We start from the raw sequence: 144,179 nt of genomic DNA on the forward strand, positions 1-144,179 counted from the left end.
AAATTTTATGAAAAAAATTGGAAATAATCTAAATTTCCCAGAGAAAAAGAATAATTGTGGTATAGTCAGAATGGAATAATATGCAGTCTTTATCAGTGATGTTGTTTTTTATTATTGTTCTAGATAAAGTTCATGTTATATAATAGTGAAAAAAAAAAGCAAAAAATAAAACCAGTTACCTGGCAGTTCACAGAAAAAGAAATGCAAACGCCCAATAAATGTATAAAAAGTTACTTATTCTCATTCAGAATGCAAAGAAATGCAATATTTTTCACCTGTGAGATCAGCCAAGAGCTGGGGGGGTTAGGGTACACAGGCACTCTAATGCACAACTGTTGGTAATATAAATTGGTACAAACTTTTGGCAGAAATTTGGGAATATTATTAAAATTTTAAAAATACATATTTCCCTTTATGATCTAGCAATATTACTTCTGGCAATTTTATTTTGTCCTATAGAAATACACATATAAGCAAAGATGTTCATTACAGCACTAACTGCAGTAGCAAAAAATTTGGAAACAAGTTTTCATCAATAGCCAAATGATGAAACAAACGGTGGAAATTTGTAGAGTGAAACATAAGCAGCTCTTAAAATAAGTGATGTCAACCTCTGTGCTCATTTGCAAAGATATTTACATCAGTCAGCGTCCAGCCAGGAACACAAAATTCATGTTAGATAACTCAGTAGAGAAAATTTAATATAGTAATTGATTACAAACATTAAGAGGCCAGCTATTTTTTTTTTAAAGATTTTATTTATTTACTTGATAGATAGAGATCACAAGTAGGCAGAGAGGCAGGCAGAGAGGAGGAGGAAGCAGGCTCCCCGCTGAGCAGAGAGCCCGATGTGGGGCTCGATCCCAGGACCCTAGGACCATGACCTGAGCCGAAAGCAGAGGCTTTAACGCACTGAGCCACCCAGGCGCCCCAAGAGGCCAGCTATTTTTTATCAGAGGGTGGTGATTCAAGGACACAGGCAGCCCTGCAGGCAAGACACAGGCCGCTGGGAAGTTGGGGGAGCAGAGTCAAGATTACTCCAACCATTTCTTCAACTCTCCCTTCCCCTCTTTGTGTATCAACTTCAATCCCTCGGTACAGACCAATTTTCTATTCTCCATGCACACAGCTGCACCAGCTCTAGATTCAAGTACCCATAATGGCTGAGAATAATCCCAGGAGATAATCTAATTGATCCAGATTGGGTTAAGTATCCCCCCAAATCCAGTCATCTTTGAGGGGCAGGAGGAAGGCCACATGATTGATCTCTGTGAATAGAGACTGTAGCTCTCACGAGAGGGGTCTCAGTTGACGAAATCCTATATATTGTTGACAATATGGCAGACTGGACTGGTAGTGATGCCATCTACCAAGGTAGGGGGTTGGTGATGGGGAAAAGATCGGAATAGAAGACAATAACTTAGGTTTTGGACGTGTTCAATTGAGATGCCCACAGAACATCTAAATATATTGTCTAGGAGGTAAATGAATGTACAGAGTTCAGCATGGGAATTTGGACTGGAAACCTAGGCTTAGGACAAGAAGCATAAAAACAGTATTTCAGCCATTTGTAAGTAAGAAAAAAAGTGCTGGTTTAAGATAGAACCCTAGAAAATAAAAAAATATTTACAGGATAAACAGAGGGAAAGAGGGAATACTAAAAGAGACAGAAAAATTGGCCAAAAGACCGGAGAGAAAACAAACAGAAAAAGATCATGGAGAAAGGAAGGCAGAGAAGAAAGAGAGGTTTCAAGGAAAAGAAAGTGATCAATTCAGTTAGATAAGATAAACCCTGAACATGCCCAATTGGATATGACCCCAAGGTCTCAGATGATGTGGGCATCAGCGTGAAGGAAGAAACCGAATTGCCGTAAGTTTAGGAGGTTAGGAATTGAACTCCTCATGATTTAATGCTTTTGCAGCCACTCATGAAACCGGGACATGACAAGCCTTCATGTGATTAAATAGAAGCAATAAATCAGTGTGTCCTTGTGCCTCATGGTTCTCCTGCAAAGCTCTTTTGTACGGAGTAACTTGGACTAACCTAGTCAGCTCAGGGACCTTTACAAAGGCCCAAACTGAGGTTGCTACGCTGAATTCACAGAGTAAATCCTAGAGCTCCCTCTTGGGGTTGGCGATTCTTATATATTCCTACCTAGTTTTGGAAACGGAAGTCCAGCTGACTAGGGCTCTGGGGCTGCCTCAGGCCCTCCCCCGTTTTCTCATGGCCTGTGAACTAAGGATGTTTCCTGACATTCTTAATGCTTAAAAAAAAAAAAAAAAAAAATCAAATGAAGGAAACTATTGTGTGATGTGGAAATTATAGGACATTCAAATCTCAGTTTCCATTAGTACACAGCTGCTTTCCGGCTGCAGTAGCAGAAGTGAGGAGCAGCGACAGAGAACATACAACCTCACAAAGCCTAAAATATTCCCTGGCCCTTCTGGAAGATGACAGACAGACCCCTACCCTAAAAGACTGGATAAGTTATTACGCTCCAGGATACAAAAATAGCTTAGTTCGGATCACCAAATTTAAAAAAAAATACCAAAAATTTGTCAAATTCCCTTAAGTCTTTTTTCCCCTCTCATTTATTATTATTATTATTTAAAGATTTATTTATTTGAGAGAGAGCCCGCCTGAGCTGGGGATGGGACACAGGGAAAGAATCTCAAGCAGGCCTTCCACTGAGTGTGGAGACTAACATGGGTCTCAGTCTCACGACCCTGAGATGACCTGAGCTGAAATCAAGAGCCAGATGCTCAACCGACTCAGCCACCCAGGCACTGCTTTTATATTATTATTTTAAGTTTATTTTTTTATTTAAAGATTTTATTTATTTATTTGACAAAGAGAGAGAGAGCGACAGCAAGAGCAGGAACACAAGCAGGACGAGTGGGAGAGGGAGAAGCAGGCTTCTTGCCTAGGAGGGAGCCCGATGTGGGGCTCAAACCCAGGGTCCTGAGATGATGACCTGAGCCGAAGGCAGACACTTAACCAACTGTGTCACCCAGGTGTCCCTTATTTATTTATTTTTTGTAGTAATCTCTACACCCAAATTTGGGCTCAGACACTCAACCCCGAGATCAAGAGTCACATGCTCCACGGACCGAGCCAGCCAGGCGCCCCTAAATTTCCTAAAGTCTTTTTTTTTTTTTTTTTTTTTTTATTTGACAGAGAGAGATCACAAGTAGGCAGAGAGGCAGGCAGAGAGAGAGGAGGAAGCAGGCTCCCTGCGGAGCAGAGAGCCCGATGCGGGGCTCGATCCCAGGACCCTGAGATCATGACCTGAGCCGAAGGCAGCGGCTTAATCCACTGAGCCACCCAGGCGCCCCCTAAAGTCTTAAGTATGAACAGTGTTGTCATAATTAGACCATATGAATTTTGCACATTTCAGGCCAAACTCAGTTTTCACTTTCGACTTATTCGTGCTTATGATATCTTAGGACACAGCTGGGCAAGACCGTGTGCCCAGTCCTGGGACAGGCTAGACTCGATGAAGGAAAAGCCAAGATCTGCAACTAGAATTGTGCCTCACCATGGGCTAGATCTACTGCAGATAATAAAGGTCAAGGGGCAGAGAACACTAAAGTGCCAGTGACTGTTTACTGGCCACTTCCTATGTGGTAGGCATGCCAAACGCTTTACATACTACCATCAAGGTAAACGAAACTAACTTTCCCTCTTTTGCCAAGAGTGAAGAAAATCTGAAGGATGGCAATAGAAGCGTATCATAGTTTTCTCACAGCAGGACGAACTACAACCTGGAAGAAAAGAAGCAAGGTACTATGGAAGCTTCGAGGAAATGAGCTTACTTGGGAATGGGGAAAGGGAAATTGGGGCCTGGAAGAAAAGCAATTAACAAAGGAAGAGGACAGAAGGTATATGAGCAGGAGAAGGCAGGGTATATTTAAGGAGTAGCATGAAGAGTCTGCTGGCTGAAACGGAGGGTGTGTGTAAACTAATTTTGTTATTAATTAATTTATTTGAGAGAGAGCAAGAGTGAGAGAGCTCAAGTTGGGGGGAGGATGCAGCGCAGAAGGAGAGGGAGAAGCAGGCTCTGTGCTGAATAGGGAGTCCGATGTGGGACTCGATCCCAGAACCCTGAGATCCTGACCTGAGCCAAAGGCAGACAACGGACTGAGCCACTCAGGTGTCCCTGTAAACTAACTTTTTAACTTACAACTTTATTTTCATTTTGCTATGAAAACCTTTTGACTCTGCCTAACAGGGAAGATCTTCGGTTCAATGACACCTTGACTCACAACTCTGTGAGAGACCACACTTGGACCCTCCAAAGGCACAGGAACCACAGACCGCCATCAGGGCGTGGGCCAGCCCTCCCAGGAGTCCATGCAGCAGTCCACTGAGCATGCAGCTTAGGTCCAAGGAAGCAAAGTGCCCATCTGACAAGCACAGAAGCTGCCTTAGCTTACAGGCTTTGCTCCTCATAGGTATAGCTCCTAGGCTCTCTGTGAGAGATACAAAAATTACCAGTCACAGCACTCAGGAAGTCCAAAGATGGGACTTCCTGCCACAGACTGATAGCTCTCTCACTCCAGAAGTCACTTACCAAACAGAGATCATTTTTCCCATGTGCAGCGTTGACTAAAAGCAGGGTGGACACTCTATCTTTATCAAGTTGGTTGAGAAACCAAGGGTCAAATTCTCATGCATGAAGGAAAAAGGTTTTATTAACCCTTTGCTCATCCTCCCCAATACCACTCCAATTTCAGTGCTTTCTTCCAAAAGTAATTCTTATTCATTAAATAATTTACATAAAATTGTATACATATTGGTAGACATTTAATTTAGATCCAATTTTTCACTTGCAAATAAGCAATGAACATCCTCGTGTACAAATAAGAGTGTTTCCTAGTTTATTTGGTTAAATGATAAATATTATTTGGTTAAATGATAAATATAAAATTCTGATAGATAATATTAAATCACTGTCAATGTTAATGCACACCAGCAGGGTAGGAGTACCAATTCCCCTTCACACTCAGTGACGCTGTTTATTAAAAGTCTTTAAATTTTGTCCCTACAGGGGCGCCTGGGTGGCTCAGTGGGTTAAGGCCTCTGCCTTCTGCTCAGGTCATGATCCCAGGGTCCTGGGATCGAGCCCCGCATCGGGCTCTCTGCTCAGCAGGGAGCCTGCTTCCCTTCCTCTCTCTCTGCCTGTCTCTCTGCCTACTTGTGATCTCTGTCTGTCAAATGAATAAATAAAATTAAAAAAAAAAAAAAAAAAATTTTGTCCCTACAATGAAGGAGACATGGTCTTGTATTAACTTGCATTTCCCCAATAACTAGTGAGTTTACAGATCTTTTCAAATTTTATTGACCACTATTTCTATTTTTTCTTTTGTGAATTAGTCATATTCTTTGCCCATGTTTCTATTGAGTTGGTTTTTATTGATTTGTGGGTAATATATATAGCTATAATACACCCATATCTTTTTTTTTTTTTTTATTTAAAGAGGGTAGGGAGGGGCAAAAGGAGAAGGAGAGAGAACATCAAGCAGGTTCCAAGGCCAGCGAGGAGCTGAACACGGGGCTCAATCTCACAACTCTAAGATCATGATCTGAGCTGAAATCAAGAGTCAGATGGCACCTCTTAGATCTCTATTACTATATATTACCTGTATTATATACTATATTTATGTATTCTGTCAGGCATATATGCATACTACATATATGTTACTATAAAATATGGCATATATAACTGTTGTTTACATACACACAAATATTTGGGTATTATCAGATATGTAATGGGAATATTAATGATTTTAGACCAGGATAGCTTGGCCCTGGGAGTGATTAAGCACTGGGGCTTTGGAGTTAGACTTGAGTCTGCTCAGCTCAAGTGCTTTCTAGTATGTGTCCTTGGGCAAAGTACTTAATCTCCTTGAACCTCATTTTTCTTATTCGTTAAATGGGGATAATAATATTAATCCCATTCACTGGGTTGTCTTTAGCCAAGTTTGGGGCCATTTAGTATTCAGTAAATGACTTTTTTTTTTAAATTAAAGTGTAATTCACATACCATAAAGTGTACAAGTCAGTGACTTTTTAGTATATTCACAAGGTTGTGCAACCATCACTGCAATCCAGTGCCAGAACATTTTCATCACTCCAAAAAAAAAATCCTGTACCATTTACTCCCCACCCATCCCCAACTCCTGGGAAGCCCTAATCACTTTTTTAAAAATTTAATTAAAAAAAAATTTTTTTAAGTAGGCTCTATGCTGAATGTGGGGCTTGAACTCAAGATCTCGAAATGAAGTCACATGCCCTACTGACTGAGCCAGCCAGGTGCCCCAAACCCTAATCACTTTCTATCTCTGTGGATTTGCCTATTCTGTACATTTCATATATGTTGAATGATATAACATATGACCTTTTGTGTCTGGTATCTTTCATTTAGCCTGCTTATAAGGTTTACTCATATTGTAACATATTGTAGCGCTTCATTCACTTTTATTGCCAAATAATCCATTGTACTGATATACCACATCTGATTTATCCATTCATTAGCTGATGGACATTTGGAATGTTTCTACTTTTGGCTATTCTGAATAATGCTGCTACAGATATTCATGTACAAGTTTTTGTTTGGATGTGTGTTTTCAATTCTCTTAGGTATGTACCTAGAAATAGAACTACTAGGTCACATGGTAACTCTATGTTTAACTTTTTCTTTTTAATTTATTTAAGCAATCACTACACCCACTGTGGGGCTCGAACTCATGACTCTGAAATCAAAAGCTGCATGTTCCACCAACTGAGGTAGCCAGGCACCCCTATGTTTACCTTTTTTTTTAAAATTTATTTTATTTTTTTAATTGTTTTTTTAAGATTTTATTTATTTATTTGTCAGAGAGAGAGCACGAGCAGGCAGAGTGGCAGGCAGGGGCAGAGAGAGAAGCAGGCTCCCTGCTGGACAAAGGAGCCCGATGCGGGACTTGATCCCATGACCCTGGGATCATGACCTGAGCTGAAGGCAGCGGCTTAACCCACTGAGCCACCCAGACATCCCTATGCTTAACTTTCTAAGGAATTCCCAAGCTATTTTCATCAGCAGCTATGTTGATTTACATTCCCACCAACAATGTACGAGAGTTTCAATTTCTCCACATCCTTGTAAACCCTTGTTATTGTCTCTTTCTTTTATTATAGTCATCCCAGTGAATGGTACCTCATGATGGTTCTGATTTGCATTTTCCTAATAACAAATGATGTTGAGCATCTTTGCATGTGCTTGTTGTCCACTTAAAATTCTTCTTTGGAGAAATGGAGAAATTAAAATCTTTGCCCAATTTTTAATTAGTTCTTTTTATTATTGAGTTCTAAGAGTTCCTCGTATGTTCTGGATACTAACCTCTTTTCGGACGTATGATTTGCAAATATTTTCTCCTGTTCTGTGAATCATCCTTTCGCTTTCTTGATAATGATTTTTTTTAAAGATTTTATTTATTTGACAGAGAGATCACAAGTAGGCAGAGAGAGGAGGAAGCAGGCTTTCCACTGAGTGGAGAGCCCTATGCAGGGCTCGATCCTGGGACCCTGGATCATGACCTGAGTTGAAGGCAGAGGCTTAACCCACTGAGCCACCCAGGTGCCCCTTGATAATGATTTTTGAAGCATAAGTTTTCAATGATGAAGTCCAATTTATCTATTTTTCTTGGGTTGCTTGAACTTTAGGTGTCATATTCCTAAATATTCTTTTTGATGCTGTCATAAATAAAATTGTTTTAACTTTATTTTCAGTTCATGGCTAGTGTATAGAAATATAACTGACTTTTGTGTATTGATCCTGCATCCTGCAACCGTACTAGACCCATTTATTAGCTCCAGTGGTTTGTATGTGTGTATGTTTCTTAGGATTTTCCTAGGTACAAGATCATGTTCTCTGCAAATAGAGATAGTTTTACTTCCTCCTTTCCAATCTGGATGCCTTTTATTTCTTTTCTTGCTAGTTGCCCTGGCTAGAAACCCAGCAAGATGTTGAATAGATGTGGCCAAACATCCTTGACTTGTTCCTAATGTTACGGGAAAAGCATCCATTATGTATTAATGTTCACTATGAGTTTTACATAAGTGCCTTTATCAGGTAAAGGAAGTTTCTTTATATTCCTAATTTCTGAGTGTTTCTATTATAAGAGGGTGTAGGATTTTGTCAAATGCTTTTTTTCTGCATCTGTTGAGATGTTCATGCAGATTTTGTCCTTTATTCTTTTAATATGGTGTATTTATTAGTTTCCTAGGGCTGCTATAACAAAGCGCCACAGGCTGGGTGTCTTACCATAAATTTTTCTCACAATTTTAGAAGCTGGAAGTCTGACTGCAAAGTGTCAGCAGGATTGGTTTCTTCTGAGGTCTTTCTCCATGACTCCTAGATGGCTATCTTCTACCTGTATCTTTGTATGGTCTTCCTAATATTTTTATAAGGACCCAGTCATATTGACTGATTTTAACTTCATTACCCCATTAAAGGCCCTATTTCCAAATATAGTCATATTCTGAGGTACTGGGGGTTAGGATTCTAACGTATGGATTTTGAGGAGACACCATTCAACCCAACAACAGCCTGTTAACGCAGACTGGTTTTCACATGTTGAGCCAACCTTGTATTCCTGGTGTAAAGCCCACTTGATCATGAGATCACTTAATCCTTTCTGTATGTTGCTGGGTTCAGTTTGTATTTTGTTGAAAACATTTACAAACAGTTAGCTAGAAGTATTATTCTTTATTCTTACCATTCAAAGTGCTTTTACATATGTTATTTCATTTTCCCTTAAACAGAATTCTCTGAGGGTAGTATATTCATATTCACTAAAACGGAGGCTCAGGAGAGTGAAGCAATTTTTCCCCAATTATAAATTTGCAGTAGTAGGTAGTATAGATTGGAATCAAAACTACAGATGGAAACAACATTAGGGAGATGAAAGAAAGCAGGATTTGGTAAGAACAAAGAGGAAATTTGGCTGGGTGGAAGTGAGCAGGGTCAATCTGAATGGCATCAGTGATCTCAATGATGTAAGAACTGAGGTCATCTGCTGATGTGCACAGTAAGAGTAAATAGAATTGTGGTTTCAATTCATGCATGTAATTAAACCAAGTAGGGATGACAATTCTCATTAATTTTGAGACCATGATTTGACCAGATTAGCTGAAAGGAGAATAAACCAAAGTTTTGATGATAGGGATTTGACTGAATCGGGAGCAGTACATCACTCCTTCATTCTTGGCAAGTTAATTTCAGGGTGACTGCCAATTCATACAATCTTGTGTAAGCCTTGATGGAGCTGTACTCTGGTGCTCTAGTACTATGGCTGCTCAGTCAGGAAATGCTGAATTCAAATTCTATCACTGGCCCCAAAAGATTGTGTGACTTTGAAAGCCATTTAATTCCTGCGAGACTGTATTCCCTCATCAAATGAAGGAATTGAGTCAGATATTCTCTAAGCTCCTTTCTAATTTTATGACTCTTATTTAGTGAAATAAGGGGAGTGGTGATTCAGTTAACTGGAAATTTTCAAACAGCAATGATGAATTCACTAAGGGTAGACTAAAGAATTACTGAAGAGCAATGAAGCCTCGTAGAGGATAGAGAGCAGTTAAGCCAGGCTGCACAGCCAGTGAAAGTGGGAAAGTAAACAAGACTGGGGAGTCTACCCGGAGTTAGGAATATCATGGGGCATATTATACAAAGCTATAGAAATCTAGGTGGCCAATTAATGAAAAAAACAGTACAAATAATTAAAAAGCCAGACCAGAGAGTTCAGGATGTTATTTATCCCAGTTCACTGGATGATGCTTACAGGAGCCCCTCCAGTAGTTTCTGAAGTCCTGGTTCATCAGCTTCTCTAATAATTCACAAGTCATGTTTCATTCCTCTGAGCTGTCACATGACACTTCATAATGATCTGGCTCACAGGAGGCAATATTCTGATAATCAAGACATCTATTCTTATCATTTAAACTATTATTTTTTTCACTCAAATGAAATGCACTCTTACTGCAAAAATTCAAACATACACATACATAATGTAGATAGCAACAGTGCCTATAATTCTTCCTCCCATCCATCCTTCCAGAAATTTTTTTTTTCTTTCTGGGTGGGGGAAAGGGAGAAGCAGAGAAAGAATCTCAAGCAGGCTTCACCCCCAGTGCGGAGCCCCTCTTGGGCCCCCATCTCATGACCAAAATCAAAATCAAAGGTCAGACACTTAACTGGCGGAGCCACCCAGGCACCCTCACCCTTCCAGACTTTTATCATATCCAATCAATAGTGAAGAATCTGCTAGAATTATTAAGAGATACAGAAGTAAAAATGTAAACTATGCAACTGGAAGCTACGTCATCTTCTGAGTGTGTGTTATGATTAAAATGATTTACTCTTTATCAGTTCTTGACTTCAGGAAGAAGAAAAGTAGAATTTTAATAGTTTCTTCTATCTGATGTTAAAAAATTTTATTATGGAAAGTTTCAAGCATATACAAAAGTAGGAAGAATAATTCCTGCTGCTCAGCTTCAAAAACTATCAGTGTATGGTCAATCATGTTTCATCTGTATGCCCTATTCCCCCTACCTTCTCCCATAGATTATTCCCTAGATTATTCCCATCTTTTTTTCCCAGATTATTTTAAAGCAAATCCCAAGAGATTCCCAAACTCATTCCATTTGAGATCTAGAATTTTTTGATTTCTGAGTTTCCCTCTGTGCTTTAACAATTCCAATTGTTCTTTCCAATTCCAAAAAATATTACTCATGTTCTCCCTAGCTAATAATACCTGCATGATCTCATTCTTTGGTTTCAATCTCAAGAATTTAAAGTCTTATTACTATTTAGGATTAAAAAACACCCTGCAGGGGCGCCTGGGTGGCTCAGTGGGTTAAAGCCTCTGCCTTCAGCTCAGGTCATGATCCCAGGGTCCTGGGATCAAGCCCCACGTCGGGCTCTCTGCTTGGCAGGGAGCCTGCTTCCTCCTCTCTCTCTCTCTCTGCCTGCCTCTCTGCCTACTTGTGATTTCTGTCTGTTATATAAATAAAATATTAAAAAAAAAACAAAACAAAACAAAAAAAAACACCCTGCAGATATTAGGGATAATGCTTAGGAACAGGTACCTGAAATGTCTTCTACATGAGATTCCAATTATCTATTCTTTAATATTCCAGCCAATAGAACTTAACCCCTGAGTTTTCAAAAATGTTGCTAATAGCTAGCCAGATTCTTTTTTTTTTCCATTTTATTTATTTTTTCAGCATAACAGTATTCATTCTTTTTGCACAACACCCAGTGCTCCATGCAAAACGTGCCCTCCCCATTACCCACCACCTGTTCCCCCAACCTCCCACCCTTGACCCTTCAAAACCCTCAGGTTGCCCCAACCTCCCACCCCTGACCCTTCAAAACCCTCAGGTTGTTTTTCAGAGTCCATAGAGCTAGCCAGATTCTTATCTCAACACTTTGCATTCTTGCCACCTGATGTTCCCATTTGTCTTAATCCATTTAGTCAAAGAAAGGAGATTTGAGAAGTATTTAGGGATGGACAATAATTAAAAATGCTAATGCTTTGAACATAAAAATTAAGTCTTTCTTTCTTGAGGCAGAAAGACCCATTACTAATTTGAGTCACACTGTTGGTTGACCCAACATCTAGCTATAGTCCCTTAGTTTCCTATGTGTAAAATTTGGATAGCAACACTATTTACCACTATGCAGAAAAATGAAACTTGGGTTTTGATCTTCTTGTAAAAAGTGAGCTGCTTCATTAGCTGTGTTTCTTTTGTTTTTAGTCTTTAGCTCAATGAATTAATCCTTGGTAAATAAATATTCTCTTCTACATGTAGATGAAGGGAGATATAGAAATCAAGAACTTGTAAAATGTTTTTAAAGTCTGTATAACTCTAGACAAAATTTGCCACTTAAATGTTTAAAATTTGAGATCAAATTTACGGTGTTCATTTAAGCCATTTTGAGAATGTACAATTCAGTGTTTTTATGTGTTCACAAGATTGTGCAATCATCACCACTAATTTCAGAACATTTTATCACCCCCAAATAGAAATCCCCTTCTCCCCATTTGCTGGCAACAACTGATAAACTTTGTTTTTAAAGATTTGGGTATTCTGGCAATTTCATACAAATGGAATCATACAATATGTGGCTTTGGTGTCTGACTTCTTTCACTTAGCATGTTTTTAAGGTTCATTCACGATGCCGCAGAATCAATACTTCCTTCCTTCTGGCTGAATAATATTCCATTGTGTAGATATAGCATTTTATTTATTCATTCATCAGTTGATGGATATTTGGGTATTTGGGTTGTTTCCTTTTTTGGCCATTATACACAATTGTGCCATGAACATTCAAGTACATGTTTCTATATGAACAAGTTTTCATTTCTCTTGGGTACACACCTAACAGAATTACTGGATCATTAGCATAACCAAGCTTAACTTTTTGAGGAATTGCCAAATTGTTTTCGTAAGTGGCTACACTTTTTTATATTCCCATTAGCAATATATGAGAGTTCCAGTTTCTCCATATCCTCACCAACTTTTCTGTCTTGTTCACAGTTATAGATGCCTGGTTGGTATAAAAGTGGTATCTCATTGTGATTCTGATTTGCATTTTTAAAATTTAATTTTTATTATTATTTATTTGACAGAGAGAGATACAGTGAGAGGGAACACAAGTAGGGGGAGTGGGAGAGAGAAAACACGCAAATCCCGCCCATTGAGCAAAGAGGCCGACGTGGGGATCGATCCCAGGACCCCGGTGAAATGACCTGAGCCAAAGGCAGACATTTATGACTGAACCACCCAGGAGCCTGTGATTTGCATTTTTCTCATAACTAATGATGTTGAGTATCTCTTCATTTGCTTGGTGGCTATTTGTATTTCCTTGGAGAAATGTCTATTCAATCCTTTGACCATTTTAAAACTGGGTGATCCTGAGTTATAAGAGCTCTATGCTTACTCTGGAGAGATCCTACTTAGATTAAAGCCAAAACAAAAGAAAGAGCTGTTGGAGGGCAAGATGAGCCATAATGACCTATTTTGGACTCTTGTACTCATTCACGCCTAAAGTCAGAACTGCCTCCATGAACCAACACATTCTTGGGGGCTAATCTGACTAGAATGATGGAGGGATAATCTCCCCTGTCAGGGTCCCTCAAGTAGAATGGGACTTTTCCCTATTGTAGTTTTTCTGGTCAATCCCCAGGCCCCACCCTATAGTGTAGGCATTGGATTGGAGGTAGAGGAAAGATGAATGATGTCTGTCACAAGAAGTGCCACTTCCAATCCCATAGGGCCTGGCAGAAATTTTAAGACCACAGAGACCTTTGCACAACCTCATAATGCCTATTAAGTGCCACAACTTAAAAAATAAAGCAACAAAGTAAATACTCAAAGTAACTAACCTATGGGCAGATAAAAAGCATCAAGTGCTAGAGGAGATAAATACAGAGAATATAGAATCCTTATATTAGGTATAGGCATGGTTGCCATTAACTAATATTGTTACGTTTCCCAAATTACTTTTCTACCTATTGTTGTCCTAGAAAGGATTGGCTAGAAAGATCAGCCTATGTGGCCTCAAGCACTACTACAGGTTCCAATCAGATAAGCCCAAAAGTAAAGGGCTCACTATGTGGATTTGAACAGGAGGCTAAGGAGAAAGTAGAGAAATTAGGGGTCATATATGAAGCTGATACATAGCAGCTTTGTATGTATCTTTGGAAAATATATGAGGGATTAAATATTTTTCTACATGAAAACAAATGACACTGTGGTAGTGAGGCAGAACAACACTCAAAATATGATCTTTGCCATGTCTATGCTACAGTGAGTGCCAGTAAGAGATGTGCGGTCACAGTATTATGGGAGATACATTAACTGTAATGAGAGCTACATACAGGTGGCTCATCAAAGAGTAAGAAACACAACCAGAGGCAGACACAAAATCTGTAAACTACATTTATTGAGTACTTATTGGGCAGTGAATACAACCGATACAAAAGAGTTAGGATGGGGACAGGTAAGAACTTAAAAAATTAAATACACATGTTAATTTACCATCTATTTCTACCAGGAAAGTACAAAATTTGTACAACTTATACTTTATTATGAAATTGTGATGCCTGTCAAAAGGATAAACTATATATACAATGCAAAAATTTTTTTAAAGTTGTGCTTAACATCATTAGAGTTACCCCAAAATGGGTTGATAAATGCCTATACAGCATTCTTTCTTACTACCCACATCTATTTCACCTTGAAGATTGCTTGAAAAGTACAAATCCTCTGATCCCATTGCCGGGAAATCTGTGGTCAACACCTATATGTGTCGTTTCTCTAAGAAACACCATGGCATTTGCAGTCCATCTCTTCCTTAAAGTCCATCTTATTTTCAGCTTAGCTTACTAGCAAGTTCTCTTAGAACTATTTATATGTCTTTTGTTTGATCATCTTCTTCAAGTTTCCTGATTTCATTTTTTAAACAATTTATAGTTTCACGACTTGCCTTTAATCTCTCCTTAAGCTCTGCAATTTCAAAGCTTGTTTTTTTTTTTGCAGCTTCTAATTTTTCTCTGGTTTTCACTTCAAGTTCTGCAACTGAGGAAAACATATTTTTATTGAACATTTTCATTTTTCTCACATGTCTAAGGTATGTCAGAGAGTAATAAATATGGCATTTCCTTAGGTCAGTTTCCATGACAAAATATAAACAACTTAAGATACATTAGATGTAGGGAGGGGAGTAGAAAGTCTTAAGCTCTCACAAGAGAATCTAAGACACTTTCTACAACTGAGAATAAAATTCTGGTCACTCACATTTTATCACAATTAAGACGTTAAGACATAATGTCCTTGTTTTTCTCTCCACATACATATTAATTTGGAAATAAGGTGGCATATAATCCAAGAGACATCCAGCCAATAAGAAGAGATAACTAAATACAGTGTTCTTAAATGTATGGGGGTAAAGCTTACATAAACAAAATCATGCTGGTAAAACAAACCCCTATTGGGGCGCCTGGGTGGCTCAGTGGGTTAAAGCCTCTGCCTTCAGCTCAGGTCATGATCTCAGGGTCCTGGGATCGAGCCCCGCATCGGGCTCTCTGCTCAGCAGGGAGCCTGCTTCCCCCTTTCTCTCTCTGCCTGCCTCTCTGCCTACTTGTGATCTCTGTCTGTCAAATAAATAAATAAAATCTTTAAAAAAAAAAAACCCTATTAAAAAAAAAAAGGTTTTATTTACTTATTTGAAAGAGAGAGAATGAGAGAGAGAATGAAAGGGGGGAGGGTCAGAGGTAGAAGCAGGCCACCCGCTGAGCAGGGAAACCAAAACGGGACTCGATCCTGGGACTCCAAGATCATGAGCTGAGCTGAAGGCAGTCACCCAACCAACTGAGCCACCCAGGCACCCAACCCCTATATATATATGTATTTTTTTTAACAGCAATAACCACCTAGGTCTAAATTCCAGCTGTACCATTTACTAGCTGTGCTACTCTAAGTTTATTATTTCTATGCTCATTTCACATTATATTATGATGAGATATAATGGGACTATAACAAATACCTCATATTATTTGAAAAAGATTTTTAATATTTTTTTAACTTCTAGTTTTAACTGTCTCATTTAGTATATTTTATGACCAATTTCTTTCCCCCAAACTAGTCTTAATGGTTTTACAGAAGTTCTGGAAATAATGCACTCTTAGTTGAGGTTTTCTATTTTCTTGGTGCTCGTGGAATGATTCCTACTGGTATTAAAGAGGACTTAGCATCTTAGTAAGCAGACCTATAAACTTTCATTTTTAGTTCATATGTAAACTTTATTCAAAAACTTTAAATGAATTAATGTACATAAAGTATCTAGAATACTGTCAGGTACATTTTATGTAAATGCCTTCTGAACTACAATTATGACAGAGAAACACTAAATGATATTTAAAACATTCTAGCTGGTCACATAACAAATTACTAAAGAAAATATCATTACTGCAAAACAGAACACAACTATTTAAATATCCCACTTGGATAGTGTAGTATTATGTTTTACAAAGAAAAATGCCAACTTTTGTCCAGCATTTCCATCTTGTGGACATTTCAGTTAATTGCTGCTGATGACTATGAAAGCACAGTTGTACTTTTTTTTTTTAAGATTTTATTTATTTATTTGACAGAGATCACAAGTGGTCAGAGAGGCAGGCAGAGAGAGAGGGGGAAGCAGGCTCCCCGCTGAGCAGAGAGCCAGATGCAGGGCTCGATCTTAATCGAAAAACCCTGAGATCATGACCTGAGCTGAAGGGAGAGGCTTTAAAACCCACTGAGCCACCCAGACGCCCCCACAGCTGTACTTCTGATAAGATGATCACTAATTGGAAGCAGCATGGTTTGGTGTGTGTGGGGGGGTTAACCCTTTGAAATCACAAAGACTGGGTGCCCGGGTGGCTCAGTGGGTTAAAGCCTCTGCCTTCGGCTCGGGTCATGATCCCAGGGTCCCAGGATCGAGCCCTGCATCGGGCTCTCTGCTCTGTGGAGGGCCTGCTTCCTCCTCTCTCTCTGCCTGCCTCTCTGCCTAGTTGTGATTTCTGTCAAATAAATAAAATATTAAAAAAAAAAAAATGAAATCACAAAGGCTTCAGTTCAAATATAACCTTGGCCCCTTATCAGCTAAGTGCTGATACTTCCTAATCTCCCTAAATCTAGTTTCTATTTGATACAGTTAAAACTGTATTTCTCAGAGAATATCTGAGGATTAAGTGATAAATGTAAAGCATCTAGCACATTAAAAACATGCAATAATATTTATTTTATGGCCAGTGACTTTCTTCTAATGATCTATTTTATAATACAGGTAAAATTTTATATTGCCAAAACAATCCTTTTCTTTGTAATTTCTTTCACTGCTTTTAACTTTGAAAATTATTTTTGAAAATAGGAGTACCTATATATGATACAAAATTAAAAGGCTGTAAATGTAGACAATGAAAAAATGTCTCTTTCCACCTCTGTCCTCCCACCCCCGCCAGAAACACCAATCAGTGTTTCTTCCCAGAGATAATCAGTTTGGGGATTCTTTGATATCTTTCCAGAAATATTTTGTTCATAGACAAGCACACATCTAAGTGTGATTTCTTCCTACCCCAAAACAAGTGGTATCATACTATCTACACACTGCTCTGTATCTTGCTGTTTCACTTAATATTTTATCTGAAAGCCCATTCTGTAACCTACAGCTGTCTCATTCTTTTCATGGCTGCAGGTGACTTCACCTAATGGACATACATAACTCATTAATCTGTCTCCTTTGATATACACTGAGTATTTCCATTTTTTCCTACATAAACAATGCTACGGTATATGCTGTAATTATTTCAGTATATTTGTGGGATAACGAGTACACTTGTAGGACAAATACCTTTAAATACAATTGTTGGGATATAGGTACTTGTAACTTTGAAGAAATGCCAAGTAACTCTTAAAGGTTCTATTACTTTCCAATCCCACTAGCGTTATGTCTGTTTCCCTACTGTATCAATCTCTTGGTCTCAGTTACCCTGAAAGGTTAAAAAGGGTATTTCAGGGGATATTTAATTTGCCTTTCTCTTTTTCCTACTGAAGTGGGCCAATCTTTTTATGTTTAGGAGAGATATTTCTCCTTCCCTTTGTATGGATTGTCCTTCTTTCCTTTGCTGTTTTTTTTTTTCTTTTCTTTTCTTTTTTTTATTTATTTATTTGAGAGGGAGAGCATATGAGCAGGAGTAGAGGGAGAAGGAGAAGCAGACCAACCACTGAGCAGGGAGCCTGATGGGCTTGATCCCAGGACCCTGAGATCACAACAGGCCAAAGGCAGATGCTTAATCGACTAAGTCACTCAGGCGTCCACCTTTGCTAATTTTTCTACCACATTATTTGGCCTTCTTAAAAAACTAAGGTGTAAGTGACATATTAGTTTCAGGTGTACAACGTAATGATTCTACATTTTTATGTACTGCAAAATGAACATCACAGTAAGTCTAACAACTGTCATCATAGTTACAAATTTTTTTCCTGTGATGAGAACTTTTAAGATCTCTTAGCAACTTTCAAATATGCAATCAGTATTGATAACTACAGTCTCCATGCTGTACATTACATCCCCATTACTGAAAGTTTGTGCCTTTTGACCCCTTTCAGCCATTTCACCAACCTCCCACTCCCACCTCTGACAACCAGCAATCCGTTCTCTATGAGCTTTTTAAAATTTTTTTTAAGATTTATTTTAGAGAGAGCATGTGCGTGTGTGAGGAGGAGGGGCAGAGGGAGAGGTAGAGAAGCAAACTCCCTGCTGGGTGCAAAGCTCAAGACTCTGAGATCATGACCTGAGCCAAAATCCAGTCCATGCTTAATCGACTGAGCCACCCAGGTGCCCCAGTTGTTTTTGTTTTTGTTTTAAGATTCCCCATGTAAGTAAGATCATTTAGCATTTGTCTTTCTCTGACTTATTAGCACAGTACCCTCAAGGTCCATCCATGTTGTCACACATAGCAAGATTTCCTTCTTTTTAATGGCTGAATAATAATATTCCATCGCATATATGTATCACACTTTCTTTGTTCATTCATCAATAGATACTTAGGTTGTTTTCGTATCTTGGCTATTATAAATAACACTGTAATGAACATAGAAGGATATATCTCTCTTTAATTTCCAAGTTAGCGTTTCTATTTTCTTCAGATAAATATCCAGAAGTGGAACTGCTGGATAATATGGTAGTTCTATTCTTAATTTTTTGAGGAACCTCTATGCTGTGTTCTGTGGCAGCTGCACCAATTTACATGTCCACCAACAGTGCATCAGGGTTCCCTTTTCTCCACATGCCAACATTTGTTAGTTCTTGTCCTTTAGCAAACAGCCATTCTAAGAGGTGTGAGGTCATATCTCATTGTAATTTTAAGTTGCATTTTCTTTTTTTTTTTTATATATATTTTTTTAAGGGGCGCCTGGGTGGCTCAGTGTGTTAAGCCGCTGCCTTCGGCTCAGGTCATGATCTCGGGGTCCTGGGATCGAGTCCCACATCGGGCTCTCTGCTCAGCAGGGAGCCTGCTTCCCTCTCTCTCTCTCTCTGCCTGCCTCTCTATCTACTTGTGATCTCTCTCTGTCAAATAAATAAAAAAAAATAAATAAAAAAATATATATATTTTTAAGATTTTTATTTATTTATTTGACAGCGAGAGAGAGAGAGAGAGAGAGAGATCACAAGTAGGCAGAGAGGCAGGCAGAGAGAGAGAGGGAAGCAGGCTCCCTGCAGAGCAGAGAGCCCGATGTGGGACTCGATCCCAGGACCCCCGAGATCATGACCTGAGCCGAAGGCAGCAGCTTAACCCACTGAGCCACCCAGGCGCCCCTTAAGTTGCATTTTCTGAAGATTAGTGACATTGAGCAATTTTTCATATACCTGTTGGCCACCTGTATGTCTTCTTTGGAAAAATATCAATTCAAATCCTGCTTATTTTGGGGGCTCCTGGGTGGCTCAGCGGGTTAAAGCCTCTGCCTTCGGCTCGGATCATGATCTCAGAGTCCTGGAATCGAGCCCTGCATCGGGTTCTCTGCTTGGCGGGAGCCTGTTTTCCCCTCTCTCTCTGCCTGCCTCTCTGCCTGGTTGTGATCTCTGTGTCAAATAAATAAATAAAACATCTTTAAAAATTAAAAATCCTGCTCATTTTTAAACTGGATTGTTTCCCTTTTTTGCTATTGAGTTGTAGGAGTTCTTTATACATTTTGAATATTATCCCTTTACCAGATATATACTTTGTAAATATCTTCTTCATTTAGTATGTTGCCTTTTCATTTTGTTGGTGGTTTCTTCTGCTGGGCACAAGCTTTTTAATTATTGGCCTTTCTGATGTGCAGGAGCTCTTTATATATTAAAGAAACTAGTAATTTGTGATAGGAGCACATTACTTTTTCATGGCTTATCTGCCTTTAGACTTTGGTTAGAGTGCTTTTTTACTAAGCAACAACTTTTATTCCCTTGCTCCCACTCCACGTCAAACAAAAAACATATACTGAGTGAAAGGCATTTCGTTAGATGCTGGTGTGAGGTAGACAATAGATAAGAAAGGAAAAGCTGTATAGTGTCATAGGGAGCTATGAGAGCAGACTGGATTCATACCACTGTGAAAGGGTGTGTGTATCAAGGAAGGCTTCTTGGCAGCAGTAAAATCGAGCTGAGTTTTAAAGAATGAGAAAGGAATTAGATGGATGAAGTAGATATCTCAGGCCCTGGAAACAGCATATACAAATTTGGGAAACAACAAGCAGTCATTACAACAGTTAACAGGTAGTTTTAAATCTAGCCAGGAAGACCTGATCCAACTTATTTGTCAAAAGGACAGCATACATTATAGATAGAGATTCTTGTTGTTTGGTTTAGTCATTACACTTTATTTTCTGACCAATCATAAGACTGCAAAAGGCACGATGTATTTGGAGGAATTCTTAATTCGCAATGAGGATCGTAAGGAAAAACATTTAAAAACTTCTTTTAGCTTATTTCAGTTTTCTTTTTTTTTTTTTTTAAAGATTTCATTTATTCATCTGACAGAGAGAGAGCGATCACAAGTAGGCAGAAAGGCAGGCAGAGAGACAGGAGGAAGTAGGCTCCCTGCTGAGCAGAGAGCCCCATGCGGGGCTCGATCCCAGGACCCTGAGATCATGACCCGAGCCGAAGGCAGGGGCTTAACACACTGAGCCACCCAGGAGCCCTTTATTTCAGTTCTCTATTTCCTATATATTAAATGCTTATAAAAAGAAGAATAATTTGTTTTAAACTTCTAAATTAAGCCTCAATTTAGAGTAAACCAATCCAAAAGGACTATACAAAGCCAATATAACTTACTGGTTAGAAGCACAGACTGTAAGGCTTTTACATAGAGATAAAATAACTTATTGATAGAACAAAAGAACAGCATGGATTCAGGTTAAATCCTGGCTCTGTTAGGTGATTGGAAACAAGTCATTAAGTTTCACTATGCACTAAGGTCTTTATCCCACAGAATAGAGCTAATAGCAGCATCTTCTTCCTAGGGTTGTTATATCCATAATTCAAGAAGTTCAGAAATGTAAAACACTTATGTACTATACAGTAAGCTCTCATTAAGTGTGTACTATTGTTCTAACTATTCCTTCTAGAAGCAATTATTATTATGAATAGCTAGATCACTGTGCTTGAGCAAATCTCCATGAATTTATTAGCAGTAATGTTTTATAAACTTTCAACACGCTTCATAAATGTATTCTCTGACCTGTTCTATAAACTCCACCAAAGGTGTTCCCTACCCTCCTGTTTTTCTATCACCTAATTACTAACTTACACTTTACTGTTTTGTTAATTTAGTGTTTGCTTTTCTCTCAGTAGTGTGTAAGCTTTAGGAAGGAGGGATTTTTCTCTGGTCTGGACAGAGCTCTATCTTCAGAACCTAGAATAATGCCTGGTATGTAACTGGTGCTCAATATAAACTGTAAGCAAATTAATGAAAAAGCAAAGAACTGAATGAATGGTGACACAAATGTTAACACAAGGATGGCAAATAGGTATCATCTTGAGTACCAACTGCAAATGATTGGCAGTAGCTGCATGGAGAGATGTGTAAGGGATTCTGACACCATGTCAGCTTAGAGGGAAAATATAACATGACTGATTATCAACGTGTCATTCTAGTATTCACCACCCCAGCATTAATCTGAAACTATGTGAAATGGCATAGGGTAAACAAAGAGAGATAAAGTAGTTCACAGTACAGTAGTCACCCCTTATCCATGAGGAACATATTCCAAGACCCCCAGTAGATGCCCGAAACCATGGGATAATACTGATTTCTACATCCATTAGGATTTTTCCTTTGTATACAGACCGATGATAAAGTTTAATCTATCAATTAAGCACAGTAAGAAATTAACAATGACTAATAAAATAGAGTAATTTTAACAGTATACTGTCATAAAAGTTACATAAATGTGGTCTAAGTATCTGATTGTACTGTACTCCCCCTTCTTATAATGACATGAGATGATAAAATACCTAAGTGGTAAGATGCAGTGAGGTGAATGACACAAGCCCTGTGACACAGCATTAAGCTACCACTGACCGTTTGACAATGTGTCAGGAAGAGGATCACCTGCTTCTGCACCAATGTTGACCATAAGTAATTGGAAGTAAAATCATGAATAGGGGACACTACTATATACAAAAGTATACAGCTGACCCTTAAACAACATGGGTTTGAATTGCATGGGTCCACTTATACATGGATTTTTTTTGCGGGGGGAGGTCAGTAAATACAGTATGGTACTATAAATGTATTTCCCTTATGACTAACATTTTTTCTCTACCTTATTTTAAGACTAAAAATATATAATATATAAAATATGTGTTAACTGACTATTTATCAATAAGGCTTCCAGTCAGCAGTAGGCTATTAGTAGTTAAGTGTTTGGGAAGTGAACAGTTAGAGATTTATGACCATCTCTGAGTTGGGTAGAGGAGGGGGGTCAGCAGCTCTAAGCCCGGCATTGTTCAAGGGTCAACTATAATTATGTTCTGCAAGGTTCTTCACAGATTTTATTACAAGCACTAGTAAACAGAAAATGACTGACGGGTTAAGCAAGACTAATGGAAAGCTCTGCTAAAATGTGATTAGGGAATAAAAGACAGTATTTCAGAGAATGTGAGACGCTACTTTGTGAACAATTTAAAACATCCTTCTTAGAGGTTCTATAGTAACTCCTAAAAAATTTATCTTTATATATCCTTAGAAAAAATTTAATAGTCACTAACCATAATCCTTTCACCATTATAGAATACATTATATTTCAGGATTAATTATGAATTCATGGCACTTACATTCTGTTTCATGCTTATAGGCTCCTAATGTTAGCTGGCGAGATGTTGTTAATAATTGTTGCATCATTGCTGTTGGGTCTTGAAATATCTAATGGGATAGAACGAAAAAAAGCCCAATTAACTTCAAAGTTCTACAACTTAAAATGCTTTTAAAATTCTCATTATAAAATCCTCTTACCATTTCATCATAGAACTCTGAAACCACTGTCTTTTTTCCCAGCATTGCATTGGTGTCTGACTGAAACAGCTTTAATAAATGATAGAGGGTTACCTGTGAAATAAAAATAGATGTCACATCTGTGCAATGGTTTTCATCATCGTGAGACATCATGATTTCTGTAACTGAATTAGAAAGTAGAATTAGTTAACATGTCAAATTCAAGATCTTATCTCAACTACAAGTTACTGTGTGGCATATCACTCAAATTCTGTACTTTTATTTTCTTATTAGGTATTATCCATCCACATCTACTAAACATGAATGTTTTAAAGAGGGTAGGTATGGATGTCAGAAAACATCTCTACAGAATAACTATGTAGAAAAATAACATGAAATACAGCTATAGAAATTAAACTGGAAATTCACTAAGATATTAACTTTTTTACTTACACAAGTCAAATGAGATTAATTTTACAGCTATTCTGCCCAAGATTAAAGTTTACAAATTTACAGGGGGAGGAAAGATTTGACACTTTCAAAAATAAATAACCAATACTAAAATGCTCAGTGAGGGGGTGCCTGGGTGGCTCAGTGGGTTAAAGCCTCTGCCTTAGGTTCAGGTCATGATCCCAGGGTCCTGGGATCGAGCCCCACATCGGGTTCACTGCACAGCGGGGAGCCTGCTTCCTCTTCTCTCTCTCTCTCTGCCTGTCTCTCTGCCTACTTGTGATCTCTGTCAGATAAATAAATAAAAAAGTCTTTAAAAAAAATAATAAATAAAATAAAATGCTCAGTGAGGGCAAGATATTTTCTCTGGTGATCTATAATATTATTACACAAATAACATAATAAACAAGTTTGTCAATGATAATTCACTTTGGTAGAACCAACATGTCTTCAAAATACAAAAAAAAACAGGTATAAGACATCAAAGGAAAAGCTTTGCAGTACAATGTGTGATTACTTGAGCAAAATAAAACCTAGCTAATAAAACAGCAGAGTTGATATTAAAGTTGTAGAAACCAATCCAGAGGCCTCAAAGAATTTTCCAAAAGGTTAGCTTAAATAATTCTAAGGAGCATGCATTATTGCTATATTTAAAGCAGACAATTTGACGAGCTTCTCAAGTAGACAGAAAGGAGATGAGACTATACAAGTGGACAAACCATAATAGAGAAATTCACAACATGAAAACTCAAGGCAGAAAGCAGCATTACAGGTTGGAACCAGTGGAGACGGGGGGCTCCAAGCCCAAAGTCGACAAGTACAGAAATCAAGAATGCTGTGTGGGCAGATCAAGAATGTTAATGGGCAGGGCCCATTAACCTTCCTTCTCCCATCACTCAGACATGAGACAGCACATCCTCCTGTGAAATTTAGATGTTTTAACGCAATGAATCAAGTATGAGGTCAAAATAAAGATATTTTCAGTAGCAATGGCTCTAAGGTTTCCCAGGCATTATTTCTGAAGAAATTCCTCTAGAGAAATGAAAAAAGTCTGAAACAATGAAAAAAAAGGATCATTTGTCATTACATAACAAGGTGACAGGTACTACTGAAAACTGAAAAATCCAAACGTGGCGATTCAAATATATGAGATGCATGGGAGTAATTTCTAGAGAAACAGAAAATAATCATTGTGGTTTTCCTAGGGAAGGGGCCAGAGGTGGGAGAAAGATGTTATGGGTTGAACTGTGTCCGCTAAAAAGATATGCCGAAGTCCTAAGCCTCAGTACTAGTAAATGTGTCCTTATTTGGAAATAGGTCTTTGCAGATATAATAAAGTTGAGATAAGAGTTTTAGCTAAGACCCTAACCCAATATGACTCGTGTCCTCATAAGTGACACAGAGACAAGAAAGGAGAGGAGCCAGGTGACAATGGAGGCAAAGATTTTAGTTATGCCACCAGAGCCAAGAAACCCTCTGGGCTACCAGGAACTAGAAGATGCCAGAAAGGATCGTTTCCTAGAGGTTTTGGAGAGAACATGGCCAATACCTTGCCTCCAGAACTGTGAGAATAAATACCTGTTGTTTTTAGCTACTCAGTTTAGGGTCCTTTGTTATGCAGCCCTAAGAAACTCATGTAGGAGACTTGTATTATTTATTTATTTAATTAAATTAATTAATTTATTTAAAGATTTTATTTATTTGACAGACAGAGACCACAAGTAGGCAGAAAGGCAGGAAAAGAGAGAGGAGGAAGCAGGCTTCCAGCTGAGCAGAGAGCCTGATGGGGGGCTTGATCCCAAGACCCTTGGGTTCATGACCCGAGCCGAAGGCAGAGGCTTTAACCCACTGAGCCACCTAAGTGCCCTGTATTTTTTATTTTTAAAATCTTCTTTTAAACCATGTACATACTATACTTTTATAATTTATGAATGATTTAAAACTGCATCATAAAACTATCCTTCCTTGAATTTATTATTCAGACACTTAGAGGCATTCATGTAGATGTAGTCAACGAAAAATGTCAAGACAGATGTCTCTAATTTTAAGGGGTGTTTGAAGATTCTTAGATCAATGAAAATGCCTAAACTAGACACGAAGATATTTCTAGGAATAAAAACCCAAGTTCAGCATTTTGGTTTTGTTTTTTTTTTAGCATTTTGGTTTTTAGGAACAATCATTCCTTTTATAATGATTTGGTCTATAATCTATAATGGTCTGATCTAAAGATTTTTAATCTATAACCAGGTAACAGGAATGAATCACGTTACCTGTGTCTTTCTTTACTGTTTTAAATAAAACATCATGACTTATTTTAAAAGAGCCAACAAAGGGATGCCTGGGTGGCTCAGTCATTAGGCATTTGCCTTTGGCTCAGGTCACAGTCCCAGGGTCCTGGGATCAAGCCCCAAGTCAGGCTCCCCGCCAAGCTTCTCCCTCTCCTGCTCCCCTGTGCTTGTGCTCTCTCAGTTATAAATGAATAAAATCTTTAAAAAAATAAAGCCAACAATTAAAAAAGTGTAGTGGTTTCATTATACTAAAAGAACATGAGACACAGTTTTTGGGTGATAAAATTCAGGCCTGTGTAGATCTATATGGAAACCTATTCAATAAATTAATCACTGCAGAAGTACAATAACCAACCACTCTTTCCAAGAGTGGATTTTGAGAGTTGTCTCATAACAATGTTATATGATATAATGATTTCTTTCAGAGATGTATTTTCCAATTGGGAGTGATGGACAGGACAGATGAAGAACAGACAAGTAAGGCAACACATTCTCAAAGTAAAAATGAATTCAAGTAATCTTACAAAGTTAAAAAGAGTTTCTGCACTAGTAGCATTACTAATTTCTTTTCCTTCTCTCTCAACATCTGCTGTATTTCTGGGTTCTATCCTTCCTAATAGACTATTTTCATTAAGGACAGGAGCAGCATCTCATCTTTGTATGCTACCCCTTGAACAGTATCTTGGCAAGTAATGGATATTTAATAATTTCTTGCCAGATAGAATATAATGTCTGTTGCGAGTATTCTAGAAAAACAAAAGAATGATAGGACATCTGAAAACTTTATCACATGGAAAACATTTAAATGAGGTATAGATGTTATTCAGGAGAAAAGAAAATGAATATATGTATAGTTAGTTATCGGTAAAAAGTCCAAGGTGGAGCTTTTTTTCTTTTTTTTAAAGATTTTATTTATTTGACAGAGAGAGAGAGATCACAAGTAGGCAGAGAGGCAAGCAGAGAGGGGGAAGGAGGCTCCCTGCTGAGCAGAGAGACCGATGCGGGGCTCGATCCCAGGACCCTGAGATCATGACCTGAGCTGAAGGCAGAGGCTTAACCTACTGAGCCACCCAGGTGCCCCTAAACTAGAGCTTTCTTACCACCAGAACTACCCCAGATCTGAAGAGGATCTTTCACTTAATGACAAAAGTCAATAGTCTCTCTATTGGAGACAGCAAGCCCAAGCAAGACTCATTTGAAAGACTGCCTAAAGGAATTTCTATGTAGGAGAAGTATGGCCTATACCTATGGGTCCTAAGTCTTACTGTGCACCAAAATCACACGGGTTATTTTGAGGGGTACTGGCCCCTCTCCAAATCTACTAAATCAGATTCTCCAGGGGATAGGGCCTAGGAGTTTGAATTTTTAAAAAGCTCCGATATCTCTGGTGCAGTCCACTATAATCCTCTGAACTACAAGCCCAGGTCATAGCTCTGTTAGAAGCCCATACACTTTTAAAAATGTAATCTGATTATAAAAGTGTAAACATCTGGTGCTAAAGGAATGCACTGAATCTATCAAGATGAAAATTAATGGTGATGATCTGAAACTAGAGTTAAACACCAACCACACATGTGGAATGAGGAAGCTATAACTGAGTTGTAACCCTATGGGTTTACAAACAAAACAAGCTGAGTAGTTTTAGTCCAAAGGAAGGATAACACAAAGAATGTGAGGTATGAATGCAAATAAACTGGGTTCAAAAACTAGCTGTCACAGTTAACTGTTTCTAAGCATATGACTTGATCCCTGAACCTTAGTATCCTTATCTCTAAAATGATATCCTCAACCTCACAAAACTGCTGAGGGATCAAAGTGAACATTTTGGGGGACTTTTTACATTATCAAGCAACAATCTGGTAAGAAGAGAACAAAAGAAAAAACGCAGTGGTTGTAAATAAAAATTCATGCATAAAATAAAGCTGCTAGTAGTGATAGCAACTTAAAAAAGCAAAAACACTGTTGCTAGGGTTTTTAACTATAAAGAACCAGATGCTCTCATTCTAGACAGCAGATGGACTCATCTTGTTTATTACTAATAACCAAATAATATTAAAGAATTTTAAACTTTTTTTTTTGAAGATTTTACTTATTTGACAGACACAGCCAGAGAGGGAACACAAGCAGAGGGGGTGGGAAAGGCAGAGAAAAGAAGGCTTCCCGCTGAGCAGGGAGCCCAGTGTGGGCTCAATCCAGGACCCCGGGATCATGACCTGAGCCAAAGGCATACGCTTAACAACTGAGCTACCCAGGTGCCCTGAATTTTAAATTTCTGCTGTGGTAATCACATGATTCCACGGTTTCTTTCTGAGAAATGTTCACATTATATCCCTTCTTTCTATAATTGAAAAGTAAGTTTTGAAAGGTACTTCCCATAAAAATGAAAAACCTTAACTCATGGCAAAATACACCATGCTATAAGTTTACATAAAGTCTATCTGAATAAAAATGTCAACATATAACAAACTATTCATTAAGTATGTTACATTTTCACAATTACAAAAACCTATTTTATGTTTACAAAGATTATCAATACTCACAGGTCTCTCATTAGGATCAATAAAAAATATTTTGATGATTATTTCAAATTCACCCCATCCTGTTTCAGTAATTTCATAGGGAGGCTTAGTAACAACTGAAGAGAAAAAAATAAAACAATTATAAATTATAAATTACTGGTACAGTCTCCTACATCTTTTTTAAATTTGTTAAATAAATTTTATATTATGAATCAAAAAACTGTACTGTACCTCTTAAAGGATTGCCATAGCTTTCATGTAATTTAAATTGGATTTTCTTCACATATGCTGACATATCCTAAAATAGAGGAATTAGTTCTGTCATCTACATATAAAAACTACAAGGAAAATACACTGAGCATTGTGCCTAATTTCATAAAATATACTTTCTAGTTTTCTTTTCTTTTAATTCCAGTATAGTTAACATACAGTATTTTATTAGTTTCAGGTGTATAATATAGTGATTGAACAATTCCATACATCAACACGACAAGTGTATCCCTTAATCCCTACTGGAATCTATAATTTTCTAAAAAATGTGAATTATACCAAGGTTTGGTTTTTATTTTAAACAAAGGAGGCCTGAGTTTAATTCTTTTATAACGTAATATACAGGAATGTACATATCCCTAATTTACTTGTTTTGCAAATCCCATTTTTATGTATCTCTACAGACAATGCTCTAAATCAATTTTAAATATATAAATATTTATATTTATTTTATAAATTATATATAAAATATATTATGCACATAATTATAATATAAAATTATATTACATAAATATATATAAATATAAATTATAAAATAAATTTGCAATTGTTTATATTTATATTAAATATAAATATTAATATATATTTAAATATTACATAATTTATATTTAAACTTAAAATAATTTACATATGATTTATATATGATATATATTATACATAAAGTTCATATAAATATTAAAAATTTCATATAAAATTTATATAAATATAATAATTTATATTTAAATATAAAATAATAGTACATTTCCAATATATTTTATAGAAATAAGAATATAAACTAAAGCACATCTAAGAACTAAGCAACTTTAAAGAATAAAATTATATTACATAAAGCTAAGGTCAACTAAACTAAGTAACCTAAACATCAGATATAAAACTCCTCCTTTTCCTAATCTTATTTTGAAGCACAGAAGCATATTCAGTAGTTCTGACACATAAAGGGATACTCCTAGGCAAAGCGGCTTTTTCAAAAAAAATTTTCATTGCAGAAAAATAGGAAAATGCAAAACTGAATCAGTCACACTCAACACTAGTGTTCATTAATCTTTTTACGTGCTTTTGGGAATTTTTTTCATATGATTATCTACGTTTTTAAAAACTGAGGTCATAATGATATACTAACATCTGCTTTGACCACGTAACATTATATTGTCATCATTTTTTGAGGCAGCTTTTCATAAGCATATTTGAAGACTCTTTGGGCAATATTTTCTTCGGTTTTTTTCCTACAAATACTGGGTACCAGATACTGCAATGGTAAATAATAGACTCTTGCCCTCATGGGGAGGGAGTAGACAAGAAAATCAGCCATTTCAATTTCAATGTAATCTGTGTTAGGAGGGCAATAGGTATAACTTCGTAGGAATGGCATCTAATTTAATCTTTGGAGATTGAGAGTAGTTCAGAAGAAAATACACTTAAACTTGGACCCAAGGGAAAAATAAGAACGGAGTAGGTGGGAAGGAGTGAATGAAGACATTTTAATTAAGAGTGTCCCTTTGGGAAACTGAGAGTAACCTAGTATTGATGGAATGTAGGGTCTATGATGAAGCAAACACAGCAAGGGATAAGGTTGCAGGGACAGAACTGGGAAAGACCATGGAAGGCCTTTTAAAACCATTTTATTTATTTATTTTTAAGATTTTATTTTTACGTAATCTCTATTCCCAACATGGGGCTCGAACTCACAACCCCAGATCAAGAGTCACAAACTCTACTGACTGAGCCACGTAGGTGCCCCTAAAACACAATAGTTTTAACTTTATCCTGAGGCCAATAGTCATTGAAGGTTTTCTGTTTTGTCTTTCTAAATAACAGCTTTATCAAGATATTCATATACCACATAATTTACCCATTTATAGCAACTATTCAGTGGTTTTCAGTACATTCAGTATTGAACAACCATCCCCACAATCAATTTTAGAATGTACTTATACACAAAGAAACCTTATATCCATTAGTACTCATTCCTAAGTCCCTCTTCCACCCATGCACTGGCAACCACTTATCTATTTTCTGCATCTATGGATTTGCCTATTCTGGACATTTTATTTTTTTATTTTTTAAAAGATTTTATTTATTTGAAAGAGAGACAGTGAGAGAGAGCATAAGAGGGGAGAAGGTCAGAGAGAAAAGCAGACTCCCCATGGAGCTGGGAGCCCGACATGGGGCTCGATCCCCTGACTCCAGGATCAAGACCTGAGCCGAAGGCAGTTGCTTAACCAACTGAGCCACCCAGGCGCTCTATTCTGGACATTTTATAAAAATGAAATCATCCAATATGTGGCTTTTGGTTTGGCTTCTTTCACTTACCATAATGTTTCTAAATTTATTCCATGTGGTACCAGCACGTTTCAGTACTTTATTTCTTTCTCCTGCCTCATAATATTCTATTGTATGGATATACCACATTTTACTTATCCATTCATCAGCTAAAAGATACTTGGATTGTTTCCATTTTTTTGGCTATTATGAATGCTCCTGCTACAAACATTCATATACAAATTTTTGTGTGAACTTCAAACGGTTTTAAATCGACAAATATTCATTCAATGAATATTTGCCGAATACCTACTATGTACTGACTGTATTCCAGGCATTAGAGATTCAGCAGCCAAACAAAATTACCAGCAGCCAGATTATAGTTTTATGTCTTTTACCTTCCTGATGGTCTTATTACCAAATTGTTCCTAAAAAGTATGAACTAACCTTCCTGAAACACCTGATTAAATACGAAGCTAACTTAAGACATAATGATCGGAAGATGTGCTGTATTTATAGCATGGTTCTTGTTATCATAACTTTACTTAGAAAATATTATTGGAAAATTGACTTCTACTAACAGTTACGTGAAGACAACTCTCACTTTATTCTTTCAACATTCGGGGGATGACATTTCTACAATGTGCCAATTTTATAACCAGAAAGTTATCTATAATATTACAATTTATCTTCAATCAAAAACAAACTGTAGCTTCAAAAAAGTTATAGGAGAAACAAGTGCCTACCTCATTTCTATACGGTTTTACATACACTGTCCACTGATGCGTGTGCCCATCCTCTTCTCTTTTCTTTCCAAAATACCGAGCAACATTACCATAAACTATTGGTTTAACGATAGTAACTCCCTAAAAGAAAAATAATTTCAACACCAATTAATGCTGCATCATTACCCAATATACAGAATAAGAGCTCTGAAAACTTGTTTTAAGGAATGGCAAGCAATCTAAATAACTAGTTTGCTTATAACATGGATTTCTCTCAACAAATCAACATCAGACAATTACCTTCATATTAACACAAGTAACTAAACACCAGAAAAATTACAATGTCCCCATTTTTTAAATTTAAATTTAAATCATGTAAAATACTTTGATTTTTTGTTTGTTTCGAAGAAAGGCTCTTTATTTACAAACTTTAAATCAAGCCTTAGGAATTAAGACTGCCAATTGACTGCCATCACCTGATGGTAATAATGTCCTAATTTATCAGCTTACGGCAGTGTTTTCCAAATATTAAAGGCAGTCTGGGAGAGGATTTTAGGTAGAATTGGAGCAAACATTTTTCGATTTATTACTCATGTATTAAGTTCTGATATGTAAGTTCATGTTTCACATTACATCTGGTAAGTGTAGATGTGGTGACTTGCCCAATTATCACGAAAAGGAGACAAAAAATTTCAAGTGAGGAGAAAATGCTGAATATTGCACATGAAATTTGAGACTAATTGTTCAACAGTAAGAATGTGTCTGAATATCAGAGAGCAAAATATACATACCACATATTAAAAGTGCTGTGCCAATGTACTCAACAACTTATAAGAAGAGAGGATAAGCAGTGAACAAATGGAAAAACTTTCCATTTTGGTTGGAAAATTAACAAATCCAATCCCTATTAGCCTCAAGTTACTTCAGAAGAAAGCAAGCAGTTTGTATGGGAATTTAAATAGTCATAGTAAGTGCTACTTGACACTTGTGGCAACAACAGACAGGCCATCAGGTTCAAGGCATAAGGATAATGAGGAAAGAAGGAATAAATGAGCATAAGGAGGACCGGCGTGGGGAATGGATAACAGATCTTGCAGCTATGACTGTGTTGCTAAGTGGATTTCCTCAGGTGATGCAAACGGGGCTCATCTGTCAATAGACTTTCTCGCTGAAGGAAATTAATCGAAATTGGAAAAAGATGCCTACAAAACTACATAATAATCATCAAGAATGAGAAATCGCTAACTTTAAAGCTTTACATGACTAACTCACACACATTTTTGGTGGACAAGCATTTGAAGATTACAACTCTAATTTCCTCAATTCACTTTGGACTTAACTTTTTGAACCTTACACAATTACAAGTAGAGAAAGTTCCGCAAGTTCTCCAAAAGCTAATGTCTCAACCCCTTTCCTATCAGTCCAAAATCCTGCCCAAAGCTTGGGCAAGAGATTTTATATATATATATATATATATATATATATATACATACACACATACATACATACATATATATATATAAAGTTTCTGGTACTATAAATTTTACCTGACACCTTTCCCATTCTATTAAATTTTGGTAGTTTCTGAAATTTTCCAAAACTTCTACTTTGCATGTGATATTAAATCACTGTGCATAATAGCTGTATACCCATAGAGTCAAAATTATGTAAAAAGTGTTACACTGATAAGAGTAACTAGGTTGGTGCAAACGTGGGTGATTTTTTTTTTTAAGTTTCCTTTCTGCAGTAAATACAAAATCAGAAGGCGTAAAAATAGGTGTTATCTCAAGAACTCGAAAGCCCTGCCTTAAAAACTCATGTGCCAGGGGATGTAGGAAAGTGGGAGGGAAATGTGTCCGTGTCAAACAAAGATGTCCACGATAACAACTTTCAAAACAAAAAACTCACATTTACTGAATGTTCTCTATGTGCGGGCCAGTGTTATGTTCTCTGCGTGCCTTGCTTAATATCCTGGCCGAAGCTTTGGGGCTCTGTGGACATCATGAACTCGGGAAAGTTTTCTGAACTTTTCTACACCCCCCTCCCCCCCGCAGTTCCTTCAGTTCTCGGCACTTGCACGTGTTATGTGGGCAAGCCTTCCTAAAGCTGCTGCAGGGAGAGTCACAGAATCGGGTAAGGCGCTTGACTACTGTGCTTGGCACGGTTAAGCGCAGAATCCAGAGTCTGCTGTTATTACCCTCACAATCAGGTGGATGGCACCCTCAGTTTACCGGTGACCTGGGCTGGCAGAAGGGCACCAAGCCCTCAAGGTAGCTCTTTTCCTCAGTAAAAACGTCCAGTTCTCCCCCAAGCCACCACTGGCTTTTGGGGCGGGGAGGGAAAGGAGTAGAGAGGCGGTCAAATCTCGGCCAAAAGTCACACTGATTTTCCCGCAGCGGCTTTGACTGGCTCTCAGTCTAGAAACCACCGTTTGAACCCGAGCTGAGAAGGCGCGAGAGGGAAGCCACCGTGCCCTCCCCACGCAGCGCAGGGCGGAGCCAGAACCTGAGAGCCACTCCCGGAGGGGAGGCGGGTGCCGGGCACTGACCTTCACTCTCCCGCCGGAGTCAGGCCCAAATTCGGCCATTCTCTTGAACATATTGTCCTACGGAAGAAGCCGCCGCCGCCAGGGAAAGAGACCGGGGCCGGCGGGGTCGCCGCTCCCCTCAGAGGCCCCGCTCCTCCTGTGCGGGCCCAGGCGGATGGCCTCTGGCGGAGTGAAGGCGAGTCTCCGGGGCTCGCGGCGCTGAGAAACGGCCAACTCCTTGCAGCTGGCTGCGTCCCGGAAACGCGTTTAGGCCCGCGCGGTGAAGCGCCCAACGGAAGGAGCGTTGGCGGCGCCTGCGCAGGCGCGAAGAGCTGGCGCGCGGAGAGCGCAGGCGCCGGGCCGGGGCTCTGTGGAGGGCGGGCCTCGGTGGCGGGAAACCGCTGGAGCCCGGGTGGTGCGGTAACCGTGAGGATTCGCCAGATAACTGGGATACTGAACAACCGAGAAGTCGGCTTTTGGAGCTAATACCTTATTATCCCTAAAGAGTGAGGATTTTAGGGAGCGCCTGGGTGGCTCAGATGGTTTAGCGTCTGCCTTTTGGTTGGGTCATGATCTTCAGGTCCTGGGATCCAGCGCCAAGTTGAGCTCCCAGCTCAGCGGGAGTCTGCTTCTCCCTCCCCGTGCCTCTCCCCCTGCTGGTGCGCTCTCTCTCTTTCTCTGAATAAATTTAAAAAAAAAAAAAAAAGTATTTTGAAGTAAAGTTCAACTTCATTCGCTTGCATACAGCTTTTCATTGTATTCATCCAGACCTCCGGGCTTGAATGGCTTATTTCTTACTTAATCCCTTTATCTTTGCTTGCTTTCACACTCAGAATTTATAGTCCAAGGTCCATAACTTGACGCAAACCTTCCCCCTATTGCCTGTTCAGTGGCCCCCATAACTGCACAGATTACCTGCGCTAAATTAATGAAGTCAAATCAATTGAAGTCTTAGATGCTTGCCAGAAGTTCTCGCTCCTTTTTATCCCCTAGTTACTTTAAAATTCTACCCAGTCTCAAACCTCCAACTCTGACATCAACCCGCTCACTCTTATCAGGTGACTGTGCATGTAATCTCATAGAGAAAACAAACCTCCACGGCCCGCAGACCTAAGTACAAGCTTTGGTTTGCTCAGTATCTTCCATCCTTTTTCTTCTGTTTAAGAGAGAATCTTCTTTCAGTTTAAAAACAGTTCTTCAGTCTTTTTTGCTTCTTCAAGGATTTTGCCCCTCAGTCATACCCACTCCACCTGTATCTTCAGCTTTTCCTCTACTTTGGTTTTTTCCCATAAAAGTTAGGTTTAAATCTTTCTCATTGAATACAGTGTGGGGGGAGGGAGGGCTGGCTGGCTCAGTGGGTTAAGCACCTGACTCTAGGTTTTGGCTCAGGTCTGATCTTAGTGTTGTGGGATCCAGCCCCAGTGTTGGGCTCCACGCTCAGCAGGGAGTCTGCTTCAGGGTTCTCATTCTCTTTCCCTGTGCTCTTCCTTCCGCTTGTGCACACACACTCACTCTCATTCCCTCTCAGTCAAAGAAAGACAAATACCATATGATCTCACTCATAGGTGGAATTTAAGAAACAAAACAGATGAGCATGAGGGGAAGAGGCAAACCAGGAAACAGAGTCTTAACTAGAGAAAAAACTGAAGGTTACTGGAGGGGAGGTGGGCAGAGGATGGGTTAAATAGATGATTGGTATTAAAGAGGGCACTTGTGATGAGCACTGGGTATTGTGTGTATGTATGATGAATCACTAAATTCTAAATATTACACTGCATGTTAACTAATGGAATTTAAATAAAAACTTGAAAAAAAAACTTTTCTTATTAAAAACCAACCGTTTTTAATCCTGCCTATCTCTATTTTTGTATTTTCCTTAAAAGTCAACCTTGAAAAGGCTCTCGATATTTCCTATTTGTTTCCCTATGCTCCTCAGTCCATCACCTTCTGAATTTCATCCTCACTGAAACCTCTCCGACCATAGTTACTGACCTCTCTATTAGTAAATCAAGCACTTTCCCTTAATTCCTTTGACTTCTGGCAGGATTTGACACTGCTATCCACTGCTTCCCTTTGTGATGACCATTTTGTGGTTTTTCTTTTGTTTCTCTGCCAGCTGATTTCCAGATGGTTAGTCACTCTATGTTCCCATAGTGGCTAAGGGATTGTAACACTTACCATGTACTATATTAATAATTTTTGAGGACTATAACTGTATCGTATTCACCTTAGTATTCGTACGCCCTAGTGAACATTTCTTGTCCCTAATAATCAGTTTGTTGAATAGTGAATAACTGAAAAATGGAGAAGTCAGGAAGACTTGAGGCTACTTTCCAAAGGTAGTTGAAACCAGTGAGATTTGTTAAAGCACACTGTCCTACAAAATCCTTCACATCACAATACAGGATTTTTTGTCCCCTGTACCCTCACATGAATTTCATCTTTTTCAAACTATGGCTATCAGAATATGATCTCTGGAACCCATATTTGCCCTTTAAATTTATTACTTTAGATTCCTTCTTTCCGCTTTTCTCTTGTTTCTCGGAGAATTTTTTATTCTTTGCTTAAAATCTTACTCTAAGGATGTTTGAAGTAAGATAACATTTAACAAAATAAAATTAAGCAAATACATGAAACATTGGGAAATTTGGTGAAAAGATAATGAATTGAATGCACATCTTTTGCCTCCTCCCAAAACTCCTTTAAAGCAAGTGAAATTTTCAAAAAGGCATAAACCTATAAGGATAAGAAGATTGGGGGGGAGGGAAAGAAAAAAAAAAAGAATGAGAGAGAAGGCAAAACAAAATCTTGAAATCTGGACTACAAATGGTGGTATAGGGCAGTCCTGAGAGCTGAGCAGTCAAAGCTAATTACCGTCCCTCCTCCCCGCCAAGTCTCAAGAATTTGTAGTTGTGGGGAATCTCTGGACATAAGGGGAAGGAGATGGAAGACAGAAGCTAACAAAGACGGGTTAAGAGTCTGTTTCCTGGGTGGCACAGTTGGTTAAGCCTCAGGCTCTAGGCGTCGGCTCAGGTGGAGATCTCAGGGTCTTGAGGTCAAGGCCTCCCTTTGGGCTCCATGCTCAGCATGGAGTCTGCTTTAGATGAGATTCTCCCTCCCTCTCCCTCTGCCCCTCCCATGCATGCTCTCTCTCTAAAATAGATAAATAAATCTTTTAAAAAGAAATATTAATATAATTAAGCAGTTACATGTTATTTACTTACCACCAAGGAATAAAACAGGAAAAACATGGTCTCTGTTTTGGAGAACACTAGGCAGAGTTGAGGGAGGAATACCGTATGGAAAATAGGTAGACTAATGAAACATATGCTTGCCAGGCCAGGACCTCTGTCCTTCACTTAACTTTTAAAATGCTAGCAACCAGGCCTTTGTTTTCTAGCAGGCAATAGGAAGAGGTTTTTCTGGGGAATCTGCCCAGCCTAAGAGAAGAGATCTAAGGATCCCAATGAAACTAACTCAACACAGCTTCATCATCCTTCAGCAAAGTATGCACAGTCAAATCCATATAGGCCTTAGAACTCAAAATTGGTGGCTTAAACAATGGAACTTTATGTTCTAACAGTTGTGGAAGCTAGACATCTAAAATCAAGTCATTGTCAAATGGAGTTTCTCCTGAGGCCGTTCTCCTTGGCTTGCAGACAGTGACCTTCTCGCTATGTCCTCATATGGCCTTTTATCTGTGCATACACATAATTGGTGTCTCCTCCTCTTCTTATAAAGGCCTACTGGATTGGGACCCCAGCCTTATGACCTCACTTAATTACCTTAATTACCTCTTCAAAGGCCTAATCTTTACATACAGTCACAGGGAGTTTAGGCTTCAACATACGAATTTTAGAGGGATACAATTCATTCTGTATAACTACATCAGATGACCGGGCTCGGAATTCCAAAGAATGAAGAAACTGGAAGGAAAGAAATAATATATGATTCAAGAAAGTTTTCTTGTACATTTCCTGTTATGAGATTCTAAGCTGAAAGATCCTACCAAACACCCAGAACAAAAAATGAAAACAGATCCACATCAAGGCACATCATCTCGAACTTCACAACACTGGAGAGAAAGAGATCATAGATACTTCCAGGTTATAGATTCAGAATGGCTTCAGATGGCTCAGTAGAAGCCCTGTAATCTAAGGGAGCAATGGATTTCCCTAGACTCAGTTCCGCAAGTAGTCCCATTTCAATAGACCACCTTCAAAATTCTGAAGAGAATTAATTCCAGCTTAACATTGCATGTCCAGCCAACTATCAACCAAGTGTGTAAATAGAACAAAGACAATTTCAGACATGCTAAGTCTCAAAAAAAGTACCTTTCATGAACACTTTCTTAAGAAGACTCTGGAGATATGACCCACCAGAAGGAGGAAATAAACTAAGAAGGAGGTAATTATGAAATACAGGAAACACAATAAATATCAAATATGGAGATAAAAGAATCCCAAGATGATGCTGAAAGAGCAAGGCCAGGATGATAGCACAGACAGAAACCAGTCCCAGTTAGATTTGGTGGGAAATCTTTGGGAATTACTGCTTCAAAAAGATGAAATTGGGGTTTCTGGCTGGCTCAGTCAGAAGAGGATGTGACTCTCGACCTCGGGGTCATGAATTCAAGCCCACACTGGGTGTAGAGATAACTTCAATAAATAAATAAACAAGAAGAAAAGGATGAAAGTGACAAAATTCTAGTTGCATTGAAGCCTTCAGAGAATATTTAAATACTTAATACTTGGGTGGCTCAGTTGATTAAGCCACTGCCTTCAGCTTAGGTCATGATCCCGGAGTCCTGGGATTGAGGCCCCCATCAGGCTCAGCTCCACGGGGAGTCTGCTTCTCCCTCTGACCTTCTCCTCTCTCATGCTCTCTCTCTTAAATAAATAAATAAAATCTTTTAAAAAAATAAATACTTAATACTTAATGTTTAAATATTAGACCTAGAGTTTGGGAAGTAAACCAATGAGACACACAGAATACTAAGCAAATTTAAGAGCCATGCATTTATTAGCTCTAGGGAAAATACAATCTTTCACTAGATAAGAAAATAATTGTATTTGTGACTATGTAAATACTGAGTATTTGCCTAACAAAAATGTATAATCACATTGGAAGGATGGGCATTGGGGAAGGGTGCCATGTGTGATGGAGATTGAGGAGGAGGAAGAAATAGAGCCTAATCCTTAACTTCCATAGTGAAAAGTCAGCATCCTAATAGTCCAGGATAATAGACAAATCAAGAAAAAGCAATATAAGCCTAATACTTAAAAGCATGGAGGTACATATTAAAAAAAAAAAAAATTAAAAGAGTAGAAAGCAGTTGCATGTAAGAAATGAAGAATTTATGAAGATGTATACGTCTTTCATAAATTTTGTGGAACTATCTGACTCTGTAAACATTGAGAATTTATAACCTTATTAAAATTAAAAATGAGGGGCACCTGGGTGGCTCAGTGGGTTAAAGCTTCTGCCTTTGGCCCAGGTCATGATCCCAGGGTCCTGGGATCAAGCCCCTCATCTCTGCCCAGCAGGGAGCCTGGTTCCCTTCCTCTCTCTCTGCCTGCCTCTCTACCTAATTGTGATCTCTGTCTGTCAAATAAATAAATAAAATCTTAAAAAAAAAAGCTAAAAAAATTAAAAATGATTTTAAAAATATAATTGCATAATAGACATGCATTTAATTGGAAAACTATGAACGACACTCTTAAATATAATTTTTATTAATTTCCTTTCACAGCTACCTTTTTAAAAAAGATTTTATTTATTTATTTATTTATTTATTTATTTGAGAGAGAGAGAAAGTGAGAGAGAGCATGAGAGGGGAGAAGGTCAAAGTGAGAAGCAGATGCCCCACGGAGCTGGGAGCTTGATGTGGGACTCGATCTGGGGACTCTCGTGCTTCCTGGATATAACCCATCTCTGCATCTGAGCTGTCACTCTCAAGTCTCTCTCCCCTACCTTGTCCCATTCTTTATACACCTTTGGGTGACCTGATCTGAACAAACCCGTATTTTTTCTGAGTTTCATCATATTAGAATGGCTCCAGAATCTGAAAACCTGAGGCTGCGCCTGGTTGGGGACCTCTGCTGCCCTCCTATGGCTGGTCTACGCATTACACCCACATAGTCTTGAGACTTGACCCTTGGAATCCCAAAAGCTGTTTCACTGGAATCGTGTGGGCCTGAAGAGTAAGAAAAATCCTGAGATGGTCATCATGGAAGCTCAAAAAGAGGATCATGGGATCAACTGTTTATGGAGCACGTATTATGTTCCAGGCATTTGGAATATGGGTGTAAACAAGAGTAAAAAACTCTGCCCTCCTTCCTATCAGGACAGTGACCCAGTATGTTGTGTCAGAGAAGCAACACGATTAAGAGAGGGTACAGATGTGGAGGAAGGGGTAGCCAAGAAGGATATCAGAGCCTGAGTGGAGAGGGTCTATTCCATGGTGTGGCAGTGTTGGGCGATTGATTACATACAGACAAACTGATCAAATACACACATGTACTAAGGATACATTTGAAAGCCATTAAGAACAATGGAAGCCAGGTTTTTCACTATCAGAGAAGGGAGTTAACAGTGTGAAGAAAGAGAAAACTAGAATGAACCTTGTGGTGTGGGACTGGAATTGGAGATATTGATATGAATTCAATATAAATAGATAAAGTGATCAATTGTGTAAATACATATATCCTCTAGTTCCATCCACTGGTGTGGCCTGGAAATAGAGACACTCTAGTGCCTAGATCTTGTTTTTCAAATACCATTGTCCAGGGGTGCCTGGGTGGCTCAGTCAGTCGAGCACTGGACTCTTGATTCAGCTCAGGTCATGATCTCGGTCATGAGATCAAATCTTGCATCTGACTCCACGCTCAGCGGGGAGACTGTTGGAGATTTCTCTCCCTCTCCCTCTGCCCCTCCACACATTCTCTCTCAAATTTTAAAAAATAAATAAATAAACAAATAAATACCATTGTCCACTGTGAGGAATCAGTGCTCTGTGGAGAAATGGCTGATTCCAGGCCTGTAGCAGGTAAAGAACAGGAAGAGTCTTAGAACATCCTGTGCTGGAAAATAAGAATGCTCAAGAATGATGCAGACGTGGCGAAATGACGCAGAAGCTAGCTTGCAGAGAGGCTCTACTAGCCAAATTATGAACAATATGAACATCAAAATAAATGATAATAATAGACGATAGTTCACTATAATTTGAATAAAATAAGAAGCCATGGGTCCATATTGATACAATAAATAAATGCATGAATTCAAAACTTGATAAGGAACAATCTCAAAGTACCTTACCCCTTCCCACATACTTCACACAGGAGGTCACATAATCGAATGACCAAAGTAAACACCATCAGTAATAGAACATTTTGAAAGTGTGTGCTACCTGAGAGGATACGATGAGAACAGCACAGATCACCTCTGTGTATTTTTGCCAAAGATGCACAACCTAACCTAATCAAGAGAACATCAAAACAATTTTAAGACATTTTGCAACATAACTGTTCTGTGGTCTTCAAAATTGTTAGTCATCAAAGTCAAGGAAAAAAACTGAAGAAATGATCTAGATTGAAGAAAACTTAAAAAAAAAAAGGCAACCAATGCATAATTTTTTTAACAGATTTTATTTATTTGACACAGAGTTGGGAGAGAGCAAGGGGAGTGGCAGGCAGAGGGAGAAGCAGGGTCCCTGCTGAGCAAGGAGCCCGATGCAGGACTCGATCCCAGGACCTTAGGATCACGACCCCAGCAGAAGGCAGCCGCTTAACCAACTGAGCTACCCACATGCCCTTACAACACATAATTCTAAATTAGATCTTTCTATTGTGAAGAACTTAGGGGACAATGGATGAAATTGAATGGGATCTAAAGATCAGGTGGTAATAATATATCGATCGATGTTCACTGCCGGATTTGGGTGTTGTTTTGACGTTATGTAGGAATCACACACTGAAGGACTCAGGGTCACATGGGCACCAATTTACCCTCAAACTCTTAGAAAAATTAAGGCCTTTGTACTGTACTTGTAAATCCTGGGGAAAATTGAGTTATTTAAATGTCCTTAAAAAGTGAGAAACATCTGTTATTTCAGAAATGATAATGTAGCAAGAAGACAAATAAATAGGGGTGCCCGGGTGGCTCAGTGGGTTAAAGCCTCTGCCTTTAAGGCAGGTCATGATCTCAGGGTTCTGGGATCAAGCCCCGAATCGGGCTTTCTACTAGGCAGGGAGCCTGCTTCCCTTCCTTTCTCTCTGCCTGCCTGCCTCTCTGCCTACTTGTGATCTCTGTCTGTCAAATAAATAAATAAAATCTTAAAAAAAAAAGAAGACAAATAAATAAATGAGTAAGACACGTAGTCTATCAAATGGCTATAGTCTTGAGTGCTAAGTCACTACCTCAGTTAGAAACTAAATAGCAGATGAAAGGCCAGCCAAGGATTGAGAAGGCAGAATCCGTGAGACGAGATATGAACCAGGAGGAGGAGGAGAAAGTGAGGGAGAAAAAGCTTTCTAGTAGTATGAAGTGGTTCACTTGGCCACGTGCTGCTGTAAGATCATGTGAGATGAACAGAGATCACTAGAATTGGCCCCAAGGAGTCACAGGAGCGCTGAAGGAGAGGTTTCAGTGGACTGAGGACAGCAACCAGGTTAAGAAGGTTTGAAAAGAGAATGAGAGATGAGGACATGCAGTGTGGCATGGATCTCTCATCCCAGAAGTCAGAGTGATGTAGTTAGACGCTTGTGTGGGGGTAATGGAGGTTTTTTAAGATACAAGTTTTCCAGCACGTTTAGTACAATGGCAGGGGATATCCAGCAAGGAGAGAGGAACTCAGGATGCAGGAAACACTCCACTAAAGGAGCTGTGAGAGGGATGCAATCCAAGATTTCATGTGGAGACTCTGCCATTGGCCAGAGCAAAGGAAGAGAGGATGGGCCCAGGAGAAGTGTGACCGCTGTCACAGTGGGAAGGAGGGGAGAATTTCGTATGAGTTTGCTTCTATTTTCTCAGTGTAGTATGAGGCCAGGTCATCTACTGCGAACAGAGAGGGTGAAAGGTAAGCAGTTGGATGTGTGTGCCAGGGCTTTGAAGAGAGAAGAGGAGAAGTAAAACTCTCCACTTTGGAGAGTGGGGACACGAACACAGGAGTGCAGAGAAGTGACTCAGATGACCTTGCAGACAGAGGGCCCATGTTAAGATTTGTGGTTATCAAAGTGAGATCCAGGGCACCTGGGTGCCTCAGTCGGTCAAGCATCTGCCTTTGGCTCAGGTCATGATCCCAGAGTCCTGGGGTCAAGCCCAGTATTGAGCCCCACGTGGGGCTCCCGATACAGCAGGGAGTCTGCTTCTCCCTCTCCCTTGGCCACACCTCCACCTCTGCTCATCCTTGCTCTCTCTCTCAAATAAATAAAATCTTAAAAAAAAATAAAGTGAGATCCATCAGAATGCATGTGGAATTTCCCCCCAGCAATATCCAGTTCTTTGGGTATAGGTAAAGATATAAGGTATATTAAGAGTACCAAATAATTCTTTTTTGAATACACATATTTTTTTCTTCAGAGACACTAGAAGACAAGTTATGAGTTGCAAAACTTTTAATGATAATGTTTGTATTATTTTTATAACATGCATAATTTCACACCTGTGGTTAATCAGCAATTATTTCAATACTTGCAAAGTCATTTGCCTCAGCATTTAGTCATAATGCACGAATCTAAGTTAATAAAATCAAAGAACAGCAACAGCTCATCTAATCCTTCTTTATATTCCTTCATGATCAGAAAGATGCATAGAAGAGTTCTTTAAAGGGCCAAAATAGATTGACATATATAAACTGTCAACTTATTTTTAAAGCAGTATGAAAGCAACACTTCTGAGAAAATATTTAAACCAAGGTCACACTTTAGAAAAACAAAATTCTTAATTCAGGCTGTCTTCGCTTTTAGCCATTTGGCATTCTGCTCCTTTTTAAACTTTGTATTGCCCAACAGAGAGTGTTTTTGCATTTGTTTTGTAGTTTTTCAGTTTGCTTTGTTGTGGTTTTTTTTTGTTTTGTTTTGTTTCATTTTGTCTTTTACTGTTTTTGGAGATGACTGAACAGTTGCGTATTCAGCTAGAGTTTTGCCTAAGATCAGTTTGTTTTTAAGATAATCTTTTGTTACATTTTTATGAACTATTGGGGAGTACTAACGATTAAGTTGGGGTTATTTCTTTAAGAACTGAATATACTGGAGATGTATTTGATAGGCAAGACTTTAGATAAGTTTTCACCAGCATTATTTCTATTAGCAAACTGAAAAATGTTACAGGCTATCAAATAATAATAAACACATTTCTTAAACACGAAGATTTTTAGAAGAAAGACCGTATTTTGTTACTGCTTCTGTAGAAGTGTTATTGTTTGACAGGATGGTAATGTGACCTTTCACTCAACTACTACTACTCCCTTAATATGAAAAAGAGACAGAATGAGCTGCAGAAGGAAAACTCCACAGTTACACTCCACAATTCCGAACATACTGAGAGACATCTCGGTTTTCGCAGTGTGCTTTCCATGCCACCCTGTGGAGACAAGTGAAATAAATGCTGGTAAGGTTAAAACATATCTTCCTTGTAATAGATACACTTCAAATCCTCTGGGAGAACAGAGTGTTTTACTGGTAAAGGGACAACAGGCTATAGATAGATTCAAGTATTGTTATTTATTAAAGGGAGGTATACACACCAAGTATGTCGCTTCCCCTCAAAGCCCTCACTAGAGAACAGGATGCTGAACGTGAAGGTTGATCTATGCATTCTACAATAGCGACTGCAAAGTGCTTTCCACATTTACTTAACTCCGAAAGTAATTTCAAGATAAGACAACGAACTGGTAGAATGTTGAGAATCTTAAAAACTCCAGAAATCCTCTAAAATAAATCGAAGAGAAGAGTTAAGATTCTAAATCAGATGAAACAGTTTGTTTCTACCTAATTCATTGTTTAGGGTCAAGTCTAAAGCTGCAACGTTCAGTTCTCAATACCATACTTCAGTCTTTGAAAATCTTCTCTCACTTCTCTCTTATCACTAGGGCAAAATAGCTGTCCTTATTTATTTATTTAATCTTTTGAAAGACAGAGTGGAGTGAGGGAAGAGGAAGGGCAGAGAGAGAGAGAGAGAATCTTAAGCAGGATCATGCCCAGTGCAGAGCCCAACACGGAGCTCCAGCCCAGGACCCTGAGATCATGACCTGAGCGAAATCAAGATTCGGAAGCTCAACCAGCTGAGCCACCCCCAGTCACCCTCCCTCTCTACACCACCCCCTTCTCCACCCCCGGACCTTAATGCTTAAACATACCATGCACGAATACCATTTGGATCCCTGACAACTCTCTTTGCACATGTTACAGCTTGAGTGATGTCGTCTTTCAGCAAAGCTGAAAAAGAGGTGGTAAGAAATGAAAACAACTGCCATAGAAATTTCATTGTAAGTTAAGCTTTAGTCAGCTTTATTCTCTTAGGAGGAGGAAAGAACATTAAAATTATTTTCCAAGAGTCCATTTATCTGTAGATGTTGGGGGAAATTTTTTCTTCATTCCATCCCGTTTGGCACGGAACAAAACATTTTGTTTCTATTTACCAAAGTCATGGGAAGCTCTGGAATTGTTAACTAATGTGACAGAAGGTTCTCTGTTCACTAGTGCCTAGTGAACAGAGAACAAGAGTTTTTTTGTTAAAAACAAAAACAACAAACAAACAAACAAACAAAAAAACACAGACTAGCAAGTTTTAAATCAGAGTCCTACTACCAGAAATCTAGCCTAAAGAAATGATTAAAAAATGTACCCAAAGATGTATGCACAAGACATTTCATAGCAATGGGGCACCTGGGTGGCTCTCTCACTGTGTCTCTGTCAAATAAATAAAATCTTTAAAAAAAAAATCATTCGACAAAAACAAAAAACAACATCACCACCACCATACATATAAAAAAGGTAAAAATGACATATATTACCAACTGTTAAAGTATGTGATGAGCATATGGCTGTTTTTTATACTAAAGTCCCGAAATTTTTATATATTTAGGACATCTCAAAATAAAAAATAAAAACAATCTTTAGAAAAGAGCCACACAACCAAATTATCCCTAAACCTCCCCAAAGAAAGTAGGAGAAATGGCATTGTTTTCAACAAAGCATCAATGTATTCATTTACGATAAATTAATAAATCATTTTAGAAGCTGGTGTACATTAGAAAACATGAACTTTTATGATATCATCAGCTATTTAATTTCTTAAGGAATTAGGAAAGGAATTTTAAAGAGTTTCTAGGCACTAAAATAAAGTTTTTCTTGGACCCTGATGAATCTTTGAAGACTTGTTCATTTGCACTGAACCTCTGTTCTCGTAAGTGTGAATAGATGATTCCTGTGTCGTCACTCAGACATCGTGTCTCTTACCGCTGCACGGTATGCCACAGGCGTTCACGGCTCCAGGCGTTTTGCCATCATTACACCAGTAGCGGCTATTGATCTGAAATATCCCATAATCGGTGCTTCTGCTTCCGGGATTGTAGTTTGTAGCCCTTGTGTTATAATCACTTTCCCATTTGGCCAAACACATCCCTGAAAAAAACGTATTTTTAGTAAGAAACATCAACACCTCATTATGTATTTCACAGACCATAATCCGTTCCATTTTGCTATTCTATTTCATTAATGACTTATTTTATAAGTAGAAAGATGTGTTTTCCTTGTAAAAAAAATATCTAAAATTTAAGGTTTTATTTTTTTAAGTAATCTCTACACCCAACATGGGGTTTGAACTTAACAACCCTGAGATCAAGAGTTGCGTGGTCCACTAACTGAGCCAGCCAGGTGCCCCCAAATATATTTTAACACTTTAGGGAGAATCCTTTTGTTAGCAGATCATTTTGTAATACTGATGAACTAGATAACATACTTTTAAAATATTAAAATAGGGGCACCTGGATGACTCAGTCAGGTAAGGGTCTGCCTTCGGCTCAGGTCATGATCCTGGGGTCCTGGGTTTGAGCCCCACATCAGGCTCCCTGCTCAGCAGGGAGTCTGCTTCTCCCTCTGCCCTTTACTGTATTCCTGCTCTCCCTCTCTCTCTTTCTCAAATAAATAAGTAAAATCTTAAAAAAAAAAAATTAAAATAGGGACGCCTGGGTGGCTCAGTGGGTTAAAGCCTCTGCCTTCGGCTCAGGTCATGATCCCGGGGTCCTGGGATCGAGCCCCGCATCAGGCTCTCTGCTCCGCGGGGAGCCTGCTTCCTCCTCTCTCTCTGCCTGCCTCTCTGCCTAGTTGTGATTTCTCTCTGTCAAATAAATAAAATATTAAAAAAATAAAAAATAAAAAAATTAAAATAGCTGTTTCTTCCATTGCCATTACCCTTCCCCTGCTCCCATCCCTCAGGCAAGATTTAGCGTAGAATGGAAAAATCAACAGAGCTGTTGAGTGGATTTTATAATTAATAGCAGATACATACATACGCTGATGGAAACATGCTTTTTATTAGGAAAAATAAGAATTTTCTGGGAGAAATAAATTTTCTTAAGATATCTAAAGGTGAATTTGGTTATCAAATCAAGAACCTGAAAAACAAGACATATAAATAGGAAAGACTATTTCATCCATCCATCCACTCGTTCATTCAAAAGTAGTTATTGAGAGGAAATTTTTGAATTCAACCTGGAAAATACAGTGATCACACTGACAAATATGAACTAAAATATAAAGTAACTTTTGCTCAGATATATCTTGAATTATGTGGAAGAGAGTGAAAAATAGTTAATAAACTATACTGAGTAAGAATAATAGGGACGCCTGAGTGGCTCAGTTGGTTAATCATCTATCTGCCTTTGGCTCAAGTCGTGATCCCAGGGTCCTGGGATGGAGTCCACATCGGCTCCTTGCTCAGCAGGGAGCCTGCTTCTCCCTCTGCCTGCTGCTCCCCCTGCTTGTGCTCTCTGCCAAATAAATAAATAAAACATTAAAAAAAAATACTAAAAGACCATTACAAGCTGCATTTCAGGGATCCTTATATAAATAGTAATCGAGGGGAAATAGTTTCTGACTGCCCTTGCACTGAGAGTTCAACATAGGGTTGCTGCTAAAAATCCAACGTCATGGCAGAGAAAAATATTTGTTGCTCTAGATTCATTACCCTCGGAACCAAGTTCCAAACAGGAAATGCCTGTCGTCAAGTACCAAGGACTTGATAGATATTCCAGGAGCTCAGACTGACCTTCCAGTCAGCCTACACGGGCCACGGAGTCTGAGGCAACTGACAAATTTTGCGGCACCCGAAGAGCACAAGGGGTCCTGCTGTCCTTAGAATGGCAGAGGCTTTTGCCCTCCCTTGCCTTCATCCCTTCATCTGGCATATCTGATTCTAAAGAAACAAGTTGATATTTTTCACCACTGTAAGTATACAGACCCTCAGAAGAAATAAAAGAAGCCCATTTACTCAAAGCCTCTTTACTACTCTTCATCCTCTATCTGTCCCACACCTGGTTAACCATTTGCAAGTAGGAAAAAGTTAACTTACAGTTGGCCAGGCTGACACCTCTATAGCCATCCAGCCCAAGTCTTTTCAGAGTCCTGGCCAGCTCACACCTTTCAAAGATCTTGCCCTGGACGGCGACGGAAAGGAAGAGAACCCCGAGAAGAAGGAGAGCCTTCATGTTGATGCGGAAGCCAGACCTCCGGGCTCACCAGGGAGAGCAGTCCTGGGTATTTAACATCTTTTAACTTCCTTCTTCTCCTAGTGGTTTGGGGTTCCACCCTTTGAGAGATGTGAAAAACAGGAACTCTTTATTGGTTCACTGACATTAAAAGCTCCTTTTTTTTTTTACATTTGAAAAGAGCTATTCTGATGTTCTAAGAATTAACCTACAGGAAACTGATGAAATGGCATTGTTTAAAGACCTGGCTAAGGAAGAAATGGGAAGTAGAACGGTTTCCAAACCAGGAACTGTCTCCTATTTTATTATGAATTTGAACAAATACAAAGAAAAAAAAAATCCTGAATGAACATTTCACACAACAGAAAAAGAGCTCCAATTTTTGATTTTGCATTCACTATGTTGTCTTTATCTTTTTCACTTAACATTGTTTTCTATACTCTTTCCCCAAAAGGACATAACATGTTACCTATGATTTTAATGGGTATAGATATAGCATACCATATTGCTCAGCCATATTTCCACTCTAAGTTTTTTGTTGCTATTATCCGTTTTGCTTATAAATCAGTGTTTTACTGTTACAGATAAGCCTCATGGCTTTTTGACAACTTTTTGACAGGGCCTAATCTTACATTGTGATCTTAGAATATAAGGGGTCATTATAAAGCAAGGGAATTTTATAATCAAACTCAAGGAGAGTAGCAGAATATGCCACCTGAAAATCTTCCCTTTTGGCATAAGGATTATTTTGAACTGAAAGCAAATGAGAAGAAGCAGATCCAGGAAAGCTCTCTGCCCTTCCCCTATATACCTGAAAACAGAACTTAGCTTTGTACAGTCATTAATCACTGACAACCCTACAGGCTTATCAGCCCCAATATAGCACCGCAGGACACCATATAACAAATTTTACTCACTAGCTGTTATCTTGCAGTGGCCACTCAATATTTATCTTCCCACGGTTTGTGGCCCTTGGAAGCCTAAAACTCTTTTCCTCTGTCTTGTCATTCTTCTAAAAATATATTGTTTTTTGGTTAAGATGGTATGTAAGCCCAAATTTTAGCCACCTTTTTGAGTCACTCATTCTTGCATTTCTCTCAAATATATATGAGATACCCATGTTAATAAACTGATTTTACTCTTGCTAATCTGTCTCTTGTTACAGAGCCCCAGCTGAAACCCTAAAAGAGTAGAAGGACAAAGAATTCCTCCTCCTGTCATTTCTAGTGATGAGGATGGGAGAGTAGAAGTCTGGAAAACTCTTCTCTCCATAGAGACTGCAGTTGACTTGCAGGGTAACTGACAACAGACCAGCAGAAGGTACGAGTTCTTACCACGGGAGCCTCCCAGATCCTGACTATTGTTTCCAGCCAAGAGAAGAGTGTAAAACTTTCTCCTTGTCCTTTCCTTTCCAAATTCATCATGGGAGGAGAATAACATTTCTAAAAAACAGGTCTCGAATCATGACACTTGTAAATTTAGCTTTGGGTACCTACAGGTTACTGATTCTTCGCCTCCCCCCAATAGTCATATTTTCCTTTGTCTGACTTCGGTTTGTCATAAGGATGATCCTTATTTGTCATAAGGATGAAAATCGTAAGATGAGACTCTTCATTTGTCTTGTTTCAGGTACTGAGAACCTGGCTTTGTAACTAATGAGAATATTCTCTGGTCTCTGCCACTTGCGCAGTGGGAGCGGGGGATGAGGGGAGTGCACTGTGTCAGGCTTACAAGGGGCCGTGGGCCCGCAGGCTAGGGGGCTGTTGCTGTCTCTGTTTTCCTTTCCTCTTTCCTGCTGGGAAAATTCCTATTCCAGTGTCACTTTTTGGTAACAAAAATTAGTGGATCTGTGAATTAAAGTGTCTCTATTGTAGGAGACAGAACTTTCTTTTCCACCTGTGACAGTGAAGATCTTTGCTTTCTTAAGCCCTCTTTGGCGTGGCTCTGCATCTCAAGAGGGCACTCTCATTTGCACTCTCTCTGTGTCCACGGTTAAGCCCTAAACGTCTTCCTGGTTTGGAGTCACAGTTGAAGTAGGTATACCTTTGAAGATTTAGACTTCTATTTCTAAAAGGATTTTTAAGAGAAGTCTCATCCTAAACACATAAACTATTAGTACCTATAGGAAGATCAGGAAAGAAAGAAAGAAGAAAGAAAGAAAGATAAAGAAAGAAAGAAATAGATACAGAAGAAAACCTTGGCTGGTATTGTAAGGGCCTATTCAGCCAGAGCAGCCCCACCCCAGTTGAACTGTCATTTTGTTGTAAAACTTGGATTGACCTTGCCCCCCCCCCCCCCCAGGGGAACTTGCTTAGAGGCAAGTCCCGGAAACCAGTCCCAAGTAACAAAGTCCAAGTACAAGGGTGGGTCAGGCCAGGTGGAGACATTCAATCAGTGGAGGCGCATACTGTCTCCTAGCTACCAAGGTAATGGGCTAGTTTCCATGGCTACTTTGGGGTGAATTGTAATTCAATTAGCCACCTCTGTATGGCCAGGCCCAACCACATGGTCTTTGCTCTATAAAAGTTAGTCTGGAAAGCAGGGAGAGGTCGTCCTCTGTAAGGGGCGACCCCGAACGGTCTGTTTGACAGTCGGTCTGATTCCTGATGTTTGGCGCGAAATAAAGCTTTGCTTGACCTTCCCTTTGTATCAATCTCGCTCCTTTAATCACGGACCCATTATTGGGGGACCCAATTTTGGGGGGACCCAACAGTATGATGGGAGAAAAACCCACACACCTCCTTTAGATTCAGAGGTAGAGATCAGACTCAGAGCAAGTGTTAAAAACCACAAATGACACTTAAGCAGGTATGAAACATGAAAATACTGATAGTCAAGAATTAGATTTGACAAAAGCACATAAGCCTTCTGCCCAAGAAGGTTTGATTTATTGTCCCTCACTCTGTAAGCAGATCCCACGAGGTCTAGGCCTTCCCATATTTCTGGCCTCCACTGCAAGAAAAAAAAAGAAATTCATCAGACTGTCCTACCCTTAATAAAAAAAGAAAAACTTCATAGTAATGACCCTCAGTTTTTGATAGTAGGCAAATATACCCCTGATTTCCTTCTTAGATAAACCCCATATCCTTTCTCAGTCCCTTGGAAATATTCATGTTACTATGTCTTTGAAATGTAAGTATCCACAGAGAAAATTGGTTAAAGCAACTCCTGAGACTGGAAAAACAGGTTTTTTTGGTTTTTTTTTTTAAATATTTTATTTATTTGACAGAGAGAGAGGTCACAAGTAGGCAGAGAGACAGGCAGAGAGAGAGGGAGAAACAGGCTCCCTGCTTGAGCAGAGAGCCCGACGTGGGGCTCGATCCCAGGACCGTGAGATCATGACCTGAGCCGAAGACAGAGGCTTAAACCTCTGAGCCACCCGGGCGCCCCAAAAACAGGTTTTTAAAAAACAATCTGGTGCTTGATATTTCTATAGGCTACTGGCCCAAAATTTAGTTCACAGCCTCCATAGAATTATCCACTAGAGACAAACAAAAATCTTAAAAGTTTTCTCCACAAAAATTGGTAAAATCTTTAGCTATCTAAGCAGTTAAACTTAACTTATTCCATCTGCCAGAAACACTGTTTAAATCGAACTATTTTTTTTTATGAGTTAAGTGTTTCATATTATTGTACTTGATATGCGGCTAAAATTTTTAAATGAAAGCTACAAGATCTCTGCATCTGTCTGGATGTTTACGTGTGGCAATGTATGCATGTCACATAATATATGGTAGTTTTCTCCCTCTGGATGGTAGGCCTAAAAACTAACTTGTGGAAGAGTTCTATTAATTGGCTTAAAGAAAATATAAGCACTAAAACAAACAAATGAGTAAATATGTGTATATATACTTACATAAACTAAGGCTAGTTAAATTAGCTTACACCATCTGTACAAATTATTTGAGATTATAAAATTATAAATTCAACCAAAGAACAAAATGTACAATAAAAAATGATTCTCTGGGATGCCTGGGTGGCTCAGTCGGTTAAGTGTCTGCCTTTGGCTCAGATCATGATCCCAGGGTCTTGGGATTGAGTCCTACGTTGGGCTCTTTGCTCAGCAGGGAGCCTGCTTCTCCCTCTGCCTGCTGCTCCCCTGCTTGTGCTCTCTCTTTCTCTCTCTGACAAAGAAATAAATAAAATCTTTAAAAAAAGGGGGGGAATATCATATCTATGTAACAAGAGAAGATATATAGTAATGAAATAATCAGAGAACTTAAAAAGAGGAGCCCTTGAGATTTAAAAATATGACCACATGGGGCACCTAGGTGACTCAATAGGTTAAGTATCCTACTCTTGATTTTGGCTCAGGTCATGATCTCAGAGTTGTGAGACTGAGCCCCTCCTTGGGCTCCATGCTCAGCAGAGTCTTCTTGAGAATTCTCTCCTCCTCCTTCTGCCCTTCCCCTTCCATGCATGTGTACTCTTTCTCTCAAATAAATAGATAAATACTTTAAAAAATATGACCACATTAATAAAACATTTAATAGAAAAATTATGAGATTTGTTTGAGAAATATTCTTGGAAATAGAATAAAAAGACTGAGATGAAAAACAGGAGAGAAAAGATGAGAAAATTAGAAAATAAAGAAATCAAACATCCAATTTATAGGAATTCTTTAAAGGAATTACAGAAGAAAAAAATATAAAATAGGGCATATGGGTGGCTCAGTCAGTTAAGCAGCTGCCTTCAGCTCAGGTCATGATTCCAGGGTCCTGCGATTGAGTCCTGCATTGGGGTCCCTGCTCCTTGGGGAACCTGCTTCTCCCTTTCCCTCTGCCTCCTCCTCCCCTACTTGCGTGCTCTCTCTCTGTCAAATAAATAAAATCTTTAAATATATATATGGGCACCTGGGTGGCTCAGTGGGTTAAGCCTCTGCCTTCGGCTCAGGTCATGGCCTCAGGCTCCTGGGATGGAGCCCAGCGGGGAAACTGCTTCCCCGCGCCCCCCACCCCCTGCTCTGCCTACTTGTGATCTCTCTCTCTCTCTCTCTGTCAAATAAATAAATAAAATCTTAAAAAATATATATATGTAATAAATGTGCGAAGCTGAGGGACATAGATATCCACATCAAAAGGCAACCAAGTGCTTGACACAGTGGTGTGGAAGAAAATTTATACCAGTGCACATCCTCATGAAATTTCAGAACAACAGGGATAAAGAGAAAATTTTAATACTTAAAGGCAGTGATCTTCAACCTATAGACCTACAGGCAGTCAAACCATCCAGCATGAGAGGAGGAAAAGATCCCCAAACATTCTCAGATGTGTTAGGAAAGAGCAAATAAGAAAAAAGATATGGGATCTAGGAAACAGGGATCAAACATAGGAGAGAGATGAAGGAAGGTACAAGACAAAAGAAGAGGTGTTGTCCAGTCCAACAGTGACAGCCTTGCAACTGGTTAAAGAGAAGCCATTTCAGATTATAGCAAGAGCGTGAATGGCTCCAGGAGTGTCGACTGGCGGGGGGCGGGGGGGGGGGACACCACACTTAGAGACGGCTTGGAATGTCTGAACCTATTGAAGGGAGTTTAACAACTTTGTCTGAGACTTGGGGTAATGATTTAATACATGAATAAGTACATGAAAACCAAGCAAACAGAAAAACAAGGCAATTATTAATACTAAGAAAAATAAAACACTTAAGAATGGAAACAAAACCAAATTAGTACCATATTATAGTCATCTGCAAGTGTTGGTGCTTGCTTGTAAAGAAGAACAACAAGGAAAGGGGGAGGGGAACCTGGGAGGCTCAGCTGGTTAAATGACTGACTGCCTTTGGTCTCAGGGTCCTGGGGTGGTGCCCCATGTCAGGCTCTCTGCTCAACAAAGAGTCTGCTTCTCCCTCTCTTTTTTTCTCTCTTTCTCAAATAAATAAAATCTTAAACAACAACAACAACAACAACAACAAGGGAAGGGAGAGTTGAGAGAGACCTAAATCTTTATCTTCTGTGGTGGAGATAAAGAGAAAATGTTTATGATTGAAAATCAAGAAATAGTAGAATAAACATGCTCTTGAGATATATGGCAGTAAATACTAGAAAAAATAAATAGCTAAGGAAGTTAAAAAGAGATTACCCTAGTGTTGGGTATTAGATGAGAAAGATGAGGGCAATTTTTCATTGAAGTTGATTATTTAATTCAATTAATTTCATTCAATTTTCATTAAATTTATAACATTTCATTTTACTCTAAAAATAAACACATATATTTTGTGATGAAAAAGTGAAATTTAAAAAGTGTATTATGTGAGAAAAAGAACTAAAAGACATACACCAAAATGTTTAACGTGGTAATTTATGAAAACCTTACAGAATTTTTATTTACTTTGTATTTTTAATTTTTTTTTTTTTTTTTGCGTATTCTAAGCTTTCTTCTTCCAGCAATTGTTACTTTTGCCATTAGCAAAATAATAAATAAACACACAGGGGTGCCTGGGTGGCTCAGTCTGCTAAGCATCTGCCTTTGGCTCAGGTCATGACCTCAAGGTCCTGGGATGGCGCCCCACAACAGGCTCCCTGTTGGGTGGGAGGAAAATTTTAAAAAAATTTTTTTTAATAAAAATAAATAAAACGTTTAAAAAAATGATTTAGCCTCAGAAAACAACAGACACTGGTAAATCAAAACTGTATTGGGTCACCAGGCTGGCTCTCTTGGAAGAGCGTATAGCTCTTGATCTTAGGGTTGTGAGTTTGAGTCCCACATTAGGGATAGAGATTACTTAAATAAATTAATTAACACTTTTAAAAAAAACCTGTTTGTATTAATGGAGGAAGACATTGCCCTGGGTTTGGTCAGAGGGTGTTAGGTAACACCAGTGAAACACCGCCATTTCCATGAAGCTGGGAAGGACCCTGGGGGACCATGAGCAGAGTAGCTGTACTCCCCTCCCTCAGCTGATGCTGTCTCTGCAGAGTCTGGCCCAGGGCTCAGAGGACCTAGTCTCATCTTTGCTGGGGCAGCATGGCTCTAAGGAGAATATGCAGGGATGGGAGAGATGGAAGGGAAGCGGCGGGGAGGTAGAGGAGGAAGAACACATCAGGCGCTCCAGGGGCAAGTGCTGAAAGGTTAAGGTGAAGTATTTTCTCATTCAATTAGTGGGGCATCATCTAGCTGCACAAGACCCTGGGCAATGGGCCCAGGAGCCCTAGCAGCTTCTCCTTGCAAGTCCAGCAGCCTAGCCACGGGGCAGCGTGACTTCCTGTGGGAACATTTCCTGCTGCAGGAGCGGGGCTTGACCCCAATCCAAAAGTGGCATTTTGAGGGCCCCTGAATCCCTGGGTCACTGGCAAATGGTAAATAATTTGGGTTTGCCTAATCTAGACCAGTGTATTTATTCCCTGGTGGCGTGGTGATCACTTTCTGTTCCTTTAGTTCTCAGTATCCCGTGATTTAAGCTCCTGCTCTTTGCAAGATCAAATAAGCAAGATAATTTCTTTCCTGGGTCTCCTGACACCATCAAAACTCTAGACATCATTTAACTTTTGCACTTAATTTACTCTATGGCCTTGCTGTTGCTGTGTTTTGAGGGAGGTAACTGATCCATACTGAGAGGAAATAATGTTTAACATACACTGGAGAATTATTTCTACTGTAGTGCGGATACTGTGCTACATGAGTCTCTAGTTCCGGGGCTCTAGCACAGACAGAGGCATGAGTTACCGAGTATGGAGCCGTCACTAGGTCTAATAAACGGGGCTGGCCTTGGAAGGTCTGCCATATATGCTACCTGCAGTTACAGAGGCAACGTGCCGTCCCTGGTATTTGCTGTGCACTCACTCTGTGCTCTGCCTCCATGCCACCATTTCTGCAATCCGCTATGCAGATCCTGAAAGAAGGGCCAGGATGTCTGGTGAAATATGGCTAAGAGCAATGAGACTCGAGGGGTGAGCGGGGCCAGACAGGGGCTTCATCCCAAAGACAGCGAGATTTAGCTCATAATCTGAAAGACAAGGGGAGACTGGTTTTGAGTATTAAACTGGAGAATAATAGGATCAAAATCTTTTGTAAAAATCACTCTAGACTGGACTCAGAGACTGTTGCTAGAGAATGGCCAGTTCATCCCAATGGCAGACAATGGTTGGGGGTGGAGACAACTGGGGGCCAAAGGTTTGAATAATCACTCGAAATAAACACTACCTGTAATTTTTACAGGGATTGTAGAGGTAGGTATAATTTCCACTTTACAGTCGAAAAAAATATGTGTCCCAGAGAATTAAAGTCCCTTGCCCAGAGAAATAGTGCTGGTGAAGGACAGAGCTGGGAGTTAGACTCAGCTCATTTCCATGGCCTTTTCAGTGTACCACTCTACCTTGTAAAAATTGAGAGGGAAAGAGAAGGAACTAAATAATAAGACCCACTTCTCATCCCTTGACGAAGTCATAAATTCTTTGACTATCCCTTGTCTAATTTTAGTTCCTGATACAGTTTTGCAAACCCATTTGTAGCTTGGCAAACCTATTTTATACATTTATTTTTAAAGTATGAGTTATCTCTGAGAAGTCGATCTAACACCTCTTAGATGCCATTGAACAGTTAGAAGCTATTTTAAAAATCAATATGTTTGGTGCGTGAACAACTAATAGAATAATTTTGGATGGCTTTTGATTCTTTGTGAATACTTTCTGAATACACTATTATTTCTTTTATCTTTAAGCTGCCAGCGCAAATACAGTTGGAACTTTGGCTGGATCTCACTTCCTTGTTTCACATTAGAAACAATTATTTTCCTTCCCACTTTGGTCAAGTTACAAAAATCTTTTCTCAATTTACACAATAATTGGGCACTCAGCATTGAGAAATTATGGTGAAATACTGAACTGGCTTTTCCAACGTGTGATAAAATCTAGTCTTATTTGCAAAGACATGTTCCCATTTTGATTTCCGCTTTCCAGAAGAGCATTCCGATTTCATTTCTTTAATCTTTGGGGTTAAGATTCTGTGTGATTTTTCATTTCTGCCAATGCCATTGAAGTTTCTTTCACGGGACTAGAAACCAATGATTTCAACCTGTAAATTAGCTCTGTAAAATCATAAAACATTGGAGAAGGAGAAAAAATTGTTGCAAATAGGAGAACGAGGTCATCTACTTGGGTTGTACTTTCCTCACCTCTTGACAAACAAACATTTATTGCTACCATTAGCAAGCAAATAAGGTAATATGCTTAACAAATTGACAATAATTTATGTGTATACATGTAATGGAAGATAATGAAATTCTTTCTTCCTTTTGGCATCACTCCAAGGTGTCTTGGATGCAGACATTCGATCTTTTCATCCCTCCATTCCCACCCCAGGTCAGCTGCCTCCCCCAGGTAGCTGGTTGCTTGCATGAAAACAGTCTGTTTCCAACACAGTCAGGTAGGAACTGCTCGCAAACTAGTGCAATTTACACATGGGTCTCACAATGACCTGACAAATGAAAAGATGATGAGGGCTATATTAGTGTCTTATGTATTGATTTTGGAAAATAGTTTCCTTGACTGTTGATTCAAAATAATTTTGCAATTAAAGAGTAACTTAGTAAATGTTACAAAAAATGTTAGAAATGTTATAAAAATATAGAATGGTAAACTCTAACCTGCTTTAAAAAACGAGTAAGGGGTGCCTTGGTGTCTCAGCCGGTTAAGCATCTGGCTCTTGATTTCAGCTCAGGTCATGATCTCCAGGTCGTGAGATTGAGCCCCCACATCAGCTCCATGTTGAGCGTGGAGCATGTTTGAGATTCTCTCTCCTTCTCCCTTTGCTCTTCCACCTGTCTGCTCATGCACACGTGTGTGCTCCCTCTCTTTTTAAAAAAGAGAAAGAAAAAGAAGAAAAAGGTAATGTTTTAACATCTAGGAACTTAAGATATTTTAAGTTTCCTCATATAAGTATACTACCTTCTAAAATAGAAAAGTTGACATACACCCACATACACGACTACTAATTTTTGTGAAAATACAATGGAAATAAAATAAATCTAAATATAGAAAAACTGCACTTAAAATATCTTTCTTATATAAGAAATGAAATCAATCTGGGACACCTGGGTGGCTCAGTTGGTTAAGCATCTGCCTTTGACTCAGGTCATGATCCCAGGATCCTGGATCAAGTCCCACATTGGGGGGGGGGGTTCTTTGCTTAGCATGGAGCCTGCTTCTCCCTCTGCCTGCTGCTCCCTCTGTTTGTGCTCGATCTCTCCCTCTCCCTCTCCAGAAAATAAATGAACAAAATCTTTAAAAAAAAAAAAGAAATGAAATGAAATCAATGCAAGTTACACTGTGCACTGTAGTGTATGAGATCTGATATAGACCCGAATGTCATGCTGGGACTACTGACAAGCCTTTCTCAGTAGTCTCCTTAACCTCGATTCTCTCCTCTCCAACCCACTCTGCACCCAGAACATGTCAGCCTTGAACTCAGAAGCCTTGGTGTTTGTAACATACATTTGTCAGTCACATGTTATCTATGACTTTGTTGTGGTTTACTGTCAAATTGTCTATATATTCACCATCATGAGCTCTTCAAGAGCTTACTTACCTGACAAGGCTTCTCCTCGCCTTTTTAGTGGGAAGCACACTTATATGTACAATATAGACATTCAACACGATTGATAAATTCACTGTGTAAAAAGTGCATTCCACCTACAATTAAGGTGTTACTCTCCTCTCTTGACCACATGTTAAAACAGGTTTTTGACATTACAAACCATGCAAGTAACACACACTTACAAATAAAAGCCAACCACAAACTACAAAAGGATGTTTTTCTTGAACATTCTAGAGAAGAATTAGAAAGGCTGGAATTTAAGAAAGAGGGGTTTTTTTTTAATCGAAAGCTGGAATAAATTAGAAATAAGACCATATGTTTGAGACATAGGATTCCTCATGTCAATGTAGGTAAAACATTTTTGAAGGTATGATTCAACACTTAAAGTTAGGGAAAAAGTCTCCACTTCATTTGCCAAAAAATTATATATTAGTAACTGAATTATGTAAGAAGTTCCTATGCAACATTTGATGATAAAATCGAATAATTTGTCCTTCAATTAATTCAATAATTAATAAGGGTTGATTGAATATCTTCTATGTAAGAGGCACTGTATCAATGCTGAGGCTAGCAGTTGATTGTTTTCTTCTACAGGACAGGCAAATCAGCAATTACAATCCAATATAATAGTTGCTTTTTAAAAAAGATTTTATTTATTTGTCAGAGAGACAGAGCACAAGCAGAGGGAGTGGCAGGTGGAGGAAGAAGGAGGCTCCCCACCGAGCAAAGAGCCTGATGTAGGACTCAATCCCACTATCCTGGGATCATGAACTGAGCCCAAGGCAGACACTTAATTGACTGAGCCACTGAGGTGTTCCTATAATAGTTGCTCTAATGTTGGTCTGTACAAAGTACTGATGGAGTGTGGAGGGGACCTAAAGTCTGTGAGGAAGAGACAGTAGTGGCTTTACAGCATTTCAGGTAAATAAGATTTAGAGGAAGAATAGGATTATGTTTGGTGGGCAGCTGGACTAGGAGACTTGTAAAAACTTTGTTTGTTTTAAGATTTTATTTACTTATTTGATAGAGAGAGTGAGAGAGCACAAGCTGGGGAGCAGTAGACAGACAGGGAGAAGCGTTTCCACTTCGATGAGGCTTCGATGAGGGGTTTGATTGCAGGCCCCTGAGATCATGACCTGAGCCAAAGGCAGACATCGAATTGACTGAGTCCCCCAGGCACCCCATGCTAGAAACTTTCAGTGCTCACTCATGTCAGGTTCTCTCTCCTTCCAGAAGAGGATCATATTTCCCCACTCTTGTAGTTAGGCAAAACTATGTAACTAATTCTATCAGTGAGCTATGGGAGGAAATGACATGTGTCACTTCTAAGCTGAAGCATTTAATTCCTAGTGCAAAACACTCCAGTACTTCTTATCTGCCTTGACAACTAGTGACATTTTATGTGTCAGAAGGTGTAGATATCTGATGGCAGAAACTTGGTCAGCCTGGGTGCCTGAATGACTTTGTGGAGCAGAGCCATTTGCTGAACCATGATAGGCATTATGACACAGACAAAAAAATAAATCATGTGTTAAGCCATTAAAGTTTTGGGATTGTTTTATTATTTCAGCATTTCAGATAGAGGTAACACAGTTAAAAATAAAAGAAAGAAGAATAGACAAATTGTCCTTCCAAAAGACTTTGTGCCCTCCAGGAAGTGGTGGGCTGTGCATAGTGACTTCCTTCCAAAGAATGCAGCATAGAAGAAGTGGGAAATGGGGGAGGTGACAGACAATTAATTTCCCAGTGGAGAAATCTAACAAATGCTACTTCAGCCAGTGGATCAAGATTAATATTAACAGTGGTAAATTCCATTGATAGCATGCATCCTAGATATGATGTGAAAATGGTACATTCCATCTGCAGTCTTCCTCCCCAAAATACATAAACCTAGACCTATCATGAGAAAAACATCAGATAAATCATTGTCAATTAAGGGTCATTCTATCAAACAACTGAAAAAATTCAGTTTTTATCAATTCATACTCTTAGGGGGACCATAGACAGATTGAGTACTCATCAAAACTGTCTAGGTCATCAAAAACAAGGAAAGTTTGAGAAATTATTATAGCGAAAAGGAACCAAAAGAGACATAACAACTATATGTAATGTAGTATCCCTCATGGGATCCTGGAACCGAAAAAGGGACATTTGGTAAAAACTAAGGAAATCTGAATAAAGAATGAACTTTAGTTAATAGTAACTTATCACTCTTAGTTCATTAATTATAAAAAAAATGAACCATACTGATGTAAGATGTTAGTAATAGGGGAAAGTGGGCATGGGGTATACTGAAACTATCTGTACTATCTTGTAGTTTTTACCTAAATCTCCAACTATTCTAATTTTCTTTTTTTTAAATAAGAAGATGTAAGAGAGAGCATCGTGTGTTCTGGAAATTCCTTTTAAAGTGAGGAATGGAGGGGCACCTGGGTGGCTCCATGGGTTAAGCCTCTGCCTTCGGCTCGGGTCGTGGTCTCAGGGTCCTGGGATCGAGCCCCACATCAGGCTCTCTGCTCAGTGGGGAGCCTGCTTCCCCCCCACCCCCAGCCTGCCTCTCTGCCTACTTGTGATCTCTCTCTGTCAAATAAATAAATAAAATCTTAAAAAAAAAAAAAGGATTGGAGATGAAGAGTTTGGGTAGGTAAGTAAAAGATCTTTTATGCTTTTCAAGGATTTGACTTTTAAATTGTATAGGCTGGGTGACTAATCTCTAGAAAATCTATGGATAAGTTTCAGGGCTATTACAAAACCTCTGAAATTTCATGAAATTATGTTGTCTATATGTATGTTCTTCTTAGAAGGCAGTCAAAAGCTTTATTTATTATTTATTTGTTCTTAAGGGGAAAAGTACCTAAAATATGTTAATGATCATTGTTGAAGATGATGTAGATACTCTGAAATATTCTGAGTGAGAAAAATGACACAATTATATTTTTTGCATAAAAATCATTTTTATGGTAGTACAGACTATAGTGATGGTGTGTGCATGTTTGAAAAAAAGAAAGGCAGGAATAAAGGCAAGGTGATAACAAAGACAGTGATCTTCAAAAACTTTTGATCGTGGTCCACTTTGCAAGAGGAAGAAATGATCCCATAACTTACCTTACCCTACTGTTACCACTTTCCTGAGGAAAAAGAATGGAGTCATTAGGATGAGATGTCATTTTTTTAAAAACCAAGTTTGGTGGAATGGTATATACATCTACTTTAGCATTTAGGTTGTGAGTGTGTGTTGTTAGCCCATAAAAATGAAGAAAAAAATTCAGTTTTTATCAATTCATACTCTTAGGGGGACCATAGACAGCAAATCATTCTCTGAGAGACCGCTGTTACTATCTATAAGAGAAATAAGTGTCCAAGATAGAAGAAGGTAGGAGGTACAAAGAGGAGACGGCAGATGAGACATATCAAAGTCTCAGAATCAGTAGAATTTTTTGATTGCTTGGATGGAAGTTACAAGGTAGAGTGGAAAAGCTAACTTGACATTTTTGGTTTCTGGTGAACAGAATATGGGGAATGCAAGGTGGTGGATAAATCTGGAGGAGGATGGGGTGGGTGGGAGATGATGAGTCTAATTTTGATTATGTTGTGTTTGAGATCCCAAGTAGACATGCCTTGTAGGCAGCTGGATCCTGGGATCTTTCAGTTCAGTAAAGAGGGTCTTGGACTAGAGCTATAAGTTCCTAACTTAGGAAAGTAAATCATTCATATTATAGTCTGATTTCTCTTTCATTTATAATAATAAATAGGAATTCCGATTAAAATGTTTTTATTATACCTCATTGATATATAATTTACATTTAGCAAAGTTCACATATTTTAAGTGTACAGCTGAAGGCATTTTTACATATTTCTGTGTAGCCAACACAGAGATCAACGTATAGGATAGACCCAGCAACACAGAAGGTTCATTTTTCTCTCTTTCTAATCAATATTTCTCCAAAGATAGCCACTATTTAGATCTCTTAGTTTGTCCTTTTCTGGGCTTCATAAAAATAGAATCAGAGAGTATGTTTTCTTCATGTGTGGCTCACCTCGTTCCACCTCACGGTATGTCTTTGAGATTCATTAATGTGAGTCACTTGGTTGCGGTAGTTCATTATCTCTGTGTAATATTACTTTGTATAAATATACCAGAATTTGGCCCTCTTGCCACATCACCAGTTCCTCTTCACCTCTCCTCTCCTGGTGGAAGCCCTGGGCACCAGAGTGAGATATGAGGACCATGTCATGACACAAGCTCACAGCCCTTGAATACCACAACCCTGCTGGCATCAACTGCAAAGACAAACAAGAATTTAGGAACTTTATTGTTTGGCTTGAAGACCAGAGAATCAGACACTACACGATTGAAGACAGAGGTAATTTAAGAAATATCCATAGCAGTGACTAGCTCAAGTTCTTTGAAGAGTATCTCAGAGATGTTAAACGAGACATCAGTTAACTGAAAGTTAACTGATGTTAACTCAAGGTTCAAGATCATTGTTTCTGAGATTTGCAAGTTTCACTATTATATGTTGGGGTGTTGACCTATTTTTATTGATTTCAAGGAGGAGTTCTCTGTGCCTCCTCAATTTTGATGCCTGTTTCCTTCCCCAGATTAGGGATGTTCTCCTCTATAATTTGCTCCAATATACCTTTTGCTCCCCTCTCTCTTTCCTCCTCTTCTGGGATCCCAATTCTAATATCATTTAGTTTTATGGTATCACTTATATTTCATATTCTCCCCTCTTTGTCCAATAGTTGTTTATCTCTCTTTTTCTCAGCTTCCTTATTTGCCATCATTTGGTCTTCTATATCACTAATTCTCTCTTCTGCCTCATTTATCCTAGCAGTTAGAGCCTCCATTTTTTATTGCGTCTCATTAATAGTCTTTTTGATTTTGACTTGATTTGATTTTATTCTTTTATTTATCCAGAAAGGGATTCCCTGGTGTCTTCTATGCCTTTTTCAAGACCAGCTAGCATCTTTATAATTGTTATTCTGAGCTCTAATTCTGATATCCTACTTATGTCCATACTGATTAGGTCCCTGGCAGTCAGTACTGCATCTTGTTCTCTTTTTTAATGTGAGTTTATCTGTCTTGTCATTCTTGCAGAAAGTGGTCACTTTTCTATTTGTAGTGGTGCAGCTATTCTTTCCTTCGATCTCCAGTTGAGTTTGCAGGTGTTGAGAATGATTTGATAGCAATCTAGCTGAATTCCTGGGACTGGAAACAACTAAGGTCTCCTACTCCTCCACCATCTTGAAGACTCAAGATCAAGATTCAAGATTCAAGATCAACAAGAAGCAACTGAGAGCCTTCTTGGTTTAGCTGTTAGACTTGAATATGGAGATAATGCTGAAAAATACAAGGACTTGGTAACTGATAATACCAAAAAATGCTGACAATGCAGCTAAAACTTCAGAGCCATTGACCATTTGAATGTAAATAATCCCATTTTCAAGGCTGGTGTAATGGCTTTGGCTAACCTTCTCCAGATTCAGCTGTCATGATAATTATCTGGTAATGCTTAAGGCAATCCGCGTTTTGATCCAGGAACACCTGACCCGGGATGAAGGTGCTAAAGCAAATCAAACAAAAGAGGGCTTGCCTGTTGCTTGAGACAAACATATTCTTAGTTTTGACATAGGAGATGCAGTTCTTCATGAAGCTGCCCAAATACTGCAGTTGCTACATAGAGAAGAGCTACTGACAAAAAATTCATGAAGCCATCCATGGTAGCTGTGCAGGCAATTATGGCTGATCCAAAGACAGATCACAGACGGGGGAAGTTGGAAGATGAACGTTGAAAGATTTTAGTTTCTCACCTACTTAATATGACTGGGAACCCTGTATGCTTTAGCATGCATTTGGAAATCAAATGTCCCATTTTTGAGGGAAGAATTCTAGAAAATTGGCAATATTCTCAGGATTTACCATCATTGTTTTTTTTTTCATTAAGTTTGGTGGGGGGGAGATAATATACCACAACTTGTCCATTCTACTATTGGTGGGTTATTTTTTCATTTTTGTGTAAATATGAATAAAGTTGCTATGCACATTCTTGTACATATTTTCGGTAGACATATGCACTCAGTTCTCTTGAGTAGCATCCAAGAAAGGAAATTGTTGGGTCCAGCACAGCTGTTTGTTTAGCTTTAGTAAATTCTGTCAGTATTCCAAAATAGCTATGCATACCCAGGCTACCTATCAGCAGTGATTAACGTTCCATTCTCACACTCTTGGTATTACCAGAACTTCTCATTGTAGTCTATCTGGTGGGTAGGAAGTAGATCTCATTTTTTTGTTTTGTTTTGTTTTCAGATTTACTTATTTATTTGAGAGAGAACGAGTGTGAATGGGGGTAGTGGCAGAGGGAGAGGGAGAGGGAGAAGGAGAGAAGCAGACTCCCTACTGAGTGTGGAGCCCCATAGGGGGCTTGATTCCACAACCCTGAGATCATGACCTGAGCCAAAATCAAGAGCCAGATGCTCAACCGACTGAGCCACCCAGGGGTAGCCCCTCATTTTTTTTTTTAGCATATTTTTTTGAGGTATAACATACATAAAGTAAACTTCACATTTTTAATGTCCCAATTGAAATTTTGACATATGTATACATCTATGAAATAATCACCACAAAGGCAGTGAACATATCCATCATCTCCAAATGTTTTCTGTGCCCCTTTGTAATTTCTTTCCCCTCATCCTCACCTTCCTTTTTCCAAGCAACCACTAATTTGTTGTCACTATACATTTGCATTTTCTGGAGCACACAGTATGTGCTTTTTTTTTTTTTTTTAAGATTTTGTTTATTTATTTGACAGACAGAGATCACAAGTAGGCAGAGAGGCAGGCAGAGAGAAAGTAGGAAGCAGGCTCCCTGCTAAGCAGAGAGCCTGATGTGGGGCTCGATCCCAGGATTCTGGGATCATGACCTGAGCCGAAGGCAGAAGCTTTAACCCACTGAGCCACCCAGGCACCCCCACAGTATGTGCTTTTTGTTGTCTAAGTTCTTTAGGTCAACATAGCTATTTCAACATCCATCTTTATCATTGCATGTATCAATAGTGCATTATTTTGATTGCTGAGCACTGTTCCATCATAGGGCTATATCACAATTTGCTATTCCCTTCATCTGCTGATGGACATTTGGGTTATTTCCAATTTTGGGTTATTACCAAAAAAAAAAAGCTGTTATGAACATTCTTGTCTAGTCCTTGTATGAATGTCTATTTTCTTTCTCTTGGTAAATACCTAGGATTAGAAAGCCAGGAATAAAGGGCACCTGGGGGGCTCAGGTCATGATCCCAGGGTCCTGGGATTGAGCCCCACATCAGGCTCTCTGTTCAGCAGGGAGTCTGCTTCCCCCTCTCACTGTCTTTGCCTGCCTCTCTGCCTACTTGTGATCTCTGTCTGTCAAATAAATAAATAAAATCTTAAAAAAAGAAGTTGGGATTACATGGTAGTTGTATGTTTAACCTTTTTCTTTTTTAAAGATGTATTTATTTTTAGTTGAGAGAGAAAGCAGGGGAAGGGGCCGAGGGAGAGGGCAGGAAAAGAATCTTTAAACAGGGCATCTGGATGGCTCAGTGGGTTAAGCCTCTGCCTTCAGCTCAGGTCATGATCCCAGGGTCCTGGGATTGAGCCCTGCATTGGGCTCTCTGCTCAGCAGGGAGCCTGCTTCCCCCACCACTTGCCTGCTCCATTGACTACTTGTGATCTCTGTCAAATAAATAAATAAATCTTTAAGGAAAAAAAAAAAGGATCTTCAAACAGACTTCTGAGCATGGGGCCTGATGCACGGCTTGATCCTAGGATCCTGAGATTATGACCTGAGCTGAAATCAAGAGTCCAACACTTAACCTACTGAACCACCTGGGTGGCCCTTTGTTTAACTTTTAAAGATACTGCCAAACTGTTTTCCAAAACAGTTTTAACACTTTAAATTCCCTCTGCTAGCATGCTTGCCAATACATGGTATGGTCAATCTTCTTAATTTTAGCCATTCTAATAGGTACGTGGTGGTATCTCAGTTTGCTTTTAATTTGCATTTCCCTAATGACTAGTGAGATAGAATATTTTTTCATTTGATCATTTGCCATTTTTAGTACATGTTCTTTGGTAGTGTCCGCTGAATTCTTTTGCACCTTTTAAAAAATGATGTGTTTTCTTATTGCTGAGTTTTGAGCATTCTTTATATACTCTATATACAAGTCCCTTATCAGATATTTTCTTTGTAAATATTATCTCCACAGCTGAGATCTGTGGCTTGTCTTTTAGTTTCCTAACAGGGTCCTTTGAAGAACAGCATTTTTAAATTTTGATGAAGTCCAATTTATCAATTTGTTTTTTTATGGATTGTGTTTTTGATCTTAAATCTAAGGTCCAAGATTTCCTTTTGTTTTCTTCTAGACAGTTTTAGGTTTCACATTTAGATCTATGATCCATTTTGGGATGATTTTTATATATGGTGATATGGCACAATGTATGAACCCAAACTGATTTTCTTTTTTACATCGGTACCCCCCAATACACACATACCCCACATCCCTTATTAAATAACCAGAGATAAAACTATAATTCAAAAAATAAATTTCTTTCTGGGTGGTCATTGTCACTGAGGACCATTTCCAGATGCATCTCCTCTTCTCTGTCAGGCTATTGGAAATTAATTTGATCTGTAGTTGAACTGTGCCTGGCTCTGTTATGGTTTTAGTGTGATTCAGCTCATCACTGGCTTCAAATTTATAAGAGTGAGATCAGGACTTTATTTTCAGCAGAGCCTGGGACCTGAAAGCTAAGAAGATCTTAAAGAACAACCTGGGCTTCATAACCATATCATCAGTTTTTAGAACTATAGGGTTATCTCTGCCAGTTATTGGGTTGCTTGGAGGTTTCATTGTTCTTCAGTCGAGCTTCCTTCTGTGCTTAGAGATCTCCTTCAGTCTTACTGCCCATCCTCTGGCCTTTGGAGGGAAACTGTTTTTCTCTCCATAAAGGTCCAGAATGCCCATGGGGGATTCTCCCAGCCCACCTGCTAAGTTTTCAGACTTTGGTACTTGGAAGTCTGGAGTGCTTGTGAGGATTCCTGACACATCTCCAGATTTTCATAGTTGGACACTGGAGTAGGGCTTTTTTTTTTTTTTTAAGATTTTATTTATTTATTTGACAGACAGAGATCACAAGTAGGCAGAGAGGGAGCAGAAAGAGAGGAGGAAGCAGGCTCTCCGCGGAGCAGAGAGCCTGATGTGGGGCTCAATCCCAGGATCCTGGGATCATGACCTGAGCTGAAGGCAGAGGCTTTAACCCACTGAGCCACACAGGCGCCCCTGGAGTATAGGCTTCGTGAACGCTTGTCTTTCTCTTTCATAGTCCCTCCTTTGTCAACCCCATTCTAACCTCAACAGCTTCTGAAAGATGGTTCACTTTTCTTTGGGTGATCTAGGACTTTGTTTCTCTCTGTCATAGCCACAATTGGTGCACCTTGCCTGAGTAAGGCTTAGAGCCCTACTAAGAAGAAGCCCTTCTAGACCATGTTGGAGGTGGGAGGGTAAGAGCAGGGAATAACAGTAGTCTGTCAGGGGCCAAATTGTTAAGGGATAGACATCCCTATTCTGGAGCTGGAAGAAAGGGAGTCCTAGTCTGAAGTCCCATAGGATGTCAGTCACAGGTCACTATGTATCAGCACCCCAGTGCTAGAGAAGACAGGCAGAAAATCTATTCCCCTTGACTAAGCTGCCCACATGTTTCAGCAACAACTACTCTCCATACTGGCGAAAGGGACATGTTAGCCTTCCCTCCGGAAGGATTAAGGCTTAGCAATAGCTATGATGAACAGTTTATTTTCTTGAGTTGTCTGGGTTGTCCAACCTCAGGAGGAGGTAGGGGTAAACAGGATAGATACTCCAGAGTGAATAAGTGTCCTTGGACTCCTTAAACATAAAAGAAGATGTTTATAGAAGACAGCAACATAATTTTCTGTCAAAGTGACCAAGTAGAACCTTAACTGGTAAAGCACCACTCAATGCCAAGGGTGCTTTCCCAAGGTGCTAAGACAGGACACCATTCAGGATATCAAATTATGAAACCCAGATACTTGATAAATATTTTTTCTTTTCAACCTCACCTTACCATGAAGAGTTTGGCCATGGCTGAATTAGCACCAACAGAGTATATATTTACCCAAGTAACCTCTCCAAAAGAAAGATTAAGAAACTGCACCCATCTGTATGATCCTGGCCAGTTATCCATCCTCTCTGAAGCTCAATTTCTTCCTGTATACACTGGAAGTACTAATGTTTGCTTTGTAGCTTTGTTGAAATCATACGAGGAAGATTACAGCAAAGTTTAAACAGTCAAGAAATGACAACTCCTTCTCTTCCCTCCTTCAGCTCCCTCTCTTCTACAAAGTATAAATATAAGTTATTATAAAATAACCAGAACAATTACACTGACATAAACTGAGCACATACAGTGTGTTACAGACTATTCTAAGTACTTATGTGTCTGATCTCATGAGTCTATGAATTTAAAAACCTCTTGAGAAAAATTCCAGACTTTGAGTATATTACATGCCATATTACATACATATAACACTCTCCTGACCATCTGAATAAACCACAAATCCAAATAGACACGAATAGATGAAAAGATTTTTATCACAGTTGACTCAATTTGATACTAGAATAAGAATGAGAGAAATCAGAGAAAATTTGTTACCCTCATGGCATCAATTTATTAGGTAATTTTAGAAAATTTTGAGGAAAAAAAACAATAAGAGGATACAGCGGAAAACATAACTGTTAAAAATTGATCATAGTAACCAAGATTGGTATAGTATTGAAGAAGAGATAGCCACATAGGTCAAGAACAGAATAGAGAACCAGAAACAGAAACAAATATACTCAGTTAATTTTTGACCAAGGAACAAAAGCAGTTCAACAGAGGAGGCATAGTCTTTTCAATACGTGGTGTCAAAGTACTCAGACATCCATTAGTCAAAATAAATAAATAAATAGGTAAGTTTTAAAAAGAACACAACCCAAACCTCACACCTTATGCAAAAGCACACTCAAAGTGGATCACAAGCTAAATGTAAAACTGCGAAACTCGTAGAAAAGAATATAAGAAAATCTTTGAGACCTAGGACTAGGTAAGGAGTTCTTAGGCTTAACACCAAAAGCGTAATTCGTAAGAGGAAAAATAGATAAATTGGACCTCATCAAAATAAAAACCTTTTCCTATCCCAAAGATCCCATTAATAGGATGAAACGACAAATGAGAGACTGGGAGAAAATATTTGCAGATCATCTGCCATACAAAAGCTTTCTATCTAGAATATATTAAAACGCCCTTCAAAATTCAACATCAAAAAATAATCCAACTAGCAAACTGGGTATTGATGCAGAAAAGACATTCATAGACACTTCACCAAAGAAAATGTACAGGTGGCAAATAAACACATGAAAAGATTTTTTGACATTATTAGCCATTACATAAATACACATTAAAACTACAATGCGATATGATTATATACATATAAGAATGGCAAAACTGGGGACATCTAAGTGGCTCAGTTGGTTGAGTGTCTACCTTTGGCTCAGGTCATGATCCCAGGGTCCTGCAACTGAGTCTGACATCGGGCTCCCTGTTCAGGGGGGAGCACATTTCTTCCTCTGCCTCTGCTCCCCACACCCACCCCTGCTATGCTCTCTCTGTCTCTCAAATAGATAAAATCTTTAAAAAATAATAAACTTGAAAAAAAGAATGGCAAAGCCCCAAAATAGTAATAATAGCAAATGCTGAAAAGGATACAGAGAAACTCATTCACTTATACATTGCTTGTGGGAATATGAAATGTAACAACCATTCTGGAATATAGCCCAGCAATTCCTATCAAAATTAAAAATGGGTTTAATCATACAATCCAGCAATCCACTCTTGGCATTTATCCCAGAGAAATGTCTTATTTCCACATAAGAACTTGTACATGAATGTTCATAGCAGGTTTATTCCTAATAGCAAAATCTGTGAGCTACCCAAATTTCTTTTCTAGAGTGAATGGTTAAACAAATTGTGGTGGGTCTTACCCTATGGAACACTACTCAGTAATTTAAAAAGGAGCAAATAATTGGTGCACACAACATAAGCTTGAAGGAACTTCAAGGAAATTATGCTGAATGAAGAGTCCATCTAAAAAGGATACATACTGGATGATCTCACTTATTGAAGGGTGGTGAAATAACCTAAAGGTAGAGATGCAGAATAGAGTAGTAGTTGTCAAGGGTTTGAGATGGTAGGGAAGAGAGGGGCGTGGCTATAACGTGGTGACAGGAAAGGAGTCTTGTGGTGATGGGTACAGTTGAAAATCATGGTTGTGGTGGTGACTGTCCACGGGTCCTATGTGAGAAAACAGCATCATGTTATATGCAACTAATGAACTGTTGAACACTACATCAAAAACTAATGATGTATTATGTGTTGGCTAATTGAACATAATAAAAAATAATTTTTTCTGGAGTTAAAAAGAAAAAAGAAAGAACTTAGCATCAGGCTGCCCCCACAAACACAAGTACATGTATAACTGGTGAAATTTAAATAAGCTCTACAGATTGTATGAGTTTCAACAGCTTTGATGTCAATGTTGTACTGTAGTTGTGCAAAGTGTGAACACTGGAGGAAGCTAGAGGACAAGTGCATAGAGCTCCTCTGTTCCTTTGCACTGAGTTCCTCTGCATGTTCTTTGCAAACCCGTACTCATTTATAATTATCTCAAAAATAAAGAGTTTTCTAAAAGCTGCTATGAACCTTTAAAATACATGTAATTTATTTCTGATGAATAGGTTTGCAAGATATACTGAAAAGAATTTTATATCTGTGAAATTTTCCTGAAATTAAACCCCACTTCCTTCTCTTCTTTCCATTGAAAATCTGTCGACAGAATTATATTGACAATTTAGAAGCTGGTACGGATAAAACAGGCCAGTGAGAAGTATACTTCTGTGGTTTCCAGGTGTCCATAAATGGACTGGACATTCTCTCATTTTAGGAAAAAGAAAACAAGAAGCTGGGCATGAAAATGTAACTTTTATCTTTAAAGTTTTTCCTGTGCATATTGAGGTTTGCTTGGACCTCAATATTGTTTCCATGCTTTATTTATTTTTTGTTATTTTTTAACATTTCATTTATTTATTTGAGAGAAAGAGAGAGAGAGCAGGAGCAGGGGGGAGGGGCAGAGGGAGAAACAGACTCCCTGTTAAGCGCCAAGTCCACCACGGACTTGATCCGAGGACTCTAAGATCATGACCAGAGCTGAAGTCAGACACTTAACTGACCGAGCGACCCATGCATCCCTATTTTATTTTATGACAGTAAAAAAACAGAGATGTTGCAAAAATGTGATAGAATTGTCTTTAAAAAAGGAAGTTCTCTGCCTGCAAATCAAAGTAGATTATAATAAAAATATTAATATTAATCAACATTATTACTATATTATTAATATATTCGTATTACACCCATTAATATTATTTTTTGGAAAGCAGATAAACTAATTCCAGAAAAATGAGCGGTGGTTTTTAAAATATATCTACAAATTCTTTAAGAAGTGGAGCTTAACTCCCATCCTTGATAGACTTCTAGTGACCATGACAAAGTGACAGTGTGTTGTTTCTGAGACTGTCATTAATGCTATGTGGCCTCCTCCTTGCTTTCTTTTTTTTACATCACTTTCCCAGGAGGAAATCAACCACAACACTGTAAGGATGCTCTAAAAGGTCTATGGAGAGGTCTGTGTAGAGAAAAACTGTGAAGTCTTTTGCCAAAACCCACTTGGAAGTAAATCCTTCGGCCCCTGTCAAGCCTTCAGATGACTCCAGCCTCAGCTGACATCCTGACCACAACCTCACGAGAGATCTTGCTCCAGAAGAACCCAGCTAAGTTGCCCTGAAGGTCCTCACCCACAAAAATGGGGCAATTAGTAGCTGTTTACCATTGAAGTCACTAAATTTGGGGGTAATCTGTTATACAGCAATAGGTAACTAAACTGAAGAATAAGTAATAACAGTCATGAAATCTTAAAAACAAAGAATAACAAGAGGGAATTAATCTAGTCACATAGTAAAATATATTCTAAATCTTCATTAATTAACACAGTATGTTACCAGCATATGAATGGGCATACAGATCAAAGAATTACAATAGAAAGTTTATAAATACATACATTCATTTGAAAATGTAGTATATGGTGAAGGCAACATTTCAAATCGGTAGGAAGAAAGATGGCAACCGAAGAGCCATCTGGAAAAATAAGCTGGATCCATAATTTACAGTTTATAATAAAACTGAGTTATGGACAGATCAAATACTTAAATATTAAATATGGGAAAAGGATTAAAATAAATTATGGGAGAATAAAAAAATTTCTTTTTTTAAAAAAGATTTTATTTATTTATTTGACAGAGAGAGATCACAAGTAGGCAGAGAAGCAGGCAGAGAGAGAGAGGGGGGGAAGCAGGCTCCCTGCTGAGCAGAGAGCCCAATGCGGACTCGATCCCAGGACCCTGAGATCACGACCCGAGCCGAAGGCAGAGGCTCAACCCACTGAGCCACCCAGGCGCCCCTAAAAAACATTTCTGAGTGGAAATTCAAAAACCTTAAAAGAAAAGAGTGATAAATTTGATCATACACACACTTTCTGCATAGCAAAAACATTGGGGACAAAGACAAAAGACAAACTGGAAAAACATTTTCTGTTCACACCCCAAATAAAACACTTATCCTCCTAATTTATAAAGAGCTTTTATGAATCCATAAGAAAAAGACTAACAACCCAATAAAAAATGAATAACAAAAAATCATCAAAAAATGAAATATACATGGCTTTTAAACTTTGAAAAGATGCTTAATGACACTCAATAAAAGAAACATGAATTAAAACTAAAGAATGATTACCACTTTTAATCACATTGTCATAGACAAAAAATCTTGATAAGACCCTATATTGGCAATGGTGTGGAGAAACAGATCCTCCTGTGCATTACTGGGGGGAAAAGTGAATTGATAAAATCTCCATAAGATAATTTTAGCAATTTTGTTATTTGTTCAAACTGTAAATATACTGTAGAGAGACTGGAACCTCCACTCACTGCTGGCAGGAATATAAAATGGTGCAATTATTTTGGAAAATGGTCTAGCAGTTCCTTAAGGTTAAAGCTAGAGTTACTTTATGACCCAGAAATTCAACTCTCGGGTTTCATTCCAGGAGAAATGAAAACAGATGTTCACACAAAAACTTGTACACAAATGTTCATAGCAGCATTATTTGTAATAGGCAAAAACTGGAAACAACTCCAATGCCCATCAATGGATGCATTTTATTTTATTTTAAAGATTTTAAAAATTTATTTGACAGAGAGAGAGGAGAAGCAGAGGAAGGAGCAGGAGAGGAAGAGAGAGAAGTAGGCTCCCCTCTGAGTTTCCCAGCCTGATGCAGGACTTGATCCCAGTACTCTGGGATCATGACCTGAGCCGAAGGCAGATGCTTAACTGACTGAGCCATCCAGACACCCCAGTTGATGCATTTTATATCAGTGTGTATATGGAATATTAATTGTGTCTCAGTAAAGCTGTTACTTTTTTTTTTTTTGAAGTAGGCAAAGAGAAAGACTTGTCACATATGGAGGGATAAAAGATGATGTCAAAATTCTTGTCAGAAACAATACAAACAATGAAGACACTGGAACAACATATTTCAACTACTAAAAGGCAGAAATTGTCAATCTAGTATTCTATATACAGAAATATATCTTTCAAAAAAGAATGTGAAACATCACACTTCTAAATAATAGTTGAGGGGCGCCTGGGTGGCTCAGTGGGTTAAAGCCTCTGCCTTCGGCTCAGGTCATGATCTCAAGGTCCTGGGATCGAGCCCCGCATCGGGCTCTCTGCTCCGCGGGGAGCCTGCTTCCCGCTCTCTCTCTGCCTGCCTCTCTGACTACTTGTGATCTCTGTCTGTCAAATAAATAAAATCTTTAAAATAAATAAACAAACAAACAAACAAATAAATAAATAATAGTTGAGTCAGAAAAGAAATAAATAAAATCTTTAAAATAAACAAACAAACAAACAAATAAATAAATAATAGTTGAGTCAGAAAAGAAGTCTCAAGAGAAATTTAAAAACAGTTTGAACTAAATGAAAACAAAAAATACAGGGGCACCTAGGTGGCTTAGTCGGTTAGTCTGCCCTCAGCTCAGGTCATGATCCCAGGGTCCTGGGATGGAGTCCCTGGATTAGGTTCCCCAATCAGCAGGGAGTCCACTTCTCCCTCTGCCTGCTGTCCCCTTTCCCTGTGTGTGCTCTCTCTGACAAATAAATAAAATCTTTGAAATTTTTTTTAAAAAAGAAAAAAAATACAGCTTATCAAAATGTATGGAATGTAGTGAAAACAGTGCTTAAAGTAAAATTTATGGCATTAAGCACATATATTAGTAGGGAATATCTAAAATAAAATATCTAAGCTCCCACCTTAGGAAACTAGAGAAAGAACAATTTAAGCCCAAAGTAAGCAGAGGGAAAAATATATAAATTAGAGCAGAAATCAATGGAATTGAAAACAAGGATACAATAGAGAAAATCAACAAAACCAAAATCTGATTCTTTGAAAATGTCAATTGTCAATAAAATTGAAAAACTTCTACTAGACTAACGAAGTAAAAGAGCAAGAAGACACAAATAACTAAATTCTGATACATGTGCTGATACAAGAGTGAGCCTTGAAAACATTATGATAAGTGAAAGAAACAAGTCACATGGGACGCCTGGGTAGCTCAGTCTGTTAAGCAGCTGCCTTCAGCTCAGGTCCAGATCCAAGCGTCCTGGGATCAAGTCCCACATCTGGCTCCTTGCTTGGCAGGGAGCCTGTTTCTCTTTCTGCCTCTGCCTGCCACTCTGCCTGCCTGTGCTCGCTCTCTCTCTTTCTCTCTCTCTGACAAATAAATAAATAAATAAAATCTTAAAAAAAAAAAAGAAGCAAGTCATAGAACTGCATATTATATGATTCCATATCAAGTGTCCAGACCAGAGATATATATTGAGAGATAGAAAGTAGATCAGTGGTTGTGTAGGCATGGGCAGGAAGAGATGTTAACAGATAGGTAGGTGATAGCTAGAAGGTATCTGGTTTCTTTCTGAGATGATGAAAATGTCCTGAAATCAGTTTTAGTGATGGATATACTTACCTGTGAATATACGAAAAACCACCGAGCATACACTTTAAAGGAGTAAATTGTAGTATGAACTATATCCAATAAAACTGTCTTAAAAAAAAAAAGCAAGGTGCAAAACATTATATGTAGAAGGTTAATATTTGTGTAAGAAAAGATGGGGGGGGTGACCAAATATTTAGCACAAAATACTTACCTATGCATAATATTTCAGGGAGGACTCAGGAAACTGAATATTCTTTTTTTTCTGCGATAGAGAACTAATATCTGAAGGACACGTTTCGAAGAAACTTTACATTGTATTATCCTTTTGCACTTTTTGACTTTTGTACCATGTACAGTTTTAATAGGCAGATTTACTAAAAGTTAATGAAGTTTAAGCTTTGGGACCCCTCATTTACCTGGGCCCTTCATAAGGTCCTAGGAGGGACCCTAATAATATGCTTACATTGTCATATGTTTTTGTAAAATTTGCAAAAAAATGAGATATGTTAACTTCAAACAGTTAATCCTGCTGGTTCTTTCCACTCCAAATTCCCCTCCTTTCACTTCCCCTTTTATGTGATGTGTGGGGGAGGGAGAAGCAGAAATCTAGCTGTCAACATTTTGGGAATTGTTAAGGGAAAGTAGACTCAAGAGATCCTTGTAGCTGGATTCTGTGGATAACCCTTACTTCCTGCAGTTAGATTATTGCTAGTTGATCTGGTGTTGGAAGTGACTTCCAGAGATCCTCTTATTATCCACTGTGCAAGAGCATCTGGCAATGCAATAAGAAGGTGCAGGGATGAAAGTTATATTGCACAATGCACATGTCCTACCACATGTGGCACCATAAGTATATGGGTAAGAGAAACAAGGTTTGAAAGCCATAGTCACAAGACCATCTGGGAAATTTTTTCCCAGGGGTCAGAATACAGTTGTAACCAGAGGATTAGTCACATGCATGTCAAAATAGAAGCTCTTTGCTGTCAGAAATGTGCCTAATGCTGCCAATATCATTCGTTATTTAAAAATTTTTTAGAAAGTGATTTCTCGCCCTGGTGTCAAACTCTATAGTTGTTGCACCTGTAAACGTTTAGATATGTTTGCCTAAATATTTTCATATCACTCATAAATCGTTTCATTATATCTTTTTTATTTTAAAGTAATATATTCCCAAAAAAGCCATTCTGATTCCACATTTGAGCCTCACATTGGTATTGGTCCTCACACATCTTTCACCACTCCCATCCCCCAAATAGCTCATATCATAGATATCTGTTACAGTAAATGTTTGGTAGTAAAAACGAAGGTTTTAATATTGTGGCACAGGAGTGTCAAAATATTCGTAATAACATCTTGGTTTATTCCAGGCAAAGAAAGCAGCACAATGTAAATACACGGAGACTTTAAACAGCTCAATTCATTTAGTGAAATGCCAGTAGTTTATGTGGCTAGAGGGTAGGATGCAAAGGGGGGATAGGCAGAGAAGGTACTGAAATATAGGAGAGTCAGATGATGAAGGGTTGGGCTAAGGAGTATCTGTTTTATCCTACAATATCCTTAATTTTACATGAGCATCAGGAGTTTCATGAGCCTCTGTGAAACTCCACGCAAAATATTACATGTGCATAATGTACATTTTTTTCTAGGGAGAGAGTCCGTAATTTTCATTCATTGTTCAGTATTCCTAAAGGGTTATTATTATTCTTACTGCCATGAATAACCACGGAAGAGGAAGTGCGATTCATTCACTCAAGAACTTTTGTGTGGGTTTACTCGTGTCAGATACGGCGCTTCCTTGGCTAAAGTGTGGACAATGGTTTGGAAAAGAGGAAGGGCTGGGATGCAGTCATGGGAGGACAAATTATAGACTTTGGTAATTAAGGCAAGCATGAATAAGATGAAATAAGATCAAAAGAGATACTAGAAACTTTAAGAAGGTAGACTAAAGATTTGCTCTCCAGTTGGCCTTGGGAAATGAAAGAAAGGCAGATGTCACTCTTGGTTCTCTAACTTAGATAAATGAAGATGATATTAACGAGACAGAGTATCATCACCAAGAGAGAGGGAAAATTTAGGAATAAATATTATGAGCTCAGTTTTGGACATGTTGATTTTTGTAGCTTGTGGGATTTCAAAGAGAAGAGGTTTCTATCAGGATCTGGAAAGAGAGAAATCCAGGATAGAAGTGAACATTTCAGGGTTCTTAAAAGGCAACTTTGAAACACTAAGAGTAGATGAGATCACCCAAAGAAAGTCAAAGGAGAGAAGCCTAAGAAAAACCCTGGGAAACATCATTTTTGGCCAGTCGGATTATTATCAAGAACTCTCAAGAGATGGGGCGCCTGGGTGGCTCAGTGGGTTAAAGCCTCTGCCTTCGGCTCAGGTTGTGATCCCAGGGTCCTGGGATTGAGCCCCACATTGGGCTCTCTGCAGGGAGTTTGCTTCCCTTCTTCGCTCTCTGCCTGCCTCTCTGACTACTTGTGATCTCTGTCTGTCAAATAAATAAATAAAATCTTAAAAAAAAAAAAAGAACGCTCAAGAGAGACTGAGAAAGACTGAGCAGAAAAGTATGTGAGAACAATGTGGTGTCATGTAAGGCAAGAAATTTAATTTGCAATTGGGAAGCTGGTGATCTTTTGTTAGATTTATTTTTAGGGAGTCATGATGATATAAGCCAGGCTGAAGTGTTAAAGAGAGTAAGGAACATGAGAAAGTAAAGATTTTTTTCTACTATTCTTTTTTCTAAATTAATTATATTAAGACATATTTTGCATTAAATAAAGTGTACTCATCTTAAATGCAGTTTGATAAGTATTGACAAATGTAAACACCTAACTAATCATCATCACAGTGAAAATACAAACCATTTTAAACATCATCCAAAAGAGTTCTCTGCCCCTTCTAGTCCATACCTTCTGATCCTGGCCCCAGGTACACAGTGACCTGTTCTTTGTCACTGTGGACAGTTTTTTCTTTTCTAGAATTTCCTAGAAGTGGAGTCATACTATAGACACTCTTATATCTGGATTCTTTAGTTTATATCAGCATGCTTTTGTGATTTGTCCAGGTTGATGAATGTATTAGTAGTTCATTGCTTTTTATTGATAAGTTGTAATCATTGTGTGGATATATCATAGTGTATCCATTCACCTATCAAGGAACACTAGGATAGTTTCCATTTTTTTAGTTATTATGAATGAATCTGCTACAAAAATTTCTGTTCAAGTCTTGTGTGGATATTATTTTCATTCCTCTAAGATGAGAATTGCTAGTACACAGGTATATGTTTGTAACAGAGAGCTAAACTGTTTTCCAAAGTGGTTGTCCCATTTTACACACCCAACAGCACTGCCAACTCACAATACTTCATATTGCCAGACTTCACAATTTTAGCCTTTTTAGTGTGTATATTACAGAATCACATTGTGTTTTCTTTAAGATTTTATTTATTTGAGAGAGAGAGAGAGCACGAGTAGGGTGAGGGACAAAGAGAGAAGCAGACTCCCTACTGAGCAGGGAGCCTGATGCAGGGACTCAATCCCAGGACCCCAGGACCATGACCTGAGCTGAAGGCAGACACTTAACCAACTGAGCCACCCAGGTGCCCCCACACTGTAGTTTTAAATTTGTATTTCTTTAATAACAAATGATGATAGACATCTTTTCAGGTATTGTCATTCATATATCTTCTTTCAGGAAGTGCAAGTTCAAATCTTTTGCCTTCTTTAAAATTGGGGTATTTACTTGATTAGTTTTTAAAGAATATTTGATAATACCCCTTTGCCAGATGTATGTACTGTGAATCTTTCACCCAGCCTGAAGCCTGCCTTGTTTTTAAAAGTGTCTTTCAAAGAGCAAATTCTTAATTTTTATGATGTAAAACTTACCAACTTTTAATATGTTTTCTGTGTCCTATTTAAGAAATCCATGCTTATCCTAAAGTTGAAGACATTTTCTTCTGTTTTCTCCTAGAAGTTTATAGTTTTGGTTTTTTATATCTAGGTTTAGAATGTACTTTGAGTCGGTATTTATGTATGGTGTGAGAGTAGAGGTTCAATTTTTTCCATAGAGATATCCTGTTACTCCAGTACCGTTTGTTGAAAACACTCTCTTTGGGGTGCCTGAGTGGCTCAGTCAGGTGGGTGTCTGCCTTTGTCTTGGGTCATGATCCCAGAGTCCTGGGATCAGGTTCCCTATCAGGCTCCTTGCTCAGTGGTGAGTCTGCTTCTCCTTCTCCCTCTGCCCCTCCCCCTGCCTGTGCTCACGCTCTCTCTCAAATAAATGAAATCTTTAAAAAAAATATATGATTTGGTAAGTTTGTACATATCCATACACCCATGAGGCCATCACCAGAGTTGAGAGTGAACATATTCTTCACCTCCAAACAGTCCTTGAGTCCCTCCAGCATGCATATGGTTTGCAAAGATTTTCTCCCAGTCTTCTCATTATCTTAGCAGTGTCTTTTAAAAAGCATCATAAATATATAAACCATGTTCAAGTTCAACTTATCTATTTGTTCTTTTCTTTTTTTTTTTTAAGATTTTATTTATTAATTTTGACAGAGAGAGATCACAAGTAGGCAGAGAGGCAGGCAGAGAGAGTGAGAGGGAAGCAGGCTCCCCTCAGTGCAGAGAGCCCGACGCGGGACTCGATTCCAGGACCCCGAGATCGTGCTCGAAGATGTCTTTGCCTAACATCCAGGTCACAAGGGTTGTCTCCTATCTTTTTTTCTAAAACTTTTGTGGTTTTAGGTTTTTCATTGAGGTCTGTGATCCATTTTGAATTATTTTTTGTATGTGGTGTGATATATAGGTTCAAGGTAATTTTTTGCACATGGATATCTAATTGTCCCAACACACCATTTGTTAAAAAGCGATCCTTCCTCTACATTGCCTTGGTGCCCTTAAAACATTTTTTATATTTACAGAAAAGCTGCAAAGATAGAATAGAGAAGTCCATCACCCAGTTGCCCTAATGTTAATATCTTAGTTTTGACAAACCAGCTGGGGTTATGTAAGATGTTAACACTAACATTAGTACAGGGCACCTGGGTGGCTCAGGCATTAAGTGTCTGCCTTCAGCTTAAGTCATGATCCCAGGGTCCTGGAATGGAGTCCCCCATCGGGCTCCCTGCTCAGCGGGGAGACTGTTTCTCCCTCTCCTACTCCCCCTGATTGTGTTCCCTCTCTCGCTGTCTCTCTCTCTGTCAAATAAATAAACAAAAATCTTAAAAAAATTTTTTTAAAAACCCATTAACATTAGTACATTACTATTAACTAAATTTACACTGTACTTAGATCTCTCTAGCTTTTCCTTTCACGCCCTTTTTCTGTTTCAGGATCCAACCTGGGACACCATATAGCACTTGATTTCATGTCTCCTTATCTTTTTTTGGTTTACACATAAATGAAATAAAAACGCACTAGCCCAGAGCATTATAACACAGACAAGAAAGAATGTTAAGCATTATTCTGAAGTGCTAATAGTTGTGGCTCTTAAGATTTTAAAAATAAAATAGAGAATTTCCCTTCAAAGTTCATATTGAACACTAGCATTTTTTTTTTTTTTTTAGATTTTATTTGTTTATTTGACAGAGAGAGCAATCACAAGTAGACAGAGAGAGAGAGGGAGAAGCAGGCTTTCCGCTGAGCAGAGAGCCCAATGTGGGGCTTGATCCCAGGACTGTGAGATCATGACCTGAGCTGAAGGCAGAGGCTTAACCCACTGAGCCACTCAGGCGCCCTGAACACTAGCATTCTTAAATTTCATGAAAGTCATCAAAATAATGCTGCTTTTAATCCATGAGCCTTTGAGAAAATATTAAAATGAGAAAAACAAATTTAGCATTTAACAAAAAAACTTACTTAAGAGTTAATTTAGGGGCGCCTGGGTGGCTCAGTCGTTAAGCGGCTGCCCTTGGCTCAGGTCATAATCCCAGGGTCCTGGGATTGAGCCCCACATCAGGCTCCCTACTTAACGGAGAGCCTGCTTCTCACTCTCCCTCTGCCTGCCTCTCTGCCTACTTGTGCTCTGTCTCTATCTCTCTGTCAAATAAATAAAATCTTAAAAAAAAAAGAGTTCATTTAAAAATGAAAAAGTATGCATAAAATTAGGTGTAATAATTACACCTAATTACATTCTGCTAATGCAACAAAGTAGCAGAAATTAATAGGCAATTATTGGAGATTTTCAGATACGACAACTCTGGTCAACTGCTGACTATTATGTAATATAGTCATGATTAAAAAAAAAAACCCTAGGCGTAATTTTTAACCTTCTAGCTGTGGCTTTATTCAACAAAGCGAAGCAAGTTCTGGATGATGGGAACCTACTGTTGAAAGACATTTGTGATCAGTTGTATAAGGACACAACTGTAATGACAGGTGTGAACAAAGCATTCTTTAAAAACACAAGTAAGCACACAATATGCGCTCTGTCAAGCTATTTTTTTAAACCTCAATGGAGAAAATATGGCTTCTTCACTACTGGGATTTGCCGACTTGGATTCAACATTTCGCAACTATTGTTTGTATTCTTTTCAGCATCATCTCACAGATGAAGTATTTTGAAGATACCTGTGCCAACTGGATGATCTGCCCATGATGAAGCTGTTTAAACTTTGCAACATGGGCTCAAAAACATTTTAAGGGCTCCAAAATATATTTTCAAAGATTTGAAAAGAAACCAAATCATGAAGCTGCAGCATGTTTTTTTTCTAATCGCTGATAAAGCTCTAATACGCCATTAAATTCCTTTTAAATAATTATAAGATTATAGGAAAGTTGAAAGAATATTATAAACTTTCTCTGAATCATTTGAGAATAAATTTCTGAGCTGATGTCTATCACTTTAGTGTATTCTTTCCAACGAGGACATTCTACATTACACAACCAAAATTAGAAAATTGACACTAATATGTTAATCTGATCTCAGCCCTCATTCAAGTTTCACTAATTATCCCCATAATATCTTGCAGAGCAAAATAATTCAGTTTACAATCGCACATTGACTCCTATTGTCCCATCTTCCTAGTCCTTTTAGGCTAGAACAGTTCCTTAGTCCTTTTTTCATGTCTGTGGTCTTAATGATTTTTTAAATCATAGTAACTTATTTTGTAGAAATGTCTCTCAATTTTGGCTTGTCCGATTTTTCCTCATGACAAGATTCAGGTTATGTATCTTTGGCAGGAATATTACAGATACGAGACTGTGTTCTTCTCAATGCATCCCATCAGGTGGCACATGGTATCCATTTGTCCCATTACTAATAATATCCACTTGATCATTTGATTATGGTCACGTCCACAAGGCATCGTCACTATAAAAATGTTTTCTCCTTTATAATTAGTAAGTAATTTGTGGGGAGATATTTGAAATTATGCAAATACCCCATTCTTTATCAATTCACCCTTCAATTTATTTGTTTATATCTGTATAGGCTCACTCTTATGTTTACAATGTGTTAAAATCTTTTATCACTTTTTTTGCAATTTAAAAAATTATAGTAAAATACATAGTATAAAATTTAAGTGTACAGCTCAGTAGAGTTAACTATATTTATGTTTTATTTATAAAACGTTTTATTTATTTATAGAGTTAACTATATTTACGTTTTGTGTAACAGATCTCTAGAATTCTTTCTTTCTCTTTTTTTTTTAAAGTAGGCTCCATACCCAATGTGGGGCTTGAACTCACGACCCTGAGATCAAGGCTCACATGCTCTACAGACTAAGCCAATCACGTGCCCCTCTAGAATTTTCTCATCTTGCAAAACTGAAAAACTGAAAGTCTATACACACAGTAAACAACTCTCCATTTCTCTCTCTTCCAAGCCTGGCAACCACAATTCTCCTGTTTCCACAACTGTAACTGGAAATTTGGAATCATGATTGTAACTGGGGATTAATCTAGATATCTCATGTAAGTGGAATCATACAGTATCTGTCCTTTGGCGACTGACTTATTTCACACAGTATAATGTCCTCCCAGTTCATCTACGTTGTAGCATGTGACAGGATTTCCTTCTTTTTAAAATCTGAATTAATACTCCACTGTGTACCTACACCATGCTTTATTCATCTGTTGATGGATGTTTGGGCTGCTTCCACCTCTTTGATATTGTGGATACTGCTGCAATAAACATGGGTGTGCAAATATTTCTTCAAAATCCTTCTTTTGACTATTTTGGATATACATTCAGAAGTGGAATTGCCAGATCATATGATATTTCTATCTTCAGTTTTTTGAAGAATTTCCATGCTGATATCCGTAATGGCTGCACCATTTTACACTCCCACCAGCAGTGCACAAGGGTTCCAAATTTTCTACATCTTCACCAACATTTGTATTTTGTTTTTCTTGATTGTGGCCATCCTAATGTGTATGAAGTGAAATCCCATAGTTATTTTGATTTGTACTTCTCTAATGATTGGTGATGTAGAGCATCTTTTAATATACTTATTGGCCATTTGCATATCTGCTTTGGAGAAATGTCTGTTCAGGTCCCTTGCCCATGCTCTAACTGGGTTAATTGCTCTTTTGAGAAATATTTGAGATTTATTCTGGATATTAACTTTTTATCACCTATATGATTTGCACCCATTCTATAGGGTGCCCTTTTACTCTATTGTTTTCTTTAATGTGCTGAAGTTTTTAGGTTCGATGTTGTCCCATTAACATATTTTTGCTTTTCTTGCCGGGGCTTTTGGTGTCATATCCAAGAAATCATTGCCAATGCCAATGCCATCAAATTTTTCTCCCATGTTTTTATCTAGGAATTTTATAGTTTTAGGTCTTAACTGTAGGCCTTTAATCCATTTTGAGTTAAATTTTGTATATGATGTAAGATAAGGGTCCAACTTCATTCTTTTGCATGTGGATATTCAGTTTTCCCAGTACCGTTTGTTGAATAAACTGACCTTTCCCCATTGTGGTCTAGGCACCCTGACAAAAATCATTTGACCATATATGTGAGGGTTTATTTCTGAACTCTCTATTCTGTTTCATTGGTCTATGTGTCTGTACTATCACTTTTTTGTTGTTGTTGCCAAATTGTTCCCAGTTTGGCCAGGGGAGCACCCATTCTTACTGGATTCTGGGTCATTTTGGTATGTTTCCGTTTTCTGAGAACTTCCTTGCTTTCTGACACAAGATGTTCTGTTATTACTATTATTATTATTATTTTCTTTTTTGAGAGAGGGAGTGCGTGTGCATGCAAGCAGGGGTGGGGAGGAGCAGAGGGAGAGAGAGAGAATCTTAAGGAGGTTTCACACTCAGCTCAGAACACTAAGTAGGGCTCAAGCTCACGACCCTGAAATGGTGACCTGAATTGAAAACAAAAGTCGACCACTTGAACAACTGAGCCACCCAGGCACCCCTACTCTGTTATGATTCACTTTGCCTGTAACAGCCTCAAAACCAGTCATTTCTCTAAGCAACCCTAAATCCTTTTAGTGGATATGACATTTAGAAGTCAAGATCCAGATACTAGATATCCTCATTGGTATTAAAGTGTCACTGTTCCCAGGCCCTCTGAGTGGATAGATATAGGAAATATACTTACATAAAACTCCAATTTAAAAAAAACAAACACAGGGTTCATTCAGTATTTCATCCTTTCTGTATTTTTAACTCCCTTCTCAGACAGTGAGAAACCTGTCTTCTATCTCCCTTTTCCTGTCTACTCAGTTCCCTTACATATAACTAATCTCCCATCTCTATTGTTACCCTCTTATATACACAAATATCTCATCTCCCTGGTTGGCTTCTGCCACTCTCCACCAGTCCACACTCCTGCATGGATGCCCTCCTCATATCTGCTTAGCCTCTGACTCCCCACATTGGGTTACTTCCATACATGGATGCCCTCCTAATCGTACAGACTGTGGCAACCCAGAACAGGCATTCTTTACCTTCCTCAGGATCTGGCTCTCCATGCCAAGGTGTAGCCCATCATGAACATTTTCCTCTTTTACTTTGGGCTGTTATACTCCAAAAGACTATTCCACAGTGTGGGCACTTTGGACTCTAACTTCACCTCCCAATCTCCCGGCACCACGCACACACCCCATCCAGGCTACTCCTTCCTTATGGACGCACTGCTAATGGCATTTGGGCTCCAACAGCCTATGTAAGGCTGCCCCCATGTGGGCAGCCTCATCATCCTGCTTGGCTCTGCATCACACACTAGACCAGCGATTACCGGGGAGACCCTTTTCATTCTACTCAGGTGAGACCAGGATGCCTTTTTCTATTCTCTGGAAGGTTTTATGTCATTGGTGTTATTTCTTCCTTAAATGTTTAAAAGAATTTATCTGGTGGTTTCTTTGTGGGAATTATGGAATTCAATTTCTTTTTTTCTTAAAAGATTTTATTTATTTGAGAGAGAGAGAGAGTGTGCGAGGAGGGGAAGGAGCAGAGGGAGAGGGACAAACAGACTCTGCGCTGAACATGGAGCCCAATGTGGGGCTCGATCTCACAACCCCGAGACCATGACCCAAGCCGAATCAAAAGTCGAACACTTAATTAACTGAGCCACACAGGTGCCCCTCAATTTCTTTAATAGACAAAGGACTACTCACTTTTCTCAATTCAGTTTTGGTAAATTGGTTTTTGTCTGGCGGAACTTGTACTAATTTTCCCATTTTCATTCCTGATGCTGGTTAGTTTTACCTTCTCTTTCTCAAATTCTATCAGTCTCATTAAGGGCTAAGCTTTTAAATTACCATTTCAAAGTACCAATTGTTGACTGTGTTGATTCTCTATTTAGTATTTACTAAGTTCTGCCTTTATCTCTATAATTGCCTTCTATTCCTTTTAAAATTTCCTGTTGTTCTGGTATCTTATCAAGGTAGCTTAAGTTGGCAGCTAGCAAACTTCTGTGAACATTCCTGGTAAATACTTTACGCTTTGTGAGCCATCGAGTAGTTCTCTTTATGCTGTTAAGAGTACAAAAGCAGCCACAAATATACATATATGAATGCATGTAGGTCTGTTCCAATACATTTATCTACAAAAACAGGCAGGGGGCAGGATTTGACCAATGGGCCATATATTGCTGGTCCCTGGCTTAGACCATTTGATCCCTTATAGGTTTGTTTCCATTATCTGTCATTTCTCTTTTGTGCATATCTTGTCTTCCAGTAGGTAAATCAGGTTATTTTTGATTGAGGGACAGAACTGCACTCGAGTGCAGACTTTGAAACTCTGGATGATGTCAATCTTCCTCCAGATAACTCACTTCTGTTTCTGCCAGGCAGGTAGACTTACTCGCAGCACCTTTCATTCAAATAGGGTTTAAGACCATTTTGAAGCTGGATAAGCTTTCTGGGATCCCAAATAAAAACCTCATGTGTATAGTTTTTCTTTGCAGCCCTCAACTCTAACTTGTGTTCCTTTAGTCCCATGCATGCTAAAAAATTGTGTTTAGCTTCTAGTCCTCTTGGGCTCTACTTTCAGAATTGAAATTTTAGAATATTTTTCAGAATCTCACATGGAAGACTCATAACTCCTTTCCTAGATTTTAACCCTGCAATTCTTCATGCATGCCTGCTTTTGATGCATTCAAACAGATTCATAATTTCTCCAGCTTTCCCAGTTGTTTCCGGTGAGAAAGTAGGCCCAAGCCATTCAGCCATCAATGGAAACAGAAATCTCTTTGTACTAACCTAGTACACAGTGTGCCTTTTCAATGGAGAGATTAGAGTCTTCAGTTCAGAAAATTATTTTGATTATGTATTTAGAACTTCAATTATGTTAGGCTTTTTTTTTTGGCCTGCCTTCCTCCTATTTCTGTAATTTTAATATAGCAATTATTTTTTAAACTTTTAAAAAACCACTTATTGTGCTTCTTTTCATTTTATTTTCATTTCTATGATAGGTTTTTTTTTTTCTTTCTTCATTCTGTCATTTCATATTTCATCTTCTATTATCTGGCCATCTGTATTTTTGTATTTGACACTGTTTTCTTCTACCACAGTAGTAACTGCTTCATTTCCTGCAGCTTTTAATTCATGGTAAATGTTTGACTGGTTGACTCCTTTCACTTGCTGAGTCTGGGGCAAGAATATGAATAGGAGCCCCTCACCATATGTCTAAATTTAAGAGTTATTAAACCTTAAAACAATGAAATAAAATATAGTCAGCCCTTCTATCTCAACAAATATACTTTCAAAACAATGAAAGATGTGTAAAGCTATGGTTTTTATATGATTGAAACTCAGTAAATACCAGATAACTACATTTAACTACTACTGTACGTGTCTAGTGTTCTTTTGAGGGACCAGCAATGCTTGCATACAGCCTAAAATAAGCACATTATTTCATAAGTTACATTACTTATCCCATGAATTTTATTTTTCGCCTTTATTTCAGCACAATCATTAATAATGTTATCCTATTTCCACATAATTTGCATTTCACTGACAGTAACAATCTTCAAAACTATGAATTTAAAGAAAATCTTTTTTTAAATTAACATACATGTATTATTTGTTTCAGGGGCACTGGCCTGTGATTCATCAGTCTTACACAATTCACAGCACTCCCCATAGCACATACCCTCCCCAATGTCCGTCACCCAGCCCACCCTAAACATAAGCTTATTCAAAGTATACCAAATTTGTAGAGTACAAATTTGAACATAAAGAGAGGAAAATCAATGCTTGGCCCTTAGTGGGAAACTGCTTTGTTATGCAGGAATCTTACATTTGTGCTAAGGAAGAATTTGACAATTAGTCTTTTCTGTGTCTCCAAACTTCAGACACTCAAATCCTTGAAGCAGCCTTGCTTCGTGAAGCAATGTCTGTAGCAACACAACCCACAAACCTGCATGGTATTTGGACACGGTTGTCTTTTGCAAATGCAGAGGATATGGAGAAGTGTTTCCCTAGGGTCTGAATGTGGTTATTCACAAGAACAGAAGTGTAGTTACACTTGCTTTGTATTGCACTGTATTGTATTGTACACTTGTATTGCACTGTGTTGGCACTAAGCATTGCAGTCAAAGTGACAGTGCTGCCTGTGTGTTCTTTAACATATTTGTGTGCCTGTGATATGTGGGTCCCTCTAAAGTGTGGGACCCAGAACAGGGACTCTCTTTGTCTAGATCTATGGGGGGTGCTGGAATTTAGTTATAATTTTCATCTTCTGCACAAAATTTTTTCTGGTTTTTTTTATTTGTTTGTTTTTGTCTGATGCCAAGTTTTACTGCGCTACTCGCATTTTTCTCCTTAGTATGTTTGTATCGGTGCAGTGCCAAGTACTTCACACCATATATGCTTCCTGGCTCTTTCTAAAAGCTGTTATCTATCCCTTCTCCCCCACTACTCCAATAGTCTCCATTCGCACTTGTTTTCAATACTACTTACATCTTTTGCCATTTGTGGATTTTGATCTATAATCCAGATGTACAGGTCAAATCGTCTGTCCCCTTCTGCAAACTACCCCACCCAAAAGATATGTTGAGGTCCTAACTCCAGGTAGGTTAGAATGTGACCTTAGAAATAGGGTCTAGAAATAGAAATATTGCAGATAGAATTAGTTAAGACTGAGTCACACTAGAGGAGGGTGGGCCCCAATCCAATATGACTAGTGTCCTTACAGTCATGAAAAGTCAGAGACACTAAGGCAGAATGTCATAACGAAAGCAGGGACTAGAGTTATGCAAATGCAAGCCAAGGAGTGCCAGAGATCGCTAGCAAACCACCAGAAGCTGGGAAGAGAAAAGTACTGCCCTACAGTTTTCAGAGGGAGCATGGCCCTACTAACACCTTGATTCTGAACTTCTAGTACCCAGAACTTTGAGTCAGTAAGTTTGTTTTAGTGATGGTACTCTGTGACAGCAGCGCTAGGAAAATACTATGCAGGCTGTCCCTCCTGCCCACTTGTTGCGCTTGTAGGTGTCTAGAAGGAAGAAGGAACTTTGAATCTAAGCTGTCACAAATTTCACTGCCCACCGTTCTCCACACTTACAAAAGAACTCTGTCACTATAATTCCCTACATGATTACCCCAAAAGGAATGGGTTCCCATTCCACATACCAACCTACAAAGGATCCTGAATAAATATATACAAGGAGTATTTTCATACATGGAGGCAAATAAACTTCTCCACAGTATAAGTGTGACTGCAATATGGAAGACTTTTGAGTGACTGTGAGCTTGTGTCTTTGCCAAGGGCTTACATTATTGGGAACAAAGGCTCTCTATAGGTAGATGTACAGTAAGTTCTGATAAAAGTCATTATGCCTTCTAAATCCCATATGAGACACAAGCCTACTGTGTGAGAGAAATGGGATGCTCCACTGTTAGGACGATGGAAGCCTCAATGAGGTCACAACTCTAGAACTTTAGATTCTTCTGCTATTCCCTGACCAGTAACAGCTCATTGAAAAATATCTATTTTGCAAAACTGTGTACTTCTTGGGGGCTTCAAGTTTATATAAGGCAACAGGGCAAGGGGCTTTTCAAACAAGTGCAAAGGACTTGATCACTCTAAATCATCATGACACTTGGTTTGTGCAACACTCCAAACATCTATCAATTAGTAACATCCCTATCCAACCACTTCCCCATTTATTTGCTCTTCACAGTATTCTTTTCAAGACTATCTCCTCTTAAAAAAAAAAAAAAAAATTTTTTTTTAAATAGACTATCTCCTTTCTTGCCTCCCACTCCCTTCCAAATTCATTCCATTCATCTTTTTACGCTCACCACTCCTCTAAATCACATTAGTCTAAGACACCAATGAATTCTGGATTGTCAAATCAAATGGCCGATTTAGTCTTCATCTTACTGAACCCTTCAGTAGCATGTGACACACTTCACACTCTCTTTTGTGAAACTTGGCTTGAGACACCCTCCTGTTTGTTCCTTCTTCTGTTCCTCCCTTCTTTCTTTCCCCTCTTTCTGTCTTCCCAGGACTCTGGGATCATGACCTGAGCCCAAGGCAAACGCTTAACAACTGAGCCACCTAGGGTACCCCTAATCCTTTCTTTTTTTCTTTTCTTTTTTTGGTTCTCTCACCTCACAGGCTGCACCATTTCAGTATTCTTTGCTGCATCATTCCATTTTCCCTATTTCTAGCCATAGAAGCACCCTAGAGTTCAGTTTGCTGACCTTTTCTCTTTATCATCACCCTCTTGGTGATCTCATCTGGCCTTTTTTTTTTTTTTTTTTTTTTTCATTTTTTAAAACTGAAATTCAGTTAAGTATAACATATTTGTTTCAGGTGTACAGGTCTGTGATTCATCAGTCCTATATAATACCCAGTGCTCATTACAATACATACCCTCCCCAATGTCCACCATCCAGTTACCCCATCCTCCCATCCCCCTCCTCTCTAGCAACCCTCAGTTTATTTCCTAAGATTAAAAAAGTCTCTTATGGTTTATCTCCCTCTCTGGTTTTATCTTGTTCATTTTTTCCTCTCTTCCCCTATGATCCTCTGCCTTGTGTCTTAAATTCCACATATCTGTGAGAACATATGGTATTTGTCTTTCTCTGATTGACCTATTTCGCTTAACGTAATACCATCTAGTTCCATCCATGTCTTTGCAAATGGCAAGATTTTGATGGCTGCATAATATTTCACTGTATATATCTACACCACATCTTCTTTATCCATTCATCTGTCAGTGGAGATCTAGGCTCTTCACATAGGTTCGTTAATGTGGACACTGCTGCAGCCCCACTGCTTTAGTACTTTATTGTACAAATGTCCTATTTATCTATTGTCAGCGGACATCTGAACTGTTCCATTTTTTGCTATTAAAAATGTTGCTATAAACATTTTTGTAAATGCCTCCTAGTGCAGAGATTCAAGTTTTTCTAGTGTACATAGGCACATTTGAAAAGTAATGCTAAACTGTCTTCCAAAGTGGATATACCAATTAACACCCTTCCCAGCAGTATTTTTCATTAGATCGCATCCTAGCTAATACTTAGAACCAATTTAACATGTTTGGCCTATCTTGCAGATATTTCAGTTGAAATGACACCTGTGAATTTAATATGCTTTTTTAGATAACTAATGAAGTTAGAAATAATTTCACATACTTATGGAATGTTCTGTGAAATGTCAGTTCACGTCTGTTGCCCATTTTTCTGTTGGGTTTTTGTCATTCTTACAGATCTGGGTTTTTATATTCTTGATACTAGTCTTTACAGACTGCGGCTTTTCTTTGCATTCTGTGGTATCTTCTAATGAGCAGAAGTTCTTAATGTATTCACATTTATCAATATTTCCCTTTGATTTGTACCTTGCCTTAAGAAATTCTAATCCACAGTCAGAAAATTATTTTCTAGATTTTCTTGTATTTCCTGTATTTTCTAACTTTGCCTCTCAGATTCAGTCCACATTTAATGCACCTAGAACTGGTACTTACGTATAGCATTAGGCAAATATCCTAGTTTTTCTCAGAATAGTCCATAGTAATTTGCATTCTAGCATAAATCTAGCTTTCATATATATGTGGTTTTGGCCTCTGTATATTGTCCCATAGTCCGTTTATCTATTTTTGTACTGTGACTTAGTACACTGCACTCTCTTATTAGAAGTTTTGACTGATGGGTGTCTTCCCACATCTCATTGTTGTTCATCATCTGCCTTTAATTTCCACATAAGGTTGAGAAACAGATTACCAAGTTCAATAACAAAAAGAAAGAAACCTCTTGGAGTTTTGATTGAATTTGTACTAATGCTAGATCAGTTTGGGGGAACTGTCAAATTTATAATACTTTTTATTCATGAATATGGTATGTTCATTAATTTGGATCTATATTAATGTCTTCCAGGAAAGGCTTAAAACTCTCCAGAAGAGGACTTCCACATCTTTGATTAAATTTAATACTAGCTACTTTACATCTGATTTCTCTATTTTGTGTTCACAGAGCTTGCTAACCTATTAATTCTAATAATTTAACTTCAGCCTTTCATATCATCTCCTATCACCTGGAAATAATGACCACTAATGAGACCCACTATTACATTCTCTAGGGTGGCTCCTCTGACTCCATGGCAGAGGGGATCACTACTTTGCTATCTTTCTAAATTTGTTTCCTTGTCTATAAAATGAGGAACCCCAATAACACTGTTTTGACACTTACATGAAATAACACATGGGAAGTGGCCAGCATATATTAGTCTCATCAACTCTTTTCTTTCAGACAGCACATTCCTTTTTTTATGTTCAAGGTATTTTGCACCTTGCAATAATTTTGAGTATTCACTGAATAGAAATTATTCTATTTTCTGGCTCACAAAAACAGAAGGAATATTCCTTGGCTTATAGCTCATTCCTGAATCCCATACTTAGCAGAGAACAGGCACTCAAATGCTAAAAAAGAGAGGCTTTCACCTAGGGTTAAAAACAAAAACAGGGGGCGCCTGGGTGGCTCAGTGGGTTAAGCCTCTGCCTTCGGCTCGGGTCATGATCTCAGGGTCCTGGGATCGAGCCCCACATCGGGTTCTCCGCTCAGTGGGGAACCTGCTTCCCTGCTTCTCTCTCTGCTTGCCTCTCTGCCTGCTTGTGATTTCTCTCTGTCAAATAAATAAATAAAATCTTTTAAAAATAAAAAAAAAAACAACAAAAACAGTATTGGGGCACCTGGGTGGCTCAGCAGGTTAGGGCCTCTACCTTTGGCTCAGGTCATGATCCCAGGGTCCTGGGATCAAGCCCTGCGTCGGGCTCTCTGCCCAGCGGGGAGCCTACTCCCTGCCCCATCTGACTGACTCTCTGCCTACTTGGGATCTCTGTCTGTCAAATAAATAAATAAAATCTTTGAAGAAAAAAAAAAAAACTTCAAGTCCAAAGGACTGGGTTTAAAAAACAAAACAGTATTATGTAACTAAATAAAGGTAAGCCCACTGTTAAACCTACCATGAGAATTCTGTTTAGAATGCCATTAGGATACTGTATACACCTCTTCAAAGAAACATTAAACATATTCTTTAATTAAAGTAACAGTCTCTGTAGAAGTACAAAATTTGCAGGTACGAATATCTTCCCTTCCAATGACTTACTGTGTGCATTGAGCAAATTCAGAAATATTTTCAGTGTAGGGATGGACATAAAAAAATTTTATTAATTTATTAACTAGTTTTATAACTGAACCCCATCAGAAAAATCAGGGTATTATTTTTATTACCTCATTCTGGTTTGACTATACTGCTGTGACTTACCAGAGATACAGGATTAGAAAAGAATCTTTCAGATCTTTCCTGATATAGGAACTTGGCTTGGATCTTTCAGTTCTTGTGTCTGCTCTTTACTAGTCATATTAGTTTGGGGCTGATGTATACACTGAACTCAATTACTCAATCATGACTTACCCTTTTCTTACATAAAGCTATCACTAGATGGCAGCATACTTACATTTTAACATTTTTAAGTTTAAAGTATTTTAAAATATTGAAACATTTACGCTATTTAAGTCATTGTAAAAATCACAAGATATTTTAAATTGTTTTCACCTCCAAAATGGATATATATATTTTTAAACCATTATTACAAAGTATGTGGGAAAATGGCAACATCGTGTGTCAAAAAACCTCAAATGTTCATATTCATTTAATCCAGCATTCTAAGAAACTACTTTTTGGAAAACAGATATATATTTAGGTTTATTTACAAGGATATTCACTGCCATGTCTGTCCTTCATACTGGTCAAAAATCAAGTGAAATAACCTGAATACCCAATGACAAGAACTGATTAAAACTCTAAGTTGAGGGGCGCCTGGGTGGCTCAGTGGGTTAAAGCCTCTGCCTTCGGCTCAGGTCATGATCCCAGGGTCCTGGGATCGAGCCCCGCATCGGGTTCTCTGCTCAGCAGGGAGCCTGCTTCCTCCTCTCTCTCTCTCTGCCTGCCTCTCTGCCTACTTGAAATCTGTCTGTCAAATAAATAAATATAATCTTAAAAAAAAAATAAAACTCTAAGTTGAAATACCAGGTAGCCATTAAAAGTTTAAAACCCCAATATGTTGATCATTACCGTACATAAGTCACTTGGGTATATTGTCCCAAAGCAAACTCTGATTCTCTAAGTCTGGGATGGGGGCTCTGATTCAGCACTCATTAACAGGTTCTCCACTCATGTGATGCTCACATTGGTAGGCTATAGAGCACATTTTTAGTAGTTTTTAGACCATTTAATAAGAAAATGTTGATACTGTGTTAGAACTCAAGTGGCCCCCATTTAACCTACCTGTACATTTTCTTTGTAAAACACAGGGCTCAGGCTTATGACCCCAAGATTAAGAGTCACATGTTCTTCCTACTGAACCAGCCAGGTGCCCAAGAACTTCTGCTCTTACTATTCGGTTGTGTTTGCTCTTAAATTATGTCATTAGTACTGTTTTCCTGTGATTTCATGACTATCATATAAATCAGTGAAGTGAGTGTAAATAGAATTGGTTCAATGAAAACTAAGCTTAATATTTTGGAAAGACTCAATAAAGATGACTCACTTTAAAAATCACAGTTGACAATGACACACCATTTCATATCCATTAAGATGGCTACCATCAGAAAAATGAAAAGTAAGTGTTGGTCAAGGTGTGGAGAAACTGAAATTCTTATGCATTGCTAGTGGGGATATAAAATGATGCACCTGCTATGGGAAAGTCTTGGGGTTCAACAGAATCACATCTGATTCAGCAATTCCACTGCTAGGTATATACCCCAAAGAACTGCAAGCAGGACTCATACTTGTACACCAGTGTTCACAGCAGCATTACTCACCACAGCCAAAAGATGGAAAAACCCTAATGCCCACCAATAGATGAATGGATGAAAGGTGGTATATATATATACAATGGCTCAGTCACCCATTAAAAGCAAATTCTGATACATTACACCCCGGATGAACCTTGAAAATACTCTGCTAAGTGAAATATACCAGTCACACAAGACCACACAGTGTATGACTCCACTTATATGAGGTACCTAGAATAGGCAAATTGATAGACAGGAAGTACAGGAGAGGTTGTCAGGGACTGGAGGTGAGTAGGAATGGGGAGTTATTGTTTAATGGGTACAATGTTTGCTTGGGATGATCCAAGAGTTCTGGAAAGGGATGGTGGTGATGGTTGCACATTGTGAATGTATTTACTGCCACTGAAATATATGTTTAAAAATGGTTAAAATGACATTTTAAACATGTTTTACCACTTAAAAGATGCTCATGAATTAGCCTTACAACTATTACTACAGGTTTCCCTGCCAACCAAAAGTAGACCCCAAAAATAACCTCAGGCTTTTCTAATACGTTAGGACACATTTTGCTAAGGGGTGTACAAAACAAATCAAGATAAAGCTCAGATGCTCACAGTGCAAAGCCATGGCGGTTTGATGCTGAGTGGTTTCCAGGGAAGGAGCCTGGTAGTGCCATTCATTGCTCAGGGTCCACACAGCCTCTGTAACAGCTGGTGGTGAACAAAGTGCTTGACACGACTTTTACTTTTCGCCTTTTCCCATAAAAGCAAAAATCCTCTTCAGATTTCTCTTGGTTAGCAAAAACAAGGCACTAACTTTTGTAAAATTTCATAGAAGTGACATAAATGCAAACTTTTGAAAACAGTACCTGTTTTTTTTTTTTTTAATATTTGACAGAGAGATCACAAGTAGACAGAGAGACAGAGAGAGAGAGAGGGAAGCAGGCTTGCCGCTGAGCAGGGAGCCCGACGCAGGACTCGATCCCAGGACCCCGAGACCACGAACCGAGCCGAAGGCAGCGGCCCAACCCACTGAGCCACCCAGGCGCCCCAACAGTACCTGTTTTCAGGGATACCTGTACACCTGTATAAGCTTAACCTAACAAGATAATGTGGTAGAGCTACGAATTTAGAAGACATTCACTCTGCCTACTTGTGATCTGTCAAATAACTAAAATCTTAAAAAAAAAAAAAAAGACATTCACTCATTCATTTACTGAACATGTATGTGACACACGCTGATGTAGGAACTTAGGACTTAGAAAATAAGCAAGTCGGGGCGCCTGGGTGGCTCAGTGGGTTAAAGCCTCTGCCTTTGGCTCAGGTCATGATCCCAGGGTCCTGGGCTCTCTGCTCGGCAGCAAGCCTGCTTCCCTTCCTCTCTCTCTGTCTGCCTCTCTACCTACTTGTGATCTCTGTCAGATAAATAATAAATAAAATCTTAAAAAAAAAACCAAAAAAAGAAAAGAAGTCATGGGCCTGTATAGTCTAACAGACAACAAACATACCATACATTGTGTTAGGGAGCATATTATACATTGCATTAATAAGCACTTGGGAAAATAAAGCAGAGTAAGGGAGTTAGCAGACTCTGCGCTTCAACAGAAAGGTGAAAATAAACCTCATTAAGATGACACTGTCATGTAGATAATCAAAGCATTCTAGGCAGGGGAAATGGCCCCTGCAAAGGGTGAGAGGCAGAAGCATGTCTGGCCTATTTGAAAAAAACAAAAAACAAAAAACAAACAAAAAAAAAAAACAAAACAAAACAAGAAAAACAAACAAACAAACAAAAAACAAGGCCAGAGTGACCAGAAAATAATCAGCAGGGAGAGGGAAGAGTGGTATTGGGAGATGTGGTCAGAGAGGTGACATTTAGGTGCCAAATTATGGAGAAACCTTTTCAAGACTGGAGCTTTCCTGATAGAAATGTGGAGCCACTGCAGGATTTTGAAGAGATAGGATAAAAACAAAAACAAAAACCAAAAAAACAAAACTCCCCTGACAGTTGTGTTGGGAAGACTATAGGAAGGCAAGAGCAGAAAATGGGGAGAACTATAGGAATTATTGCAGTAATCTATTTTTTTAAAAACGTGTTTTTTGAGAGAGCAGCGGGGAGGGCCAGAGGGGTGGAAGAAGTAGGCTCCCTGTTGATCAGAGAGCCCAACACGGGGCTTCATCCCAGAACTCAGAGATCATGACCTGAGCCAAAGGCAGAAACTCAAATTTTCTTTTTTTTGGTTATTTTTTTTCTTTTTTTAATATTTTATTTATTTGACAGAGAGAAATCACAACCAGGCAGAGAGGCAGGCAGAGAGAGAGGAGGAAGCAGGCTCTCCGCAGAGCAGAGAGCCCGATGTGGGGCTCGATCCCAGGACCCCGGGATCATGACCTGAGCCGAAGGCAGAGGCTTTAATCCACTGAGCCACCAAGGCGCCCTCAAATTTTTTTTTTTTAAAGATTTTATTTATTTATTTGACAGAGAGAGAGATCACAAGTAGGCAGAGAGGCAGGCAGAGAGAGAGGAGGAAGCAGGCTCCCTGCGGAGCAGAGAGCCCGATGCAGGGCTCGATCCCATGACCCTGAGATCATGACCTGAGCCGAAGGCAGCGGCTTAATCCACTGAGCCACCCAGGCGCCCCAGCCCTCAAATTTTCTATGATTAACAACAACAAAGAAAGATTTCCTGATGTATTGGATGTGAGGTGTTGAAGCCAAGAGTAATTTCGAAGTTTGCATCTAAGCAATCGAAATGATGGTACTAGGTATTGCCTACTGAGAAAAGACTGTGGGCTTAGCAGATGGTGGGGGGAGTGTGAAAGGATAAAGAGCTCAGCATGCTGCTTGATGTGCCTATTAGATATTTAAGGTGTCTAGCAGACAATCTGGGGAAAAGGTCTGAACTGGAAATATAAACTTAGAAACTGAGCATATTAACACCTAAAGCTAAGAGATAGGAAAAGAGCACCAAGGCATTCAGGGAGGCTAAGCCTCCTAAGAGTACCCCAAAATTAAAGATCTAGGGAAGAAAAACAGCAAAGGAGACTAAGAAGGATGTAGGGAAAAGTAAAATTTAAAATCTTCATTTTTTAACTCTCTACTTTATCTGCCTACTTATGTTAACTGATATGGGGGCATGTTCCATTCTCAGTATTTACATAAACAGGAGTAACAACTGATAGAAGGTAACTTTAGACAGATTACTGCCTGGGTGTCCTTGAAATGAGAGCAGTTGTGCCATTTATTTCTATTCTCCATTTCATGTCCATTTATATACTATCATTTAGAAAATCAGGGACAACACAGAACAGATTGCAGTAAGCTTTAGACAGGCAGTCTCCCAGTACGCAGATATACACAGCATGTTTACAAGTAATGTGAAATATTAAAGAGCTTAAGTTTACACATTTTTTAGAGTTTTAAGTTTTATTATGGCTCTAATTACCCATTTTTCACCTTTATTACTGTTTGTGGTTTTTAATGTTTAATTTGAAAGGGAAAGCACACATGCACAAGTGGGGGGAGAGGCAGAGAGAGGGAGGGAAGCTGACTCAGGACCGAGATCATGACCCAAGCCCAAGTCAGGTGCTTAACCAACTGAGCTACCCAAGAGCCCCATAAATTTATACATTTGGGGTAGAATGGCTGCCAGCAATTGTGGAATAATTTCTGAGATGCGTAAAAATAACTTGGACAGGCGTTTACCAAGGATATATTATTAACTGAAGAGCCAGCCATCACTGTTACTCAAATTCACTGAGTAATGATTACCTTTAGTCTTCACATTCTGCAAATCACCTTCTAATATACTGCGCATGTTCTTGGGATAAGTTAGATGCTTCGGTAAATTTCTTGCATTTTGTGTTTTCATTTAAGGTGATTCCCCATCCAACCCACCCCCTAGCTGGGGAAATCTAAAGAGGAAATAATGTAAAATGATTTAGGCAGTTTGGGAGCTGAAAAAAACTAACGTGGTACACAGTAGTTTGTATCCAAGTTTCTATACTGTACCGGGGTGAAGCCCAACTTCCTAGTCAATGTCCCAATTGCCAGAATGTTAACATTTCTACAAATATATGCATCTCTCTTATATCTAATAGGATAGCTATAGTAATTATGACGGAGGAAGAACCCACACAAGCAGTCACGTTTTAAAGAAATATATACCACTAAGTTACTAAGGCCTGTCTAACACAGAAGTGTCCAGCACAGTAACTTGTGCAGAGCAGGAAGCTCTTTATTTGTGGAAGTGTAACATTTTAAAGTAATATATTCATAAATTCTTACAGTTCAGGTATCAATAAAGTTTAAGTTAGCACTTACAGTGTGGGACTGGGAGGGGTGCTTAGTTTGATGACATTCAGCAAGTAACTGAAAAAAGCAGACTTTGAATCACGAATACATTCTAACTTTGACTCACCATTCTGCTAGGAGTCCTCTAACTCTTCAGAGCCTACTGGCTCACTTGATAAAGGAGAATACTGTCTTTTGGGTGATTTAAGAAACTGAGAGAATAGGTACAACAGCAATTTTTAAAAATGCTGTCGTCATCCCTCCCCCATCATCAAAACTACCAGCCATCAACAGGGCATGGGTGACTTTTCTGCAGGTGGGTTGACAACCTTAAACACGAAAGTGATGACAATTATTAATACCCTCCCCACCCGGGAGCTTGATCTACCTACCTTCTGGGTGACTGAATGTGTGAAGTGGACTGCCACCACAAAAACGGAGTCTCTTGTAGCTAGACTAACCAAGTCCCAACAAACCAATCAACTTCAGCTCATTCTCCCAAACTTAAACCACAAACCACAATGCCCTCAACTGTTTTAAAGTTACTAGATGAACATCTTAAGACTACCATCTACCTTCAGCTCACAAACCTCCATGTATTTTTATCTATCGACATTTCCCTCCTGAGGAAGGAGTGTTTTTCTTCTAACCCGAAGCTACTTCCTCTCCGGGCACTGGGCTGGCTCATTCGATAAAGAACGCACTCCTGGGGCGCCTGGGTGGCTCAGTGGGTTAAAGCCTCTGCCTTCGGCTCAGGTCATGATCCCAGGGTCCTGGGATTGAGCCCCGCATCGGGCTCTCTGCCTGCCTCTCTGCCTAGTTGTGATTTCTGTCAAATAAATAAAATATTAAAAAAAAAAAAAAAAAAAAAGAATGCACTCCTGATGACAAGGTCATGAGTGCAAGCCCCATGTTGGGCAGAGAGCTTACTTACTTTTTTAAAAGATTTTATTTATTTATTTGACAGAGAGAGATCACAAGTAGATAGAGAGGCAGGCAGAGAGAGAGGGAGGGAAGCAGGGTCCCTGCTGAGCAAAGAGCCGGATGCGGGGCTAGATCCCAGGACCCTGAGATCACGACCTGAGCCGAAGGCAGCGGCTTAACCCACTGAGCCACCCAGGTGCCCCCAGAGAGCTTACTTTAAAGCAAAACTAAACAAAGTCTCCAAAGCTATTTCTTCTCATAATACTGATAAATGAGCATAGGTTCCCAAACAAAAAGCCTGGAATTTGTACCAGACTCCTCACTTCCCCTGCCTCCCCATGTTTTGATGGTTTCTTTTCTATTTTAACTGTTACTACAAAGTTATGATTTTATGAGTTTATGATTTTAACCCCCATCTTCAAAACTCCAAAGCCATATAACTAGTTAGTTATTTCTTGGCTGTCAAAGGCACAAAATACATACTATTTCCACATTTTTTCCCCCAAAATTTCCTGAGTTGGGGAATGGTATACCATTACATAAGCTCTAAAAGCCATCCTTTCTCCTCATATCCAAACTTACTAGATGTTTGCAATTAGCCTCCTCTTTCACTAGATCAATGTAGATTCTCTATCTCTATTATCCTATCTCCCTATAGTCAAAGACTTCTGTAATAGTTTCACTGGCTTACCCTATTCTTTTCCTGACCTAAACCTACAGCCAGTAAGTTTTTTGAAATGCTAGCAATCAACACTTCACACACTTGGATGATTTCACATCATTTTTGGGACAATCTTTTATGTGACTGACAAGCCCCAGTCTTGGCTTTTGCCTTTTCTTAAAACCCATATAGGCCAATGTTTCTCACTTCCCACGTCAGTCAAACTGGCATTCTTCCAATTCCTATTAATACACTCCCTCCTGACACAAAAGCCCTTTTATGCAATGGTCTCTCACTAGAAGGTATGTCCTTTCCCTCTTCGCCAAGTCTTATTTGTTCTTCAGTGTTAACATTAAGGAAGTAAACTCTATTTCCTAAAGTTTTCCTATAAAGCCGAATACATATTTTTTAAAGTTAAGATCATGTATATTTATCCCTTATCGGGCATGGACAACAGTGGCTGACAGGAACTGTTATAACATAAAAATCCAACAGCTCTGTTAGTGAAATATAAAAGAGTCAAGATGGGAAAAAGAAGCATCGGAAACCATTTCTAATAACATTTCTTGTTTCACAGTAATGATTAGGTAATAAAACTAGGAGATGGATAAATTCTACCAATCCTTCATAAAAAAGTCCATCTTTCGCTACATCAGGCCTTGACTGACTGCTATGGAGTCTTGTATGGCATCTGGTTAAAAAAAAGTTCCTAGTAATGTTTCAAATACTCTCTGCAGGAGTCTCAATTAACTCAGTGAAAGGTGGATCGACCAATTCAATCTTCTTCAAAATGTAAAGATGTAACAGAGTAAGGGCAACAAAGCCTGAACCACATTTTACTGGGGCTTGGAAAAGGGTCCTAGGAATAGTAATAACTTATTATTTCTCGTATGGTTATTACTGTTTACAGACTTGTTACCTTGAAGCCTACAGATGAGAAATCTTGGGCCTGATTATAATAGCTGGCATACAAATCCTTACTGAAATCACAATCTGTTACTGTTTTAAAAGTACTCTACGTTGTTTCTAAGCTAGCAGGTGAAATATTTTTGCTGTCATCTAGAAACATTTTTACTTGATTCAAGTCTACTGAGATTAATAATCTCCTAAAACTAAACAAATGTTTTCTGAACGTAAGGTTTGAGAGTAAAGCAGCCTTAGAGCTGTTTTTATGTTTTAAAGCCCAATTTTAAGCTAGGTATCATCTGCTTTAAAGACCATCAACATTCAATACAGAAGAAAATAACGACTGGTTAGGAGGCTGGCTTAAAGAATAAATACAGACAACAATCCAATTTCTGTTATACTGTATATTACCAATAGATATGAATTATTCACAGCATACACAATGGTTAAATTATGAACCAAATAAAAAGGACAAACTGTGAAGTATTATCAAAACTGTGTTTTATTTTCAATACAAGATAAATACCATGCTTGTTACTAATGCAGTTTAGGGCCAACAATGGCCATATAGCAAACTGCTGAACAGTCACCTAAATGCTAAAGAAAGAAAAGACAAAGTAAACATTAAACACAAAATTGCAATTACAAACATTTTAATAAAATGGAATGAGCTTTTTAATAGAAGCTAATATGGAAGTCTAGTTCTCATGGACACCAAAAAGATGTCTATTTGATCAAATATCACCTTACCTTTTGCACAGAAATCTTATTGTGAAGTCACCAGAGTCAATAGCTAAAATTTTAAGACTTTCTTTGGCCTTCTGGTATTAGACAAATTATTTACAAACCGTGATTTAGTTAATTCATGGATACTGGTAATATGATACAATTTTTTTGTTAAGGGCTTTCCATTAAAAATTGTAAAACAACTTTGTAAGGCTGTACAAGGCTGTAAACTACTTTGCTAATATACCATGGGATGAAGAGGAAGAAGAGTAAGAATAGACCTTTTTTTAAGGCTAAAGTCATCAATGTTATAGATGCATTCCTTAGAATACATTATGATTTACCCCAAGGATCCTTTCCCATTAAATACCACCTGAGTACTACAATTTTCAAAGTAAAAAAATAAACACGAATTCACCATTGTTTTTTAAAATAATTTAACTTACAGAATGCTGAGAAGTGTTATGAAGTAACAGTGTGACAAAAAGAAAACATCTTCAAAATGAAGTGTTTTTACTAAATGCAGGGTCTGTCCAATTATGAAATTAATGCAAAACATTTACACCCATGGCAGAATTTTAGGATGCTCGCACATGAAAAACTTTTTGTAGTATTTACTATCTGCTGATACCATTTCAGGATTTGTGTGACTTCAATTAGATGCTACCTAATATTTTAAGACTCCTATTACAATATGTTAATATAGCAGGAAGTCTTTAAAACATTAAAATCTGTCTATACCTAACCAAGTGTTTATATGTCCCATACAAAAACCACAGTAGCTGCATACTCAGAGTGAATGCCAACAACCTGTAATTTTAAAGAAACATTGGTTAAGACAAACCTAAATCAATCTAAACTGGATACAACTGCTTGAATATTTGTAAAAATTCATATTCCTTCTTTCTAATGCCAAGAAAGAAGAGTGTTAAGAACTTCCTCCCAGAAGCCTAGACATTTTAACACATTTTCTATTTCAACTTACAAGGAAACTTTAATCCAGAATCTTTTGATTTCTCTAGTCAAAAATCTCACATTACAAACACAAGGAATGCTATATGTAAGGCCACATCTTAGGAAATTTATAGTTTTTGGTTGAATATTAAAAAATTAGTCTAAGGCTTCTAAGAGTCAAGTTGCTAAAAAAATGAAATAAATACTCCAGTGTTTAAACTGAAGGTTAATGTAAAAAAACAACACACACACAGAGTAAGAACAGAAAAATAGAATGCTTTGCTACAAAAATCCCACTTAATATATTTTAGCACAAAAACATCTAATATGTACAATGGATAAGCGTGCATTTAAGTACATACAACTGCTGGAAACATTTACAGACGGCTATGGGATGCAAATGAACTTAATGAATAAAATTTAAAAGGCAGTTATCTGTAAAACAGTAAGACTCTCAATACTGTATTCTCAATAAAGAATCAGAACATCAACTTCCTCTTAAAAATAACAGGCTGAAGCTTAAAACACAAAACTGAAGCCATCTTATAAAATACAGAAAATGCAATGATCATTCAGGTATGAAAACCAAAATGTTGAGAGCACTCCAACAGAAAGTCTCATAGTAGCATTTCATTGTATAAAACAGTATGTATTTAGGTTATTGGCACATTTAAATACATAAGGGAAAGAGAAAGTCTTTACCCTTCCAACAATTTTCCCCTTTCACTATAAAATGTTATACAACATTCATTAAAATCCCGTGTTTATTTTAAGAACTGACCTTAAACTAGTAAAAAACAAAGCAGTATTCTCCACAGGAGAATTAAATGAAAATAATACCTTAAGCTACAATCCATAAGTTATCTGTGAACTCCAAATTGTAGTTAACTGCTTAAGAATATTCTAGGTAAAGGGGCCATTAAATGGGCTGAACTATGATCAACAGCCACTGCAACTTACTCCAAATCTTGTCTATGAAAACTGACAAAATAAACACTTCCAAATTTACATTGGAATATCCTTTCCAAAACATATATTCTTTAACTATAAGCAGCAAAATCGATTCAAAGTGTTGCTTCAGAAGCAATACCATAAGAGGTGCTGCATCACTCTTTCCTAACTACTGGCTGAAAGGAATGTGACCGCATAGCACTAATAAATGCCTATGGTTTACAGTTAAACTCAAATTTGTTTTCATGTCCACTACAATTATTAGTAAAAAGAAATGAAAAGGTCTCTGAAACTCTCTTTCTCTTTTTTTTTTTTTTTTGGTGTCTATGTAATGATTTATCTCTTTGGATTGTTTTTACATGTTAAAAAAAGAAAGAAAGAAAGAGTTTTCAAATAACATTAGCTCAAAAATGACAGAGGGATAAGAAGACTAAAACAAGACTTGCAATTTTCACCTTTAGTGCTATACAATCGTGTGTTATCAGGTAGAAGATGACCGTAAAAATTAATGGACAAACCAAAAAGGTATTTCCTTCTGACAACACTTAAAAATAATGGACTAGCAGCAAACAATTCTAGGACACTCACATTGTCTGCAACAAAAGTTATGTAATGAAATCAGCCACGTAGGGAGAAGAGTGATATATAGAATGAGCAATTAAAGGGTTCCACTGATAAAATTAAAAAAAAAAATGAAAGAAATGATTTAATTAGTACAAAATTTCCAGTTTCATCTCAAGTTCAAGCGGTTAGATTTTTAGAATTCCATTTTTAAAATGTCAGAAAGTATCTTATTCTCATGGACATTTACTTACCTTTTAAGCTTACTATTAACTAATTTCCCTTGTAATATATTTATGTCCATACTTCTTCACATTAGGGCATTGTGATTAAAATATAAAAAAGCTAAGGAATGACAAAACACCTATACACAAAACAAGAAAACTGATTTTGATTCAATTCTCAAATAATTTTAAAAAGGCAACTGCATTTTCAACAAGACAGAACACTTGAAAAATTTTTCTGAGAGCAAACAGTTCTGATAAACACCAGTGATCCCATGCACAAATACTCTAATCACAAAATGTTTTAAAATAAAACTAGCAATAATAGGAATAACTTGAAACAGCTAATTTTGTAAGAACTAGTGTAATAGTGGAAAAAACGGAAGGGAAGAACTGCAGTGCAAATCTCTGGAGGGTTTCTGTAAGTTGCACATGACATAATATTCAGGGTAACTAAATACTTTTAAGCATTGCCCTAAAATTTGGCTGTATTTTTAAAAAACCAATGTGTATTATCAGATCACTCAAAAGATAATCAGATCAAAAACAAATTAACTTGCCTAGGATTTCAACTCAAATTTCTGAAATAATGATTTGAAATGACCTTCCTATAAAAGTATCTAATCAAGTTGTCACCCTGCCTATGCTAATTTTGTAATTAAGAACACATGCCAGTCAAGTGCTTTTAATGTGGGTCTATATGCAAGGCAGATTTGAAAAAAATCTTTGATTAAGTAACTCTAGCATGAATCAGAAGGTTGCATGAATACACGTAAGATTCCTTGAACTGGTGACAGGGTACACCTATTATCACCCATTACACATACAGGAGATTACAACTCGATATTAGTAAGCATCACGCCCTTCCAAAATCTATAGTAACCAGAAAATAAAACTAATGCCTTCCTTACTCACATTTGTCTGCTGCACGGCTGTATTTACACTGCCTATGGCTTCAAAAATAAACCATAAGCACTATTAATATAAAACAGCAAATAACTGCCGCATCCAATCAGAATTGTCAAAATATTTCTTCAATGCTAGCAGTTTACAATTAAGCGTTTCAGTACATCTGTGTTGTAATTAAGCTGCATCACTGTAGCAAATAACGTATGGGTTTTTACTAAAATGTTAAAACCACAAAATTTTTTTTGACCCCTAACACATTGACTGAATTGCTATGTCTGTGAAATTTTACAAGTTTACATACCATTCAGCAAAATCACAAGCTAACTAGGTAAAAACAGCTAGAAAAGCAGAATATAGAAATATTAAATATCCATGTAATCACCTATTCTAATATCAAAATCAAGGGCAAGAGACACTTAATTAGTATGTTTAATTCACTGAACGCAAGATTAGATTGGTGCATATCCAAAAACGCTATTGCAATGCTTTTTTAAAGGACAGTATAAATGTCATAGTAACATTATCTTTAGATATTGCTGAACACAAGACTTTCCCTGAGGTGTAAACATCAAATAACTTGAACAGCTTTACACATCAGCCCCATTAAACAGTTTATTACAACACTACATCTATTGTAATCAAAGTGGTGCTGTTTACAGACATTATCATATGAACATTTTTAACAAGAACAAACTACTATAAAAACAAGCATTTACTTGACGTTTTTTTCCAATTGCTTGCACATTATAATGGCCAAATGTATATAACCAGTAATAAAGTTGCAAAAGCTATAACTTTTTAAATCACACAGGTTTCCTTCAAATAAAACAGTTAAGCAACATAAAAAATAAAAGTAGAGCTACTGGTTACCATTTATGCAGATATGCTTTATTCAGATCTATTCCTGTTCATTTTATCCATGAATCCTTACAGGTTCAGTTCAATCACAAGAAGCAAACTGCTGGACAAGCGTCATTTTTCCCCCATGAAGACTGTTTTGTCTTGGAAGGTGTTCCTCTTCCTTCAGCTGTAATGTGTCAAAATTTGTGATGTAGATTTTGCTATTCCCCATAATACACAGAAAAACGCTGGCTTAACTATACATACACAAGTCGTGCATCTACTTCACTGTTACGTATTCTAACACAATAAGCATTAACTGAAACAGTAGCTGCCTTTATGGTGGAGAAATGCTCCCAATTTATGTGCTGATTAAAACAGACATTCTGATTTCATTCTTCTTAGTTATTACTGCCTTGTTAATTTAGTGATAAGCAAAAATGAAAATATAGCAGCTGCTGTTTCTGTGATGATGGAAACATTTATAAGTCATTTTCTAAAGTATGCATACTACAAAAATAAATGGAAAAATGTTTGAATGATTTTAATGTAAATATTTTTCATTCACCCACATATCAATTCTAAAGAACTCATTAACAATTAAATGTGAACTGAATATAAAATGCAATTATTTTACAAATTAGTTGTATTATTTGACAGCATACAGGAACTTCTGCAAATGTTATAAATCAAACTGTTTCATGTTACAAAATTTATAAATAAAATTTATATATAGCTCAGTATGCACATTTAAATAAATATGACATCCACGTACAAATCTTTAGACGTAATACAAATTTAAAACATTTACTTTACTTTCACTCTATTCCACCTATATTGAAATAACTAATGTGGTATATAAACTAACCAAAAACAAGCTAAGAAAGAATCTACAATGATAAATTTCATTGAAAACTCACACAAAGAAAAAAAAAAAACAATCAATTTGGTAAACTAAAATTTCAAGAATACAAAAATATGCAAACTTCAGGTAGAGGTTCACAAAAGAAACATTCAATTAACTTGCATGTAAGTGATCACTGAAACACCAGATACTTATAAAATATAAGTTCCAAGAGAGCATTTTAATAAGATGGTGTAGTAAGAAATAAAGGGCACATTATTTAGTGATATTCTTGCCATAAAATTGGAAAGTACTTTGCTTTATAATTAAGAGTAATTAATATTCTGTCACAACTACAAATGTCGTATTTTATGTCCTTTCCTCCCCAACTAGGCTGTAAGCATCTCCAGAGCATCAATACACATATGCACTCACACTGCCTAGCAGTAAAAACCTAAATTTTCCAACTGCAAAACAAAAAACCAAAAAAACCCCAGATGTTTTAATCCTGAACTTTCTCTTTTAAATAGTTTCTATTTCCCTGTATTTTTAAATCAGATACTTAAGCCATTTCTAATGTTACCTTTTGTTGTACTTTTATGCTGATGAAGCTTTAGGTGGAATTATTTCATGGGAAAAAATCTAGAGAGGCAGCTTTCATAGGTTTTATTTTTGTTCTTTGCAATGTATTTTTAAAACTGGTATTAAAGACAGATAAGGAATATGTTCTAACCAGAAAAGATGCTGGGAAATTAATAAATCTTACTGCAAAACGTATGTTATCTCCCTAACCCTTTTGTTGTGATGCGAGAGAGAGAGAGATCTGGTCATTAAAGAGGGAAAAATTAAAGTCACAGTGAACAAAAAATACCCATTCCTTCCAAAAAACATGTGGCATACACTGCAACTTACTCTTATTCATCACTCCACAAAGGAGAATTTTACTTTTTCTGCAGAGAATCCTGTTTGTGAAATTGTAACACACATCTTTTTGCAGGACAAATACACTCATCTTTTGCTTGATTATACTTCATAGATCTTTACTATTAAAATTCTCTCATTTTCACCATACAGACATAAAATCTGGGGGTAGTCTGACAGTTTTTATTTCTCTTTCTAAACACTTTACATATATCCATTTGGAAATACAAATTTTACAATCTCAAACGGAAGCAAATTTGAAGGCGATACAACCCATTTCCAATAATCCAATCCCATAGGATACTCTCAAATTTCTAGTTAGACATCTACATAAACAAAGATATCAAAAAAGCTTAAAAGTGACAAATACATTCAATGCTCATGTTTTCAGAATACCATTTAGTCAAATATGTTAATGTCAAAGTCACACAGTTGTTTCAGCTATCAATTATAAAAGGAAGATCTATGTAGACACCTGTTAAAAAACTAAGACAAATGTAATCTATAGCTTTTCAATGAAGTCTCTAAAGTAAGCACTAAGTAAAATTTCAATACAGAGAAGCACCTGTATTTTGAGATAATGTAAGATCAAGCCAATACTAACAGCTCAAATTATGAGCATTTCTGTTAGAAACTTATCTAAGTAAAATTAGTTAGCATCAGTATTTCTGTGCTCATGGCCAATTCACCTTTCTAGTAAGATTCAAGTATATATCTGATATGGCTCTTTCATAGGCTTTCACATTAATAATCAATTAAAAGAAGTGAATATTGAATTGAAAAAAATTCCAATATACTTTTAGAGATGTGCTTCTATTAACTCAGTGAAACAAAATTCACTTTTCTCTTTTCTGAAAATTTCTCCTTAATGAGAGGAATGGGGATTGAGTGGGCAAAAGAAATAGAAGATTCTGAATATAAGTCAACTCTTATAAATCAAAATTCCTTCTTGCGGTGGCTAAAACATATTACATGAAAATTCTGTTTGTTGTAGATATTTACAAAACTTCCCTTACTACCACAACATGTGGTAAATTTCCTTCTCTCTACCTGTGGACACAGTACTTACCTTACCTCAGTTTAACTAAAGTCTTTCATTATACTATAAAACAGATGCAAGATTGTTGCTCTAGGGCAGTTCACTATAGAAATAAACCTCACCACAGTCAAGAAAAACTCATCTTTGTCCCCCAAATTTCACAAAATGGACATTTCAAAATAAGCTATTTTTGTGATTTAGAATTTCCTGTGAGGATTAGAACACCCTACCACAGAAGGCAAATTAGTAAATATGCATAGCATATATGGCACACTTACCCTTTTCGGTTATTAGGTTTTCTTTAAAACAAGGCTAACTAAATATTCATTCAAAACATTACTTATTCAAAGTGATCTAATTTACAAACTAAAACAATGGTAATAAATTTCACACTGAGATGAAGGTGAGAGCAAGGTGACTCACACTGGCACTGAATTTTCTTTTAACAGGGAACATTAATCATTTGTAAACAAAACCCATTCTTAAACCACAGTGAGCAAAAAACACACTATACATCATTCAAGGGATTACTTCCTACCTTCCTGTCTCTTCATTTAAGATAGCTGTGTAGTAAGGTTTTACAAATATTAAAAGCAAGAAAACCTGGAGCAAAAGAAGTGAAAACTAGCATATCCAGATGAAGCACAGCAGTTAGGACATATGGGAGAACACAAACACAAGGCTGGATAATATTAGGCAGATCTCAGATGACCTAAGAGTTGCAGAAATAATTTTTAAGTGTCATTACCACCAGTATCATTCATTGGATAGTTAAGAGAACTTAATTTTCACATTGGCCTCAAAGAAACGTTAAGTCTTAAGGAGCTGAAACACCTTAGCATATAAAAAAACCTTTGTATTTTTTTGGCTTTTTTTGTTTTTCCTAAATTAATAAATTAATTAATGAAAACTATAAACTAAGTAAAGAATGCAAACCACTAAGTAAAGAATTGCAAATCTTGTGCAATAACAACACAACCTGAGATTATGGTATCTATGATTAAGTCTTACAACGAAGTGTAGTTACTTAATCCATTTTCCACACAAGATGCTTAAAATTTTATCAAAGAAATGGACAATGATTTGAAAATATGCAAAACCTCATTTCAGGGAGAGAAAAATAAAGAGCATGAATAAAGAGTATATTAAAAAATAATTTGGATTCACTATTTTTGTACACAAAAAAAACCCTGAATCATTAACAGAAATTTGCTGTGTGGCATCGTTCCAAACAATAAGAGGAATGCAATCTAAAAGAAAATAACTGTGAAAATAAAATTATTTCTGTAAAAAATGTACAATTTTAAAACACTGAACTACTTTTGTTTTGCTCAGAGTGGTCTGAGAATAGAGGCAGAAATTACAGAATATGAAATACAAGGTATTTACATATTGAAAATTTACAATACTGATATTCCCATTAAAATATTACCTATTTGAACTTGATACTGAATGCTTTTAGAAAAATTAATACATATTTTAAATGAGAGAATGCAATTAACATTACCAAACAGTTCAAACACAAAAAAAATTAAGATGGGACAGACATTAACAGCTTGCCAACATCATTAAGTTTCCAGTTAAATTAAGAACTTGCCCTTTTAGCCATTCATCATTAAATTACATTATTGTTTTATTTATATACACGCTTACTGACATTCAAGTTAGCTTCCAAGTTACTTGTACTCCATTTAGTCCATTTAAGATTTACATGAAAGCTCAAAAGGACTCATATTTAAAAACTTCTAAAAAGGTCAACAGACCCTATTATGATAATAATTAAATGTGCAGATAGGTTTCTTTGTTTGTTTAAAAGTTTTCATTTGAAAATATTTAATCCTACTCCCCAACCCTGTAAATTCACATCTACATCCGCAATAAATATTGTTTGGTATAGCAAAGGTACAATATTCCAGGATAACAGAATTTTTTGCCCTAGAAATGCTTATGTAAAATTTTGCTTGGATGAAGGCACATAACAATATTACAACTCAATTTTGATTAATGTACAAACAAAACATGGGAATTTTGATATGGTACACATCAGTGATTAAGAAAAAATGTCAACCATAGTCTTCAAGTTAGGAATTCATAGTTAATGTCTGAATGTAATGAAACTCAAGCCATGATATAGTTAGGTGTACCCATTACTGGAATGTAATGTTAGTTAATTCAAAGTATTAAAATTAACAGTGGACTTTTCAAGGAGTTTACCTGGCTGACTATGCTAGTTTAACTGAAACTAGGAAGAAAAATCATTAACTTTGGGTATAATCTGGTTCAGAAGCTCCTTGATGGGCACATCCAATCTTGGAGATGATTAAAAATGTATGGAAGTTTCATTATCATGCCCTCAATAATTAGAAGCTTGCTGTTAACTGGCAAAGTCTAAATAAAGATATAACTCATAGAACCTGTACCTTACTATAAATGAAATGAAATGGCTGATACAGCTAAGCATTTCAAATAATAAGTTGGCTAAAATTCACCTTAAGCAACTGATGGAGGATTTTTTCCTAAAATGGGATTAAGATCTATTCAACCCAAAGGAGGAAAAACTACATCTTTAAAATTTAGTGTTTAGATTTACATGACAGAATATTTAATTAATCCTTATATCCAAAAGCAATATTAATTTCAATAAGCTCAGTTTTAAAGTGAGAGATATTTTGTTGCTTCATACTAAATGTTTTGGGATTTATATTAAGTTCTATAATACAATACATGGAAAACTATTTTAAAATTCAAGTTTTGATAAATATTTAAGATGAATGTTCAAAATGCTAGGGAAGTATTAAAGATGGCCTTTCACTTCAAATAGCCCATAGAACTGTGAATAATGTATAGCTAATGTACCATAAAAATGACTTACATGTTTATTTTATAAACAGTATTATTCAAAAAGAATCTCATTTGCTAAGATGTATCTCTTACAGTTAAAGAAACTGCTATTCTGCCACAAAATTACATACACTTGATATTGATAGTCTTTGCTTTTGCCCAGAACAACTTAAATACTAACAATTACCATGACTAAATTTTCAGGGTTTCCAATGATTATGGAAAATAATTATGTAAAGAGTAGTTACCTGTAAGGAATTTGTTTAAGCCTAATTTAATTTGGATATACCACCAACATATAAAGAAAAATTATTTGTTTACAGAATATCCTTTGTCACATGCACACGCCTCACAGTGCCCTCCCCCTACTTTTCACATGAATAAATGCTGTTCACAAATATAAAAATAAAAACACGTGAAAATGAAGTATAAACAGACAACTTCCCGCTTTATGAAAAATGTACACAAGAAATAGTTTTAAAATACAGAAAAAAAGACACATGATTATGGTTTATGAATGAAACATCAAAGAAAATTATTTCAAGGTTATTCTAACCTGGGATGCATGATTTGATACAACTTAAAATTCTTAGATATGGAGTACCCTGAATCCATTTTAATTAAGTTTCATATCTTCTTTGCAAATTAAAGGATATGTTTTCTTTTATTTTAAAACAAAAACCAGATGTCAGGAAAAGTGTCTTTTCTAAAGAGTATTTTTTTAAGTACAAAAGCTCTTTCAATGCTGAGAAACCATCCTCTTGTATTATAAGCTATTATAGTGTTAGATTGCCTTTAAAAAATTTTAGGGAATCAGTTCAAGGAGGGAAACTAAATTTACTTTTACAAGTCCAAGCACTGTGTGTGTGTGTGTGTGTGTGTGTGTGTGTGAATTAACTTCCTGTATTTTGTATTTCAAATCACATGCAAACTATCTATATAATTAAGACAATTCCAATTTTCAGATTTTAGAAGTCGACATGAGTCCTCTTGATTGTTTTCTTGTTTTCTTAAGACCATCAACAATCTTAAAGTTTTAACTCAGCAATACAATTCAAGGATAAAAGGTCAAATTTTTTTCTTTACCTGTCATTACTCACCTGTCATTTGTCTCAGATGTTTCCAGAAGATTAAATTCAGAACAAGTAGTTGGACCACTTAAAATGTAGGTATATACTGTATAAACAATAGCCTTGGAGTTATAATTACTGTGAATAACATATATGCTAAATATAACAGGAACAAGGAATACCCACCTTCTTCTAACGATGACGATACTCGCGCTCTCGGTCCCGTTCTCGGTCCCGATCTCGGTCCCGGTCCCGATGTCTCTCTCGTTCTCTGCTTCTCTCTCTATAATAATCATCATGACGATCTCTACTACGGGATTTATGACGCCGACTCTTTTCTCGTGATCTACTATGGTCCCTCTCTCTTGATCGTTCACGTCTTCTAAAAGAAATTACTGGATTAATGCTCTCTGTAAATGAATAGCAGTGGTTAAAAGTACCCAAGGCAAAAAATTCTTCACAAACCTAGTTTAGACTTAGGATATCCTGAACTACCAATAATGATTTACCAACTACTCACCAATAAGCCTGAACTAGAAATTCCATTTTTAAAAATATTCACCCTCAAACTAAGAACCAGACACACAGGGGCAATACATCTTATCATCTGTAACATGTAATCGCCTAAAACAGACACGTAATAACTGAACGAAAAACAGAAAGGTAAAGGAGAAAAAATTTCAAAGAACATGTTGTTTCAAACTAAAGATTGTACAGAAGGTAGTTTCTTAGACATAAAAGTCATGAAATTATGAAACTCATCAAGAGGTGACCTAAACCTATCAATTTTACAATTGATAAACATATCAATTTTACATTTATAACTATCCCAAATATGATTGTTCATGAGTCCCACTCCACTAAGAAACTTTCTTATATATGTTTGCTGCAGGGGGTGTGTGGTGGGGACCTAGGAGGCATGGTGGGAAGCAGAGTTCAAAACTTAGCACTTATGACCACTAGAAAACACTGGGATATAATTCACATTGTTACTCAATAAAAAGAATTATTTCATGGACTGCCTTTAAAAATAAAACAAGGGCACCTGGGTGGCTCAGTCAGTTAAGTGTCTGCCTTTGGCTCAGGTCATGATCCCAGGGTCCTGGGATCAAGTCCCACATCGAGCTACCGCTCAGCAGGGAATCTGCTTCTCTCTCCCTGCCTCTTCCTCTGCTTGTGCACATGCTCTCTGACAAATAAATAAAATCTTTAAAAACAAAACAAAACAAAAACCCCAAACCAAACAAAAACAAAAACCAGGTAACTTAACTGAAGTATATTGCTTAAAATACTTTTAGAAATTCTTCTAAATTTTTCACAATTCTGGACTTTAAGCTCTATTACAAAGCTATAATCATCAAAACAGTATGGTACTGACACAAAAACAGACACAAAGATCAGTGGAACAGAATACAAAACTCAGAAATGGACCCTCAACTCTATGACCAACTAATACTTGACATAGCAGGAAAGAATATCCAGTGGAAAAAAGACAGTCTCTTCAACAAATGGTGTTGGGAAAACTGGACAGCCACATGCACAAGAATGAAACAGCGACATGCATGAAAGCATGACAGAGAGGCAGAGAGAGAGGGAGAAGCAGACACCCTGCTAAGCAGGAAGCCCAATGCAGGACTCAGTCCCAACACCCAGAGATCATGACCTGAGCTTAAGGCAGCTGCTTAACCAACCGAGCCACGCAGCACCCCTGAAACTGGACCATTTCCTTACACCATACACAAAAACAGACTCAAAATGGATTAAAGACCTAAATGTGAGAGAGGTATCCATCAAAATCCTAGAGGAGAACACAGGCAGCCACCTCTTCGACCCTGACTGCAGCAACTTCTTCCTAGACACATCTCCAAAGGTAAGGGAAACAAAGGCAAAAATGAACTATTGGGGCTTCATCAAAATAAAAAGTTTTTGCACAGCAAAGGAAACAGCTGACAAAACCAAAAGACAACCGACAGAATGGGAGAAAATATTTGCAAATGTCTTATCATATAAAGGGCTAATATCCAAAAATCTATAAAGACCTTATCAAACTTAATACCCAAAGAATAATCCAATCAAGAAATTGGCAGAAGACATGAACATTTCCCCAAAGAAGACATCAAAATGGCCAAGAGACACATGAAAAAGTACTCAACATCCCTTGGCATCAGGGAAATACAAATCAAAACCACAATGAGATACCACCTCACACCGGTTAGAATGGCTAAAATTAACAAGTCAGGAAAACAACAGATGTTGGCAAGGATGTAGAGAAAGGAACCTTCCTACACTGTTGGTGGGAATGCTAGCTGGTGCAGCCACTCTAGAAAACAGTATGGAGGTTCCCCAAAAAGTTGAAAATAGAGCTACCCTATGACCTGGCAATTGCACTACTGGGAATTTATCCCAAAATACAAATGTAGGGATCTGAAGGGGCACCTGCACCCCAATGTTTATAGCAGCAATGTCCACAATAGCTAAACTATGGAAAGAGCCCAGATGTCCATCGACATGGGTGGATGACTGGGTAAAGGGGTGTGTGTGTGTGTGTGTGTGTGTGTAATGGAGTATTACACAGCCATCAAAAAATGAGATCTTGCCATTGCAATGATCTGGATGGAACTAGAGGGTCTTATGCTAAGCGAAATAATTCAGTAAGAGAAAGACAACTATCATATAATCTCACTGATATGTGGAATTTAAGAAACAAGGCAGAGGATCATAAGGAAAAAGAGGGAAAAAATGAAATAAGACAAAGCCAGAGAGACAGACAACCATAAGACTTTTAATCATAGGAAACAAGCTGAGGGTTGCTGGAGGGGAAAGAGGTGGAGGGATAGGGTAACTAGGTGATGGATATTAAGGAGAGCATGTGATGTAATGAGCACAGGATAGTATATAAGACTGATAAATCACAGGCCTGTACCTCTGAAACCAATAATACATTATACATTAATTAATTGAATTTAAATTAAAAAAATGTAAAAAAGAAAGAAAGAAATCCTGCTAAATCCTAAAATTCACAATACGGAAATAACAACTGCCTGTAAGCTGAAATACCTAGAAATTCTTACTTAGTAGGGCTTAAAAAATTTAAAAGACTATATAAGGTATGGTCTTCAGCTATGACAGATTTGTTCAGATACAAAAATCCTTACTTACATTGGGTCAGAAAGGTACTAATTAGGAAGCTGAGGACCATGACAAAGCCAGGGTCCCTTCCCTTAACTTAATGAAGATTCTAACACAGATAAAGTATACTGAAGACAGATCTATGAATATCATGTACATTAAAGATCTAGCTTTCAAAATATGTAAAATTTCAAAGTTTGCTATAATACTAAAAAAAGGAACTACTTAATTAGAAAACTAAGAATAGGCCTAGGCATTAACTTCCTCGTTCAAAGAAATATTTATTTAGCACCTATTCTATACCAAACACTGTTTAGTCATTAGAAATACTGCCTTGAACAGGACAGGTAAGGCCCCTTCCATCTTCCAACATGTATGTGTTCTAATGAAAAGAAATGTACAATAACAATAAAGAACAGGGGCAGCTGGGTGGCTCAGTCAATTAAGGGTCCAACTCTTGGTTTTGGCGCAGGTTGTGATCTCAGGGTTATTAGAATGAGCCCTGTGTCAGGCTCTGTGCTCAACACAGAGCCCACTTGGGATTTTTTCCCTCTTCCTCTCCTTTCCCCTCAAACAAACAAATAAATAAATGAATAAAAAAAAAATCTTTTTAAAAAAAGACTATGCAGTTAAGTACTGTGACTATGGTAAATATTATGAAAGAAATAAAAAGAACAACATGACATAATAACCTGGGAGAAGACTTCTTCTAGAAGTTAGATTGCATTAAAGCATGAAGAATAAGAAGTGAGCTATGGGAAGAGCCAGGAAAAAGGGTTCCCAGCAGAAGGAATATCAGGTATAAAAACAGTGAGGTGATTAAGTATTAATGGATCAAGAGGAAGAGAAGAGAGACCACCACCGTGACTGGAGAATAGTGGGCAAGGGGTGAGGTACACAATGAGGCTGAAAAGACAGGCAGGTTATCACACAGTGCCTCAATGTTTAGAGTCTTATTCTAAGAATAACCGGAAACCTTTGAAGGGTTTTAAAAACAAGCAAACACCTGACATTTGATTCAATGTTAAGAAAAGAAGAAAAAAAAATCAATACAGCTGTTGCACAAACAGTAATAAGTAAAATCAAAGTCTTATGTTAAAGTCCCAAACACAGTATTTTTTTGTTTGTAAAATAACAGTTTTAAATAGACATGACATGAGACAGGAAAGTTTTACCTTGATCCAGAACCATAAGACTTGGATTCAATTCCATGAAGGCAATCTTGCAAAGAGCTAATAAGAACTTTGCAACGATCATCAGCAGATACTTTGGATTGTTTAATTAAAGAAATTGCAGTTACCAATGTCTCAATAGCACTCCCATAATCACCTAAGAAGGAATGGAGAGACTGAAATCAAAGAAATTGTTTCCAAAATACCACCTAACCATTTGGGGTAAGAGGAATAAACCATTTTATAAAAGAACAAAATAACTGCAGAAGATGTCTTAATTTTTTAGTATTTCATCATTTTTAAAAACGTTTTATTTGTATGAAATTAGCACAATTTGTTATTATTATTCTTGTGTAAAGCAGGTTATTAATTTGTAAATATGAGAGTCAAACTTAAGCCATTAAATGTAAAGACTAAAATTTAAATCTATACCTAGAAATTTAAAATTATGGATTATTTCCACATAGCTTCCTTCAATGTCTTCTAAATAAACAGATATGATTTGGGAATATGAATATAAATACTAAATGCAAATAACCAATCTTCAAGATTGTACATAGTTTTAGGCCATTCCTAATAACATAAATAGGAAATATTAATACAGAAATATACAAACCAGCACTGGCATCAGACACAGCTCTTGAAATAGCACTGCTTGAGATTGCCCTATTTCTATTCATGATTTCTTCAAACTCAGCTTCACTCAATGGCGTTCTTGCAGTATCCATTTCCCTGTAAAATAAATATAAACCTTAAATTGCACTCAACAAATTTTCCAAGTTAGTCATAACAGTATAAAACAATTCATACTAGTTGCTTTTGACAAATGCCTCAGAGCTAGCAGTTATTTTTCCAGAGTGAAGCATACTATTTACCCTACAAAGAGAGTAAGTCTAAGCAAAATTCTCTTACTCCACTATCTTTCAGCTGAAATAAAGTAGCAACTTAGAAACTTTGCCTTTTGGAGGCCAGAGATAATGTATTTACACATCTACAATATAATATTTTTCAGAGTCATACAAAAAGAAGACACAAGAAATTATTCTGATGAATACATATAACATAAAATAGTTATATATTATTATATCTTCTATTTATCTATATTTTTAAATGTTGGCAACAAAAAATACAGGCCTACATAATTAAGGAGCTTGGTTACATTTATGTTTGGATTCTCTAGGCACAGGGCCCAACTTACAACAGAAGGGTAACAAATGTCTGATTAATGAATAGAAATTCAGATGAGGACAAGATCTTAGATCATCTTATTTACCACTGAATCCCTGGAGGAGTATCGGGCAAATAAAAGATAGTAAGTATAAACTGTTGAAAAAAATGGATTAAGTGCCAAAATTTTCTACAGCTACTTGACAACTTTAAAAACTGTACATGTAAATTATGTGTTGACTATATTTCAATAAAAAAAGAAAAAACTGTACATGTACAGTACAGGAAAAGGAAAGTCTTGCCATCTGAGTTACCATTACGAGGTTGGACATTGAGTTGAGGGACACTGTAGCAGTTCATTCCAATGAAATGAGAAAACAGTTAATCTAACTTTTTGCATGCTTTTAAAATTACTGTTATTCCCCAAACTTTATAAATATCCTGAGCAAATTACAAGTTGTTCAAAATATAGGTGTAATTTCAACTAAATGCCGCGACTTGTGCCAATTCTATCCCTCTTAAAAAAAAAATCCCATGTTAAAATAATGAGTTTTCTCTAATTTTCGATAAAATTAGTCATTAATAACTATCCCCACCATTCTTGAAAACCTAATACTGCAGAAATTGTTATGTTAGGAAAAGGATATGAAACTCAAATTTTAAACAGTCAAACCAAGTCATGTAACCCACCCTTATATTCTAAAGGTAAACATTTAATATGAAGTCACTCACTGGAATTAAAGTGAACAGAAGTTATAGACTAGTTCAATAGTTCTAACAGTTCTCTAAAGAAAACAGCATTTTTAATAAAAGATTTATTTATCTGAGAGAGATAGAGCGAGCACAAGTCGGGTGGGGGGTGGGTCAGACAGAGAGGGAGAAGCAGACTCCCCACTGAGCAGAGAGCTCAACTTCAGACTCGAACCCAAAACCCTGAGATCATGACCTGAGCCAAAGGCAGACACCTAACCAACTGAGCCACCCAGGTGCCCCAAAACGGCATTTTTGACAGTCAAATAGATGGAACCTCTACAAACAGATAACAGTCAATGAGTTTTGCTTACAACATCAAAGTTATTGCCATGTGTCTGTGTAACTGCATGGAATTAGGCAGAACCTCAAATCCATTCCTTCAGGATGTTATCAGACAAAATGAAATACAAAGTAGTTTAACAGTGATAGTTTAAAAATATAATCTCAGAAGAAATTGAAGAGGCAAATTAGAGAGAGTAGAAACCTAGCTCTCTAAATTATGTTTTGAGTATGGAGAGTTTTTAAATGACTTTCAAAGGGGGCTAAGAAATCACTTACTTCAATAGTGATCTCTACCCAGTTCTTTTCCAAGCATCACCATTAATTATTTTAATTTCCATAAAAACTGTGTTTTACAAGCCCCTTTGTCTACCCAAATATACCTGTAAATCACTGAATGTTCCCATTTTAATTAAAAGTTGGTAATTTGCTATGCAGGACTCCTGTTCAGCATGAGCTAATCAATAGTACTTATATAATAAACTGATCTAATTCCTAAAATGAAGAAACTTTAGTGCTCTGTGTAGTATCCCCAAAGGTAAACTGAGATTCATTTTACAATCTTATAAGTAGCTTAAAGATCCCATTTACTCACTTAAATTATCTTTATTAACCTCTTTTAACTTAAAAAATAATGAAAATGAATCCCCAGGATTTCGTGACTTGCTCTAAATCATGCAGCTTTATTAAGTGGCAGAGGTGGATTACTCCCAAAGCTGTTTTGTATGTCTTTCACCATATGATATTGCCTCTTCTAATGAGAGAAAACAATACAAAAAATTAAATATCTGGGGGGAAAGCCCATAATTTAAAAAAAAAACAAAACAAAAAACCTTAGTGATGAGAGCGTGGAGTATCTTTTACCAAACAAATACACCAAGTCTACTGTCATAGATACATATAACTTACCTTCCAGGAGGCCCATAGTCACCCCTATCATATGGTGGGGGTCGACCATATGGATCTGTTGGTGGTGGACCCCGGCTATCTGATGTAGGCATGCCGCTGTTAGTCGGTGGAGGAAAGAAAGCCGGGTTCACATGTGGAGCTGGTGGTGGGGCACCTGGAGGTGGTCCAGGAAGATGCGGAGGAGGAGCAAGTGTAAGGGGTGGCCCAAGAGGGCCAGGTGGGCGAGGTGGAAAAGGGCCTGGTGGTGGAGGTGGTCCCTGCTGTGGAGGTGGTGGACCAGGAGGGGGGCCGTAGCCTGGAACTGGAGGTGGAGGGCCAGGAGGAAGCGGACCCAATGGAGGCTGCCCAAAAGGTTGTCCAGGAAAAAGAACTGGTGGTGGAGGGCGATCTCCTCGATTAGGAGGCCCAGCTAAAGGAGGCGGCAGAACCTGACCAGGAGGTGGAGGACCCGGTGGACCAGGTGGGCCTGGAGGACCTAAGGGTGGACGTGGTGGAGTCTGTCCAGCTATAGAATAGAGGAGAGAGGAGAGAGAGAGAGAGAAACACTTCAATAAGGTATTGTAACCTTTATGTCAAGAATATACTTTTAAAGCACAACTCATAGACCAAGATTCTTTCTCTTTAAATGAAACCCATATGGTAAATGCTACACTAACAACTACAGAAGTGTGGTATATCTTTACAAATTTAACTAGTTCAATTTATGCTTAAGAAAAATCATTGAAACAAAAAACGTTAATAAAGAAGATTACAATGTTTAGAGATAGTTTTCATCTTTCAGCGTACACACATTTCTTACAGTGAAATCACCCACCTTATATTCTACTCTGATGCCAAGCTAGAAAGTGAAACAAGGAAAAATGGTCTTGAAAGGATTTTTTAAGAGGTAAGAAAATAAGACGGATGTAAATATTCTATATATAAGTCAAGCAAGTTTGGAGAAAAATAAAGACCTTTTAGGCCAAAAATGGGTATTTCCTCTATGCTGTGCCCCATATGCCATGGAATCCTAGTTTCCAGGAACAAAGGCCGAGTTCCTTTAACAAGATGCTTGATCAAATTTCCTGGATTCCAAAAATAGCATAACAAGGAGAGTAAGTCACATTAATAATGCATTACTTGAAAAAGAGAGAAAAGGAAAAGAGGTATTAAGGTAGACACATTTTATCCATGGTAATTTAAGAAAAATTTTACCTGGAAAAGGTGGGGGTGGCCCTCCTGGTCCTGCTGGTCCAGGAAATCTGTCCCCACCGGGAACAGCCCCTGGAAAACGGCCCCGTCCTCTACCACCTTGTGGAAATGCTGCACGTGAACTGCCTCCTGGAGGACCAGCTTTACCTTCCCCAGACATTTGTCCTGATTGTGTAGCTGCAAATATCCAAATACTCATAAATAGCATTTATTAAAATAGTCCTCTGTAATGTAACCACTGCTATTAGAAACAACTCTATTTCAAAGTTCATGTATGCTATAGGCTAACTTGCAGATGTCTTGGGCCTGTCCACACTACATGAGGAAATACTGGTTAGAAAACATTCACATCGAGTTAAGTTCTTTTGAAGTCTCAAAGTATCCAGACTTAAATGTGTTTCCAATAAGTAAATAAGAGTTAATTTCAAAATACCAGTAGTCTACAGCAGCCAAGACTAAAATTCTTCCAATAGAAATCTGAATTTCAGTAAGCACAGAATATTTAATTTTTTATCCTATTCTTCAGTTAAGTCTTAAGTGCTAAGACATTAAAAGAAAAACAACCACTTGAATTTCTGTTAACTGCATGATCATCCACTATATCTCTTTACGTGATAGCATTCATTAAGTGTGTAAAGCAAATCTTTCCTGTATTCACTTTACCAAGTGGGGGAAGGTCTTGGCGCCAAGCAGAAAATCAACAAGTATTTTCTGGTTACCAGTGGTTTATCCCCCACCACAACACACATCCACATAACTTCCCTTCAATCTAAGGATTAGAATGTAGTTTCTTTCTCTAGGATGGGAATGACAGGACAAGAATGGAAGGGCTACAGAACCTGCACACTGTTGTAGAATACTGGGTCTGAGACATGTAGAGTTTTCAGTACACAGGACCATAGTCATACACCAGACTTAAAACCAAAGGATGGACTTTCTAAAATGGATTCTCCAATGAACTAAGTATTAAGATGACTTCTCTAGTGTAATATCTAACAAATACTAGCAACATTGGTTAAAATGCACATCTTTGAATAAAGGCCTCTGAGGGATTGCTTACTTTTCCTGGACTGCATTTCAAATTGACTCAGGAACTGTTTATTGCATGGAGTTACAACAGGATTCTGACCATGAAGTTCTCTTTTAGGCAACAGATCCATTAACTTTTTTGAGGATGCTTCAGATCCAACACCAACAAGGGCAAACCTAAAAGATGTTTAAAGGAGTGAGGGTAGGTGAGGAGAGATTAACAGAACTACTGTTAAGGAAATGATGTGCATTTACCTTTATCTAAGAAAAATGAAAATATTTCTTAAATTAAGAATATGCAAGCTCACACTTGCATCTTTAACTTTTTCAAAATAATTACATACCGTATACCTCACTCATTTAAAGTGTACAATCCAGTGGGGTTTTTTTTTTTCCCGTATATTCAGAGTTTTACAACCACTACCACAAGCAATTTTAGAGCGTTTTCAACATCTCAAAATCAAACTCCATACTCATTAGCTGTCACTCCATTTCCTTCCATCCCCCAACCCTAGGAAACCACTAATTCACTTTGTGTCTCTATGAATTTGCCTATTCTGGACATTTCATATATATGAAATTATACAACATGTGGTCCTTTATGATTAGCTTCTTTCTCTTAGCATAATGTCTTCAAGGTTTATGCATGCTATAGCATGGATCATTACTTAATGTCTTTTTATAGCTGAGGAGTATTTCAAATGGATATAGCACATTTTAAAAAAAATCCCATCAGTTGATAGACATTTGAGTTGTTTCCATTTCTGGGTTATTATGAATAATTATGAATAATATATTATGAATAATGCCACTGTGAAAAGGCGCCCAACATCACTAACTATCAGGACAATGTAAATCAAAACCACAATGAGATGCCGTTTCATATCCACTATAATCAAAAAGATAAAAACTGTTGATGAGGATGTGGAGAAATTAAAAATTTCATACACTACTGACAGGCATGTAAAATGGTATGGTTACTTTGATAAATCATGTGGCAATTCCTTCAAAGGTTAAATACAGAGTTAACATATAGTCCAATAATTCCACTATTGAGTATATAAATACACACACACCTAACAGAACTGAGTATGTGTTCATACAAAACTGGTACAAGAATATTCATAGGGGCATTACTGACAATAGCAAAAGTGGAAACAACCCTAATGTCTATCAAATGATGGATGGAATAAAGATGTAGAATATCCGTATGGTATTTAGCCATAAAAAGAATACTGATATATTCTACAACATGGCTGAATCTTGAAAACATTATGCTAAGTAAAAGAAGTCAGTCACAAAGGACCACATACTACATGATTCTATTTATATAAAATGTTCAGAATAAGCAAAACCATAGACATAAACTGTTAATGGGTACAGGATTTCTTCTGGGGATGATGAAATGTTCTGGAATTAGACAGTGATAATAAATATACTAAAAACCATCAGACTGAACATTTTTATTTATTTATTTATGTATTAAAAGATTTTTATTTATTGGTCATAGAGAGGGAGAGAGTGTGTGCACATACAAGCAGGGGGAGCAGCAGGCAGAGGGAGAAGCAGGATCCCCACTGAGCAAGCAGCCCCATGTAGGACTCAATCCTAGGACCCTGGGATCATGACCTGAGCTGAAGGCAGACACTAAACTGAGCCAACAAGGCATCCCAGACTGAACATTTTTAAAAGGTAAATTTTATGGATGTGAATTATATCTCAATTAAGAAAAATAAATTTAAAAAAGAATTATATCGCAATTAAAATAAATTTTTTTAAAAATTTAAAAAGAAAAAAGAGAAAGAAAGAAGAAAAAAATGAGAAAAAAACCCCCAAATGACTACCAAGTTCATACAGTTATAGGACATTCTAAATTATTCTCAGAGGGGCTCTTAGGAGCTCTTCCTAATGTTCAAAATGGCCCTTTAACTAGATCCCTTATTCTGGTCCACAAATTCTGCTGTGTGACTCAAGATTATCTTGGGTCACAACACTCAGAAACAATTTAATGAATTCATTAATTTAACAAACATTTACTGACCACCACCACCTATATCCCAGACACAATCCAGGGCTAGGGACACAAGAAGTGATCAAAACAAAATCCTTCCTCTCATGGAGGTTACAATCTAATGGACACAAGACCAATTAGGAAAATACACTGTAATAAAAAAAATAAAATAAAAGAGTGAAAGGAGCAGAAAGTAATATTTTGCATAGAATGATGAGGAAAGAGAACTCTGTCAACAGAGGCCTGAATGAAGTGAAAGAGAGCCATGTGGATATTTGGGGGTAAAACCAACCAAGAATAAGAAACTACCAATGTAAAAATCCTACGTAGGAATATTTGAAGAACAGCAGAGATAAATGTGGCTGAAACAGCATAAAGAAGGCAAAGAATGGTGTAGGATCTAAGGTCAGACAGGTGAACAGATCACACAGTGCCTTCTACGGCACAGTTAAGATTCTGGCTTTTATTCTAAGTGAGAGGGGACCATTAGAAGAAGGTCTGAGCAAACAAATATTGATGTCACTTTTTCCCAATGTTTACATTGTGCAATAACATAAGCTGCAGGGGATTTAGGGTGAAAGCAAGAACACCAGGCTATTACAAAAGTTCAGTAAGAGATAATAGTGGCTCAGGACCAGATAATAGAAGTGAAATTCATAAGAAGTGCTTGGATACCCCATATATTTTCAAAATATTCTTAAAGTAAACGAATACTCTGAACATAAAGCAGACTAAGGCATATTCCTTATTATTTTGCATCTAGCAATGTATCTTAAAAAAATCCAAAATCTGCACCTAAAGGTTTATATATAGTGATGCCTCTGTAGTATTATTTATAGTAAGACCGAAAACCCAAATAACCAAAAATAAGAATGGTAAATTACTGTAGCACACAAGGTATGATGGAAAGAATTAAGACATTAGCGACGAAGTGAATTTATGGATAAATATGTTTTACTCATGTTATGAAATACGTGAATTATAATCCTGTTTTTTAAATTTTTTTTTGCACTAAATATATGCTATGGGCACTAGGGAAAAACCTACAAGTATATTCACTAAAATCTTAAGAGTGATCATGTATGGATGGTGAGCTTGTGGCTTATTATTTTCCTATTTCTGGGTACCTATATTTTATAATGCTGCTCTAATGACCCTATCTCATTTATATAATTTAACAGTTAAATTAAACAAAACATTCATTTTAAATTATTCTCCAGTTGCCCATCTTTCCCCATCCCTTAATCACAGGATAATGCTTCTTCAAACTGTCTTTTCAATAATCATTTCAACCACAAATGGAGAAAACTCAAACTCAGGAAAATTAAATACATCGAATCTGTCCACACTTCCAACTGCACTAGTTTTATTAAGTTAGAACACAGGGTAAATGAAATGAGTGAAATGAAGGGAATCTCTGCCCAAGATCCTTTTGCCAATGTGGATAATAAAGTGTGCACACAGTTAGCATTAAGAATAGTTACTCCCAAAATTATAATCACTAGGTACTAACTTATTAGGGGAAACAATGAAATTAAAATTCTTACCCCTTTGACTGGCCATTTGCCCGGTTTTCAAAGAATTTTATCTCCAAAATATCATTTACTCCCAAAGAATGCACTGCTTCAGTTAAGTCTTCATCTGTTGTCCACTGCAAGACATTCCCCCTCATTAACCATCAAAACATAGCCAAGATTTGTATTGTTTCAACTTGTTTTTAAGAGTAAACTCAGAACAAACAAGACAGTTAATGTTCAGTGCAAATCTAAGCAGAGTTACTGTCAGTTAATCCTTAATTTTTAAATGATATAAAAGCACTTGAGGACATAACTTCATCCCCTGGTAAGAGTTTCAGAAATCAGAAGGTATATATCCTTGGAGGTAAGATTCTTTTTTTTTTTTAATTTTTTTTTTTTTTAACTCTTAAAGACTTTCTGGTCTCTCCCAACTTTAAACTCCTATGATATTAAGTTTTTAATAAAACCAATCTCACTTACCACTTCTTTCCTTAAAGGAAATTATTTCAGAGAATAAATTCTACCTTATGTTTGAGTGTAAGATTAAAAAACAACACTAACATGTACTGAGTACCTATCATGTATACTTTATATCAAATATTTAACTCTTAAAACAATCCTGTAAGCCATGTCACTATTCCCCTTTCAGACATGGTTCAACGGAGAAATTTAAAGCTTGTCCAAGATCACAAAAATAATAGATGGACAATCTAAGATTCAGTCTTCTTTAGCAATCACACTCCTGATATTGATACTACTGATACTCTCTCCAATATTATAAAACTGCTCAGACTGAGTGGTTGGAAACTAATTTTTTAAAAAATATGAACATTTTAAAATTCTACCAAGGAAAGAAGGATGACAGATTTTGATTTCTAGACAACTTTTAAACTTTCAAATATATGTACTAAATGCTTCTAAGCAGAGATATAAACATTCTATATGTCTATTTCAATGAATTTTAAGATTTAATGCTAATAAAATCATAAAAATACACTGAATGCCCAGTTAATGAAATGCCCAATCAATACTCTCATAAAAAACCCAAATTAAAATACAAAGTACATAGCAGTGTTTCCATAAACGAGATTCCAAATTTAAAAGCAGAAATAAAATTCAGTAAGTTTGTAATATAAATTAGATAATGGAAACTTCTTTTAAAAAGGATTTTACTTTTTTAAGTAATCTCCACACCTAATATGGGGCTCCAACTCACAATCCTGAGACCAAGAGTTGCACACTCTTCTGACTGACCCAGTCAGGAGCCTAATAATGAAAAATTTAAAAACCGCAGATCAAACAGTTTGTTCCTAGAGCTCTGAATCCTGGTTCCAGACTTTACATGAGTATTTTTCTTTGTAAAACTAGGATAGCAGAAGTGTAGAAGTAGTAAAATATAAAGAATATCTGATTTAAACTCAAAATAACTGAATTATATTTAACTGGAATGTCTACCAAAACAAGCTGAATGACCACAAAATTCAAAACTAGATTTGGAATTTATAATGTTTCAACATAGTTGAATTTCTCTCTTCATTGCATAAACAAGCATACAGAACAACAAATCTTCAAATTTTTATTTTATAAAACCGGAACAAATTAACTACTTGAACAGTTCAAAACCAACTACCAATAATTTAATTCATATGTTAAGTTTACTTACCCATGTTAGGTTTCCAATATACAATGCAATTCTCTTTCCAGTATACGTATAGACAACATTTGGTGCTGCTCCTTTACCCACATCATCACCAACAGTTGGTGGGAGAGTATCCATGTAATCACGGTCTTCTGGGGCATCTCCATTATTTGCAGATGGAGAGATGACATCATCATACAAATCTATCTGATCATGCCCACCATATTCAGCTTCCTGAGACACAGAAATAATGCTCTAAATTATACAACAGTCAGACTACCACTAAACAGATTGGAATACAAATTCATTCAACTCTTTTGTTTTAAAAATCCGGTAGAAGATAAAGCCCCAAAGATCTCAGTAAAAATCTTCTCTTTACTTCACGTCATAGATGTATTCTTGAATGGCACCTATATAAAGTGAATTTCTGTACAATAAATCCTATTTTCCCACTTATATATATTGTAATATAGGAAATAACGTTCCTCAGGGATAAGAATGATATGGAGACAAAACAGGTAGTGATGTAAAACTTTCCTTGGAAGTACAATACTCTTAGAGTAGAAGTAACAATACATGAATGCAAAGAGATGGGTTTTAAAAAAATGACACAAAAATATCACGAACAAAAGTCAGAGCCATTATAAATCTTTAATATTAACTGCAGGCAAATACAACTATTATTTTCTATGGTATTCAGTATCTTGTTTCCCAACTCTGTGAAAGATATTAGTTTTAGAAAAAAGCACAGTGAGCTAAGCCAAAGGGAAAGGATGAAGAAATGTGGGTACATAAATTATTCCAAATGTCATTACAAATGAACAAGGAAAAGGGAAACAGTAAATAAAATATGCATAAAACTATCCAAATTAGTATCCAGCAATAGTTTCATTATTCTCAGTCAACAAAGAGTTAATGCTTACCTGACTGCTTAGATCTCTAGTCAATTTAGCAAGAGATATCTAGTCAATCAGCGAGAGAAAGATGATATGAACATGGATCTGGTAAAGCTCTGCCACTGAGTATCACCAGCAGAATAAAAACAATGCCAGTGGATGCCACTTACATGCCTTAATGGTAAGCAAGCAAAAAAGGAAAGCAAACAAGAAACAGAAATGTACACAGGAGAAAAATGAAAAAGAAGGGCTCTACCATAAATAATTACAAGAAAAATGAAATGCAGACGTTGGCAGAACACTCAACACCATTTAAACTGCCCTTTGTAAGGGCTACAGGCTTGACTAGACAGAATCTGAAGAAAAACTACTTTTATCTTCTTCCTTTCCATCACTAAGTATCTATATCAATGTGAACTATTTCATTTTTCTTACGAGGCAAAAAATTTGACATAATAAAAGAAGAGAATTACAATAAAAAAAACAATAAACTTGAGAGCCCAGATACTGGGTCATATCCTCTCATTAACATAATTTATTAAGGAGGAACTGCTATATAAATGGCACATAAGGAGGAGCTAAAAGTTCTAATAGTTTTAAAGAGTATTAGGTGGATAGAAAAATGACCCAAAGGAAAGCATTTGTAACAGGACTATAAACAGATCAACAAAATATTGTTATTATAGGCCCCAAGAGAACACAGCTTTGCTTTGTTATCCAGAAGAGCAGTAAAGGTTTTTTTAAAGAGAAAAAAACCTAAAAGGGGAAATACCAATTATACACATAGCTAAAGGAATCTGAAATTTACAAGGTCATCTTCAGGTAATCTTCTGCATAACTGAGTCGACCAATTTACTAATTACATAACAGCATCTTTACATAACATTTTGTTATGAGGTAGAATGTCTGTAAGACTTATCTAATAAGGAATCCAAGATCTCTAGGTTAAGTCACAGAACAAAGCCATCTTTAGCAATGGGCAGAAACTAAGACCACAAATAACTAAATTATGCCTTGATTTTATTTTGTTTGTACAGCAATATCAAAATAATCTTTTATAACTGAATTTTTGTTAAATAACATGCTCAAATTGCAGTGACAGTAAAAATTAGGAAAAAGGAGGATAAGTTTTGTTATGAAGTTTCAGCGTAGCTGAAGCTTCAGGTAGCGTAGTTGCAGCAGTGGTTCCATACACTTAAGACACTAAAAAGATTCCCATGAGGGGCAGTGGGCATTTTAAACTCTTGCAATCCAGTTCTGTACATCAAGTGGAATTATTATTATTATTCAAAGGGAGTTGTGTTTCCATCCTCCTCAGCAGAGACTATAATCACAATATATGGTCTGAGGGAGAGTAAAAAAGAATGCAAGGATTATTTAAATTTATACTTTCATGAAACAGGTTAACACATCATTTGATTTTTCATTAGTTGTAAATCTAGGAAAATGTTTACATAAGTAGACAATAATTTACAAGCATAATCGCAGCTACACTAACCTGGTGAATCACAATCACTTACTATTTTTGTCCGTCCACGAATTCCTATGTTGACACCAACCAATTTTCCACATTGATATGAGTCTACTAATATTTAGGATCAGCCATTTTGTCTGGTAGTTGGACTGCTTCCAATTGGTTGAAGTATGATGCTAATTGAGACCAGGGTCCTGGGGTTTGATATCCATGTGGACTAGTTAGCTTCGCTCTGTTCCAAGGCCATAGCCAGTACTTCTAGCCCCAACGGTATGCATTTGGACGTGGTGAAAAAATATTAATGAATCTGAATACATTTGCTGCCATTACTAAAAATGCAACTCAAAGCATATACTCTTGAAGTATCAGTAATCTTCCTTTTCAGCTTCAGCATATCACATCTATCCTCCATATTAAAAAAAGATACAGAACACATCTACTTTCTGTTCCCATTTTAAAAAGGGGGAAAACACATATTCTGAAATTATGCAAAATGTGTATCACAGGTCATATACAAAGAAGGTGAGCTCTGAACATGTACTGAACAAAAAAGAAATAGGTTCTACTGTGTCAAAGAGAAATGGTCAACAGTGTCAAGTTCTACTATGGAAAGAATCTTCTCAATTATCGTTTTTAGGAAATTTTAACGGCATTCAAAACAAACAAAACCCAACACTGCACCTCTAAATATTTTAGATGCCAAATGCTGCCCAGTCTAACTATCTGCTTTTCATAATAACTAATCTATTGACAGAGCTGCACATAAGATGTAACTTCCAATAAAATAATAGTTCTCAGGTTTTGTTAAAAAAAAATCTGGTAATTTTTTTTTTTAAAAGACTTTATTTATTTGACAGAGATCACAAGTAGGCAGAGAGGCAGCCAGAGAGAGAGAGGAAGGGAAGCAGGCTCCCCGCTGAGTGGAGAGCCCGATGTGGGGCTTGATCCCAGGACCCCGAGATCATGACCTGAGCCGAAGGCAGAGGCTTTAACCCACTGAGCCACCCAGGCGCCCCTGGTAATATTTCTCTTTTCCTACATTCTAAATCGCTACAATCGTTCTAATGGCAAGGCATCCTTTTAAGATTTTACACTTCAAGATTATGTTCTACATGATATACAAGTAGCTGTTGCCAATTAGAAAAAACAGTTTAAAACAACATGGATAGTAAAATAACCAAAATTCTATTAGCTCCCTTTTATAGGCAATGTTTCTTCTTCCCTCCAAGCACTTGTTTTTAGACATATTTTCCTTAATAACTTCCCACAAAATTTTAGTATCACAGATGTCCTGTATATACATACATTCTGTATACCATCACTGGGCTGACCATGGAATAACCATACAAAACACTCTTCATTCTCCCTGACAAGCCCAACATGGCTTTTGGTGATCCTAAATTGTAATAATAGCATCCCTGCATTACACAAGAGTACCAGTAATGGTACAGCAAGGGCCACTTGTTTCAAAGCCCCTCTACTTAAAAGAGAAGGAGAAGAAGGAGGAAGAGGAGGAGAAGAAAAAAGAGAAAGGAACGTAAAAGCCATTTCCATTAGGAGAAATATAAAGGGGGTAGAAGATAATCTAATTCATATTTACCTGTATAGAAAATACATCATTTTCTGATTTTTATCTACTTGTGTTCTGAGTACATTTGAAAATTAGTTTGCAATCCCTGTAAAAAGGTCAACGAATGGTAAAGAAGCCAACCTGGTACTAAAAATATGCCACATGAACCACAAATGGTGGACAATTCACAAGGCAGTTGAATAAACTACACTCATAAATTATAAAACTGAATGGGAAGAGCTCTACTCCCCTAAATACTTCTACCAAAGTTTCTGAGTCAATCTCTACCTACCTCATTCTCAACCTTACAGCCTTATCTCAGAGGATTTTCTATTAAATATAAATTTACCAAAAATAAGGTTTTCACTGACATTTGCCCAAGAAACTTATTTTCCAAAATCAGCTAGACAACTGGCTAGAGTAGATACATAATGATTAAATATAAAATATACTGACTCACGAAATAAAGGCAAGTTGACTTACGAGGATATCTAGGTTCTTAATTTCTAAAGGAATTTTTTCCCAGCCACAACCTATATACATTTTCATTTTAAAACTCAGTGGTCAAAGTACTAAGCACTGTTCCAGTGACCTACCACTAGACAGATCAATAACTAAATTTGATAAGAGCTTTTCATCTCCAAACATGCAAAACACACACTTAAATGTATACAGTGTAAACTTTCCTCAGGTTCCTAGTTTTTACTTTCCCCATCAATAAAAATTCTACAAAGATACATACAAAGGAGTTTTATAATACACGACATGTCAGAGTGTTTTAGTTGGGCAGATGTCTCTCACCCCCCACTACAATGCATTTTAAGAGTAGAGACTATCTGAATTTTGTATCCCTCCTTGTTGGCATATAATAGATAATCCAGAAATGTATTTTGAACAACTGAGTTTGAAAATTTTTTATGTGGTCTTGGTCAAAATTAAAAAGTCTGTATTTGTTAAATAGTAGGGTTGCTAACTACCACATGAGAATACGAATCCCAGCTCAACCCGTACTGAGACATACTACAGAGGCTGAAACAGAACTGTTTTCTTCTCAACTCCAAATTCAAGTAATGTAGAGGTTTGGAAGTAGTTCAAATTCTCTTTCCACTGGAGCAACTAACTGTTCTCAATTTGGATATATCCAAAGACCTTTAATTTAAAAACTAAAGAGCACCCATAAAGAATAGCCAAGTCCCTTGTGCCTTCTCTCTTTCTCCAACTTTATTCTTCATTCTAAATTCATCTGGTGAAGAAAGGAACCCTACAGTTTCACTAAATTTATTCTCACCCCATTCCCAAATTTTCTTCTTCTAAGATAGCTAGCTGACTGTCTCATACAAACTCATGAAATAAGTTTACTCTGTCCTTAACCAAAATACATACCTGGGGGGGGGGGGGGGCTTCATAAAGTACCATTTAAAATGGAAAATACAGACTACAGAGAATTTCAAAGTGCACAAAGGCAATTAAATCTGCAGCTCACAGTGAAGAACAAGGATTTTTTTTTGAAGGTTTACAGCAGTTTAGAAGCCAAAATAAGTCAAGACTGGTTATACTTAATAAAACACTTAACCCAACTACAGTAAGAGTCATAGTTTACTATAGCAACCAGTAGAAATAAGGTCACCAACTCACAATAAAGTGAAAATTAGATCAGTAATTCTGCAATTGCTTCTAATTCTGATCAATTTTCAGAAAAATATTTCACTAACATTTTTATAAAAAGGATGGACCTTGAAAACGACCAACTATCTTTTTGTGGACATTTTGTACAGGAATTACCACAGCAAGCAGATTATAAAAGCCAATGATATGCAAAATAATAACAAAAATAAAGCCTCTATTTAATCCCATTAATCTTTCCAAAAGTATAAAGATTTTACTGGAAAAATTATACAATATGTGAGAGACAAAACTGTTAAGTTTACATCAACAAAGAGCTACATTTTTAAGAGAACCCTATAAAATAGCTCCTTATCTGGGCCACAAAATTTTAATCTCTTCTTACCTCCTGCTCAGTTAGCACTAGTTACTGCACAAGGAAAAGCAAGTATCACTCCTTCCAGCTATATGTATTAAAGAAATGGCCATCCCAAATTAAGTATGGGAAAGCCTAAAAAAAAACTTTCATGAAATGGTCCTGAAGAAAGCTCAAATTCTAAAACTGCATCCAAATTCTTCTTTTATCGGGGGGAAAAAGGCAAAACAAATCTATTTTCTTATAAGAAAACCTGATGAAGATAGTCTTGAACATTCTCTTTTGGATGGAAATGTTATATCCATTTGATAAAAAGAAATTTCCTAGAGGTCTTCGTCTACTGATCTTAAAAGCATTACAATCTGATTGCAGTGCCCAAGATCATTTTCTGATTTGCCACTGAACTCAGGCTTCACCGATCCAAAATATAAACACAATGAAAAGAACGAAAAATTTAAAACTTAGCATTTGATTACAATATCCAGTCTTTAACAGAGCAGCAACAATTTACAGCTAACTGAAAAATATTTTTCTTTTTCAAATACTTAAACCAGAAAAGCACAAAGTCATTCCTGAAAATAAGAACTGTTACAGATTTCTAGCTCTTTTTTAAAAAAAATCTTGAGCCCTTGGGGCGCCTGGGTGGCTCGGTGGGTTAAGTCTCTGCCTTTGGCTCACGTCCTGACCTCAGGGTCCTGGGATCCAGCCCTGCGTCAGGCTCTCTATTCAGCAGAGAGCCTGCTTCCCCCCTCTCTTACTCTGCCGGCTTCTCTGCCTAATTGTGATCTCTCTCAGTCAAATAAATAAATAAAATCTTTAAAAAAAAAATCTTGAGCCCCTAGTCAGAAATAAAATCCTCAATGTTGTGGGTGAAAAAAAGAAAAACACATTAACCACTAAATTTCTATCAAGCTTCTCTTACGGACCTGGACTATAAAAAATAAAGCATTTAGGTGCACTACAGTTAGGCACAATTTAATTTTTAAAAATGTGTTACTACATAAAGGCAGTAAAGATGGGAACAGCAGGCTTAGCGCTTACACGTCACTACTCCAGTAACAAACGAGATCTTTTGCAAGGATGCCCAACATCAGACATCACAGCTCCGCGGCTAGTTCTGTGGCTTGTGAGATACCGGAAAAACCTTCCATTCTCACTTTCCCCAACCTTCCAAAACCTAAATTAGCAGATCCCTCGGAAGGCATTTTACATTCGCTTCCGAAAATCAGGTTTTATTTACAACCCTTTAAACTATACTAAAAGAATTTCGGGTCAACGTTCTTTATTCTAACCACCCCTCCTATCCCTTGGTGAGCTACCCCCCGCCCAACCAACACGCTTCCAAGTCTTCCTTCGGCTCGGGCCATCTACCTTCACAGGTATTTTCATCACAAAAGCCAAGAACAACTGGGCCTCAAAAGCACTGCAAGCCCTCGACGACCGAGGCAAGGCCCGCGCACCGACTTTTAAGCACGAACGATGTTGCAGAAGTCAAAGGACTTGTTGCAAACGTGCCCACACCGAAGCCGCCTTCAGAAAGTGTGAGGAGAGGAGGAAGAAGGCGCCACGCCGAAACCTGTCGCAAACGCGAGCAGGAGCCCAGCAAACTGGGCGCGCGGGATACAAAGGGCCACGAATGCGGCCTTCCATGAGGCGACCGTGCGCGGCCGAGGAGACAAAATGGAGCGACGAGAGGAATCGGAGCCCGAGCTGCAGGGCCGGGGGAGAGGCGGCGGCCGGCGCGCGCCCCGCCGGGCTTCCTGCTTGGCCCGGCGGCGGGGGAGGGGGCGCGGCGGCGGCGGCCCGTTCTCCCCCGCCGCGCACACGCGGCCCCGCCGCCCGGGCCTAGCGCGGCGGGAAGCGCCCGCCGGCCGCCGCCAACAATGGAGAGGGTGGCGGCGGCGAGGGAGGGGCCGGCGGCGGCTGCACGGCGGCCAGCGTCCGCGCTCCGGGCCCCGCGGCTGGCCGCATCAGCCGCGGCCCGCGAAACGACGCGGTAGAACGAGGGGCGAGGGGGGCACCGCGCCGGGGTCGGACGGCGCGGCCCACAGGCGGCAAGGGCGCACGGTCTGCAGCGGCGCCGGCTCGCAGCCTGCGGCGGGCCCCGGGTCAGCGTCCGGACCGCAGTGCCGCCCGCTTCGGCGGCGTGGGCACGGGCCCTCACGTACCTGGTTGAACTCTTCGCCCACATCCGCGTAAATGTCTATGTGGTCCACACCGTCCGCCATCTTCTCTCGGCCGAGGCCGCCGCCGCCGCCTCCTGCAGGTCTGCCCGCCGCGGCAGCAGCAGCGGATCTAGCGGCGGGGGCGGGGCGCTCTGCGTCACTTCCGAGGCCCGAGGGACGAGGCGGGGGAGGCCGGGGGCGGCGGTCTCCTCTGCAGCCCGGCCGCTCCGCGGGCGCGGAGAAAAAGCTTGCGTCTCTGCTGGCAGAGGCGGCTTCTTTTGTGTGTGTAGGTTAGGCCTGGGGCTTGGGGGGCACGTCCCAGCTCTTTCCAGAGAAGGTGTTTTCACCTTGCCTCTGGCACACTCAAACGTTTTGTACTATTTTCATTTCTCAGTTTTTCTCACGGTTCTCACTGCCAAGGCTTCTAGAGAGGTGGAAGTTTTATGTCCGTGATTAAATACGGAGTGTAACCCAGAATTCCGTGAGCGCCTTGAGAGCGAAAACAATGTTCTTATCCCCGCATCCTCAGAGACCCGCAGTTTCATCTGCCTAGTAAACGCTAGATTCCGGTGGCTTGTTATCTTGGGTAATTTGCAAGCTACTTAGGTTATTTGCATGCCATTTATGTTTGCATCTCTATCTCCCGTCACCGTCTCCTTTCATCTCCTCTTCCCCCGTTCGCTGCCCTTCATTTTTACCCCCTTAGATCGCAGTTGGTTTTTCTCTGAATACTTCAAACGCCTCCAACTTGAATGTAGCCATCCTAGAGCCCACTCGGCACCATAGAGGCATCTTGAGGCAAGGGGCTTCTCTCTTAGAACCATGGAATGTCTGAGCGAGAAGGGAACTGAAAAAGGCGTCATTAGCTCCAAACATCTATTTTTCAAATGAGGGAACTGAGGCCAAATAGAAGGTGAGTGAGATAACCGGCATCGCGAGATCAATTGAGACCGCTTTCTACCACCAATATTTTATTCAAAGATGTCTCTCCGGTTAGAAACCTTACTCCTTCTCTATTTCTTTTTCACCCATTTGAAAAACCACCTGATTAGAGTGTGCTTGCTAAGATACAGAAATCGCTCACACAATGATAAGCCAAAGAATATCCACCTGTACTTGGTCTGTTGGAAGAAGCTTCGTTGGAGTCTTATAGACCAGTGTGGTGATGTGGATACCAATTACTAGTCTGTCAGTTTACCAGCTAGATGGCCTCAGTCGAGTTACCTAACCTCTCTCTCATGTTCAATTTCAGAATCTTCAGACTTGAGGTAATAATATGTACATCACCAAGGTTGAAGGGTGATGGTAGTTTAAATGAGGTAATATGCAAAATGCCCCCATCCTCTTCTACTTCTTGGAAATACTGATTCTCTTTTTTTCCATGGGACTTTATGGAAAACAAAAGTAACTCATGATAAGGGGCGAGACCCATTTTTAGATTGGCATGGGCTATAGGCCCATGATAGATGTCTATATCCTAATCCCCAGAACCTCTGACTTTATTATTTTACATTGGAAAAGGGACTTCACTGGTATGATTAAATTAAGGAGTTTGGCTTATCCTTCATCTCTTGGTGGATCCAAAGGAATCACAAGGATCCTTGTAAGTGAGAAAGGAAGGCAGGAGAGGGAAGATTTGATGTAGGGGCAGTTTATGTTCTTTTAGTACACTTAAAAATCATTCCAGGGTTCCGACTTCTACCATTGCCTATGAAAAATCAGCGGTCAGTGTGACGGTTTCTTTGGAGGTCATGGGGGTTCCCCACCCCCTCAACTCTGGCTGCTTTTAAGATTTTTTTCTCTTGGACTTTGGCTTCCTGCTCTTTTACTATGTATGTTTGGAAGTGTATTTCTTTTTATTTACGATGCTTGGGACTCACTGAGCCTCTTGAATATGTTGAGTGGTGCCTTTCATGAGTTCTGGAAAATACTCAGCCTTTACCTCTTCAAATATTGCTTCTGCCCTACTCTTCTTTCCCTCTAAAACTCAAATGTGTGTTAAATCTATACCACCCACTATTTCTTTTACCGTCTCTTTTTTATCTCTTCATGCTTCATTTTGAATAGCTTTTTTTCTGATATATTTTCTAGGTGATTAATTCTCAAATAGAAATTAAAATAAATAAAAAATAATGGGTTGCGTGGCTGGCTCGGTCAGTAGAGCATGCGACTCTTGATCTCAGGGTCATGAGTTCAAGCCCCACATGGGGTATAGACCTTGTGTTAAAAAAAAAATAGAAACGAAAAAATAGATTACTAATTCTCTCTCTCATGATGTCAAACATCTACTAATTTTGGCTTTGGGGTGGGGTTTTTTGGTAATTTTAAGTTTTAGAATTTCTATCTGATTCTTTTTAAAATCTGTTACGTTCATTTTTATAGCCTTCTATCAAAAGTCAGTCCTGGCTTTCATCTCTTTGAGTGTAGTAGTCATTGTTGGTATACAATCTGGGTCTCTGCTAATACCAATATCTGGAGTGCCATCGAGTGTATTGTTGGTTCTTTGTTTTAGGTATTTGTTGTGGTTTTTTTGTTTTGTCTTTTTTGTTTGGAAAGAGAGAGAGGCGAGGGGCAGGCAGAGGGGAAAGAGAGACAATCTTCAGCAGGCTCCATGCCCAGCCCAACATGGGGCTAAATCTCACAACCCAGAGATCTCACAACCTGAGATCAAGAGTTGGACGCTTTACCAACTGAGCCACTGAGGCAACCCTATTTGTTGTGTTCCTTATGCTGTTTCTCACTCATGTTGTCTTATTACCTATCATTGTGTGCAGGACATCATAATTGAAATACTTGAAGAAATAATGTGAGTCCTAGGATAATTTGTTTTTCATAGAGGATTTTCATTATTTTCTGCAAGGCATCTCCAGATACTAATGAGTATTAGTATCTCATGGATACTCTTTTGAATCTGAAATGCAAAAGCACTTTGAATGTATAGGCCTATCCTTTCTACATCTTGACCAGGTAATTCCTCACTCCCTGGCTGGCTTTTGATGATTTTAAAATGTTATAGCGGCATCTGGGTGCCTTGGTTCCTTAACCATCTGACTCTTGATTTCAGCTCAGGTCGTCATCTCAGGGTCATGAGATTGAGCGCTGTGTTGGGCTGGGCGTAGAGCCTGCTTAAAATTCTCTTTCACCCTCTGCCCCTCCCACCCCTTCACTTGTTCTCTCTCTCTCTCTCTCCCCAGCTCTCTCTCTAAGGAAAAATAATAACAAAAAATAAAATGTTGTTACAGGGTACCTGCTTACTTAGCAATGTTCAAGAAATGAAATATTGTAGTTTACAAAAGAAAATGCATAATAATAATAACAAAAAGTAAAAACTCTCCACTTATTCATCAGTGCTTCTACATACCACCCTCTTTGTTAGACATCTTATAGTACATAGATGAAAGATTAGAGATTTGGGTTTTTATCCTGACTTTACAACTGACCAGCTCAGTAGCCTTAGGCAAGTCCTTTACCTCAAGTCCTCCATGAAGGTCCCCTTTAGTTTTGAAATTCTACTATTCAAATCTACACAGAATTCAAAGTCCACAGTATGAGAGCAACTTAACAATGGTATTACCAGAAATGTAGTGGGTTGAAACAACAGAAATTCATTATCTTATAGTTCTGGAGATCAGAAGTCTAGAATGGATCTCACTGGGCCAAAATCAGGATGTTGGCAGGTCTGCATTCCTTCTGGAAGCTTTAGAGGCAAATACAGTTGTTTGCCTTTTCCATCTTCTAGAGGCTGCCCACATTCTTTGTCTGCGACCCTGTCCTTTCCACAATTACATCATTCCAACAATATAAACAATACAAAATCAAAATATTTAAGAAGAGTAACAAAGAGGTTGGGAGGAGGTAGGTAATGTTCTAAGGTGTTCTGTACCTGTCCTTCTCTATACAGAAGAACTTTCTCTCCTTTTCCATGCACATGTCTATGCAACAGTGGCAACCTCAGCTCCAGAGTTCAAATAAGCACCATTCAGGAAAATGGCTATCTGTTTTAAATTTCAATCACAAAATCTAAAGAGATAGCAATTGATTAGCTCAATTTTTATAGGAGTCTACTTTTAGTCCAATCAAGTTTGCCTAAGGAGATGGAGTCATAGATTAAAAACACAGCTTACAAAATCTACTCTCTGAGTTAGGAAAGAGTGGACAGTTGTCAGTAAAAGACAGTTGCTCTGAACTAATCAGATACCCCAAGGCTTGTCCAACACATTCCACCTATTGGATGACAACACATAGAAAAAGACCTGATGGGTGGAGAAGGGAAATCCAAATCCATAAATATTTGACACATATATCATTGTGACTTACTTCAGGTCAGTCGATGGCATAATCTCCATAGAAATACGATTTTGGTTTTAACATACTATAGGTCATAGTTTAGCTCTATGCTCCTCAAATTTATATTTTTAAAATTTTAAAAATATATTTATTTATTTATTTGAGAGGCAGAGCATGAGTGAAAGGGGCAGAGTGAGAGGGAGAGAGAACCTCAAGCAGACTGTGCTGAGTGTGGAGCCAGATATGGGGCTTGATCCCATGACCCTGAGATCACCACCTGAGCTGAAACCAAGATTGGACACCCAACCAACTTCACTACCCAGTTGCCCCTGCTCCCCAAACTTTAAAAAAATACCCTTAACATTTTAAACATGCAGCCATAGTATACATAAATGTAACTATTATTTTATAAAGCACTTTATATTAACATTTTTATACCATAAACACCCATACAAATATATCATTTTGAAGGATGAAATAACCAAGGTTTTAAAAAAGATTTTATTTATTTATTTTATAGAAAGTTAGAGAGTGAGCATGAGCAGGGGGAGGGGCAGAGGGAGATCTCAAGCAGACTCTGTGTTGAGCATGAAGCCTGATGTGGAGCTCCATCTCACAACCCCGAGGGCATGACTTGAGCTGAAATCAAGAGTCAGTTGCTTAACTGACTGAGTGACCCAGGCACTCCAATAAATAAGACTTTTTAAGTGCATTGCTGTTATAATGGCTTCATATTATCATTAGTGGGTATAAATCCATATTTCAAATAGCCTTGAAATTTTTGGTCCTGCTCTTGTCAAATCTGATTACATCATCCTTGTTTTCATCTTCTTATGGGACTGACAGGAATTCATATCAGAATTAAGTGTTGGCTCTGACACTTTCTTGTCTTTCACGTGTACTTTCATTTCTAGTATTAGTTATGAACAATGCTTTCTTGGGATTGTTTTTAAAACACGCATTTTGTAGTGGTCAACTTAGTTAAAACAAGAAAATAAAAATCACTAAGTCTATGTAACTGGGCTCTCATAAACTGCCATGTATCATAATACACAGTAAGCACAGTGTACTGAATGCCTGTATAAAGGAATCCCTTTAGAATCCTCTGTGTTGGGGACAGAATCCCGTCTTTCCTCAGGACTACCTCCAACAGAAGCAATTATGTGGGAAGTAAAAAATGTTAATGATTCAAAATCCCTTGCTTTCATGGGCCCCTTCCATAATTTGTCTAAAACCACTATTCCCTTCCACACCACTTTCCTCTCTGTCATACATACCCCCCTTTGCGTTGGATAGGGGTTGGCATGGCAGCAGCCATATTTTTGCATCCGGGTGGAAGTGGAATGAGGTATTATATTTAATTTGGATTTAATGGAAAATATTTGTATGTAAGTTATTGTTAACCATCCTGACACAGGAATGCTTTCCAGAATTTTTACTCCCACTTTGCAACTCATCCAGCTTCTGTGATATGAAAATGCAAAGCCAGAGGTGGTATGGTGATCTGAGTGTGTCCAACCATGCTAGGCAATAGAAGTATGTGGTACTGGAGGAGAAACAAAGAAACAAAGTTTGAAATGTATGGAATCAGATACTACTCTTTTGAAAATTAGTCTATAAAGAGACATGCAAAATTACAAGTGAAAAATTTGGTTCTCATTAATGCTTTGTCAAAATGGAGCTCTCTACCAGCGGGAATATACTACATAATGAGGCATATAAAATTATTGACTTGCTATATAGTCTTTTTAAAAAGATTTTGTTATTTATTCAAGAGAGAGTGAGAGAGCGTGGTAGAGAGAGAGAGAAAAAGAGCATAAGCAGGGGGAGGGGCAAAGGGAGATGCAGACCCCCTGCTGAGCAGGGCATCTGATATGGGACTCAATCCCAGGACCCTGGAATTATGACCTAAATGGAAGGCAGACACTTAACTAACTAAGCCACCCAGGTGCCCCTCAACTTGCTACATATTCTTTTAAAGAGAAAATCACATGAAATTGAAATTCCTGTGTTTCTTTTCTTCTTCAAAAAATAATTTGCTTTTATATGTTATTTTGTGTTCATAATTTTTTGTTATTTTTCTTTAAGAAAGCTCCCAAAATA

At 37.8% G+C, this 144,179-nt stretch overlaps 3 protein-coding genes, 1 long non-coding RNA gene and 1 pseudogene across 9 annotated transcripts; 2 read left to right on the forward strand and 3 right to left on the reverse strand.

The window, feature by feature from the left end:
* Nucleotides 1-13,977: 13,977 nt before the first annotated feature.
* On the reverse strand, nt 13,978-34,738 carry YEATS4 (YEATS domain containing 4). Of its 2 annotated transcripts, XM_046012937.1 has the most exons (7): nt 34,124-34,738; nt 31,597-31,716; nt 28,553-28,619; nt 28,343-28,437; nt 23,086-23,178; nt 22,908-22,995; nt 13,978-14,629 (listed from the first exon to the last, which is right to left on the reverse strand). In XM_046012937.1, the coding sequence occupies exons 1-7, from the start codon at nt 34,172-34,174 to the stop codon at nt 14,460-14,462; spliced, it is 684 nt and encodes a 227-aa protein (XP_045868893.1). In that variant the 5' UTR covers nt 34,175-34,738; the 3' UTR covers nt 13,978-14,459. The 2 variants fall into 2 exon arrangements, with proteins under 2 accessions (XP_045868893.1, XP_045868894.1); XM_046012938.1 differs by lacking the exons at nt 28,343-28,437; nt 28,553-28,619.
* An 8,963-nt stretch (nt 34,739-43,701) lies between these two features.
* Nucleotides 43,702-48,856, reverse strand: LYZ (lysozyme). Its single transcript, XM_046012971.1, has 4 exons — nt 48,674-48,856; nt 46,561-46,725; nt 45,459-45,537; nt 43,702-44,683 (listed from the first exon to the last, which is right to left on the reverse strand). Exons 1-4 carry the CDS (start codon nt 48,807-48,809, stop codon nt 44,617-44,619), a joined length of 447 nt encoding a protein of 148 aa, XP_045868927.1. The 5' UTR covers nt 48,810-48,856; the 3' UTR covers nt 43,702-44,616.
* On the forward strand, nt 48,730-73,598 carry LOC123947031. Of its 2 annotated transcripts, XR_006819690.1 has the most exons (3): nt 48,730-48,858; nt 49,975-50,129; nt 73,063-73,598. It is a non-coding gene; the product is annotated as an uncharacterized LOC123947031 (long non-coding RNA). The 2 variants fall into 2 exon arrangements; XR_006819691.1 differs by lacking the exon at nt 73,063-73,598 and having other exon boundaries at nt 49,975-50,252.
* On the forward strand, nt 63,570-65,502 carry LOC123947030 (annotated as a pseudogene).
* Nucleotides 73,599-104,854: 31,256 nt separating the features above from the next.
* On the reverse strand, nt 104,855-137,900 carry CPSF6 (cleavage and polyadenylation specific factor 6). 4 transcript variants are annotated; one of them, XM_046011208.1, is made up of 11 exons: nt 137,793-137,900; nt 129,731-129,940; nt 128,098-128,201; nt 124,571-124,716; nt 123,514-123,687; nt 123,273-123,383; nt 122,320-122,824; nt 119,828-119,943; nt 119,215-119,368; nt 115,097-115,289; nt 104,855-108,382 (listed from the first exon to the last, which is right to left on the reverse strand). In XM_046011208.1, the coding sequence occupies exons 1-10, from the start codon at nt 137,850-137,852 to the stop codon at nt 115,103-115,105; spliced, it is 1,767 nt and encodes a 588-aa protein (XP_045867164.1). In that variant the 5' UTR covers nt 137,853-137,900; the 3' UTR covers nt 104,855-108,382; nt 115,097-115,102. The 4 variants fall into 4 exon arrangements, with proteins under 4 accessions (XP_045867164.1, XP_045867163.1, XP_045867166.1 ...); XM_046011207.1 differs by having other exon boundaries at nt 115,097-115,292; XM_046011210.1 differs by lacking the exon at nt 123,273-123,383.
* Between the last annotated feature and the right edge of the window lie 6,279 nt (nt 137,901-144,179).

Source organism: Meles meles, chromosome 7, assembly GCF_922984935.1.
Source record: "Meles meles chromosome 7, mMelMel3.1 paternal haplotype, whole genome shotgun sequence".
Taxonomy (NCBI): Eukaryota; Metazoa; Chordata; class Mammalia; order Carnivora; family Mustelidae; genus Meles; species Meles meles.

Coding starts and splice junctions, on each gene's coding strand:
- YEATS4 (XM_046012937.1), bottom strand. CDS start 34,174: ATGTTCAAGAGAATGGCCGAATTTGGGCCTGACTCCGGCGGGAGAGTG. Junction 22,996..23,085: donor CAGAGTTCTATGATGAAATG/GTAAGAGGATTT, acceptor CTATCCCATTAG/ATATTTCAAGACCCAACAGC. Junction 14,630..22,907: donor CTATAAGCATGAAACAGAAT/GTAAGTGCCATG, acceptor TGTTTTCCTCAG/TTGCAGAACTTGAAGTGAAA.
- LYZ (XM_046012971.1), bottom strand. CDS start 48,809: ATGAAGGCTCTCCTTCTTCTCGGGGTTCTCTTCCTTTCCGTCGCCGTC. Junction 46,726..48,673: donor AGGTGTCAGCCTGGCCAACT/GTAAGTTAACTT, acceptor CGTTTTTTTCAG/GGATGTGTTTGGCCAAATGG. Junction 44,684..45,458: donor CCAAATGGTATTCGTGCATG/GTATGTTTAAGC, acceptor TTGTCTCCACAG/GGTGGCATGGAAAGCACACT.
- CPSF6 (XM_046011207.1), bottom strand. CDS start 137,852: ATGGCGGACGGTGTGGACCACATAGACATTTACGCGGATGTGGGCGAA. Junction 119,944..122,319: donor GACTATGGGCCTCCTGGAAG/GTAAGTTATATG, acceptor TTTATTTTACAG/GGAAATGGATACTGCAAGAA. Junction 115,293..119,214: donor TCTTATGGTTCTGGATCAAG/GTAAAACTTTCC, acceptor AATTTCTTTTAG/AAGACGTGAACGATCAAGAG.